Source organism: Macrotis lagotis, chromosome 3, assembly GCF_037893015.1.
Source record: "Macrotis lagotis isolate mMagLag1 chromosome 3, bilby.v1.9.chrom.fasta, whole genome shotgun sequence".
Taxonomy (NCBI): Eukaryota; Metazoa; Chordata; class Mammalia; order Peramelemorphia; family Peramelidae; genus Macrotis; species Macrotis lagotis.
The window spans coordinates 32,084,816-32,190,434 of NC_133660.1; the positions used below are offsets into that span (position 1 = coordinate 32,084,816).

The 105,619-nt window shown below is 37.6% G+C and overlaps 2 protein-coding genes and 1 pseudogene across 2 annotated transcripts; 1 reads left to right on the forward strand and 2 right to left on the reverse strand.

Moving 5' to 3' along the window:
• Nucleotides 1-14,406: 14,406 nt before the first annotated feature.
• LOC141517418 (sulfotransferase 1B1-like) lies at nucleotides 14,407-45,446 on the reverse strand. Its single transcript, XM_074228390.1, has 9 exons — nucleotides 45,342-45,446; nucleotides 45,048-45,213; nucleotides 32,524-32,672; nucleotides 26,752-26,880; nucleotides 21,257-21,354; nucleotides 17,652-17,778; nucleotides 17,086-17,180; nucleotides 15,710-15,890; nucleotides 14,407-14,879 (listed from the first exon to the last, which is right to left on the reverse strand). The coding sequence occupies exons 3-9, from the start codon at nucleotides 32,666-32,668 to the stop codon at nucleotides 14,767-14,769; spliced, it is 888 nt and encodes a 295-aa protein (XP_074084491.1). The 5' UTR covers nucleotides 32,669-32,672; nucleotides 45,048-45,213; nucleotides 45,342-45,446; the 3' UTR covers nucleotides 14,407-14,766.
• Nucleotides 39,187-40,256, forward strand: LOC141517419 (mitochondrial glutathione transporter SLC25A39 pseudogene; annotated as a pseudogene).
• A 4,967-nt stretch (nucleotides 45,447-50,413) lies between the features above and the next one.
• LOC141516030 (sulfotransferase 1 family member D1-like) lies at nucleotides 50,414-84,209 on the reverse strand. Its single transcript, XM_074227373.1, has 8 exons — nucleotides 83,932-84,209; nucleotides 68,309-68,463; nucleotides 64,461-64,586; nucleotides 61,923-62,020; nucleotides 58,291-58,417; nucleotides 55,922-56,016; nucleotides 54,441-54,621; nucleotides 50,414-51,197 (listed from the first exon to the last, which is right to left on the reverse strand). Exons 2-8 carry the CDS (start codon nucleotides 68,451-68,453, stop codon nucleotides 51,085-51,087), a joined length of 885 nt encoding a protein of 294 aa, XP_074083474.1. The 5' UTR covers nucleotides 68,454-68,463; nucleotides 83,932-84,209; the 3' UTR covers nucleotides 50,414-51,084.
• Nucleotides 84,210-105,619: the final 21,410 nt, after the last annotated feature.

Consider the following 105,619-nt stretch of genomic DNA (forward strand, 5'->3'; position numbering starts at 1 on the left):
GGGGGCTCAGATGGCCTTGGCAGAAAATTGCAGGGATTAATGGCTGAAACTGTTGTTGTATAAGCAAGGGGAAAGGATTTGTTTTTCCAAAACTGATTATTTTTAAAGGGGCAATCAGGGGTAAGTGACTTGCCCAGAGTCACACTCCTTTATTAAATATTTGACATAGATTTGAACTCAGATCCTCCTGTCTCTAGTACTGGCTCTATCCACTGTGCTGCTGAGCTACGCTTATATCTAAATCTCAAGTACTCTCTTTACAAGGGCTCTTCTAACCTTTTTTTTTTTCCTTTAAGAGGCAATGCAATATAGTGGGAAGAGGATCTGAGTTCAAATCTTTCCTCTGATAAACAAGCTACTTTGGGCAAGTGACTTAATCTCTATGACCTTAATTTTTCTTTTCTATACAATGACCAGCTGGGCCCCAAAGTTCCTGCTAACACTTAAGATATTTAAACTCCTTGCACCACCACTTCTTTGCCCCGTTTAGTTGAAGACCTCCTCCCATACTTTGTCATTTTTATTGGACTTTAAGATTTACAAAGCATATTACAATTATTTTATTTGGTCTTCACTCCCTAGCATAGTATAAATGATGAAAAGAATACTGGTTCTAGAATCAGAAAAGCTGTATTCTTAACTCTGAATTTTACAGATGAAAAAACTGCATTTAAGTGAGTTGCTCAGGGTGAACAACTAAAAATTTGAACTCCTTGTGCACTTTGTCACTTTCTAGTGGCCACTCAGGGTATTTTGCATAGCCCACACACCCTGAAAAGAACACTGGCTCTCGACTCAGAAAAGCTGTGTTCTCAACTCTGAAATGGAGGGAAGGGTTGAATTAGAGGCGTCTCCTCCCATCACTCAGTCTATGATTCTCTCCAGGGGCTGGGGTTATTTGAATTTTGTCCTTGTATCTCCCAAAAGTGGTTGGCATATCTTAGGTATTTGGGGAGTGCTATTTGTTTGAATAATTGAGTGACTGATGAGAGGATCAATAGTAATGACATTATCCTTTGGTGGTCACTATTGTAGTGTTTCTCATCTGATAGTCTCAAGGCTTTCACAGGAAAGATTTCACTCTTTTTTTTTTTTTTTTTTGCAAGGCAAATGGGGTTAAGTGGCTTGTCCAAGGCCACACAGCTAGGTCATTATTAAGTGTCTGAGACTGGATTTGAACCCAGGTACTCCTGACTCCAAGGCCGATGCTTTATCCACTACGCCACCTAGCCACCCCTAGATTTCACTCTTAGTATGGATAAATTGACTTTATAGATCAGAAGTGAAATGGGTATCAAGAGATGGTACATGACTAACTGTTAAAAAGATTGAAGACAAGGAATGGGAGGAGATGCAGCTGAAATCAGAGCAATTGATATATTTATTTATTCATTCAATCATTTATCTATTTATCTATCTATTTTTTGCTGGTTCCATTGTTTGTAATAGGTATTCTTTTTATTTAATTAATTAATTTATTTTGAATTTTACAATTTCCCCCCCCCAATCTCACTCCCCCCCCCCCCTCACGGAAGGCAGTCTGTTAGTCTTTACATTGTTGCCATGGTATACATTGATCTAATTTGAATGTGATGAGAGAGAAATCATATCCTTAAGGAAAAAAATAAAGTATAAGACATAGCAAAAGATACAGCAAAATTTAATAACTTTTTTAAATTTAAAGGTAATAGTCCTTGGTCTTTGTTCAAACTCCATAAATCTTTCTCTGGATACAGATGGTATTCTTCATCGCAGATAGCCCAAAATTGTGCCTGACAATGTATTTATAAGGCTTCCAGGTTTGGGGGTCACAGGGTTCCCAGGTCCCTTAGTGTCCCACCTACAAAAGAACTGATTATTTAGGAGGCTTATGCATGGGGTTCTGGTTCCTGGGGAAGTATATAAATTCAATCATGAGCCCACCAATCAAGTAGCAAAGAGCAGCGAAGAACAGACTTGAAGAATCAAGGCAAAGGGATGTGGTTTTGGAAAAAGATATTTGGGAAAGAGCCCATGTAGGAAAAGATATTACATATTGATTTACACTAAGTCTCACAGACCTTGCAAATGGTTGTCTCAGGGAACTCATTGGATAGTTTTAGCACACTTGAACCTAATAGGCCAATAGGGTCTAACCACCGTCCTAGATCTAACTTTATATAACCTGCTATTCAGGTGTTACTCCTGTTGGATATGATCAATTAGCAATTATTAATGAAACTAACTATAATTATAGAATTCAATTCGTGTGACTCTTACACATTATGAATAGCCAATCATGTTGCACAAAATGAAAAATCGTGGATATCTCTAAACTTAGACATCACCCTTATGTTATATGTAGATGAAGTCATGGAAATCTAAAGAGATGATTCAACTTGACTGAGATCACACTCTGAGTCATTGCAGAGTCTACTAAATCCTGGTGCACTGGTGCATCTTATCTCTTTGGGCTGAAATGGAGCTCAACTAAGGAACCTGAGTGACTCCACCTTGGCTCCAAGAAATGGCAGGTCTTTGTGGCATAAGTCCAATATCATAAACAGGTGTAACTAAAGAAACTGCTTGTTCCTTTTGTCCTGTTCTTGGTTACAATCAATTGTCTGTATGTGATATCCTTGGCATCCTGTTTGTGCTGATGTTTGGTTTGCTGCAATTAATTATCTAAACAACATGTCTTTTAAAACTTTTTAGAGTGAATGTTTCTTTTGTAATTTTATGTTTTGTTAGTGTAGCAAGACAGAATAGAGTGAGCACTCATTTTATTACCTTGTTTTTCTGTAGAAAAGAAACCCTATCATAAAATCTGAGGGACCCATGCTTGGATAGTATTTATCTTTCTGTATCATCTTTGCTGGGCAACTAGGTGGCAGAGTGACTAGGGCATTGAGTGGCTTAGAATCAGAAGACTCATTCACAGGTTCAAATTCAACCTCAGATACTTGCTAGCTGTGTGATCCTGGATAAGCCACTTAACCTTGTTTGTCTCAGTTTCCTCATCTGTAAGGCTGAAGGTAATGGCAAATCACTAGTATCTTTATCAAGAAAATCTCATTATGAGATCATGAAGAGTCAGATATGACTATAAGGATTGAACAACAACAAAATATCCTTAGTTTTTAAATTAAAAATCTGCTAACAATTGTATCTCTGAATATTTCTTTCAGGTACTACAATACTAACATTAGGACTGCAGGGTGACATAGTGTAAAGAGTGCCAGACCTGGAGTCAGGAACACCTGCCTTCCTGGCCTTAGACACTTGCTAGCTGTGTGAACCCATCCAGGGGTCACTTAATCCTGCTTTCCTCAGTTTCCTCACCTATAAAATTAATTGGAGAAGGAAATGAAAAAACTCCAGGTTCTTTTTTATCAAGAAAACCTCAAGTGGGGTCACAAAGAATGGAAAGCTGCTCCAGTATCCTTGCCGAGAAAACCCCAAGTGAGGTCACAAAGAGTCAGACCCTACTGAAACATCTGAAGAACCACCCTGCCATGGCTTGAAGACCATCATACCCAAGGCCCAGTGACATACTTTTCTTTCACACTCCTGTGCAAATGATCTGAGTTAGCAGTATGTCAAGCTTCAGGGAGCCATAGCTTTACAATCCCATATTTTTTAGGTTAGAAATCTACATCAATAGCTCTGAGACTTAAACTCCTCTCAATTAATATTTTTTCTTTTTTTTACATTTTTATTTATTTACACATTACTAAAATAGTCTTGTTGGAAAAGTAAACACCCCCCATCCCCCACAAAAATAAAAAACCATGAGAAATAAAGTGAAAGAGAAAAAAATGTGCTTCACTGTGTTCAGATACCACCAGCTCTGTCACTGGGGTGGATCACATTCTTCATCATAAGTCCATCAGAGAAGTTACTTCCATATTTTTCCACAGTTGCTGTTGCTGATTGTAATTCCCTCCATCCATTCATCTCCACTACCATTTATTATATTTTCTCTCTCCTTTCACTTTGTCCCTCTTCAAAAGTGGTCTGTGGGGCAGCCGAGTGGTTCAGTGGATAGAGCATTGGTCCTGGGGCCAGGACTCATCCTATCCCAGAGACCCAGCAACCACTGGGTCCCGTGGTCCTGGACAGGCCACCCAATTCCACCACCTTGCAAAAAAGCAAAAACGTGTTGTATCTGACTACCCTCTCCCAAGATCTACCCTCTTCTCTATCACTACATACCCCCTCTCCTCCCCGTCCCCTCTCTCCCATCCCCTTCCTCTCCTTTTTCCTCTAGATTTCTATACCTTTTAAAGTTGTTTCCTCTCTGAGCCATTTCCAATGAGAATGAAGGCTCCCTCATTCTCCCTCACCTTACCCCCTTCCACTCCATTGCAAAAGCTTTTCTTGATTCCTTTACATGAAATATCTTGGCCCATTCTACCTCTCCTTTCCTTTTCTCCCAGTACCTTCCCTTTTCATCCATTGACTCCAGTTTTACAATATATTATACCCTCAAATTCAGCTCCCTCCTGTGCCTTGTCTAACTGCTCTAATAAATGAAAAGGTTCATATGAGTATTATTTGTATCATCTTCATTAATTCTGTATCTCTCATAATTTGCCCTTCTCATCCACCTTGTCTATGCTTCACCTGATTCCTGTCCTTGAAGATCAAACTTTCTGTTCAGCTCTGGTTGTTTCAATAGGAACATTTGAAAGTCCCCTGTTTCATTGAAAGTCCATCTTTTCCCCTGAAAGAGGATGTTCAGTTTTGTTGGGTAGTTGATTCTCAGTTGCATTCCAAGCTCTTTTGCCTTCCAGAAAATTATATTCCAAGCCCTACAAACCCTTAAGGTGGATGCTGCTTAGTCCTGTATAATCCTGACTGTAGCTCCATGATATTTGAATTGTTTCCTTCTGGCTGCTTGTAATATTTTCTCTTTGATTTGGGAGTTCTGGGATTTTGCTATATAATTCCTGGGGGTTGTTCTTCTTATTTTTTGATCTCCTTCTGGAAGAGATTGATGGATTCTCTCAATTTCTATTTTATCCTCTGCTTCTAGGATATTAGGGCAATTTTCCTGTAGAAATTCTTTAAAAATGAAGTCAAGGCTCTTTTCCTAAACATTACTTTCAGGTAGCTCAAACATTTTAAAATTATCTCTTCTGGATCTGTTCTCTAGTCAGTTTTTTCCAATGAGATATATCATGTTTTCTTCTAGTTTTTCATTCTTTTGATATTGTTTTATTGTGTCTTGATTCCTTGCAAAGTCATCAGCTTCCTTTAGCTTCATTCTATATTTGAAGGAGTTGTTTCTTCAGAGAGCTTTCTTATTTCCTTTTCAATCTAGCCAGTTCTGCTTTTTAAGGTATTCTTCTCCTCATTAACTTTTTGGACAGCTTTTCCCAATTGACCTAAACTGGTTTTTAACATGTTGTTTTCTTTAGCATTTTTTGGATCTTCTTGACTAAGTTGATGATTTGATTTTCTTGTTTTTCCTGCATCTCTCTCATTTCTCTTCCCAATTTTTCCTTTTCCTCCCTTACTTGATTTTGAAAATCTTTTTTTGAGCTCTGCCATAGCCTGAGCCCAATTCCTATTTTTCTTGGAGGTTTTGGGTACAGAAGCTTTGACTTTGTCATCTTCTGAGTTTATGTTTTAATCTTCCATGGAACCAAAGTATTGTCTATGGTCAAGTTCCTTTTTTCTGTTTACTCATTTCCCCAGCCAGTGCACTGGTTTTGGGGTGCTTCCTGAGCTTTAGTACTGGAATTCAGATTTATTCTACAGTTTTGTTAAGAATTTCCCAAAGATATTCCTAATTATTCCTCCATCCTTCTTATCTCATGGCTTTGCAAGAAAATTGGCTCAAGGGAGGAAATGATTAATAATAAAATGTGAAAGTCATTATCAAATACAGAGCATTCTTTAGCTTGAGGCTTAGGTAGGCAGGATGTACATTTTTTTTCCTGCTGGAAAGTCATTCAATCCAAGCCTCCACATCCTTCCAAAGTGGCACAGCCCAGATTCTAGGGGGAACAAGGCAAAAAGGAGCCCTCAAGAGAGTAAAATCCTAGGGAAGCTTAGGCCAATAGACCCTGCTCCCTTCCTGTAAGTTTGGTATAATCAGGTAACCATGATTTCAGCAACATTAATTTCACTCAATGAATTTTAGAGTCCATGGAAGTAGTTATTATATCAAGCCAAGGGCCCCTCAGGTCCCTAATCAAAGACCTGAGGTCTATTTGTAATACTCAGAGTTCTTTTTCGGGGTTCAAAAAAGCAGCCAACCTAATCTATAATCTTTGTACCTGAAAGGTTAAAATAGTAAATTGGAGTAGCAGATTTAAAGAGTTCTTTATCATGTAAGAAGATACCCCTCGGGGCAATTAAAAAAAATTAACAACCTAAAGGCAGATAGCCTAGTGTAAGTACTTCACAATCATTTTTTTCCCCTTCCCAAGAAAAAGTTAGAGGGCATGAGAGAAGAGGCAAATGGCTATAGGAAGAAGGAAGAGGAGGAGAAGGGAAAGTGGGACCCAGATCCACCCATATCCAAAGGGAAATTAATGCTTTGGGGAGGGGAGGTAGAAAAGGAATCAGAGTTCCTATGCTTCCCTCAGTTCCTATGCTTCCCACATCCAATGCCAAAATTAGTCCAAAATTCATATTCTGCGATACTAAGCCCTCATCCTGCTTCTACCTTCATAAAAACTGCAACAGTAAGAATGAAGTAGAACAATATAATTTTAGATCATTTGATGATTTTTAAAAACATGCCACTGTGATAGGAATAATATTACTCTATGTAGGCTAGACTAAATTTTCCCTAAAAATCAATGAAATTACCCTCAAGAATTAATTGGTCAAGGGGGCAGCTGAGTGGGTGCAGTGGACAGAGCACTGGCCCTGGAGTCAGGAGGAGCTGAGCTCAAATCTGACCTCAGATACTTAATAATTGCCTAGCTGTGTGACCTTGGGTAAGTCATTCTCAAACCCCATTGCTTTAAATAAACAAAATTTTAAAAAAAAGAATTGATCAGATGGAGCCAAGATGGTGGCATGAGGACAGGCTTTCCCAGGAGCTCTCTTCCAAAATATTCCAAAAATCTTAAAACTATGACTCTAACTAAAGTTTCAAGAGGAAGACCCACAGAAAGACCAGTGAAGCAATTCTCCAGTCCAAGGTAACCTGTTAAGATCATGGAAAGGCTCTGTTCCATGAGGTTGGAGAGAGCAACAGCGCAGCCAGGATCACCATGCAAGAGCAAAAGAGCTCCAGCCTTCTGGGAACAGCCCATGGGGCACCTGGGTCCCTGGGAGCACCTGCTCCTGGCAGTTTCCTGACTGCCTAACCCAAGGAACACCAAGCACAACTTGGAAGATCAGTGGGAAAACCTCTGCCAGAGAAAGCATGGAGCCCAAGCAAGCATGGCCCTCAGCACAATCATGGAGCAGAGCCCAGATCCCAGGAAATGGAAGCAGGCTCATGGAGCCACCCAGCAGAGAGTTGCCCAGCAGCTGCTCCCAGAGCACTCAGTCCATGGAAGGTAAGAGGTTGGGAGGAGACTGTCAAGGTCTCTCCTCTGTCCCTGGGACAGGACTATGGTGCTTTGCCCACATTCAGACCCTGGTCACAATCTGAACCCCCCACACTACCATAGTGGAGCAGGGACCCTCCTCACAGCTCCAGGGCAGAGGGGTGTGTCTGTGGTCATCTGCAGACCAAAGTAGAGGCCAGGAGAGCAGTCAGAGCCTCTAATAAGACTTTAAAGGAACTGAGGTCCTTGCAGGGGTGTCCCAATAACACTAAGTGTTATTAGGGACCTGAGGGGCCCTTGGCTTGATATAATAACTACTTCCATGGACTCTAAAATTCATTGAGTGAAATTAATGTTGCTGAAATCATGGTTACCTGATTATACCAAACTTACAGGAAGGGAGCAGGGTCTATTGGCCTAAGCTTCCCTAGGATTTTACTCTCTTGAGGGCTCCTTTTTGCCTTGTTCCCCCTAGAATCTGGGCTGTGCCACTTTGGAAGGATGTGGAGGCTTGGATTGAATGACTTTCCAGCAGGAAAAAAAATGTACATCCTGCCTACCTAAGCCTCAAGCTAAAGAATGCTCTGTATTTGATAATGACTTTCACATTTTATTATTAATCATTTCCTCCCTTGAGCCAATTTTCTTGCAAAGCCATGAGATAAGAAGGATGGAGGAATAATTAGGAATATCTTTGGGAAATTCTTAACAAAACTGTAGAATAAATCTGAATTCCAGTACTAAAAAAATGTGTGCATATGGGTAAGAATCATGAATTTTTTATTATTCATTTATTTATTTATATATGTTGCTAAAATTTTATAAAACTGATTTGATCATCTAAAGCACTGTGGAACAGAGTTAAAGAAGAAAAAAGTTTCCATAGACACAAATCATAATAATTTTATAGAGAAGTTTAATCAACATAAGCAAACTAGTTCATAAAATATCAGTGGAGAAGGATGGTAGAAAGTTATGAACCAGGAATAATATATCATTAAATGAAAACAATGGAGTATGAATCCCATTTAAAGAGAACTTAACAAGAGACCCAACTAAGCAAAGTTCTCCCGACTATTTAAAGATTAAAATTGAAGGGTATGGGCAATTAGGTGGCACAGTGGATAGAGCACTGACCCTGGAGTCCGGAGGATCTGAGTTCAAATTCAACCTCAGATGCTTACTAGCTGTGTGTTCCTGGTCAAGTCACTTAACTCTGAATGTCTCACTGAAGAAAATAAAAGATTTTCAAGGACAACAAACGGAAGAAAAATGTAAATGATCTTCAAAGATTTTTCTCCTTTTTTGATTTGCAAGGTGATAGAGTTCAGTGACTTACCCAAGATTACATGGCTAGTAAATATCAAATGTCTCAGATTAATTACATTTTTTTAGTTTTTGCAAGGCAATGGGGTTAAGTGGCTTGCCCAAGGCCACACAGCTAGGTAATTATTAAGTGTCTGAGGTTGGATTTGAACTCAGGTCCTCCTGACTCCGGGGCTGGTGCTCTATCCACTGATTGCACCTCCTAGCTGCCCCTGAGACTGCACCACCCTGAGATCACATTTGAACTCAGATCCTCCTGACTCTGGGGACTGTGCTCTAGCTATACTATACTGTCTAGCTGCACCTGATTTGTAATGATTTTTAAACAAAGCAGATATCATGCTTCTATTTATAACATCAGAGTCCTTAGAAATAGTACTAAAGAGAATAGGATAGAGAAAAGCATCTGATTAAGTTGGAGGTCACACAATTGTGAGGATATGAGGGGAATAGAAAGTATGAATGGTTGAAAAACTTATGAAAGATTAGTGATACAAATTGAAAAAGTTGCTAACCCCATTCTTAACGAATTCTTCCTCTAATTAGGGGAGACAACATACACACATACACACATACACACACACTCAATACACTTATACATCTGTACACACAAATAAAAAGAAAAGTTTATTCCAATGAAGAAAGACCTCTGTATATCCTAAAAATGCAGTGATGGGGTATATAGAAAGAACCTGGCATTCTTAGATCATATTGGTAGATCAGACAAGAGTGCTGGAGGTTTTTCCATATATAAAAGCAGGCTACATGGTAAGGATCTTAGGAGGGGGTAGGATTAGGAGGTACTTCTATTTTATCAGAAGGAATAGAGTTGATTTTTACCAAGTCGTGTGAATTCCAAGGAGCCTGGGCAAAGGTGGGAGAAGGCTTACTTTAGTGGGGTGAGTCTTTCAGTTGCTTGGCCATCTCAAACAGGTTTGAGCAATCTCAGGGTCAGGCAAGGAGAGGATGAAGAAAGAAATTGGAAAAAGGGTCAACTCTAATGGTGGTGAGTCAAAAAAAAAATACCAAAAGTATTTAAATAAACCTCAAGCCTTTAATTATCCTCTTTGGGTTAAGTGATAGGGCATCACTTCCCTTTGCCCGCTATTTCAAAACAGGGGCAGATATAGGACTACTTCCTTCCAGTCATGATGACTCTTAATTGGCTGTTGGACTGCAACTCCATGGTTCTACTATAGGGGCAATCCTGGCCCCTCAGACCTGTTTTTCCTGCTGGAAGTATGACTCTCATAGTTCCAGAGGGTCAGGTTGGGGAACTCATATCAAGACTTCCCAGGCATGCTTGTGCCTGGGATGAAGCTACCCTACTGCTTGTGCCTTCTTTCCTTTGGCATGGGCTCCTATGAAATCCCTAAAAACATTTGAAGTTTTCCCCTTCTCCAGAACTTGGGTAGAAGTTACCAGAGTTGTTGTAGTGGTAAAAATGAACAGCAGCAGAGACAGATTTCCCAACAGGGAAAGAATCATCCAAAGGGAGTGAGAGAAGGTCAGAAAGAAGGAGCCCATTTGGGATCAATGGGGCTAGACTTGTGGAGTTGAGACATTTGCAAACTTCTAAACAATCACATTTCTGCATAGGAATAAAACTTCCATTTCTTAGCGAAATTCATAGGTGTACTTTGCCCACCTCTTTTTTGAATGATCCTTCCCCTGGTTGGAGAAGACTCCTTAGATTGGAGCCCAATGTCAAATTGTTTCTCAGAATTCTGAAGTGGGGATGGAATCAGAGCACTGGGAACCTGGTTCCCATCAAGAGGAGATAGGCAACTACAGTGCAGTAAGCCCAGGGCAAACCTAGAGTTGCAGGCCAGGGATTGACCTAGGTCACCAGTCAATATGATTCCATCCTGTGCCTTTGGCCTCAGCAATGCCTGGCTAGTCAATGTTCTAGAAATGGAAAAAAGGTCAGCAAGAAAAAAATACTATACCTTGTTTGTGAGAATGAGTATACTCATAGTCAAGCTTTCACAGATAGGGTGACCTATTTCCAAATAGGTCACATGTTATGCCCTGAGTCAGAGTTATTTGAATGAATTGTGGGGCAAGATTTTATCTTCCAATGGGGCCTTATTATATTTCCCATCTTGAACCCTGAGGGAGGCCATTGCCTGTTTTCCACACTAATGAGATCCTGATCCAGGAATTTTTGCATTACCAAGTTGTCTTTCTATTTTCTAGCCCCCAGGAACTTCTCCCCAGGTCCAGCAAGGTGCTTTGGTTTCTTGGGTCTTGGAGGATCCCAAATATTTGAATCCGAAGGGTTTAAACATGTATAAACTAGTGATTCTCTCAATAGCTTCTTTTTAAACAGTGTCTCTCTCCACTCATTATTTTATACTCCCTCTGTCTCAGTGATTCAGAACTCTCATCTCCAATGATTCCTCCCTTAGGCCTATCTACTTTGATCTACTTCTTCAACGTCTCACTCCAGATCTGTCTGCCCCTTCCACTGCGCTCTCTGGAATATCTATTTCATAATGATCTTCTACAAATGTCCTATCAATTTAAACCCTCTTTTTTCATTGCTTCTATCTTCTCAATCTCCCTGAGATGTGACTCTTTTCTGACAACACTGATTCCCTTACTACTGTTTCCAGTACTGATAACATTTTCTCTCATCTTCTCTAGGTCCCAGCTCATCCATTGTGTTAGAAGAGTCAGCATGTTCCTTGCTCTCCATTGACACTCCCAGACCATTTGTGGAACAGATTCACTAAATAACCTCTCCTCTTTTTGAGATTCAGACTATTTGAAGTTATCACCCAGTCCAAATCCCTAGTGGCTGTTATCTTTAGATCCTCAGAACAATGTTCTTGTTTTTGCCTTTTTTGTGTGTGTGAGGCAATGGGATTAAATGACTTGCCCAGGGTTACACAGTAAGTAGCAAGTATCTGAGGTCAAATTTGAGCTCAGGTCTTCCTGACTCCAGGACCAGTGCTCTATCCACTGCACCACCTAGCTGTCCTTCATTCTTCTTCTTTCTGAAGGAATGCAATGCCTGACTCATAATCTTTCTCTCTTTCAAATCTCCTGACCTCATAAAAGGGGAATTCAACATGCATATTGATACCCTTTTAAATCCCCTAACCTATGGGTTTCTCTACCCACTCAATTACTCCTTTGTTTTAGTTAAACAGAGATGTTGTTATCAGTCACTATATTCTACTTCCTCATTCATTTCTTTACCTGATTCCGATATTTTATCACTACCTCTTTTATCACTACCACTATGACTTACTTGAAATGGGGAAGAAACTGAGGTTCAGGATATAAGGGTTTTAGAGTGAAAGCAGATTCAGGATGCATGGAGTCCAGCATCCTTTCTTGACACATCAGGAAACTGAGGCTAAGGCAAGGAAAGATGTTGAGGCTCCCAGTGTCAGGACAAAAAGAATCAATATAACCAATGGAATCCCACCAACACACTCTTGACAATGGAGAAAACTGATACTAAGGAAGGGTATAACATTTAGGATATGAAGGTATCTTGATGGGAAGTAAACTCAAACTGTTGGAGTTCAACGTCCTTATTCAGAATGGTGGGAAACTAAAAAATAGAAAGTCAATGAAGATTCCAGAGTGTCAGAACTAGGAGTTCAGGGAATCCTTCATTCTTGCTTGATACTGAGGGAAACTGAGGTTGAGGGAGGGAAAACCACTGTGCTTCCCAAAGTGGATGAGTCAAAGATGCTCACCTGACAGTAGGAAATGGTCTCTTCTACAATATCCTTTAGATCTCCAGGTTGTTGGATTAATGAGTGGAATTCTACTTATTTAATCATTCTCATTTCCCAATTGTCCTTAGGGCTTTGAGGACCCCCATGGCTTACTATTTGATCTTCATTCCAGAAGAAGACCATGATATCAGGGACATGGTGCCATGACATGCATGCAAATTGAATTTGAGAGAGAGAGAGAGAGAGAGAGAGAGAGAGAGTGTACTGGGGCTAAGTCGCCAGCCCCAGTTTCTTCTCTGGAGCTATCTGGGTCCAGTGGCCAGATATGAATCAGGACTACTGAAGATGGCAATCATAGGTTCATTCAAAGATGTCGGGAAGATAGTTTGAATGATTTTTTATTGGCATGACCCTAGTCTTCTCTTGTTTGTCAGACCTATTGAGACAACAAGAGAGACAACTGTATTCCCTTTCACTTCTTTCATATTTTTTTTCACAGAAGAGTTGATGTTGGCAACTCTGTGTTGTATAGCGTGGCTATATTTGATGTTCCTCACATGGAAAATGTATAAATGATATTGTTCAAGGACCCATCATCATATGCTTTGTTATCTACCTCTAGTTACATGAACACCACCTTGTCTTGCATATTCCTATTAGAATGTGAGCTCATTGAGGGTAGAGACTGCTTCTTTTTCTATTTGTATTTCTGGTTCCTAATTCAGGGCTTGGTATAAAGTAAGTACTTAATAAATGGTTTTCCCCCCATTTTTTTCTTCCAGGTTAAAAATGTAATAATGAGATTGGTCATCTCCCTCCAAGCTCCTTCCCCATGAATTTCATAAGCCTGAAGAAATAAATGATTTTCCCTGACTTTGCTGCTGTTTTCATTATAACATGAATATACTTTGGGGGTGGCTAGGTGGCTCAGTGGACAGAGCACCTGCCCAGGCGTCAGGAGGACCTGAGTTCAAATGTGACCTGACACTTAATTACCTAGCTATGTGGCCTTGGACAAGCCACTTAACCCCATTTGCCTTTCAAAAAAAAATAAACCTAAAAAACCCCATGAATATACTTTCTTGGATGTTCTTCAATACACAAAGACAGTTAGTAGGCCAATAAACACTTATTAAGCGCTTACAATGTGCTAGATACTATGCCAAACCTTGGAGAGAAAAAGAAAGATAAAAGTCAGTCCTTGACTTCAAGGAGCGTACTATCTAATGACCAAGTTAAGCTTCCCTTAGGAGTTATTATGACTCTATTCTTTAATGGGAATATAAGAAGGACAAGGTGAGAGAGTAGTTGTTTGATCAATAACCTGGATGTCCCTGTATTTTCTTTCTCCTTGGCAGCCCTTTCCTGATTCAAAATCAGATCCATAGGGGCATCTGGGTGGCACAGTGGATAGAGCACCAGCCCTGGAGCCAGGAGGACCTGTGTTCAAATTTGGCCTCACACACTTAAAAATCACCTAGCTTTGTGACCTTGGGCAAACCACTTAACTCCTTTGCCTTGCAAAAAAAAAATAACCAAACCTAAATTGGATCCATATAGATCCCTGGCCCAACTGGACTACCTATGCAGCAAAAAAAAAAAAAAAAATTCAAAAATGGGAAAAAGTCATTCATATAGTCTCTTACTCAAGCAACTCTTCTGTCACCCTGTCCTTCTTATGTTCCCATTAAAGAATAGCACCTATAGAGAGTCATATCAAAAGTGGTGGTTTAGGCTTTGGACCTAACCCTGACCTGAGGAATTCATAAACACATGGGTCAGTTAAAAGTCTGATCAATGCAGTGACCAACTATAACTCTAGAGACCCAATGATGGAACATGTTACCCACCTAGTAAGAAAAAGGCAATGGACTCAAGGTGTGGAATGATATATATATATATATATTTTTTTTTATTGAATTTGTTTTTCTTGATTATGCATTTTTATTACAAGAGCTTTCGCCTTCATTTGGAGTGAAGAGGACAGTAAGAAGGGAATAGAGAGAAAATAGATGTGTTCATTGAAAAAATCAATTGAAATAAAAAAAATATTGATCAGGGATTAGACAGGAGTTGGTTTTCTTAGGAATTACCCCAATTTTTGGATCTGTTCTCTTAAGCAATTACCTTTGTTTGACCATTGAGGAAGTTGCTTTTGTTTTCTAGGTTAAACTATTTTCATTAAAGGTATCTTTTGAAATGAAATCACAACAGCTCTGTTTAATGCATAAAAACTCCAATTTTTTTCAGATTTCAGTTCGGAACTTCAGAGTTGTTCCACTCATCTTTTTCTCATAATCAGCATCAAACTTCTCATTTTGTGCCACAGTGAAGTAGTTCTTCCAGTCACCAGTAATTCCTGAAGACCAAAGAGGGAAAAAAGTGGATAAAAATACCAACCCATTTGTGAGGGTACTGAGGAGAAGGAGGGCCAATGATAGTTGGAGGAACCAAATAAATGTTAACAATTACTTCTGGATATCATTATGAGAAGAGGAAGAAAGGCACAGTATCTCTCCACAGTCTGATACGAGAGGAAACAAAGTTCAAAAAAAGTTGGGGTAGTTAGATGGTACAGTGGATAGAGCATTGGATCTGAAATTAGGATAAGAACTGAGTTCAAATCTATCCTCAGACACTGACTCTGTGATCCTGAGCAAATTACTTACCTCCTTGCACCTCAGTTTCTTTAACTATAAAAAGGGAATAATAATAGCACCTCCTTCCCAAGATTGTCAAATGCTTTGCCAATCTTCAAGCACTATATAGCAACAACAACAACAGTAATATTAATGATAATAATTCAAGTTCTCCTGCTAAAGGTTTGTGATCTTGGATTTAATGTCCATGGGTCTTAGTTTCTGCATGAATAAAATGAGAAGATTAGACTAGGTCATCTTTAATTTCTCTTCCCAATCTAACTGTTTAGATTTAGACTTTCAACCCTATGGTTCTATTTGGAAAGGTAGCTTCTATAGAGGACAGAAGGTCACCTAGGAGTAAGGAGGAGTTGCACAACCATGGTCAAGGCATTTAATGTCTCAAAGTCCTCACAACTCTTTTAGATTATAAATGACAAATCAGTGAAGCACTGAATTGTATTGGTGGAAGGTCTTTCTGTACTGGAAACTCCCCACCATTGATAAAATTGTAGATCTGAACTTAAAAATTAAAAATGGAGATATTCACCCTTGCGCATGAAAGGAGAAATTTTGTGATCCATCAAGTTGGTGGGCAGTGATTTGTAATTCACCATGTTGTTATCCCTCATTGTCTCAAAGGAGGTGCGTTGGACAATTCTGTCCAAGGCATTTTCATCCAGTTTCTTCCCAAGGAATTCCATCACCTTCCGAATTTCTCTCTTTGGGTCCTATTTGGATAGAGAAGAACACCTTGAGCCATTAGAAAGATGAAGGTACTTAGTAGTAGGGTGAATTAAATTAATTTAATCTTTTAAATCTCAGCTAGGTCACAAAATTACACAATGATAAAAAGGGAAAAATTAATTTTAAAATGTCGTAAGTATTTATTGGATTGAAATTAATCAGAAACAGTATATTCTCATTTGATCTATGATGAGTGATGCTTTTGGAGATGGAAAGTACATTGCATTCTCATTTCAATTATTTTGTGTTCAAAGGATAAGCTTCCTCATTTTCCTCTACTTTTAATATTTTAGTAAGGAAGCCAGATGGGGGAGAAAGCTGAATATAATCAGAGTGTTTCAGTGACTAGAGAGCTGGCCTGGAGTCAAGAGGACCTGGTTCAGATCTCAAACTGACACTTGCTTCTTGTTGTTATCATTTATCCTTCCTTCTCTAAGAAACATCAGAGGGGGATGTTTTCTTGTCTTGCAAGAGAATTGGATTTAAGGGAGGCAGAGATGTGCAAAGTCATGTCTCACTCCTCCATCTGAAACCGTGGCAAAGACATAGGTCAGGACCACTGGGATGACCCTGGATGCAATGGGAGTCCTTGGCCTTTTGTTAGTTATGTGATATTTGGTAAATCACTGAATCTCTTCATGCCTAAATATGCTCATCTACAAATGGAGGATTTTAGACTAAGATACTCTAAGGTAACTGCCAACTGTAAACCTAGGATTCCATGAACTGAATCCTGAGATGCATTATGGTTCTGTCACCTACTGGCTGTATTAAACTCAGGAAGACAGTGTAGAATTCATTTGGTTTACTAGAGGTTTGAGATAAACATTGGCATTCTCAAACTCATACAAATAATAAATGTCAGAGTTGAGTTAATCTGAAGAATCTGAAGCAAAAACTATTCTGAAGGGTTATCATATCATCTATGGCACCTAATCTATTATAGCTGAGTCTTCTAATGACCATGATTATTTATATTTCATTTTCAAAAACAAAAATAAGATGGAAATCTCTCATTCAACTCTTTTCATTCTGTATCAAAGGCAAGAGGTTAGCAAGGATCTTTTGTATGGAAGCTCTTGGTCCCTGATATTGCCTATTTCATTTTAAATGGAATCACACTCCCATCCCAATGATATGAATAGGATTCTCTGAAATATATCACTGTGCCAACTCCACCTCTTTTATGTCCTCATAGAATAGATAGAGGATAGGATGATCTTTCTTCTTCTCCCACCAGCTTGTGACATGTTCATGCCAGGAGCCGAAGGCTACTATGTTGAGAAAACATAATAAAATGGAGAGAGGAAATACATTAGAAACATTTCAGGCTAGACAGGTGCCCATAATAGGATGGGATTTCTAGTCATCTCATGAAGAACAACATTAATCTGCTTTAACCTTGGTTATGAAAGTATAGAGGGAAGAAGAAAATAAGCCGTCTTCTTTTCTTTTCCCTTTGAAATTTCTTATTGATGATTGTGTGAATACATGAGTTCTAGGGAAGGAAACTGCATAGAAGTATTGGTTTCAGTTTTAGTGAAAGAATATAAAAAAAGACAGAATATGAGAAGATATAGAAAGCCAGTCAAGGAGACAACAATGAAGGTGGACATTTAGGAGGGCCAAATGACTTAGATAGGATCATGGCGTTAATATATTTAATGATCATAGTACTCTTGTCAGAAGCATCTTTTGTGACTCTTATCCCCCCCTCCCCAATTTGTCTTAATTGCTTCACTTACCCTTCCCAGACATAAATTTTTCTAGGTACTCGGCAAATGTGCCTGGATCAGGGTGATACTTGTTCATTCTGTCAAAATTGTAGAAGGAGACTGCCACATCCTTAGCATTCCGAGCCACATAGATAATCTGTAGGCAGGCAGTGAAGGAAAGAGGCATTACTGGAAGTAAAACCCACAGTGCTGAGATGTTCCCTATTTAAATCTGTGGCTAAAACTACCTGAGATTTGGGATTAGGAAAAGTAAAGCTCAAAAGTCATAGTTTCAAGTTAACCAAAATAGGATAAGCACATAGTAGGTGTTTAATAAATGTGGCTTTCTTCTCTTCTTGGATTTTCTTTATAATGTCCCCATTCCAGCCTCTTTCATTGTTCACTCCATCTCTTTTCCAACTCTCAAGCTCCATGATAGCTTTTCTTTGCTTAGGTAATCTCTAAATTTTGCACTTTTTTTTGCAACTCTTTTCTCAGTTCTTTCCTAGCCTCTCTTAGCTTTCTTCAAAGGTCCATGCTACATGCAGTATTTTTTGATCTCTCTAGCTTTAGGGTTCCTTTTCCCTTTTAAAATGACTTTGTATAGCTGACCCTGTGGTATTTACTTAGCTGGTATATGGTATATTTAGGGAGTTGGGTTAGGTGAGTCTTGGATCAAATTGAGTTCTTTCAATCAACCTGATGAAATTATGGGATGGACCATTGTTTGAAAGTAATTGAAGAGATTCAGAGAATGCCTAATATTTGTCCGAATGATGATTGGCAGCTCCATCATGGTGACCTAAAACAAGTTAGTCTCTCTTGCTCTCTGATCTCCCTCTTTGAGTCTGCCTTTGTGACTCCTTCCAGAGTCCATTGGAGAAAGGCATTTTTCTTTCCTCTCCAAAACAGTAATGCAGACCAAAAGCATGTATTTTTTTTAATTGATAGAGGTTGACATGTGCTTCCATTAGGTCAGGAAATAAGTTCAAGGACATTATTCCTGCCCTCTAATATGTAAAGAACACCCCTTGGTAAAGAAGAGGGGATGGTGGGAATTTTAATTCTATAGGAGTGTGGTTCTAGAATCCAGCCTTCTGGTCAGAGAAGGGAGTTTTCCTCTGAAACTTCTATCTTGGTAGTTTTGGCAAGCCCATGATGAAGAGTTTCTGAATTTGAGAATTCAGGAACCAAACTCGCTAGTGAATTGGCAAAAAAGGAGCAGTCCATATGGTACCTGCCTAGTGTCTGACTTTTAGAGCAAAGCTGGGGCTCCCAGATAGATATGTCCAGTGAGAAAATCCTTCCATTTTCAGCAAGTTCCAAAATATGTCCATTACTTCTGGGGGGGGGGGAATCTAAACCAAGGGTTGGAGTTACTTGTTTTCAAAGTGGCCAAAGTATAAAGCTGAAGATGATTTTTACATTTTAAAACACAGTCAAATTTTATTTAAAATATAAAAACTCTTTTTAGATCACTGCCAGTACAAGAACAGGTAGCATGGTAGATTTGGCTCAGGAGCACTCAGTTTCCATTTCAGGTTCATGGTCCCCTGTAGGGACCATTCTCTTGATAGAGGGTTGCCCAGACAGCAGTTTCCTTCAAGGCAGAATGAATTGATTCTGGTTAAGAGCCATGTCTGCCATGGAGACCTTGCTACTTATTCCTTTAAATGACAGGGAAATTCATTGAGACTGCAATGGTCCCGGATGTGAAGGTTTTCCCATTGCCTCAGTTCATGCTCTTCATTAGCCTTGGCAGATATTTTTGTATCCCACCCAAAACCTCCTTTGGAACAGGTTATTTTCTGTTTGGAGATGTTGTTTCATTTTCGACTCTTTGGGACCCTTTCTGGGATTCTTTTAGGAAAGATACTGGAATGGTTTGCCATTTCATTCTCCAGCTCATTTGACAGATGAGGAAACTAAGGCAAAAAGAGTGAAGTGTTTGCCCAGAGTCACACAGTGAGTAAGGGAGGCTGGATTTGAGCGCAGGTCTTCTTGACTGACCTCCAACACTCTGTCCACTACACCCCATAGCGAACCTATTGTTTGGAGATAAGTGGGGCCATTTGTATATGCATCCTTTCTGAGTATTCTCTTGATGGCCATGCTTAAATAAACCAACTTTTGTTTATATTAGATGGTCTATAAGTATCACATTTTATTCAACTCCAGAACCTGAGCAGCCAGAGTCATACCTTGCCTACAATAGAAACTATTTCAATTCCATCCCCATCTATATCTGTTCATGGATCCTTTGTATGTTATTCATTTTCTCTGTATGAAAACAAAGGCCAGACTATACCCTGTTCCCAAACTATCCTGGAGTATTTGGGTGGCAGATGAAGACCCAGTTACCCACATTTAGGACAGCTTAGATATTCTTAAACTTAATTTGGAACATTTTCCTGGATTAAATTCAGATAGGAACAGTAAGCAAAGAAAGAAAACAAAAACACTGATCCTGAGGGAGTTAGCCCCCAGGATTGGACGCCTAATGTCAACTCAGAAATCTTGGGGAAAGGGTGGAGTATGGGTACAAGTGGAAGCTTCTTGAGCTCAGGGACTAATTTTGCTTTTTTCCTTACATCCCCAGGCAGAAAGAGACTAAAAGTCAAGAAGACTTGGGTTCAAGTCCTGTTTTTGACACATCCTGGTCAAATGTCTGTGGGTAAGACATATAACTCTGAAGCTCTCTTAACAACTCTCTAAGACCATAAGTTGCAGAGAGTGGTGAATTGCATTGGTAAAAGAAACCTATATCTATTTATTCATCTAGCTATCTCTCTCTTTTATAAAGCCTGTGCTTATGAAATCAAAAGTATGGTCCCTTTCCCTTTCCCTCTCCTCTCTCTCCACAGTGTTCTGTACACTGCTTTGAAAATACTAAGAATATAATAGACATTATTGAATTGATTTGCAAAATGATTTGCCCCAGCTAAAATTTACCTTCCATAGGAAACCTTTCCTGATCCTTTTTTAATTGATAATCTCTAATTTCTCTCTCTTTTTTTTTTACTTTTGGTTTTTGCAAGGCAGTCGGTTTAAGTAACTTGCCCAAGGTCATACAGCTAGGTAATTAATATGTGTCTGAGACCAGTTTTGAACTCAGGGCCTCCTGACTCCAGGACTGGTCCAATTTATCTTGACTCATTCTTATTGGCATATAGATGTTTATATATCTCTCCCATCCCATCCAACAGTGGGTTTCTCTAGACAGAGACCAACTTTTTCCTTTCTCTTTACTGTCAAGACACGGTGTCAAGCCCATAGAAGGAACTACCATTTAATGAGCTTTGTTCTTAGAGTACTGAGCTTTGTCACCTATTATTGAACACACTTTTTTTTTTCCATTCTGAGAAATGAAGAGTCACATAGGTGAGGGTTGAACTGGAAAACTTGGAAATAAAGCTGGAAGGAATGCTTAGGTTACTTATCTGTCTAGGTCCTTAGAATTGTGGGTAGGGAGGGAAGGGAGATGATAATACAAGTTTGAATTGTTTATCAATGTCTAGTTTAACAAGCCCTTTCTCACATAGCCCTCTGAGGTGGGCATGGCAGGCGCTATGATCTATAAGGGCTCTTCTACCCCTCTTATTTTTATCTACTCTGCCTCACAGGGGTATACTTACCTTGCTGTTGCACTCCCAGAAATTCTTAGGAAGGAGGGGAATAGGCAGGTGAGTCTTCACGAACCGAGGAGATGGCATCTTTTCTAAATACTCAGAACCTGGGAAAAGTCCATTCAATACATGCAAACATTAGATTATTTTCCCCCTTGAAATTTCTACCATCTAACCTGTAAACTTTAGGAAATGGACGATCTATTTGGGATGGCTAACCCAATCTTTAGTTGTCTTTGCCTTTCTTGTGTAAGAAAAGTCTGGAATGGATTCTCTTTCCTGCTATCTTTCCTCTTATTGTTTCAACTCACTAGAAGACCACTGAAAACAGAGACGGCAGTTGATTGTGTCTTAGAAGTCCTATGCACACCTGGTACCCTTTAGTTGTCAAAGAACAAATGTATCTCAAAATTAAGGAAAACATTTTTTCTTATATCATTGGTCCTGCTGATATGACCCCCTTCTGGGTAATATGGAGTAGTGGACAGAGCACTATACTTGGAGTCCGGCATACCTGGGTTCAAATTCCCTGTCTGCGTGATCCTGGGCAACTAAGAAAATGTCTCTTAGTTTCAGACACCTCAATGGCTGCACAACACTGTAGAAGACTGGTTTCAGAGACTGATTAGTTATTTTGGACATTGAAAACACTTGTTGTTCCATCATTTTTAGTTATGTCCAACTTTTCATGACTCCATTTGGGGTTTTCTTGGCAAAGCTACTAGAAGGATTTACCATTGCTTTTTCCAGCTCACATTTCAGATGAGGAAACTGAGGCAAACAGGATTAAGTGACTTGTCCAGGATCTCCTTGGCTAGTGTGAGTCAGTCTGAGGCCAGATTTGAACTCAGGAAAATGAGTCTTCCTGACTCCAGACCCAATATTCTATCCACTGCAATGCCACCCAGCTGCTCACTACAGGTCCATATGCTGATTACCCACCCTTCAAGTAATTTGTATAGAAGTAGATATTTAGAGGCAACATGGCCTGGTTGAAACCAGGAGTCCCCAGCTTCTAATTCCACTTTCTTTCCCTTGTTATATGACTTGGACAAGTCAATTAATTTCTTTGAGCCTGTTTCCTTGCCTGTAAATGAGGGTTTTTGACTCCATTTGCTTCTAAAGGCCTTTCCAGGGGTGGCTAGGTGGCGTAGTGGATAAAACACTGGCCCTGGAGTCAGGAGTACCTGGGTTCAAATACGGTCTCAGACACTTAATAATTACCTAGCTGTGTGGCCTTGGGCAAGCCACTTAACCCCATTTGCCTTGCAAAAACCTAAAAAAAAAAATAAAGGCCTTTCCAGTTCTTCTAAGTCTATGATTCTATGATATGCTGTGAAGACCAGAAGTACATTTTCCAGGTCCATGTGTTGTCTTTTCTTGGGAAGACAAAGAATGGCATTTCTGGGGTCAAGTGAATTTTATCAATTGAGATAGGATCTGAACCTGTGATTTTTTTTTTTTTTAAAAAGAATGCTTCTTTCTCTTTTGTTTAGGCTGGGTTGTGAGGATCATACATGGACTGATCAGCAAGGACACTTTCCCTTGCTCCATTTTTCCTACATGGGCAAGTTCAACCCTCTTTAGGTAGGCTGATTGATTATGAAGATGGGGGATCACCTAGTTGGGACCAGACATTGTAAACATTTTGCTGTAGATCAGAACTCCCTAATTTAAGGGCCTCTTCGAAGGCTTCCACCATTGGGGAAAGGTCTATAGTATTTGCTCTCACACTGAACATAGACCTGTGATTTCATGGGGTATTGTTGAACCTTGGGTCCCAGGGAGTTCCTGAAGACTACTTAAAGGGCAAAGCTATGGAGCAGCTAGGTAATGCAGTGGATAGAGCACCAGCCCTGAAGTCAGGAGTCCCTGAGATCAAATCCGGCCTCAGACACTTAATAATGACCTGGCTGTGTGGCCTAGGGCAAGCCACTTAATCCCATTGCCTTGCAAAAAAGAAAGCAGCAACCTAAAAAAAGAGAGCAAAGCTATTTTCATATTAAGAAGCCATTTGCCTATTAAAATCCTCTTGCCATTTCCAACTTCACATATGTTGAGGCTGGATTTTTTTCACTCAAAATAATATTGTGACAGATTGAATGCAGAAGCAGATAGGAGGATCCAGCTATCTTTTAGTAAACCAACTATTAAAGTTTTGAAAAAATGTAAAGCAATAATTCTTTTTGCATTTATATTTTTTCTTTTTTTCATAAAATGTTGTATATGTTACTATGTGATGGGTTTGCTATAGTTATTTTAAAATGAATATTTTAAAATTTTATCAATTTTAATTTAAATATAGTAAATATTGGTAGATATTATATAATCCACATAAACAAAAGTTTTTTGGGGACCTTAATTTTTTTTTAGGTTTTTTCAAGGCAAATGGGGTTAAGTGGCTTGCCCAAGGCCACACAGCTAGGTCATTATTAAGTGTCTGAGACCGGATTTTGAACCCAGGTACTCCTGACTCCAAGGCTGGTGCTTTATCCACTATGCCACCTAGCCACCCCTGACCTTAATGTTTTTTAAGAGTGTAAAGGGATCCTGAGACCAAAAATTTGGATAGCCACTGGTCTAAGTAAATTTCTAGTCAGTAAAATCTCTCTACACATGTAATATGCACCTTCTCTACAATTTATGTAGTCTTAGAAAGTTGCCTTGACCATAGAACATTGAGAAGTTAATGACTTTTACAGAGTCATATGACCAGAATTGATCAGAGGCAGGATTTGAACCTGGTTCTTCTTGACTTTGTGGTAGATTCTCTTGTCTACTGAGCCGCATTGTTTTGTTTCCTGAATGTACTTTGATGAAAATAATCACAGCCATATTCACCCACCTATGTGGTTGTTTAAGACAGCACCCAGTGGCATGGTCAATTAGCATTAGGGCAAGTATGTGTTTATTGGAGGATATTCACTTAATTGCTATTTGCCTCAGTTTCCTCCTCTGTAAAATAGGGATAATAATAGGACCTATCTCTTATGGTTATTGGGAAGACCAAATGAGGTAATAATTATAAATCTGGCACATAGTAAGTACTATTATTAATAAGAGAATATTTGTAAAGAGCTTCACAAGCCACTATTCCATCATCATCTTCAATTTGTTATTATTGTTATTCCAAAACAATCAAAAGAGGGAAATAATGATGTTGGAGAGGAAGGAGCCAATGAAAAGAATAATGAAATACAATAGAAAAATATAGTTCCATATATACCAAGCAGGGGGAAGAAAAAAGCCTGAAATCTGTAGGCTAAGGGAGAAATACACGATAAAAAAAATCATGATGAAGAAGAAGAAAAGTGACTTGTAAAATTCTTAGACATATCTCATTTGATCCTCACAACAACCCGGGAAGGTTGTTGCTATTCTTGTTCTCATTCAAAGAACTGAGGCAGATAGTGCTTATGTGAGTTTATCTAAGGTCACACAGCTAGGAAGTGTTTGAGGTCATATTTAATCTCAAGTCTAAGTGACTCTAGATCTAACTTTTTATCCACTGAGCAGGGGCAGAAGAGGCAGAAGAAGCAAAGATATTAATGGTAGCAGTGGGGAAGAAGTCAATAATGTTTCTTTAATCCCAGACTCTGTTGGACAAGAGGTTCCAAAATGCTCTTACTATTGGTTTTTTGGCCTTTAGCAACATATTTAAACCTCAGTTTCCTCATCTATTAAATGAGGATAATGATACTTTGACCATTGCCCTAAGAATAATGTATGTGAACATGTTTTCAAAAGTAGAAAGTATTTTGCAAAAGTAAATTGGGATATGCCAATGGAAATGTGGCATTTGGGGGCAAAGTGAGGAAGTACCGGACCTGAAGTCAGGAAGACTCCTCTTTCTGGGTTTAAACCTGGTCTCAGACACATTAACTATGACCCTGGGCAAGTCATTTAATCCTGTTTGCCTTAATTCACTGGAAAAGGAAACAGCAAATAACTCTAGTATCTTTGCTAAGAAAACCATTCAGGGTCTCAAAAAGTTGGAAATGAATGAATGATTGAACAAAAACAATGGAAATGTGGATAATGGACAAAGCATTGGATTTGGAGTCTGAAAATCTGTGGTAAAATCTGGACTCTGCCTCTCTTGTTGGACCTCAGCCATATTATTTCAAGTCAAGGCCTTAGCTTCTTTATCTATATAAGGAGTATAGAGGAGGCCTAGTGGATAGAGTGCTGAGCCTATAGTCCAAGAAGACTTGTCATCCATTACAACTATTATTACTACCCGCACAACGACAACTATTATTTCTACAACCACTACTATTACTATTATCATTACTACTATCACTACAACTGCAACTATTACAACTGCCACCACTAATTCTATAGCTACTACTACCATCATCACCATCACTACTACTTCCACTCTTCCTCTACTACACTACCACTACCTCTACCACTACCAATACCATTGCCACTACCACTACCACTACTACTACCATTACTATTACTACTACTACTACTACTGTTGCTGCTGCTGCTGCTGCTGCTGCTGCTGCTGCTACTACTACTACTACTAACTACTACAACTGCCAACAACCAAAGATCACTTAGAACTTAGATGTCAAACTCATGGCCAGTGGGCTGAGTAGTTACCCCCAACACTCTCAAATGTGACCTGAACAAGATTAAAATGTAACTAGGAAATATTTAACAAAATAAATAAAATTATAAGAGAATATAGATAATGGGTTTTTTTTGGGGGGAGGACAGGGAGGTTCAGTCATTTTCTATTTTGAATTTCAAATTCTCTCCTTCCCCCCAATTTCTCCTTCATTCACTGAGAAGGCAAGCAATATGATACTCATAATACCAAACATAGATAATATTAATATCTGGTTTTCTAAGTCAATGGGCAGCAGCAATGATTCTGATGTACAGGTTCACAGACCTGTTTATATTTTTTTAGGACAAAACACCGAATCTTTTAACAACTTTGTCCTTGGGAAAGATAATCATAATTAATAATTAATAATAGTGTCTAAGGCATTGTGCTCAGTGGTACCTTATTTGAGCCTCACAATAATCCTGGGAAGTAGGTACAATTATTATTCCCACTTTACATATAAGAAATTTGAGACGGATAGAGGTTAAGCGGCTTTCTCATGGTCACACACAAAAAAAGAATTTGAGGTTGGATTTGAATTTAGATCTTCCTGCCTCTAGGCCATTACATCACTTTAGTTGCCTAGAAAGATATAGATTAATGAGTGAATTTTCATGTAATAACTGAGTAATAATGGTTCTAATGAGATAGAGTGAGATTTGAAGCTAGGAAAAACCTTAGCTGTATCTAGTCCAAACATCCAATTTACAGAGAAAGAAAATTATTCAGAGAAAAATGAAATGGCTTGTTTGGATAAGAGCCAGCAAAGCCTCAACCCCAGATCTTCTAGCATTCAGCACAGTATTCTCTTAATTACATGATGCTACCCCCTTCCCATGCTCCCCCCATTCACTTCTTTAAAGAGGAAAAATTTGACATATACTTGGAGGTCCTAATCCAGGAGTTGCTGACTCCAACATTGGGACTCGTTCGGTGATTGGAATTTTTTCTTGTTTTTCAACAGAACCATCATTTTTAATTAAGTCCATGATTTCACTCAGCCATGTAGTACCTGAAATAAAGTAAAAGAATAGCACAATCATACATTTAACTTGTATTCAAGAGAACAAAGGGTAAGGAGATCCAGATTGAATTCTGCCTCAGCCATTTATTAGCCACGTAACCTTGGGAAATGCACTTAACTACTTTTCTGCCGCAGTTTCCTAATCTGTAAAATGGGCTGAATAATAATACTTGCTAACTTGCTTCCCAGCATTGTTGTGAGGATAAAATAGGTTAATAGATGTAAAGGACTTTGGAAACTTAAATTACTATCTAAAAGTTTACTGTTCTTATTACTGTTATTTTTATTGAGGTTGATGTTAATAGTATGTCAATAATCTTTAAAAATTTATTAAGTTTCTATTATGTACCTGACATTATGCTACAAAGAAAGGCAAAAGACTGTCCCTGCTCTCAAGGAGCTCAATCTAATGGTAGAGACAACAAGCAAACACAGAGGAAATAAATGAGCTCTATACAGGATAAATAGGAAATCATTCACATAGTAGCTGGCATTTATGCAAGCATTTTGAAGTCTGAAAAGCCCTTTACATACATATTTTCACTTGCAGTGGATAGAGCACCAGTCCAGAGACAAGAGGATCTGTGTTCAAATCCAACCCCACACACTTAGTAGCTATGAGATCTTGGGCAAATCATTTAACCCTGATTGCCCCCCCCCCCCCCATTAGGGCCATGAATCCTCCTGATTCATATGTGGCCACTTGATGCAGATGACTGAGGAGAAACTGAGGATGGTGCCTTAGCATCCCTTCATTCAAATTCAACTCACTTGCATATCATGACATTACTTTCCTGATATTATGGTCTCTGAGAATGAAGGACAAAACATTCTCCAAGCAAGCTGATAAAATATGTTTTTGTCGTCACTGAGTTGTTTTTCAGTTCTGTTTAACTCTTCCAGATCCCTCTTGGCAAAGAAACTGTAGCAGTTTGCCATTTCCTTCTCCAGATAATTTTTACAGATGAGGAAATGACTCAAGGTCACTCAGCTAGTAAGTGCCTGAGGCCAAATTTGAACTCATAAAGAGTAATCTACCTGACTCTTGGCCTGTATCTTTTATTGTTGACTTTTGTTTATCCTTTGTTCCTAAAGAAGACCACGACATCCGGGAGGTAATGCCATGACATGCATGTGAATTGGATTTGAGTGAGGGGGGCTGTGCTAAGTCACCAGCCTCCCTTCAGGCAGTTAGATAGATAGCTGCCTAGTGAAGTAGATATTGCAAATATTCCATGTTCATTGAATACATTACAAAATGGAGACTCGGATGTCAGCTAACAGTGCAGCACATGGAGACTATAGACTTAGTCTCCTAATTCCCACTTTTACCATTAGGCATGGTGGCCAGAGCTGGCTTACTTGTCACCTTAGAGATGAGGTATGGCCATCATGGGTTGGGGAGCCTTTATCTGATGCTATAACTCATAAGCCCCCCACGGGGTTCTTTCTCTTTCCTATTATTAGTTCATTTATCATAGAGATGAACTTCCATTTAGAGATGCTGATCTATTGTACAAAATATCTCCCTATAGAGGTGGCACATTCTCTCTAAGTATGTAGAGTCCAAGGGAAAGTGGACCCAATTTGAGAGTCCACAGTGTCCTAAAGGGTAATTTCCAACTTCTGGAATCCTTTTGTTGGAATTCTTAAGATGTTCTCCTTAGGGATGGGGTGGCTTTTCTGCCAGATTTCTTGTAGAGTTTTGAATTTGCCTTTCCTCATTATGTCCAGTCTATCCTCAATTCTTGTTGTAGGTCACTGATAACAGCTGCTACTATCCTGAATGTGCAAATAGGGTGATGATAAAAAGCCCAAATCCTCTGAAGTTTGCAAGTTCATAAAAGTCTTGCTCTGGGGAGGACTACAAGTCCTCCCCCCTTGGGAGCTTGGTGGAGGCTCCATAATTTAGCTTCTTGACCCTTGAATGCCCTGGGTTCTGAGTGGGTGTGCTATTTTATAGAAGTCTCAGAGGGCATGGCTGAGTCCCTTGATCTCTCTGAACAGTTTATCTATACACCTGGTTGATGTCTTGTGGTTGAAGTCCAGGTTTTGTTAAATTTTTCAGTGAGGTGTGTTTTTATCTGGCAAATGCCCCAGGGCTAAGTGGGAATGGAGGGAAGCTCTCTTCTCTTTCCCTCTAAGTTTATTGGTTCTCACCATTTAGATTAGGATTGTTGCATTTAAAGCTGGAAAAAAAATTTAAAGATATTCTAGTATGCTATCCTTTCCATATTGTGACTTTCTCCATTTTGATTTTGATAAATCATGGGTTGGCATAAGAAATAAACAGGGAAATTTTTGGTAGTTTTGTGGAAGTTAACAGACAACACAGAAAAAGAAATCAACATATTTTATCTTTTCATTCCATAAGAATTTCTTCTCTAGTACAAAAGGGATTGCCAAAATTTTTTTATACAGATTTTTCAGATGGTGGAGGCACCAGGCCCTGAACCCTGAATATGCAGAAAGGGTAACTATATAATTCCCCCCCCACCCCATTAAGAGTAATTTTTTGTTTTGAACTTAACAAACCCACAAAATGAAGGCTTTCATGTACAAAGAAAAACAGAAAAGAAGGTTGTCTATGAAACTGTGACTCTATTTTTTAGACTTATTTTAAAAATGCATATATCAAATTGAACATCATAATACTAACACTGACTTGCTTATCAGTGTCCTCTCATGAATTTCTTTCTATTCTCTCCTATACACTTCAAAAATATTTCAACATTGCTCTTTCCTATCTTTTCTTTTTCAGAGGATACCTTGTCATTTCTTCCCCACTCCTATGCAGAACTCTTCTTCTCTAAAGTAATCCCTCTTGTAAAAAATTGTAGGGTATTTGATTTCCATAGGGTGTAAGAGAAGACTGTTGGTTAAAGATATATATTACAAAGATTGGGGTCTGTTTATGGCTATTGATTAGACTGAAAGGCATAAAGCCTATGGGCAGGAATGAGGGAATAAGACAAAAGGGAAGATAAAGGAATTGACCCTGACCAATCATTGAACTGGGAGAGGTCTTCCAACCTGACCTAAAGATGCCAGACCTGAGATTAGACCTAAGCCTGCTCCAACGAATCTGGGTTGACCTAGGGTCCCTGACCTTACACAAATACACTTGTGTAATTAGATTCATGTATAGTAACTTGCACACCCCCTGTGACGATTGAGGCTTAGCAACATAACATGCATCATATTAACAGGGAGGGGGAATATATTAAGGAGTAGTATGGGGTGGGTATATCTATTAGATTGTACCCCTGATGATTCAGATCAATGGTTGGCTCAGAGAGGAGAAGAAAGCTATTAAATTGTATATAAGACTGGACACTGTCACAATTCAAGTCTTTTTTCCCATTAAGGGAAATCACCCATTCCTGCAGGGATGTTAATTAGCAAAAAGCAGTTCAATTGCTCCAGGCTATTTTACTATTATGAGCCATTTATAACACTCTAATGCAACTAAAAACAGTCAGTCAAAGCAAATCCATCTTTTTTAGCACGTCTGAAAACAGACATTTCATTCTGGTGGGAAGCATAGTGATTTATTGTTATTCTTTTGGACTTTTGTCCAATCGCAGCATTGATCAGAGTTCATAAATCTTTCAAAGTTGTTTTCTTTTATACCATTATATTCACTGTAAAAAGAAGTCCTCAAAAGTTCTGCTTACTTCTCAGTGAATCAGTCTTGCAAGTCTTCCTAGAATTTTCCAAGTCAGTTTCTTTCACTATTTCTTGTGGCATAATAATAGTCCTATATATTTATATATTAAAATTTGCCCATTCATTCCCTAATTGGTTGGTACCTCATTTGTTTCTAGTTGTGTGCCACAGCAAAAGGTATTACCTTAAATATTATAATACTTAAAGAGCCTTTCCCTCTTCCTTTGATTTCTTTGAACATATATCTAGTAGTGCCATAGTGGATCAAGCACTGGACTTGGAGAGAGGAAGACTCATCTTCCTGAGATCAAATCTGGTCTCAGACACTTAGTAGTTGTGTGATTCTGGACAATTCACTTGTTTGTCTCAGTTTTATCATCTACAAAATGAACTAGAGAAGGAAATGATAAACTATTCCAGTATCTCTGTGAAAAAAATCCTAGATGGGATCATGAAGAGCTAGAAAAGACTGGAAAATGACTGAATAACAACTTGTAGTGGTATTCCTGGGCCAGAAGGTACATAGATGAAATAGATTTTCATTTCATTTTTCATCAGTGAAAAATCACAAAAAATGTTGGGATTCAAACAAAGCAGTCATGAGGGAAAATTTATATCTCTAAGCACTTTCATCGACACAAGTTAGAGTGGATTAAAGAATTGAACATGCAATTAGGAAAAAACAACCAATAAAATATCCTGGTTGGATTGAAATGTAAAAATTCTGAAAAGAAGAGATAAATAAAACTGAGAACAAAAATTCCTAATAGCCATATTTACAGATGAAATTAAAAGCTTTTTTTTTGAAAAAAGAGAAAAAACTAATTTGAGCAAAAAAGAGACCATTGTCAAAATAAAAAAAATGATAAAGAAGTTGCAACATAAGGAGACATACATGAAATTTTTATTAACTATTTTTTCCAATTATCTGGAACAAAAATGATAACAAATGAAATGGTTGAATATAGACAAAACTGTAAAATATTCAGGGCAACAAAATGAGAAATACAAAATTTAAATAATTCAATCTCAGAAAAAAATTTAATTAACTATAAATGAATTTCCAAAGAAAAGAATCTGGATGCTAGAGGTAGAGGAGGAAAAACATAAGAAATAGTCATGGAGTAGTTTTGGAGGGAAGGGATGGAGGTGAGAAACAAATTCATACTTCAAGCAGAAGAAGCAAGAAGCCTGAGATCTCTAGGCTAAAAGGGGAGTGTAGGAACATGTACAAGAGAAGCAATGAGAGTGAGGAAAAAGTCAACAATTTACTTGTAAGCTTAGATCCACTGATAGGTTCATATCTCCCAACTCCCACAAGATATTGTACTTTACAAAGGTTTTCATATACAGCAACCCATTTGATTCTCATACTAACTTTGTGAGTTATACAGCTATGCAGGTATTTTTTACTGGAGTCCAAGATCTTGGTTTTCTGTTTTTTGAATTCATATACATTCATATATACACCTCTCTCTCTCTCTCTCTCTCTCTCTCTCTCTCTCTCTCTCTCTCTCTCTCTCTCATCTCTATCTCTATCTCTATTTCTATATCTATATCTTACAATGTTGGTGTGAGAATGAAATGATGTTGAAGACAACTTGGTGGAAAAACATATAGAATGCTGGACCTGGAGTCAGGAAGACTTATCTTCCTGATATGACCTTACTAGTCATGTGGCCCTAGGAAAGTCATTTAACCCTATTTGTTTCAGTTTCTCATCTGTAAAATGAGCTGGAGAAGGAAATAGCAAACCATTCCAGTATCTTTGCCAAGGAAATCTCAAATGGCATCATGAAGAGTTGGACATGATGAACAATAATAAAATAATTTTTATTATTTCATAATTGCATCAAAGTGTTACAAAATCAAGTGCTTTGTGAAGATTGAAGGGAAAAAGGATATGGGGATATGGAAATATGAATTTGGGATGGAGATCCCTTTTAAAGACATGATACTCACCAGATTTGGGATAAGTGATGACCCAAATATCTTCTGGTCTACATTTGAACTGCTCAATCCTTTCCCAATTTTGTGCAAAGGCATAAACCATGGGGTAGCCATGAACAGTCTGAAAATCACGCCGGATAAAATCTTCTGAAGACATTATTCTGGTAATAGATGATGGACATGTCAATTGTAAAACTCTAAAGAATCATACCAGATATATGGTCAGTAAAACATTGTGAACAAAAGTAGAAATTCATACTAGTTCAGGTACATTGAGAAGGAAAAATTACTATTAAGTTTGTGGGTCTTTTACATGAATAACAGAGGAAGGGATGCAAAGCTAAGTTGAATGTAAATTAGGAAGTGGCCATGAATACTACACCAAGCAGTATGAACTTTATTCTGAAGTCTAGTGGGCTTCGAAGTGAGAAGCCATGGCATGTCCCCAAAGAAATTGGGATCAGATGATAAGAAGATGGAAATCTAGGCAGCATCTTCTTCTCCTTTCCTATCCTGAGGCTCACCTCCAACATAACTATCTATTCCTCACCTAGGGTAGTCACCCAAGTTTAAGAGAAAACCTTTAAGACCTCTGTGATAATAAGAGAAGATATAGAGATCAGAGGAGAGCAAAACTTCATTACATGAACCTGCAGAAAAATTTAGTGTTGAATTCAAACTCCTACTTGACTCAGAAAACACCCTCCCTTGGTTTGAATAACCATACCAGATCAGTGGATAACACTGTGATGCTCAGATTTATATCACCTGCCAATCAGGTTTGGCCATTAAAACTTCAGATTCAGGAAAGGGTGGAAGAGGGGAAGTCTTTGGTTAGAGAGGACTGAGAGCTTTTCCTCAAGGAAAAGATGGTACCTGAGATCTACCAAAAAACTCTCTAGCAATTAAGATTGTAAAAATCCCTTCTTCCATGCACTTCTATTATAACTCACCCCTTCCCCTGCCACCTTCTCTTCATTATTTTGCTGTGCATTTCTTCTCCAAAGAAGGAATATTTTTGGTAATAGAAACAGATGGAATTGGGGAGTTTTCCTCATATTTGAATGGAGTTAGTATGGAAGGTTAAGTCTCTGGAGACTTCCAGGACAAGATTTTCATTGGGTGTAGTATGCAAATGAGTATTAATTATTCCATTTGGGGATGCTATTAATGGTGGCCAGGCAGAAGAGAGATGGGGAGGATCAGGTAGGACAGTCACCAAATAGCCTATTGATGTGCACATTTTGCATTGGATATCCCAGAGATATCACAAATTCAATAGATCCATAAAGGAACTCATTAACTTTTCCCCAAACCCTCCTTTCTTCCAAAATTTTTATTTCAAAAGCACCACTTTTGAAATCTCCAAGTCAGTCTCCAAGGTTTGTAAACTCAGCATTATTCTTTTTTACTCACTCTCTCATACTCCACAAATCCAATCAGCTGCCAAATCCTAGCATTTCTATCTTTATGACATCTCTTGTCTCTGACTCCTCCCAATTCAAAGTCACTATCTTACTTTGAACCAAGCCCTTATTACCTGTTACCTGAACTATTGCCAAGGTCTCCTTATTGGTCTCCCTGGTTCCCAACTGTGTCCACTCTCAGTTCTCATATAGGTCATGTCCAAAAAATTGATGTCTCATTCTGCACCCTGCATCCATCTCCTACCCATTAGAGGAGGGATTGTTTTCATCCTTTGGAGATTGTAGTTTGGGTTGGAATACAGAGTGAAGAGAAGCCAGACAAGCTCATGTATGTGCCTGTGTCTTATTACATTCTAGATCATTCATAATATTAGTGAAATCTGGGGTGAGTATTATGGGTATTTAGTTATGGATGATTAAGATTTAAAGGGGGTCTTTCTTTGGATATTGAAACTAGAAGGGAACTTAGACACACTCAGATGTGTCTAACATGTAACCTGTGGGTCACATGCAGCCCTCACAGCCCATTCATGTGGTATATTACATTTTATTATTATTCTTATTGGTTATATGGATTACTTATTAGGCATAAATAAATACTAAATTCTATATGTAGCTCTTGTTTGGTGATATGGCCCAGAAGAGCCAAATGGTTGGACACCCATGTTCTAGCTACTATATGCCTATGGCTAACATACATCCATATTTTATACCAGTACATATGTTTGAGGCAACTAGCTGGCACAGAGGATAGATAGAATTCTGGACTTGGAGTCAGGAAGGCTCATTTTCCTCATTTCAAATCTGGTCTTAGACAATTAGTTGCTTAGCCCTTAGTTTGTCTCAGTTTCCTCATCTGTAAAATGATTTGGAGAAGGAAATGGCAAACTATTCTAGTATATTTGCTAAGAAAACTTCAAATGGTATCATGAAGTGTCAAACATGACTTAAATGACTTAACAATAACATATCCATATAAAAGATGTGTATATAGAGACACATGATATATAAGCTATATTTATATCATAATATTTTCTAATATTTTATGTAATATATGGAAATCTTACAAAGAACTTTGTGGATATTATCTCATTTGATTTCCACAATATCCCTGGGATATAGGTTCCATTATCTCCATTTTATTGATGAAGAAAGGGAGCCTGAAAGAGGTTACATGACTTCTTTAGTTTGGTATGATTGGTAAGGACCTGAATCAGAATTTGAACTCAGATCTTCCTTGTCCTAGTCTTTGTTGGTCAGCTGCCCTACAGAAGAGGGAATGACTGCTAAAAGTCAAACCACTACCATTTCAAGGAGCAACTGGTATTAGAATTCAGATCTCATGACTTCCATTCCTAGGTACTTTCCCCATGGTTGTTAAGTCATTTATTTGTTAATGCAATAAATCATTGATTTCTGTACAATTAGTGACTTTGTCAGGAGGACTGTCTTAATGTTTATGGATGTTAATGGAGGTTCTGTAGTCATTTCTTACATTTGCTTTGAATTATATCTTAATTATAGGATGATTCCTGCTAATAGTATCTCACATCTCTATAGCACTTCCTCTCAACAGCCCCCCTGTGGTAAGTGGGATAGTCTTATTTGAGACTATCTTCCACCCACTACTCTTATAGTTAGCAAATGCCCACCATCTGTTATACTTTTTTTACCTGTAGTATTTAATCACTAGCTGCCAAGGAACAAACTCTTCTTCAATCTCTCCCTTCCTATGCTCTTATTTCCATTTTTATTAACTCTCCTTTCTACCCATTCCAACTTTGTCCATTTCTTTCAGGTTGCCCTCTGGAATTCTTGTGCCATGGTGAATGAATTTCTCTTCATTCTGGAACTCTTTGTCTCCTATTCCTTCTTTTGATTTGCTATCACTGAATCAACTTCTCCCAGTAGTTATTGCATCCTCTCTATTACTTTTATTCATATCACATTGGCACATTGGCCCTGTCATTAGAGCTGGAATACTTCTTGCTCTCCACCAACACTTGTAGATTCTCTTTTTCTTTCATTGCTCACTCCCTTGAAGTTCACTCTGTTAAAAATTTGCACTTTATTTAAATTCTATTCGCTACTGTGTATGTAGCCACATGCTATTTGGTATGAGGCAAATATATTCAGGGCCTGGTGTGCTAGATTCTTTTCCTCTTCATCTTCTGCCTCGATACTAAGAGATTTCAGCATACACACTGAGGCTTCTTCACTCTCTCTAAATTCCCATTTCCTCAAACTCTTTAAATCCTATATTTTGTTCTTATACTCATTCTCAATCAAACACAGATATGGTCACTCCCAGGATTTTACCATTACAGTGTTTTACTTTTCCCCTTTAAAAACCTTTAAAAGTCCTCTATTTGACCATAATCTCTTACAATCCTAACTATTCTTATGCCGTACTCCTACTAAATTTATTCTTTTCTGTAATCCTGACCTCAATTTCCTTTCTCTCTTTCCCTTTACATTCTTAGACCATTGTCTTGTTTTGACTTCACTTTTCTCTCTTCCTACTCTGAACATCAAAGATAGCTAATTCAATTCTATACAAAATTGTTTAAATACTGCCAATTTCTTGCCAAATCCTAGCCCTGCATTATTTCACCGTGATTTCTTCCATTTTACTCATTTGATGTTAAATGTAATGAGATTGACTGGATTACACAACAGTTTTTTGGTAACCTACTTCAAAAGCACCACTAAGATAAGCTAAGGTAGTCCTTTTATTCCTACCTAATGGATGCCTCATCTCAATCCCCACAGAAGCTATTTCAGACTTCTGTTGTCCTCAAACCTTCTGTACCCTTCCCTCACCTTGTTCTTTGTTGAGGACATAATTTAACTGTAAAAATTGTCATCTTTTATTGTGGACCCCTTTTCCCTTTCCATTCATCTCAGAACCTCTTCCCATCATCCTCCATTAAGTTCTCCTTTACCCCAGTCTCTGACTTTTCTTTACCAAGGACAAACCCTTTTCACATGCCCTCCCATTTTTCTTCATTTGATTGCCAACTCAACCATCTCCCTCTCTAATCTTTAACCTTTTCCTAATTACTGGTTCCTTTCCTCCATACTTTCAATCATTTCTAAGTCTCTCCCTTCTCTTTCAGATATGACCATTGTTTTTGCTTTACAACATTGGATTTATGCATTTCATTGAGGGTTCAAAGTTAAGGGTGGGGTTGTTGTTGGGAAGTAACCGTGATAATAAAAAAAGAAAAGAATATCAATAAAACATTTGAAAAAGAAAAAAGAAAGGAAAGCTATATTGTGTTGCCAGTATGATACTTGAAACCTTTCCAGTTTGGCAGGACTTATAAGAGCGTATAGACCTCTAACAGAGCTTTTTGGGAACCCACACCCCTATAACTTTTCACTACAAAGAAGCCACGGACCATGATTTTGTGGAGGAAAGACTGATAATTGTAAAGCCTTCAAAATTCAGAATCTCTGTAAACATTTCTTTTTACCCAAATAATGTTTTCTCTAGTTCAATTATTGCCTTTGAAATCTCAATGAAATCTCCTTCCCCAAATTAATACAACCAGAACACTCTGCATATTAGCAGTAACAGTGTGTGATGATCAGCTAAAAAAAAAAATATTGCAATCAAAAATACCATCTCCATCCAAAGGAAGAACTAAGGAGTTTGAATGCAGACTAAAGCATACTCTTTTCACTTTTTAAAATTTGTTTTATGATTTTTTTCTCCTTTTTTTCTCACTCTTCTTTCACAATGTGACTAATATGGTAATATGTTCAACCTAGTTGTGCATGTATAACCTTTATCAGTTTACTTGAAGTCCAGGGAAGAGGGGATGGAGGGATGGGAGGCAGGAAAGAAATATAGAACTTTAAATCTTACAAAAAATGAATGCTGAAAATTATCTTTATGTGTAATTGGAAAAAATAAAAAATAAAATAATAATAGGAAAAAATAAGTGCCAGATATTGTAACTTTGTTTTATAAGTCATTTTGTGCCTAAGATGAACTAAACCTACTAACTAAACCAATGTGTCTATATTCTGGAAGGCACAACTATAAAACAAATGTCCTATCCATAGAGACAACAAAACAGTAAAGGAATGAACACTGGATTTGGAGTCAGAGACCTTGGTTTGAATCCTAAGTCTGCCTGCCCCTTATGATCTGTTTTGACATTGAACTATTCCACAATTGATGAGCATTCCCTTCACTTCCAGTTCTTTGCCATCACCAAAAGGACTCTTATAAGATTTTTGTACAAATAAGTCCTTTTCCTTTGATCTTTTTGGAATACAGACCTAGTAGGGACACTGTTGGGTCAAAGAATATGCCCAATTCTATAACCCTTTTGACATATTTCTAAATTGTTTTCCACAATGGTTGGACCAGTTCATTATTCCACTAACAGTTCATTAGTGTATTTATTTTCTGTCACCTCCTCCAGCATTTGTAATTATTGATCTTTCCCAGGTCTTGACTTGTCTGAGGCAATACCCATTTGTTAGTAGATAAAGGGTCTAAGGATATGAATGGTCAGTTTAAATGAAGAAATCAAAGGATGAACAATAACAATTGTTGCTAGGTATGAGGTTGTTTTAATTTGCATTTTTAAATTATTAGTGACTTAGAATATTTTTCATATGACTACAGATAATTTTGATTTTTTTTCTTAAAATTAATTGTTCACATCATTTGACCATATATTAATTGAGGAATGACCCTTAATTTTATAAATTTGACTCTGCTCCCTATATATTTGAGAAATGAAGCCTTTATAAAGAAATTTGTTGTTAAATTTTTTAAATATGTATCATTGTCTATGGTAACTTTTAGCAAAATGTAATTTCTCTAATTCTTTCACTTAATTAGGTCTATTTTGGTTTTTGTCTGAGATCAGGTTTGTCTTTTTAAAAGATTCAGCTGAAGCATAATTCAGCCCTTTATTTTATTTCTCTGTGCGTCTTTCTAGTTTTAGTGTGTCTCTTGTAAATGATATATCCAAGAAGTTGCCAAATCCAGGTTTCTTTCTTTATAACATCTCTTATATCTGACTCCTTCTCTCCATTTAATAACGTTTTGGTCTCAATTCAAATTCTCAGTGCTCTTTACCTTCATCATGACGGATTCCTGATTGAGCTTCCTGACCACAGAATAGTTGGTGCCTTATTCTAACCCATCCTCAAAGGGGCAGCTCAGTCGTTCAATGGGTAGAGTACTGGGAAGATGTGGGTTCAAATGTGGCCTCAGACCCTGGATGCCCCCAGGACTCAGTACTTCACCACTGTCCATCCATGCGTGAAGCAAGAGGCAGTATAATGGCAGAGGAGGCACCTGGGGGCATTAGTCCCCTGTAGCAGATGGTGGCATCAGGCACAGGGGCACTTGTTATCTCCATTTTCATGACCCCACTGGATGTGGTAAAGGTTTGGCTACAGTCCCAGTGTCCTCCCTTCAGTGGCCTGGCACAGTCCCAGGGATCCTGGAGCATCCCCTCTCCTAAATGGAAGTGTATACTTTACTGCAATGGAATTCGAGAGCCCCTCTCTTTGGGTCAGAATGGTTCTCATTGTGCCTGCAATCTGGTCTTAATATCCCACCTACTTCACAGGAGCCATGGGCCCCTTTTGTGGAAATCACTTGGCCTGAGGGGGCCAGGACCTTTTGGAGTGGTCTTCCTGTAACTCTAGTGGTGACTGGGCCTACCACTGCCATCTATAACCCTTTTGACATATTCCTAGATGTAGGACCAGCTGAAGGGTTTTTTAATGCAGTTAAGCTGTGATTTCTGACACTTGTGCCCCCAAGGTGGCAGAAGCCATGGCCTGACTGGGCACTGTGACTAGGACCAGCCCCCTGGAGCTGGGCAGAATGCAACTTTAGGCCTAGTCTCTGTCCTATGGGGAACTTGGGGCCTGTGTCAGGGAAGCAGTGTCTCAGGGAGGCTGGTGCTCTCTGTGGCTTGGATGGGGTGCCACTGCATTGAGTCCTTAGATGGCAGCCAAAGATCAGACTTCAGTCAGTGTCAGCTTTGTGGCTGGAGCTTTCTCCTGAGCAGTGGATGCTGTGCTCACACTTCCTTTGGATGTGGTCAGATGGAACTGGGAAGTCTGGGAGCTTTGAGAGTGACACTTCTGTGTTCCCCCTCCACCCGGCTGCTGCTCTGACAAAGTCAAGCTGAGTCTGGGGCCAGAGGACTCTTTGCAGGCTTCCTCCCACAGATCATCAAAGCAGTGCCCCCCTTTGCCATCATGATCAGCACATATGGATTTAGCAAAAATATTTTCCAGAGGATGAACTTGGAAAAATGCCCTTGGGGACCCTGAGGGGAGAGTGGGAGAGAGAGATGGAAGCTATCAACCTTCAGGGGCCTCCTGAGGAGACCAGCTATGACCCTCTGCAGGAAAAGGGGACTCAAACAAACTTTCCTCATCATGAGAGCTATGGGGGCCACCTTTTGTTCTCTATGACCGGGGTGAGTAAGATACCCACTCCACTTTCCCTCCTAACTGGCAATACTAGGGCACCATACAGGGAATAAAACTCCCCTCTTCCTCCATGTTTTCTTCCCACTTTCCTACAGACCAAATGCCCCCACACCTCCCCAGTTCACATCCTCTCCTTCCTTAGTAACAGCTACCCTTTATCTTCTCTTCTGGACCTCTATTTCAGTCCCTGGTCCTGCTTTGTCTTAAATCTTCTACTTGTTGGGAAAAAAAGAATGAAAGACAAACAAAAAAATCAATCCATCCTCAACATAGCTATCAAAGTGATTCCAACTTAAATATAGATCTAACCATGTCATCCCATTACCTGAAAAAATTCAGTGTTTCCTTATTGCCTCCAGTATTTACGTTTCTGTTTAGCTTTTCACATCCTATAAAAACTCACCTCAACTTATCTTTCCAGTTTCATTTATATTACTCTCCCTCCTACACTTTGATCCTGTCAAACTAATCTTTTCTCTGTTCATTTCTCACAACAAAGCTGTGACCTATGTCCTGTTCTTATCTTATTTTATACTTAGTGAAAATGATTCTCAGATGAGTGAAATGATTCACTCAAGATGACACAGCTTGTTAGGATTGGAAATGGAATTCAACAACAGTTCATTTTACTTGATTAAGCTTCTCCCAGATATCAGGCACCGTGTTAGCCACTGGTAATAAAAAGACCCCAAATATCTGAAAATAGAGTCTGCCTACAGAGTGTGTCAGTAGATGTTTAACAACCAGATTTGGTTTGGGGGAGGAAATACATACAAAACATATTTTTAAGTGTAATTTGCATTATAAACATTTTTTCTTCATCTTTTTAAGTCTAGACAATCAAAAAACCAAATTGTCCTGATTTGTTGCCTTTGCAGATTTCTGAGATATAAATGCTCATTATTAGAATTTAATAATCAGTTCTTGTGATAGATATTGATAGCTCCAGCACACCACTGTGGCCTGCTTCCAAAAAGTTTGCATTCTTGGGGGTGGCTAGGTGGTGCAGTGGATAGAGCTCAGGAGTACCTGAGTTCAAATACTGCCTCAGACACTTAATAATTACCTAGCTATTTGGCCTTGGGCAAGCCACTTAACCCCATTGCCTTGCAAAAAAAATAAGTTTGCATTCTCTGGGGGTGGGGAATAAGATGAGCCAAAGTGCATAAAAAGTGGTTCATAGTATATTAATGTAATAGAATATTGTGTTGTAAAAATGAAGAAAAAGATTACTATAAAGAAGCATTAAAAAACTTACATGAACTGATGTGAACTGAAGTAAGCAGCATCAAGGAAACAGTATACACAATGACTATAACAATGTGAATGAAAAGAATAACAACCACAAAACAACTGAAAATAAATGTTACAAAATTTCAAAGTTCAAACCTGGCATCAAAAAATAGATAAAAGAAGATACTTCATTCTATTATTTCACTGAGAGGGGCCCACAGCTGCTTAATTTTGTACATATTAGGAAATTTTTTAAAGTACTTAATTGATTTTGCTGATTAAAATTTTTTTCTTCCATTTTTTCTTTTTAAAAAATTCTTTATTATATAAAAATTCTCTTGGAAGAAGAATTACAGAGAGTATTTAAATGATGTCAAAACAAAAGATATGAAAAATTATTTTAAAAGTAATATAAAATCTCTTTCAAGAGAAAGAGAAAACCAATAATTAATTAGTGGGATCACAAAAAGCCTCTTAAAGAATCTTAACTGTGAAGATGTTTTAGAAAGAAAAAATAAAACCCAGACACTATACACTACTATAGTAGTACTTTAAATAAATTTAAAACTAATAATTAGTTGGTACTTCAGCTTTTTCAACATCAGGAAAGTGTTTTTTTTTTTTTTTTTTTTGTGAGGAGGCAGTATCCAGTGAAGGGATTTCATCAATTGCAGGGAACTCTCAGCATGATTGCAACTTTTTTGTAATAAGCTTAGAGAGAAGATTGGAAGGGAAAAAGCTTACACCATGACAGCACTATGATAAACACTTTTATAAATATTACCTTTTTTGATCCTCACAGCTACTATGTGAGGTAGGTAATATTATTATCTCTATTATGGAAACTGAGGTAGACTGAGTTTAAATGACTTGTCCAGTCACCCAGTTAAGAATTATCTGAAGGGGCAGCTAGGTGGCGCAGTGGATAGAGCACTGGCCCTAGAGTCAGGAGGACCTGAATTCAAAATCCAGCCTCGGATTGTTAATACTTACTTAGACTTGTAACTTTGGATAAGTAGCAACCTTATTGCTTTGTAAAAATCCTCATATATATATATATATGTATGTATGTATTATCTATCTATCTATCTATCTATCTATCTATCTATCTATCTATCTATCCATCTATCTATCCATTTATCTATCCATCTATCTATCTATCCATTTATCTATCTATCTATCATCTAGATAGAATACTGATCCTGGAATTTGGAGGACCTGAGTTAAATTCGACCTCCAACACTTAATAATTATCTAGCTGTGTGACCTTGGGCAACTCATTTAACCCCATTGCCTTGCAAAAACAAACAAAAAAGAATTATCTGAGACTGGATATCAATTTAGGTCTTCCTGACCCTGTTTGCCTCATTTTCTACATCTGTACAATGAGTTGCAGAGGGAAATGGCAAACCTCTCCACTATTTTTTCCAAGAAAACCCTCAAATGGGATCATGAAGAGGCATAAATGAATGAAACAATTAAATAACAACCAAAAAACCAACTTCCTGACTCTAAGTCCAGAGCTCTATCCATGGTACCACCAGTTAGCCTGGCATCCTATGATGTTAAGTGACTTGTCCATAGTTAAGTAGTGAGGATGTCAGAGGTAGAATTCCAGTTCAGATTTTTCTAACTTTGCTCTACTCTATTTTCCAGGAAGGAAAAAGGAAAACTTCAGTGGGCACATCAATCCATGGGTCATTCCAAGGTTCTGAGATCTACCTAAACTGTACTTTTCAGGACCACCAAAGGACCAGAATGAATTCTAAAGACAGGCTACAGCTGGGAAACAGAGGAACAAAATCAAGGACTCTTGATCAAATTATTTCAATATGAGAACCCCAAAGAGCTTGGATGGTTAAAATCACTTATATTCTGATTATAGAAGAGAAATTCTTTTCCTGTTTTCAAGATTCAGAGGGCAGAGTTGTTCTGAAAAAATGTTTCATTATGAATTCCATTCTCAGTCCTTTTAAATCCTGTTCTTGGAATACTTCCATTTGACTGGAGGCTGAGGCTCTTGGGATAACACTTTTATGTCAAAGTTTTCCTAGGAGTTGAAAAAAGCTGAAAAAGAAAATAGTAGGAGCATCGAATATTTGGGAGTGAAGTGAGGGGAGTTTCTTTATTTAATTTTCAACATCAATGTTTTGATACTAGCAAAATCAGGGCTCAGGCTAGGAGTTCTGTTTAGGTTATATATATTAGAAGTTTTTAAAAAATAATGACAAATACTCTAGGGTGACATAAATCTATAAGATTAGCTTCAGGAGCTTCAGAGCCCAAGATGGTATTGTTTCCATTTTTAGTTAAGTTCAAAGGAGAGGGAATGATGAGTGAGGTAGTAAAAAGAGCCCTGGAGTAGACAGGGACAATATTTCAGTTATGGTAGAGCAATAAATTGGTCCAAACCATTTGGCAAACAAATCAGGATTATGCAAGGAAAGTTGCAAATTGTTAATAGCCTCTGATTCAATGATTCCATTACTTAAATTCTACCCCAAGGAGGTTAGTAGCAACTAGAAAGAACCCATGTTACCAAAGATGTCCTCAGCAGCATTATTTGCAATAAAAATAAAACTGAAAACAAAACCTCTTCTCAAGGATTAGTGAATGACTGATCACACTGCAAAGAAGGTTGAATGTAAAAAATTCAGAGATGTATGAGAGGAATGTGAAGAGATGAAGAGTTAAGAAAGCAGAATCCACAGAACAATATCCACAATAACCTCTAGCATATATTTTAAGATTCTTTTCATAAAATGGGATTTGGGTTAAAACTTGAATATCATATATTCCATATTTAACATATTGTCAAATATCATACAGTGTGATATAACAGAAAAGAGCCCAGAGGTCTGGTCCTGAATGCCACTAATCATTAATGCTCAAAGGGCTTCCCTCACACATATATAACAAATCATTTCCTTCCTGAGTTTTGTTTCCTTCATTTGTAAAACAAATTGGATAATCTCTAGGACCCTTCTAGTTATAAAAATTTAGGCACCTTGTGTCTTGATGAATTTGACCCAATTAATTAATTAATTCAGTTTATCAATAGAATGAACCTTAGAGAGCATACCGATCTTTTCAAGTGTGAGGGACCCTCTTTCACATTACACCCTTCCACATAATAATACACAGGGTGTGGACAGTCATTAAATGAGAAAATATGAGTACATATGTACTTTTTGCAAAAATTCTGGAACCCAAAGATTGGTATAACCATTGATCAAGCCTCTCATGTTGTCTATAGAAGTGGAACACAGCTTTCAACCCAGATTGTCCAATGCCAGTTCCTCTGAGTTCTCCAGGACCCCACATCTGACAGTATTGGAGTTTGAGAAATTTAACCATATGGTAAAGGAAGACCTGGGTGAGAATCAAAGGACTTACCCCTTGGATCAGGAATTCAATCTTTACAAGTCTTCTTTCACTTTTCTTCTGTTTGGAACCTTTCTCACTTCTGTTCCTGGCAATTTGATTCCTGACGTCAATTTATACTCATTGCAAAGAGATAAGAGAGGCTTCCTGCCCAGGGATTTATTCTCCTCTTGGAAACCTTTGGGGAAAAGCCCATGGAAATGAGTGCAGGGTAGACTTGGCCTATGGCCATGGTTTTACAAACAGAACAGGAAATATTAAAATAGAAAGAAAATAGATATCCCACACTCCCCCTCAAAGACTTACCAGGAAGAAAAAACAGAAATGTTCAACTTCTGCAGTAGCTACTCAGCTAGGAGTTAAAGTCTACAGTCGAACAAGTTTCCTGAAAACAAAATAGGGAGGGCCAGTTGGAGGAGAACTCGTTATACAATTGTGAGTTCAGGGACTTGGGCATGGAGCCAAGGAAGAAAGAAGGTTGCAATTACAAAGAGCAAGACTGGACAAGTGATTTCTTTACAAGGTTTTTAATTGCTTGTTGGAGCAAAAAATAGGAAAAAAAAGTAAAATCCAGTAAGGAATGTTGCAGGCAGGATGGGTGCACCCTACCTGAACTTTGTGGTACTTCTATAGTACTATCTGAGGGTACTGAAGGATACCTATCCCATCTCCATGTTCCTCACTGAATAGTTGCATTAAAGCCAGCTCTGTGATTTTAATACATAAAGATTTTTAATAGCATTACAGGACCCCTGTCCAAAGACTTGAAAAGTATCATTATATGCCCCACCCCTATTTACATGTGGATAACTATTAAGTTTGTAAGACTAGCTAATTATTGCAATTATGTCTCCAGGGAATGAAGCTGTGCTTAGCCTTTGACCAGTTATAGTGCCACTAGGCCTATATTTCAAAGTGATTAAAGAAGATTTATTTAATTTTTGAATTTTTTTATTTTTCATTTCCCCCCTCAGTTATATGGAAACAAAAAACTTTTAACATTTATGTAAACAATGCTGAGTTCTAAATTGTTTTCTCCCTCTCCTTTCCCCTCCTTGAAAAGGCAAACAATTTGATATAGATTATTCATGTGTAGTCATATAAAACATTTCCATATGAGCTATGCTACAAAAAGAAAACACACACCAAAAATAAGAAAAGTAAAGGAAATGGAAAAAAATGTGCTTCATTCTGCATTCATACACCTTGGGTTCTTTTTTCTGAAAGTACATGGCATTTTTCATCATGAATCCTTTGGAATTGTCATGGATCAATTGTATTGCTGAGAAGAGCCCATATAGTTAATAGTTGATCATCATACAATATTGCTGTTACCATGTATATGCTTCTCCTGGTTCTGCTTATTTCACTTTGTATCAGTTCCCTATCAGTTTTATCTGGTTTCTCTCTCTCTCTGTGTATGCTGTTATATGTATCTGTGTATATATATATATATACATATATATATATATGTATATATATATATTATATTTCTTTAGATATAATAAATGGGAGGTTTAATTTAAAGGGATCGCCACTTGCATTGAGGAAGACAGGTAAGTTTCTTTTCTTTTTTTTTTTAGGCTTTTGCAAGGCAAATGGTGTTAAGTGGCTTGCCCAAGGCCACACAGCTAGGTAATTACTACGTGTCTGAGGCCGGATTTGAACCCAGGTACTCCTGACTCCAGGGCCGGTGCTTTATCCACTATGCCACCTAGCCACCCCTGAAAGTTTCTTTTTCACAAGATGCAATTGGGATTGAAATTAGAAGGAAGAGTGGGAAGTCAGAAAGCAGAGAAGAGAAAGCTGATCATTCCACACATAGAGGACAGTCAGTCATAAGTGAGGATATGGAGTATTTTGCTCAAGGACAGAAAGTAAGCTATTGTAACTGGGTCATAGAGCATTTGGAAGGGATTATAGTGTAAGAAGACTGGATGAGTAGGAAAGCATAAAGATGAGAAGGATTTTAAAAGCCAAACACAAGAATTTATCCTGGAAATAGAAGGGAGGCATTGAAGTTTACTGAGTGTGGTGGAAGTGGGATTAGATATCAGTTGGGCTTCAGTCAAATCATGACTTTTGACTTGAAGATGGAAGAGACTTGAGGCAGGGAGAGCAGTTCTCATTTTCACTGTGACCTTCAATCCCTCCACTCTTCAGTGCTCTCCCCAGTTATCACCTAAGTTTTGGCTACAGTCTTCTCCCTTCCCTTTCTCAACCTTCGGTGAACTAATTCCAGTCTATACCTTTGCCCCCTTATCTTATCATCAAGCACACCTGGCCAAGTTTCAACCTTGAATCACTACCAGCATTTGTAACCTTTTACTCTTATTGATCTGCTATTGAACAGAGTTGGAGAAAAACCACAAACCTACTGGTTGGGTCCTTTATAAATTTAGGTGTTTTTTATATATATATGCTTTCTATAGTCAGGTGCCATTGTTCATTTATATATTTTTTACACTTCCTTAATTTATTCCTATCTGATTCATCACACCAGTTATCCAGACTTTTTCATCTCTCCTCAAATCTTCCATGGCAATGCCTCCTCCAATTCTCTCAGTTAAGGACTTTGTCTTATACTTTATCAAAAAAAAAATTGAGCCTATTTGCCTCACTCTTTTCCTCTCTTCATTTCATTCCATTTCCTTCATTTCAGTTGTCTTCTTCCTCTATCTCCTCTCCTTTCTCACATGAAGAGATGTCCCTTTTCTTTGCCAAGCCTTCCTGTCCACTCTGTTGCATCTTGTCTTCTCCAGTAGATTGCCTCCTCTGTCATCCCCACTCTCTCACTAATCTTCAATCTCTCCTTTTCTACTAGTGCCTGGGACCTTGCCCATGTCTCCTTCATACTTAAAAAAATCTCAACTGATTTATCTATCCCTCCTACTGGTCATTCTTTATCTCATGTCCCTTTCATAGTCAAGCTCCTTGAGAAAACCATGCCAATCAGTGCCTCAACTTTCTTCTTGCTCTCTTCTTAACTCTGGTATCTATTTTCCTACTGTATCATTGAATAGTAACAGCTTTCTCTAAATCTGTCAAAGATTTCTCAATGAACAGGTCTATGACTTTTTCTCATTTATATTGCAAAGATGTTTATGACCACTTAACCAGCCGTTGAAACTTCTTGCATGTGGAAATGGTGGCAAACGGTGTTGGTACTACATGTTTCCATACATGATTGCTATGGTGATCTTTTTCTATTTCCACCACATTGTGTTATAGGGCTCTTGACTATTCCTCTTGTTTCTTGACTTATTCCAGGAATTAGTACAGTGTCTGGCACATAGTAGGTACTTAATGATATTTATTATATAGTAGAGTTAAATTGACCCCTGAAACTATCCTTGATGGAAGAAACTCTTGTAGAGAATGGGCCCACCACATCTGCCAAACCCATTGCCAACTGCTGTCCAAATGCCATTCATGAATAGCTAAGCCCAAGCATTTCAGAGACAGCATTATCCTTCCACTGTCCTAGATCACTGATCTAATTTCGATCCAGTCCCTATGATTATTATTGAAAAAGAGAATTCTCTTCAATTTTCTCTTGTGGAGAGGGGTCTGCCATCCATGCCATAACCAACCCAAATTGTTGATTAATGTCTACCACCAGAGTAGGCAAGTCAGCTTGGCTAGAATAGCAGGGCATATGAAAGTATGGGTCTAATCACACTTGCTGCTTCAGACTTAGGTGAATAAAACCCAGGACCCACAACCCAAGATTTTTAGGAAATGATGCAATGTTTAGACCCTGATTCTTTGTTGATTTCTTCTGAAGGTGAGTTAACCCATTGGCCCTCAAACTCCACCTTCTGGGCTATCCCTACCACTACCAGCACTAAGGGAAAATATGCACAGGTAAACCAAACACACTACATATTGCTAGTCCTGATGCCAGGCTGGGATGTTTGTGGCAACAGTCTTGTGGAGTTTTGACCTGATAACTGTCTATTTAGTGATTTTAATTAATGTTCCATGGTTTGATCTGGTAAAAAGAAGCATCATATGGTGGCTTTTTAAGGTTTCAGAATTGATGATGACCCTTAGTCTTTCTTCAATCTGGATGTACTTTTCAAGGCTCTGTATTTGGGAGGCAGCTGGTGTAGATGCTTATTGAAAATAAGACAGCAAGGTGGTATTGTGAGGCTCTCCTAGTTACTATGAGCTGGTTTAATATTGACTGGAATATTTAAATTTAATGAAATATTTAAAAGAGACTTTATTAGACAAACAGGAGAATTTAAGGGCACAAACTAGTCATGAACTAGCCCTGGAAATGAAGAAAGGTGATGAGGATGGAGGATCATTGGTGATTCCTTATATCATGAAATCAAAGAATGACAACTGAGGGATCTTTTTCCATCTACAACCAAGAATATATCTGTTGACTTCATTAAGTAGCCTCAGTTGGACTGTAGGTAGTACAGGAGTACAACTGAAAAAGGGAGTATAATGAGAGGAGAGCAGTTGAGGAGGAATAGTTGGCAGAGAGACTAGGAATCAAATATGAATAGTCTGAATCCTTGGAAAAAAGAGAGTGAACTTTTTTCTGAATTTCCATTGCTCTAACAATTGATCCCTCATCATTTTTGCCTTTGTTCTTTTGTTGCTTCTTATGTGATTCACCTTTTAAAGAAGACTGTAAGCTTTCTGAGAGTAGAGGCCATGTGTTCTATTTTTATATCCTGTGTGTGCTTGTTCAGTAAATATTAGTTTATTTGATTAAAAGTGATGGCAAATGCCCCCAAATAATTTATAAAAAATACAATCTGAGAAGATAACAATTGAATTTTTTTTGTTTGTTTTTGCAAGGCATTGGGGCTAAGTGACTTGCCCAAGGTCACAAAGGTAAGTATTAAGTGTCTGAGGCTGAATTTGAACTCAGGTTCTAACTGAATTTAGGACTAGTGCTCTATCCATTGCATCACCTAGTTGCCCCAGTAACAATTGAATCTTGCCACTTTTGTTATTTTTTAACTCTTTTGCTTTCTTGATGTCATTTTATATCATCATAAAATGCAAAATATCCATTAAGTCTATAAAGCAGTCTTCTTGATTAGCTGAAATTTAGGTATTGGACCATCTAAGGGTGAATCTGTCCATTCTTTCCCTTGTATAGATTCAGTTAAAAACTTAACATTGATTTGGCACTTCCCAGTGCCTGTGGAAGGTGACAATGTGGGATTAAGGAGCTCATTTTCTTGAAAATTGTTTCAAGGTCTTACAGATCTCAAAGCTTCTCTCCTGCTGAGATATTCTTCTACTAGGAATCCATAATGTAAGTCTTTCTACTATCCATATATTTGTATTACAAAGAAACATGGTTCACAGAGCTATGATCGGCAATTTTGATACCTGGGGCAAACATCAAAATGGTATCCCAAATTAACTTTATAATGTATGATATAAAAACGATACAGGAAATAATTAAGACCAAGTCAGTTGAGTAGAAGAGAGGCAAGGACATTGAATTCTGTTGAGTGCATATCATAGGAAATAGCTAGGTGAATACCTTGATTGGGAACTTGGTGGGTCCTGACTAGGGGACAAATTTACTTGACACATTTTCTACCTTATGGTAGTTTTCACTTTGAACTAACTAATCTTTGCTAATGAGTCTACTCACGAGCTGTCAAAAAAGCACAAATCAAAATTTCAGAGCCTTATAATCTTTTAAAACCTCCATTAAAAAATTTCAAACTTCCAAATTTTAATGCTTTTGGACAAAGCCCCACCTGTCCAACTTGAGTTACAACTAGTATATAGTAGAAAGTTATGTCATTGCATACTTTAAAAATTCTTGTTTCATGATGTAATTCTTTAAGACAATGCAAACATCCAAGTAGACAATTTATTGGGAAATATTGGAGAATCATTCTTGACATCTTCTGAAGTATAGGTTTTGGACTTTTCTCAGCATTATATATATTCAAAGTACTAAGCTAGGCAATTGTAGAAGCTCATAGCCTATACATATTTTCATTAAGTAATTTTTGCCTTTACAAACATCTCAGAGATTTGGAGGAAAAGGCTAAATTCTTCAAATCTCTGCTCGAAACTTCAGTGTGGTCCCTTCCATTTGCTCGTTATAATGTTTTTCAAATGCCTCATACTGGGCCACAGTGAACTGATTCTTCCAGTCACCTGAAATTCCTGGCAGAAAAGAAAGGGTAGAATATTATAATACCCATTCACCCCCAAACCATTTTAAATCTATTTTCCAAATCATGGCCCAAATCTTGTATTTTGATTTCAGAGTTATGCTCTTCCTGTTTCTCAAATTTCTTTCGATTCTCCAGGTGTGCAATTCCTGTGGCTTTTCTAAGATTATGTAAGCAATCATGGTTTAAATAACTCTTGAATCACCCAGGAAAGGACTCTGGAATTCAAAATTGGAACAGTTAAATCTGCTCGCTAATTTTATTGAACCCAGATTCTGAATATGAAGAATTCAGAAATATTTCCATCAAATATTTTAGAATGAAAGGGGATGAAATATGCCTTTTTAAAGAAGGTAGGCCAGCTGCTCTAGGTAATATCAATATTGTTCTTAGTTGCTGATGTTCTCCAATTATTTCAGTCCTGTGACCTCATTTTAAGGTTTTCTTGGCAAAGTTACTACAGTGATTTGCCATTTCCTTTTCCAGTTCGTTTTACTGATGAGGAAACTGAGGCTACCATTCTTAAGAGACTGCCCCTATAGCTGGTAGATGTCTGAGGTCAAATGAACTCAGGAAAATGAATCTTCCTGATTTCAAGTCCAGGACTCTCTCCACTATACCAAGAATCTCTTTAGTTTTTTCTTATAGCTTAGGTATCTATAGCTGGTAAGAGAATGAATAGCATGATAGCATTTAATTCTATAATAACCTTCAGCCTTCATTCAGGATGTCCCCAAAGTCTTAGAATAGTTTTAAGTTTCAAATTAATAGGTTTATCATTGTTCTGTCTTGTTCAATTCTTTGTAACCCCACTTGGGATTTCCTTGGCAGAGATATTGAAGTGGTTCACCATTTCCTTTCCCATCTCATTTTACAGTTAAGAAAACTGAGTCAAGTAGGGTCAAATGACTTGCCCAGGGTCTTATAGCTAGTAGGTGTCTGAAGCCATATTTGAAGATATTTTCTTGATTCTAAGCCAGGTACTCTATCCACTGTAGCACCACCACTTAGCTGCTCCCAAGTTAAAAGATAAATGTATAACATTGTTGAATCTGTGAAACCTTTTTATATTTTAAGTTTAAAAACTAAAAATTTCACTAAGACTTTCAGACCACCTCAGATAGTACTTCAAAGTTCATAAAATATTTGATAATTTCCTTTTTAATAAAAAGTAACATTTATATAGTGCTTATTATATGGCAGGCGCTGTGCTAAGTGCCTTTTCGATCCTCATAAGTTCTCTAGGTACTATTATTATTATTATCCCCATTTTAAGAGGAAACTGAGGCAGACAGAGGTTAAGTGATTGACCCATGATCACATGGTTATTGTTTATTTTTGGATCTGAACTTGAGTCTTTCTGATTTCAGAGCTTGCACTCTGCCCTAGCCTCCTGGCCTACCTATTTGTCTAGGAAAATCCAATTTTAGCAAATCCCAATAATGTACTTTATTATTTTAATAAATGTGGGAATTAAATATCTCCATATCTCCAAATTTGTTAAATTAGATAGAGTCAGGGATTTTTTATCTTTCCCCCAATAATTATAGTGCCTTGAAGTTAGGGACTGTCTTTTGCCTCATGTTTAGCATGATGCCTTAGCATAGTAGACTCTCTTTTACTTTTTTACATTTTTGCAAGGCAAATGGGGTTAAGTGGCTTGCCCAAGGCCACACAGCTAGGTAATTATTAAGTGTCTGAGACTGGATTTGAACTCAGGTACTCCTGACTCCAGGGCTGGTGCTCTATCCACTGTGCTACCTAGCCGCCCCCTCTTTTATTTTTTAAATTTTTGCAAGGCAATGGGGCTAAGTGACATGCCCAAGGTCCCAAGCTAAGTTAGATTAAGTGTCTGAGGCCGCATTTGAACTCAGATCCTCCCTACTCTAGGGCCAATTCTCTATCCACTGAGCCACCATAATTGCCTCTTATAGAAAATTCTTAATAATTATTCATTAAGCTGGACTGAATTGAATTGCTGGGCAATACGAGCAGAATACAGCTGAGCTAGGATAAACCCCAATAGCTACTCTTAGCTCTACACCATTTCAACCATCTATCCATCCACAACTTTTTCTCAAAATTGATTCACTGGTTCTTGCCCTTTGTTATTGAAGAAGACCAAAACAACATCACTATGTTAGAGACAAATTGCAGAGTGTCTGACTGTGACTGATCAGACTAATATGATCTCAGAATGCTCTCCTATATGTTGGGCACAAATTGTCCATGTGAACACCTGGGGTGGGTACTCTAAACTAAGACATCTTATGTTTCTTTGAGCTGCTTCCATTCTGCTTTGCTCATAGAGCGTAGCACCCTCTCTGATGGGAGGTTCTGTGTCAGTGTCTTCTATGCTACACAATCAATTCCAAAGTTCTAAAGAGAGACCTTCAGAGAATTCCTTTATTACTTCTTCTGACCCTCCTGTGAATGCTTGCTCCATGTGAATCTTTTTGAGGAGTATACTTTTGCTATTTGAAAAACATGGCCAGCTAACTCTATAAGATAGAATTTTAGGACCAGAAGGAAGTGATCATCTAGTTCAATCTATTCATTTTATCATTGAGGAAGCTGCTTAGGGAAGTACATACAACTCAGATATCTTTGTTCCTATTTCTCCTATAATTATTGACACTTTCCTGAGTAAGACACACAGGTCATTCCAGTAGCCCATGGTGTCTTGGTTCAGTAAAGGATCCTAGGGAAGATACTGATGGGAATATTCACTTTGGATGCTAAGGGAAGTCTTCACCCAAATATTTCCCATCCAGATTAGGTTTGTGACTGTAAAGATGTTTGTCACAGAATATCACCTTGAAGCTCTATTTTTCTTTTTGCCCTCTAAACCAGTCAGGTGGCTTAGTGGATAGAGTACCAGGCTTGAAGTCAAGAAGACATGAGTTCAAATCCAGTCTCAGACACTTCCTGGCTGTATGATGTTGGGCAAATAACCTAATAATGTTTGCTTCAATTTCCTTATCTGTAAAATGAACTGGAGAAGGAAACAGCAAAACACTCTAATAGCTTTGCCAAGAAAACCCCAAATGGAGTCATGAAGACTTAGACTGAACAACAACAAGCCTCTTATAGCTTCTATTTCCCTTTTCCTTATACCACCATTAGGCCATTTAATCTCTTGGAATTTAAGGACTGGGCTACTTGAGCTTTCAGATCTCTTCTACCTTCTATATTCCACTTATCTTTGAATATAGTACTTCTGTAAGACTCTCACCTTTTCTCATAAAAGGAGATACTTTGTGGTCCATTTCCTTTTCTGTCATCATAGTATAATTGGCTGTTGGGTTCTCTTTCATGATTTTGAAGGAGGTGTGATACAGGATTTTATCTATAATCTCTTCTGGCAAATCCTTTCCCAAGAACTCCAGAATTTTCAGTAGTTCACGTTTTGGATCCTGGGGAATCATGAAATCACAGAATTTTAAAATTATGTAGCTCAACTCATAAATTCCTCATTATAACATGGCTAACAAATGTCTATGTAGCATCAGTTTGAAGACCTTCAAAGAGGGGAACCCACCACCATTCAAGGCTGTTCATTCTATTTTGGGAGAACTTTCACTTTTAGGAAGTATTTTCCTGACATAATACCTAAATTACTTTTTTATGATATCCACTTCTTGCTTCCAAATAACAGCTCTATTAAATACTTGAAGACAGCTATCCAGTTCTCCCAAGTCTTTTCTTCTCTGTGCAAATCTGTTTCTTTAATGGATCATTATGGGTTCAAGACCCTTTACCATCCTGGCTACTTACTTTGGATATTCTCCAGTTTATTAAAATCCTTATAAAAATGGAAAGCAATACTTCTCATGATGGTTGGTGAGGGCAGAATACATTTGAAGTAACACTTATTTCTAGAAGCTATACTTCCCTGAATGAAACCCAAGATGGGCATTCATTTGGATGCTACATATCCTCTGACTCACATTGACCCCATGGTCCACTAAATTTTATTTTTTAAAGAAAAATTACTTTCTCTGGCATTCTGAGAAAATGGTAGAGTAGGTCAGAAATTTCCAAGCTCTCCAAATTTCTTCCATAAACAGACTATCACCACAAAATAAATGTAGAGCAGCAAAAATATAGGGGTAAAATAGTTGCCCTCATGAGACAATTAGAGAAGACTTTAGAAAAGATGCAACTTTATCTAATCATGCCTCCTCATATTTTAAATGAAAAGTTGATCTTTTTGGTGCTCTAACATAAGGCTTGACATTTATCCTAATTGAATTCTCTTGTTAGAACCAGGTCAACACTCTACCCTATAAAGGTATTGTAGGGTCCTGACTGTTATCCAATATGTTATTTATCTCTCCCAACTTTGAGTCATCTGCAAATTGGATGAGTATATAATCCATGCCTTTATCTGAGTCATTAATAAAAGATGTTAAATAGCAGAGGGTGAAGAACAGGTCTGTTGAACAACCTACTGGAGACCTCCCCAGCTACTGACGTTGACTCATTCACAATAACTTTTTGAGTTTGGCCATCCAATAGTTTTGAATCTAATTGTATTCTTGTCTAATTCATCTCTCTTCATCTCCACAAGAAAAACCTGAGATGCTTTGTTAGAAGATAGAATGACCATAGGACAGTCAAATTTGAAAAATTCCATGAGTGAAAAGACTTTCAAGAGAAGAAAGGAGAGAGGTAGAGTTTCTCTCATGTGGAAGAGGGTCCTTTTTGTCTCACCTCCTTCATATCTTCATAGAAGAGGTAGAGGATACGGTAGTCCTTCTTTTTCTCCCACCAGCCCTTCACATGATCATACCAGGAACCAAAACTCACTAAATTATAAAAGAGAAAATGTTCGGGGGAAATAAAGAATTTTTTAGAAGGAAAGACTTTAAAAATCACCCACATTTCTTATTGTCACCATCATCTTCTTATGCATTTTAAGTCAAGAAACATGCATTAAGTGCCAACTTTGTTGGAAATGCTGCTAAATTTTAGGGAAAAATCTTCCCTTGAGGAATTTATATTCTACTATGGAAATATAATTTGCAGCAATTGTTTCATGAGAATCTATATAATTAAGACACTATATTCTAGAATAAAATGAGATACAATCTAAAAAAATAAACAGTCCCTGCTCGAGATGCTGAATCTAGATGTAAAGACAGGTTATCTACTCAAAAATGATGAGTAATATTACAAGGTTAAATGTTTTGTAGAAGTAATAGGAAAAATGGAAGTTCAGAGAAGGGAGAAATCATGCTGAATGGGGGATCAAACCTGGCTCATAAATTAGAGGACCTGGGTTCAAATCCTCTATCTTTCACTGACCCACTGTGAGACTTTGGATTGTTATTTATCTCTTTAGATCTCAGTTTCGACTAGATTTCTTCTTTGGTCCTTTCCAGATCTGAATCTATGAGTCTATGCAAGAAGTTGGAACTTAAGAAGTGCCTTGAAAGACAAATAGGACTTGAATCATAAGAGAAGATGGGAAGGATATGGTAGGTAGGTAGAATACGATGAACAAAAGTGAAAAGGTAGAATTGTTCAAGACATGCTTGGGAGGAAATGAGTAGATACACTTTAGATGGAGAAGATCTATAGGAGAAGTGCCAAAGAGAAGGTTGGGGAGACGGTCCAGGACAGGTTGTGCTGTGTCTTGAATACCAGTGTGAAGATGAGGCTCCACTGATTACCCCCCCCCCCATTAAAACTAATTGCCTTTGTTAGGTTAAATCATCTTTTTTTTTTAAAATTTAAAACCAGAATCAGTGTCTGTTCATCTCTATGAATCAGTCAAAGCTATTTTGTGAGAATGAGATCTCACTGTTATACTTCTTGAATCCATACCCTTAGAGTTCCAAATGCTGAGATAATTTCTTTCTTTCATATAAATTCCTTAGGGCATGACCAATCCTTCCTCAGTGGCTTTGAGGCATTCAAGCAAGTGAAATAGGCTTTGTTCACACTCCATCTTGATTTTGTGATTCAGTCGAATTCAATGTAGCTAGGTGGTGTAGTGAATAGACTGAAGGACTGGAGTCAGGAAGACTCAACTTTCTGTTCAAACTTGACCTCAGTTACATGAGAATTGTGTGACCTTGAACAAGTCACTTCACCCTGTCTGTCTCCTTTTCCTCATCTATAAGGTGAGCTGGAGAAGGAAATGGCATCTTTTCCAAAGACAATGCTAAATGGGGTTATGTAGAGTCAGACAAGACTGAAAAGGACTGAAAAACAACCTAATTTCTTAAGTTTAGGTAAATATATTTAAGTGGGAAAGATAATTAACATCGTTCCTCCCTCATACCTAAATGATCTCCACTTTATTCTTTAGCAAGTGAGGATTTTAAACAAGAGTAAGCTTTGCAAAATGTGGTAGGTATGAGAAGATGCAGATTGGAAGTAGGAAGACAAGTTAGGCTAAGATGAGGATTTGCACTAGGGTAATGTGAATGAATTTATCCTGAAAATTATGATCTATAAATTCTGATTAAAGCACCTGTTTTATTGGAAGGGATACCATAAAATTTTAGTTGATTTATCATATTCACCTCTGTTTCTTGTTTTTCCTTCATTTTTAACAATAATAATTAATAATAATAATAATATAGTATTTACATAGTGTTTTAAAGTTTGCAAAGCACTATCCAGATGTTTTATATATATATATAAATTCTCAAATTAACCCTGGGAATGAGATGCTATTATTGGCTCTATTTTACAAGTGAGGAAACCGAGGTTGAGAAAAGTTAAAATAACCTCTTCAAGTCATCTATGTCCAAGTTTGAATTTTAACTCAAGTCTTCCTAACTCTATTTACAAGATTCTATTCACTGGGCCACCATCCATCTAAGAGAGTAGGAAATAGAAAAAGGAATTCCAATCAATATGCGATTGTCTGCATGCCCTTTTATTCAGTCACTCAATTATGCACTCTCTGTGTGCCTTTTTTTTTTTGGCAAAGCCATCAGGTTTAAGTGACTTGCATAGGGTCACACAGTAAGTATCTGAGACTGAATTTGAACTCATGTCCTCCTGACTTCAGGGCCAATGCTCTAACCATTGTGCTACCTAACTGCCCCATGAACAGTTAGTCTTACCCTTTCCAGCCATAAATTTTTCCAGAAACTCCTCCCAGGTACCAGGCTCTGGATGCATCTTTGCCATCTGGTAGAAATAATAGTAAGAGACAGCTACATCCTTAGCATTCCGCGCCACATATATCATCTGTGGGAAGAGATGAAAGATATGCGGGGTTTCATTCATATTCTTTTGACAGACTTCAGTAACATATACTTGTATTTTTAGAAGAGTTATTCCCCCCCCGCTGCTACTTTCAGATCTGGGCTGACACATTTGTTCTCTGACATAAGACCTCCATTGCTGTGTGTTAGCACAACATGGAGGAGAGAGGGTGCTGCTTGTAGGTCTCCAGACAAAGTGAAACCTGCTTGGATTGATTTGAGAGCAATGATTTAAATGTGAGCATTTATACCTCAAATATGGGCAAAGGTATATAAATCAGGGCTTGATTTAATGTTTTGTTGAAAATTGATAGTGTAGCTTGTGTTTAGCCTACATTTTTTCCTTGGGTTGTTTAGTTGTTGAGTCATATCTGACTCTTTGTGACCTCACTTTTGATTTCCTTGGCAAAGATACTGGAGTGGTTTGCCATTTCCTTCTCCATCTAATTTTACATACAGAAACTGAGGCAAATAGGGTTAGGTAACTTGCCCAGTCACACAGCTATTAAGTATGCGAGGTAGGATTTGAACTCAGATAAGACTTCAGACCGAGCACTCTATCCACTGAGCCACTGAGCTGCCCATTAGAGTTCAGTTGTTAAACATTCAACAGTATACCTCTGTACATATGTCTTCTAACATGGAAGAAATTATATCATCAGAAAGACAATGAAAAAATTCCAGCTAACCAAAATCCAATTAAACTCTAATCTTCAATTAGAAGCTATTTTTGTACTCTATCTTTAGGGGAAACAAGCCAATCAGAAGAAAACAAACCCAACATCAGAGATTCCATTAAAGAAACTCAAAAGAAACTCAAAATACTTCTAATGTATGTCTACAGTTGGGGATATTATAGATAAGGCTCATGTGTTGGGAGAAGAGTGGATGAATTGACTGGTGCTGCCTTCTGCCTTTGATTTTGTGATTCTATGATATACATTTCTCTTACTACAAAAGAGCTGTTGCTCTGTGGAGGGGGGAGACTGACACTGTATTTTGAATAAGATTGTTTTTTTTTTCCTTACATGTCATCCCCCACCTCTATTCCCCCCCCCCCCCCCCCCCACCTGGAGAGTGAAAACAAGGACTGTTTGGTTTTTGCATTCTTGGTCCAGTGCTTCTCACGGAGTAAGCATTCTATGCCAGTTTGTTGAGTTTTGAAGTTCCATGGTTGGAATTTTAAAAAGATAACAGTCAATTTTCATGACTTAGCAGATAATAATAATAGCAAACATTTCCATTTTGCTAATACTCTTGAAAATTTGCAAAACTCTTTACACATAGTATCTCATATTCTTGAGTTTTTTTTTTTTTTGCAAGGCAAATGGAGTTAAGTGGCTTGCCCAAGGCAATACAGCTAGGTAATCATTAAGTGTCTGAGACCGGATTTGAACCCAGGTACTCCTGACTCCAAGGCCGGTGTTTTATCTGCTACACCACCTAGCCACCCCCTATCTCATATTCTTGAAACAACCTTGTGAAGTAGGTGTTAGTATTATTCTTTATTATTTATACTTAAAAAACCAAGTCAGACAAAGGTAGGTGACTTGCCCAGGGTGAAACAGCTAGTGTTGAGAGAGGATTGGAACTCCTGGATTCTAGATTCAGCACACTATCCTTTAGACCTCCTAGCTCTAAGGACAGTATAATTAACTTAATTTATTGATGACTACAATGCATAGTTGTTATCCTTTTGATAGAGGTTTTCAGGTTCTCTTTCTCTATCTCCTCTGGCAAGAGCACAAGAACACCATAATCAGGGTAGAACTGAAAAGAGAGACCCCTTCTGTTTTTACTCTCTACCTTTTTGTTTTCTTGAACAAATATATACCATGAAACTCTCTCTGGTACTTCCTGTGGGAAGTAGGGTGAACGTAGCAGTTATTTTTCCCTTTGAATAAAGACTGTTGAGCAGTTAGTCCTTCCTGCTCAGTGACCAGTGAGGGTGTTGCATCATCATCTCAGTCCTTCAGGTAGACTAAGAGTCTCTGGAGATGATCCAGGGATACTTAGCTCATTATCGTCTGTTTTAATGAGGGATGCTTTCATTACATTAAAAGAATGATGTTAAGGCATTGCAGTTATCAAAGAAAATGGTAGCTGTGTGGATTACATTTTACCTAACTCATGAAAGTTGGCTATATTATGAAGTTTTAAAACCATTTATTCTTCTATTCAAAAAGTATTTATCAATAATTTCTTTTATTTGCTAGGAACTCTGCTAGACATACAAAGGTAATGGCAAAATAATCCCTGCTCTTAAGACATTTACATTCCTTTGGGAGAGAATGACATACTAAGAAAACTAAATTAAAAATATACAATTAAGTACAAGATAATTTTTAAGGGGAGGACTATAATGGGGCAAATTTTGTAAGAGGTGGAATTTGAGCTAAAACTTGTTGGAACTAGAGTGAGGAGGGAGCTTATTCTAAACACAAGAACCATCCTGGTAACTCATAAGAGCCAAGAAAATAGAAAGTCATAGGAGCATAGATCTAACCTGAAAAAGACCTTCTAATCCCCTCAGTTTATAGATGAGAAAACCAAGAGAGAGGTGAATTATTCAGCTAGTATCACATAGGGAGTTCAGCACCTGGGACAGCAAAAAATGTATAGTTTTGTGAAATTTATTGTTTGAAGGAGCATTATTTGTACTGTGACTGGGAAAGTGGGCTGGAGATAGGTTATGAAAAGCTTCAAAGGTCAAGTAGAGGAATTTGTATTCATTTTAGAGTCCAACAGGAGTCCTACAACCTCCTTTAATGGAGGAGTGATCTTCCTAGACCTGTGCTTTAGGAATGATCAATTCTTCAGGTGTTTAATGATTGCCTAACAACCATGATGATCAAAGGTCTTTCCAATGGAGGATGCTTACTACTGAATAGGTGCCATTCCATTCATTCCTATATTTTTTAAGTCCTAGTGTGTATCAGACACTGTGTCAATCGGAATACAAAAATGGTAAGGAAATAAGGAAGAAGATCTTATTCTAAAGGAACTTACATTTTTTGGGGGGGGAGGGGAAATAACCTTCACAGGGCTTATTGACTTGATGTGACAGAGAGAGAGAGAGAAAATGTAGAAATATAGTGTTATTGTGAAAGTATCCCTATTAAGGGAAGCAGCTCAATGACTCAGGAATTATGGCACTGGACCTGGAGTCTCAGACATTTCCTAATGTCTAACCCTAGGGAAGTCATCTATCCTTTGCCCGCAATTTCCTCATTGACAAAATGCTGATAATAATAGAACTTACCTCCCAGGTTACTGTGAGGAAAAAAATGAGATAGTGTTTGGAAAGTACTTTGCAAACCATAAAATTATAGGCATTATTAAAACTCTGCAAGTCTTGAATTACTGGGATGGAATCCCTTGCCTAATTGTCTCCTTCCTGGGAAGCAAATATCTCTCTCAATAATAGGAGATGACTGAAGAAGGCTGGATTCTCCCTTTAGCTTCCTCCTTCCTTTAGAATGGATTACCTTACAGTCATTCTTCCAAAAAGATGAAGGAAGCAGTTCCACTGGCAGATGGGTTTTCACTAGACGTGGAGACTTCAATGCTTCCAACTGCTTTGTACCTGTAAATGTGGAAAGAAATAGCCACGATTGGCAATGTTGAGTTCTGTCTTGTCATGCTGGGGGAATTTCATCATTAGCTTGTTTTTTCCTGGTTAAATTCCATTATGTAATTGACAATTTACATAAATTTAATTTCATGTTTTGATCACTTCTTTTTTTTTTAATTCTGTAAAATCATAGCTTGTTGTACTGTCTTTCTCCCAGTCTTTTAATTGTAGGTCAAAGCTGGAATCAAGATGGAGAGGTCGTTTGGTTTATAGAAAATGGAGGTAAAATTGTCCCATTTTACAGATGAAAATGAGACCCCAAGGGGTTAAGTTACTAGGCCAGGCTCACTCAGGTAATAAGTAACAGAAGCAGAATTTGAAAGCCCTTGCTATAACTCTAAAAAACTCAGGTTTTTTTTGTCCCACAGAATTCAATGATTCAGTGGAGAAGTACTAGACAAAACAGTGCTCTTTGCTCCATAAAACTTTTATTGGCTGTGTGTGGAATTTGGCTAGCAGAGCCCAAACCTGACTGGGAAGCTCATGGCACCATTGAAATGTCTTTATTATTTGATATGGGCTGTTATGACTTTCTAAAGTTGACAAGTCTCTGTGTGGTAAGAACAAAGAAGTTATGGAGACATAATATTTCAGTTGGAGAGGGATCCAGACTTGGAGTTAGGAAGTGCTAGGGAGCTGGGTTCAAGTCTTACCTAATCAAGATGTACATGCATATGTAAAAAAGCTATGTGACCATGAACAAATCACCTAATTTTTCCATGCCTCCATGCCTTAAGGAAATGTCAAAGTCTCAGTTTAGATTTAGAGCTGGTCTTTTTTTTTTTTTTTTTTGGCAAGGCAACAGGGTTAAGTGGCTTGCCCAAGGCCACACAGCTAGGTAATTATTAAGTATCTGAGGCCAGATTTGAACTCAGGTACTCCTGACTCCAGGGCCAGTGGTCTATCCACTGTACCACCTAGCCCCAAGATCTTTTTTTTTGAGGTATTTTGAGGCACTGCCCAGGGTCACACAGCTAGTAAGTGTCTGAGACCAGATTTGAATCTTGAAAGAGTAGTCTTCCTGACTCTAGGTCCAGGATGCTTTCTACTGTACCACTTAACTGCCATATATCCAAATCCAAATATTAATAATTAGTATTACCCTTGGCTTCTCCAGTATTTATTCATCTATTTTTCTAAAAAGATTTCCTTAGGAATTTATGTTTCACCAGTAAATATTTCATTCATATCAAAATATGCAACCTTTTGATGGTTTAGAGGAAACCATTTGTAACTTCATTTTGCAGATGGTGAAATGATGGGGAAATTGGTTGCTCATGAAGTGAATATTTGCTGACATTTCTATAACACTTTAAGGTTAGCCAGGTCCTTATCTAACCACAATGAATCATACAAACATATGTCATCATGCTTGTCCTGTTAATGGCTGAGGAAATAGGCTTAGTGTGATTGAGCTCTTTTTGGTTCCACAGTTAATACAGATCAGAGTTTGAGTTATATGGACGCCAGCGTTAAAAGGGACTTCAAACTCAGGACTAGTAATGCAAAGTCCAGTGCTCATTCTACTATGGCAGCTCCATTTCAAATGAAAGAGCAAGAAGTATAATTTAGATATAATTTAGAGTATGATCGGCCAAAGTGTGACTTTAAGATTTACAAAGAATTTGACATAGTTATGTCATTTGTTGCTTACCCTCTGAGGTGAATGATCTTATTCTTCCCATTTTACTGATGGGAATACTGAGACTGAGAGTTGTTAGGAAACTAGCTCAGCATCATAGAGTTTGGAAATATTTGAGATAGACTTTAAATGCAGTCTTCTCATGTGAAGTCTAGTATTCTATCCTTTGTGCTATTTAATTTAATCATTGTATTACTTAAGGTCATGGGACAAATTTTGATAGCATCAGAAAAGGTCAGGCTGACTTGAGAGAGAGCCTTACGCAGTGATGGTTCAACATGGCCCACACAGGCAAAGGTGAGGATGTGAATATATAAGAAGTCTCTGTTGAGAAACAAAGATTTAGCTTTGGTTCTTGTTTTGCCTGGGGACAGTGCTTCCTTCCATAACAAATTTAGGGAATGTTTCATAAATACTTTCAAAATTTTCCTTTATATCTGATCAAAGCTCTAAAAATCTTTCAATCTGATTTTAGGGAATAAAGTCTTTCTTGGTCAGTGAAATATTTCCTGCTTCTCTTCTTACTGCTCACTTAACCACCAATAGATTGCAAAATGAATGAAGAGAGTTTGTTGCTGTTATCTGAGGATGAGATTATTATACTTCAATTTGATTAGCTTTCTATACTTTTTTTAGCTTTGCAAATATTTTTTTCACCATAACTTTCCATAATGTTTACTCTAGAGATGATGAGAAGAGTATGAAAGTGTTGATTTTTTTCTAAGATAAAGGCACATTCACTGGAAATACCATTCACATATCCAGGCATTATCAGTTCCATGAAAGGGACCCGATTGAATATAGCATCTCGTTTGCATTTTTCTACATCTCCATTGTTATAGATCAGATCCAAGATTTCGCTGACCCAAGTGGTACCTGAAAAAGTGAATTACAGAAATGAAATTCAATAAATTAAGAAAAAAGATTTCTATTTTAGTTTTATGGAAGAATGATGATTTAATTTATTTTACAAAAGGGAATTGAAGGAAGCTAAGTAGTTTATTTAGGCAGAGCATTGGTCCTTGAATCAGGAGGACCTGAATTCAAACTCCATCTAAGATATTTACTTGCTGTGTGACCCTGGGCAAGTCAATTAGCCTCTGTTTGTCTCAGTTTCCTCATTTATAAAATAAGGCTAATAATATTTGCTCATAGGGCTGTTGTGACGATCAACTGAGATAAAACTGTAAAATTCTTAGCACAGTGACTGGAATCATTTGGCCTCAAATGCTTCTACCTGAGACCAGGCTTCTGTGATGGTCCAGAAGAAGGGGACTCCATGAACATCTACTAATTCCTGTCTGAACATTTTCTTCTCATCCATTTTTAAGAGACTGGTTTTAAAACAAACAAATGGAAGACCCCCATAAACATTAGCCGAGTTTATGAAATCTTCAGTTTGACACTATCATTTGACATTGATTTGATATATATATATATATGTATAATAACATAATAAATGCTATTTAAACATTAGTTATTTAAGGTTTTTTCTTTGCAAGGCAGTGGGGTTAAGTGGCTTGCCCAAGGCCACACAGCTAGATAATTATTAAGTTTCTGAGGCCAGATTTGAACCCAGGTACTACTGACTCCAGGGTCGGTGCTCTATCCACTGTGCCACCTAGCCGCCCCAGGTATTTTTATTATGAGGAAAATTTCTTGATAAGGTGAAAATAAAATAGTGAGAAGGAAGGAGACCTAGCAGTATTAGATCTTAAAACATACTACAGGGCAGAAATCATCAAAATATTTTATTCCTACTTAAAAAAAGGTCAATTGGTGGAGTAGATTAGATTCACAAATTACAGAAACAAATGAACATAGTAATATGTAACATAGTATTTGATAAAGCCAAAGACCACAGTTAATGAAGTAGGAACTTAGTATATGATAAAAATCTTAGGGATACTGGACAGCAGTCTGGCAGAAATCAGGTTTAGACCCATACCTTATACCACATACCAAGATAAGCTCCAAATTGAAGCATGACTTAGATCTAAAAGACCTATCATAAATAGATCAGAAGACTAAAGGAATGGAGAACATAAAAATCCATCATGAAGAACCTTGATGACTATTTAGAACCCGGCATTTGTAAATCCTTATTCCTTACATTTTATCAGTGTGAGTAAGGAAAAGCAGGTAATTCCTTAGAGAGTAGTGTGGGACGATAGCAGCAGCAGCAGCATTTATATATTTGCAAAATATTTTGCAACCATTATCTCACTAATGTCCTCACAACAACCCAGAGTATGTATACTCTATTACCTAGCCAAAGATCCACTGTGTGCCCAACCCTATAAAATTTGTAACCAGGTGAAATTTGGTTAAAGTGAATATTAAGGGGGAAAGAAATAGTAGCTGATGAAATGTTGCAAAAGGATCAAATGAGTATTTTTGATTATAGACTCACTACCTTCTTCATTATACCTCATTTATAGGTAATAAACATCTCATGCAGGATTCAAACTCAGCTCATCTTGATTCTAGGTCCTATCACCTAGAAGAAGAAATGTTTGCTGATTGTCTTGCAAAGGAAACTGAGAAAGACTGGAGGAGGAGCTGTGAGAGACATGTATAAAGGGATGATAGATTTAGGTGCAAGGGGTATTAGTGATCCTATCCCATCATTTTACAGAAGGGGAAAGTGAGACTCAGGCTGGTAAAGTGATATGCTTAAAGGGAGGAAAGCTAGGGTTTGAATTAAGACGGGCTGACTGCATATACAGTACCCTTTCGACTATCACTGAGATCTCAGATCTGATCCATCTGGAATTTGTCAAATAAAATATCCACTACTGGAGAAGACAAGATATCGGTATTGCATATTCAAAACCATTCTGATTGCTAACTAAATACGAACCAATTCATAATCTGTTTGGACTTATTAGAATGAAGCCCTTGCTTGTGAAAAATTTGTGTATGATGTTTTGATGATGGAAAAGCAGAAAAAGAATGGAGAATTTATTAGTCCTCAGTCAAGAAGGGCTTGGCCTATTTTAGTGAACTCAATTAAGAGCTAGTAGACTTAAGGAAGTGATGCTTTACTGAAGTGCTTAGACTGTTTTGTGGACAGATTTCAGGGGGCTCATGGCTTTGGAAGGGGAAAAAATGACACCTTTCATTAACCTTGAACTGAAAGTTGGCATTTCTCTTAGTTATTTAAAAATATTCTGTGAGGGGATCTACGAATTTCATTAGACTTTCAAAGAACTCTGCCACCGAAAAATGTTCAGAAGCCCTCAGTTTTTTAAATGGAACGATTCACCCAATTTGGGTAGGAGCTATTTGGTCCTTTGTAGAAAAGTGTGTTTAGATACTAGCATATAAGGGATGGGAATAGGGACTGAAATCCCAAGAGAGGGATGTCCCTCAGCCATTTCATCTTCTCTGTATCTCACCTTCTTAAATCAATCAATCATTATTTTTTTTGCCAACCTGCTATGTGCCATGCTATACTAAGTGCCAGAGACAGTCTCTACCCTCAAGGAATTCTCAATCAAATGGGGAAGACAACAAGCAAACAGCTATGTAAAAACTATGGACAGGATAAATAAGGAAGCAAATTGAGAGAGGGATGGCATAGAATTAAGAAGAGTTGAAAACGACTACCTGTAAAAAATGAAATTTCAGTTGGTATTTAAAAGAAGTCAGGGAAGAGGCAGTTAGGTGGTGCAATGAATAGAGCACTGACCCTGAAGTCAGGAGTATTGGAGTTCAAATTTAGCTTCAGATACTTAACTCTGATTGCCTCAGCAACAATAAAACAGAAATCAGGAAAGTTGATAGGGAGAGGAGAGGAGAGAGAGCATTCCAGGCATGGGAGAAGAGTCAAAAGAAATCCCAGCACCTGAGAGATGGAGCATCTTTCTGATGGGATTACCAGGAGGTTGGTGTCATTGAATCAAAAAATAAGTGTCCAGGAGTAAGGTGTAAGAAGACTGGAAAGGTAGGAGGGTGGTAGATTATAAAAGCCTTTGAATGATAAACAGAACACTTAATATTTGATCCTGGAGGCAAGAGGGAGTTTATTGAGCAAGGAGATGATATGATGAGATTTGAGCTCTAGAAAACTCATTTAGAGCGGGTTGAGCACAAATAGAAACAGAGCCCCTAAGCCATAAATAAGGATGCATATTGACTTAGAACAATACATGCATATATAACAATAACAATCTATCTCTCTATCTCTCTATCTATCTATCTAACCTACCTACCTATTTACATATCTATCTCTTCCTATCTACCTACCTATTTATCTATTTACATATCTATCTATCTGTCTGTCTGTCTATCTATATCGATATATAAATTTAGATTTAAATCAACACATCACTTTAAAAAATCAGATAGGGACTCCATTTTAATCTGGTTCCAACTGTATTCTGGTGAGCTCCATGTCATATTATGTCTAACAGCTGAATGTTTGACACCTCTGATGAAAAGCATTGAGAGATGAAGTGATTGACTTAAAGTCATAAGACATTATGTGACAGAACCATTTTTCTGACTTGGAAGCCAACTTTCCATCTACAGTACCACATTGTGTCTACTTTCCAAATGGCTTGTAATTGTCTTAATAAAGTGCCTGAACTCACCAGATTTGGGATAGGTGGAGATGAGAAGGTCGTCTGGTTTGGCCTCAAATGCTTCTACCTGAGACCAGGCTTCTGCGATGGTCCAGAAGATGGGGACTCCATGAACATCTACTAATTCCTGTCTGAACATTTTCTTCTCATCCATTTTTAAGAGACTGGTTTAAAAACAAACAAATGGAAGCCCCCCATACATATTAGCCGAGTTTATGAAATCTTCAGTTTGACACTATCATTTGACATTGATTTGATATATATGTATATATTACAATAAATTACACATGGTTGTACCTTATTATCATACAGTTATTCATTCATAGTTATTAAGACACATATAGTAAAATCCTGTTCTAATAATGATTACTGATCAGACATAGTTTTTTTTTCTTTCAACATCTCTGCAGAGATAATATAAGAAATTGGACATTTGGAAGAACTCTAAGAGTTCAAAATGGACAAATTCCTTGAAATATCTTTAGTAATACCATTTGCCTTTCTTTTTTTGTATAGTTATTACCGCAGAGGCTGAGGTACAAATGTTTATTGACTGACTGACTAACGTAGCAAGATGCAGAGCAGTTATAAAGCTTAGGCAGCTTCTGTACTGTATTTTCCTTTATGTATTTACAAGTTGAGATATACTTACAAGGTTGAAGAGTGCTTTAAACAGTCAATTTTGCATATGTGAAAATTGCATAATACTGGGTTGAGTAGTTCAATTGTTCTTTGAGACATTCAGCTAGATTTTATCAGCATGAGTTTCTGGATAATAATCTTTTTATTATTAACTTAGATACAAGAGTGGAATCTAAGATAAAAGTTCTTGTCAGCAAAAACCAGAATATGAAAAACAGCCCATCAATTATTTAAAAACTGTCCATTTAATTAAGAACTTTCAAAAATAATTTAAAAATTGTGAATTATTAAAGTACCTTCAGTGGTCCAAGTTTTAACTTTGGATGAAATAATATTAATAATAAAATAATAAACAAATTAGTTGGCACACATTTATTTAGTTAGCTGGGTCCTGATGAGTGTAAATATTGAATCTGGTATAGTAGTCACATTATTTCAATTCCCTCTGCATATTTCCATTGGACTAGAGCCCATAAGCATATTTTAAATAATGATAACTTCAAATAGTGTGAATTTGAATACTTGTGCTCACTTTTGGGATACTTTATTCATATTACTTCAGGTCCAGATGGCACTCAGTAGATGCTCAATAGATATTTATTGTCTGAATAACTAACTAGTCAGCCATTTTTTTAGTTTTTTTTTTTTTTTTTTTTGCAAAGTCAAATGGGGTTAAGTGGCTTGCCCAAGGCCACACAGCTAGGTAATTATTAAGTGTCTGAGCTGGATTTGAACTCAGGTCCTCCTGACTCCAGGGCTGGTGCTGTATCCACTGCGTCACCTAGTTGCCCCCATTTTTTTTTTTTATTATTTACTTTAGGGAGAATTCTTTCAGATATCCTCCTGCTGTCATGCTGATTTTGCTGCATTTTAGGACTCCACTTTGTTGCTTGACATTTGGTGAGAAAACTCTCCTTGAGTTCCATCTCACCATACCCAACATTAAAGCCTACTTAATAATAGACATCATGGTATAGTGGGAAAAGTATTGACTTTGGAGTCAAAAGATCTGGCATCAAAAATTGCTTTTGATCCATATTGGATGTGTGACAATGAACAAGTCACTTAAATCTCTGTCTGCCTCAGTTTTCTCATCTGTTAAATGAATAAGAGAAGAAAATGGCAAAACCTTTCAGTATCTTTGCCAAAAAAATTCCAAATGGGTTCATGAAGAGCTGGACATGACCAAATAACAATAAGAAATGGAATCACTCCAAAAAGAACGTTTTGGTGAAATTATACATGTCCTATATCCTAAATCACCCTATATCCCACTAAGAAGGCAATCCCTTCCTAAAAGAGAACTGAAGAGTCAGAAACTCATGAATTAGAAGAGGATTTTATAGTCTTCTATGATTCTTTTCTCTTTTGCATACAGTAGAAACTCAATTCACAGCATTAGGTTTCACTCTCTCCCCACAACAATCTTCCTCAGATTAAAAAGAAGCACAGCTAGTCATCATCATTACCTTCCCCAGTTCTGCAGTGGCACCCACCAGGTTACCCACTCTCTTTCAATCACTTTCCAGTCACATTACTGTTCTACTCTCTAAGCACATTCCCAGATCTAGGTAGCTTTCCACCCATGCTCCCAGGCTGTTCTTTAAAATGCCTTATTCAAGCAATCCTAGCTCTGACTCTACTTTCTGATTCTCTATAAAGACCCAGAGGGTAGGGGTCCTTGTGTTCCCTTGTAGCTACCTTCAGAGAACGACTACGTCCATGTTCCCAGTACTCTGCACAATTCTTCATATTTTTTCTCTAATCCTTGCTCTTTTGGGCTTGAATTTGTGGAAGATGCTTACTAGCTTTTGCTAGGATAAACAGGAAAGATATCAAATGCTTTCTTAAAAGCTTCCAGATCCAACATTTTAGTTTATGTTCTAACTTTTGCTTCTCTATAATAGACTAATTTTCTCTAAGTACTGAATACAACTTGTGGAAACCACTTGCTTCGGGTTAGTAACCTGGTGGTTTCAATTCAATGCTGGAACAAAAGGAGATATTTATGAGGAATTTAATTAGCCATAACAGGAGAATATTCAACAAAGACTTTTATTGAGGACAAAATTAGCTAATTGAGTTGAGTGAAACTCCCCTTTGTCTGAGTTGCTTGTACTGGTGTACCAGCTAAACCTTGGAGCTATGATGAAGCTTTCACAGACGTTTTTACAAAATTGATCTGGAAGTGATGTTGCCCACCTGAGTCCTTTATTGGTCCCGCCAAAGAAATCCTGAGGCTGGTCTTAATACCTTATAAGGAAAGCTACCTCAAACTGCTTGGGGATGGGAAGTAGAATAGCGCTCCTATCACAGCATTTATCATCCAGGTCCTTAGTCCTTGTTAAAGTCTCTTGAGGTAGAAGCCTTAATTTCAGCGTCCTGATAACTTACTCCCTTCCATCTCATGTGGCATAAGGTTGAACTTGAACCTCCATTTGGGACTAGAAGACTGTTGATCTCCTCTTTCCCCAAATTGCCCCCTTTTCTGGGCCTTTGTAACCTCTTTTAACTCTGGACTCAAGATCCTTGTTTTGGAATCAGCAAAAGCAGGGATGATGGGACTTTAATCCATCTAAGCCAGTCCTATTTGGGTCATTGCTCAGATCTTCCATTACATACATAAAGGAGTCAAGTATCCCAGGACCATTCAGATCTAAAATCTGGACCCTTTCTAGGTCAGAATGTTAGTGGACTGAGGACTGGAGACTTTTGCTTCATTGCTGGAGGCTATTCTCTACTTTCTGCTACCATTTTGTACATTCCCTTTTCCTACCCAGACACAGGACTAGTGAAATCTGAATGTCAGTGACCCAGGACTCATGGCATGCCCCATATTGCCTCATGGTGCCAACATCAGGGCACCCAATTATGTCATTTGGTCCTTAGCTGCATGAATTATAGATTTGCCTATCTTTCAGTTGAAGATCCTTGGATTCCATCTTCCTTAGCTTCTAGGATATTTTGGTCTATTGTCTGGTGGTATGAGCATATCCATTGGTCCTGTCAGGATGTCAGAGACCCTCCTAGGTGATCTTGAAGTTAATTGTCAAGTTACCATTTAAAGTCTTCATCAGGATCACTTTTGGCTTTCAAATACTTGAGTTTCTTCACATCTCATCTAGGGGTTTTGTTCTCTATCTGTTGCTTAGCATTGATGTCAAAGCATCTGCTTCCCATGAGAGTACCACACATTTCCTATAATTTGACTTTCAGGCATCAGGCCCCTAGGCGCCAAAGGGAACACAGCACAGCCCCTCCCAATTAGCACATCAATAATGTTTCTAGTAGTATAGTAGAAGATAAGAAGAAAGTTTAGACATATGTTTTAACATCATTCACTGGATAGGTTGCCCTAACCAAGGTATTTTAGAATTCATCCAACCATATCATCTATCATCCATAACCACATCCATATCCACATCCATAGCCCTATATCCACATATCCATGTATCTATTCATATATCCATATCCATATCCACATCATCCATATCCTTATCCATCCGCATCACCATCATCCACATCATCATCCACACCATCATCATTCACATCATCCCCATCCATTCATCCATCCATCCATCCATCCATCCATCCATCCATCCATCCATCCATCCATTATTTACCTATTTAGAACAGGGATTGGTAATGTCAAGTTCAAAGTTATATAAGAAATCATTTGGTTTGGCACTGCCAAGGCAACCTCAGGTGGGGCTTGAAATTCAATAAATCTAGTAGCTTCTTAGGGATGAATTAATTAAATATTTGACTAATTTTTAAATTTTTGCCCTTGGCAGAAAAATTCCCTACCCCGATCTAAAATAAATGGGAGATAATTTATTTTTAGATTTTTTTTGCAAGGTTAAGTGGCTTGCCCAAGGCCACACAGCTAGGTCATTATTAAGTGTCTGAGGCCGGATTTGAACCCAGGTACTCCTGACTCCAGGGCCAGTGCTCTATCCACTAAGCCACCTAGCCACCCTGAAATAATTTCTTAGGGAAAAGACTAGCAGAGAGTGAATGAGTGACGGTGTGTGTATGTGTGTGTGTGTGTGTGTGTGTGTGTGTGTGTGTGTGTGTGTGTGTGAGAGAGAGAGAGAGAGAGAGAGAGAGACAGATATCTCTTTAAGAATGTGGGATTTGATCTCCTATTTGCCTGCCTTAGACCACTAGGAAAGGCATAGGGGAATAGTCAATATGAACATACCTTAACCAGCTTGTTAAGCAAGTGCTTGGGGGTACTTGAGCAGCTTCCATAATCTCTGTCCCATGCTCACATAATTTCATATGATGAGGGAGGGGAGCTGTTTCCATGGTATCTCTAAAGTTATCATGAACATCTCTGTCCTAGATCACCCTGTGCTTCTGCTGTTAGGGTAACCTCTGCTAAATCAGCTCCAGGAGGACCCCCTGAAGCCCTCAATTCTCCCATGCTGTAAGAGACCGAGGCCAATCTCACTGGTTTGCATCACAGTTCTCTCCATTGGTTTATCCCATAGTGTCCAAGGTCACAGAGAGAGGAAGTTCCTAAGCTGGAATTTGAACCCTTGACTTTTGTTGTCAAGTCCCATATTCCTTTCTAACATCATTTAGAACTTGGATAATGCTCATCTTAGGGAATATCATGCAACTTTCTGGTCTATTTAGGTATTTCTAAATCTGAATTTAGCCCCCTAGTCACTGAACATGAAGCCTATAAGGATGAATTTGGCACTCCACACAGGAACTGCATTCCTTTAGACAGGTTTCCCCTTTATTTAGTCTTGGTAAGGAAGATTGATTTAGCATCTCTGAATGTATTTGGATTTATTTATACACTGAAAGTGAATTATCTAAGATGGAAATTTAGCTATGGTTGACAAACAGAGTCCTTGAAAAATTTTTATAAAGCATGAAAGCAAGTCAACCTCATGTCTATGGGTTGACCTTAGAGTTCATATTCAGTTGTGCCTGGGGGCCTTTGAACTTCTCAAAGCTCCAGATAACTGTAAGTTAATAATGATGTTCTTTCTTTCATTTGCATGATGCAACATGCCAAAGAGAACTTGGAAAGATGAATAGCTGGGACTGAGTGTTCCAGTCTTCTAGGCAAGCCTCTTCCTGCTTGCAGGGTTCAGTGCTTTCCCTCCCCATCTCTACTTTCTGGTTTCCTTGGCTTCCTTCAAGTTATCCTTCAGGAAGCCTTCCCCAAGCCCTCTTAATTCTATAGCCTCCCCTCTGATAAATATTTCCTATTTATCCTGTATGGATTGCTTTGTTGATGTTTATTTGTTCATTCTTTCCCCCATTAGATTTAAAGTCTTTGAGGACAAAAGGACTATCTTTTTACTCTCTTTGTATCCTCAGTTCTTAGCACAGTGCCTATCTCAGAGTTTATGTTTAATAAATATTTGTTGCCTGACACTGACTGACTATAACATTTTTATATATGGAAGATCTGATTAGCACAGCGACTGGCACATTAATAACTGTTTATTGACTGTTTACTCTACCTATCCTCTGGCCTGGTCTATCCTGCCTGCCTGGATGGAGAGAAATGTTCTTTCATTTTGCTGTTTCCCCTGGTCTTTTGGACTGTCTTGGCCTTCCTACTTCTATTTTATTTTTTCAACATTCTAAAGAAAAACTACATGCCCTGCATTTTTTTTGTTTTCTTGACAACATGAATCTCTTGCAAAATCTTGCCTTTAATAAAGGATTCCAGAGCATAGGTCTCATGTATTGGTCTTCTTTCAGAGATCAGGAGAGCCTTTGTGTGGCAATGTTCTAAAACTAATTGCAAGTATTCTGTCTAAACCCCATTTCATGGTCACTGCAGTGAAGACCATTTTGTAGATTATAGAAAACAGGGAGGCCATAGGTCAAATATTTCCAAATATAGATGTCTGGGGTATTTGTGTATAGGTGACACCATTATCCAAAAAATTTTATTCTCTATCAGAACAATTGGATGGATAGATAAAGAGATTATTGCTCTTTAGACTTTTGGGTGTTTTCCCTTCATCCCAAAGAGAAAAATGCACAGTACAAGTATATGAAAGTATTATTAAGATAATACTTATTATCTTAATTATAATTAAGAAAAACATTAATTTCTTCTTTGGAACAAAAACACCTTCTTTGGTGATAGAGATATCAAAGTGCTTACTATTAAGTTGACAAGAGATAGGATATCAACTTCAAGTGATGAGTGTCAGTGCAAATAATGTTTATTCAGGGTTTAACTTTAATCATAACTATTGATATTATTAATAGTTTATTAAAATGATAATACTATGCATTGGGGAGTAGATCCTTTTACTGTTTAGATGACTATCACAAATGTGAAATTTGATTCTCATAATGAACTTTTCGTTTAAGAATGGAAAAATGCTATCCTTTTCATTTGATAGGATCAATGAGTGACATGGGTGATTAGGTATTATAGATGCTCCTAGAAGTGAGAAATTGCTATGAATTTAGTACAGGAAAAGATTTTGTGGGCAAGTTGAGATGAGGAAAAGATAAATCTTAACTAGGTTTTTGAAGAAGAGTGGATAAGGAGATACAAGGGAGAAGGATAGCATTCCAGAAAAGGAGAGTATTAGCTCAGAATATCTTTTGTTCCTTGTCTAGGACACTGAAGTCTTTAAAAATATAAATTACCATAATGAAATAGAGATATTGTAGAAACATTCATGTTGTATTGTAGGACATAATGCATATTCCAGGAAAACACAAAGACTTCATGTGATCTGGTGTTTTATTTTTAACAACTATTATTTCTATTCATATAACATGATTGCTTTGATAGTTTGTAAAAAGATGAGAATATGTCCTTTGACCTATTTCAGAGGATATATCATGTCTCATGTTTGTCCCATTTAATATGGGGAGACATCATTGTAATGGATAATCTTATTTAAAAGAAGCGTTACTTACCTTTAACCCCTTTAGGATGTCAAAGAATCAAAGGAACTATTACAATTTACATGCAAAAACTAAGCATTATACATTGCCTTTCTCTAACCCTACCTTTTTTTTAATGGATATTTGTCAGTTTTGCATTGAGTCGATTCATGTCATAGAGCAAAATCAAAACTCTCTAGAACCAAAACAATCTTCTATGCAAAAATTCCCATAATTATTTTATTAAATGCAAATTTAACTTACCTTTAAACTCCAGAGATTTAAAAAATCAAGTATCAGAGCCAAGATCATTCAATTTATTCTGCCCTGAATACCTTCCAAATCCCTTACATCAGGGATCCTTGAGGTAGAATAAACTCAAGTCACAGATAACCTGCTAATAGTTTCCATTGGGCCCCTACTGTTTACATCTGTAGCCAAGCATTCTGGAATAGAATTTTCTCCAGGGGATATTTTTAATCTTTTGGAAAACAATCAGTCCCCTGAAAGATGTGATTAACCCATTCTCAGGGTTAACTAAAGCATAGTGCAGAAATCCATTGCCCCTTAATATGATAAAATAATGAATACTTTTATCCACAGCATTATTTCATACTTAACTTTAAATTATAACTATCATCATTATTTTATTATTTTTAAAGGTTTCTTTTCTTTCTTCCTTTTTTTTTTTGCAAGGCAATGGGGTTAAGTGGCTTGCCCAAGGCCACACGGCTAGGTAATTATTAAGTGACTGAGGCTGGATTTGAACTCAGGTACTCCTGACGCCAGAGCCAGTGCTCTATTCACTGTGCCACCTAGCTGCCCCAATTATTGTCATTATTAATAATTAATTAAAATAATAATGCAATACATTGAAAAGTAATCCTTAGTACCCTTTAGACTACTTTTAGAAATATGATCTCATTTGATTCTCATAATAAACTCTTGGATGTAGGAAGAGAAAATATTGTTATCAACTCCCTTTAATAGATAAAGAAAGTTTATCCCATATCACAGATCATAAAATTTTAGGGTCAGAAAGGATCTCAGAAGTTGTTAAGTAAGTCTGTGCCTGAATTATGTAACTTGTGTTATTAATTAACTGAATTAATTCAAGTAAATCCCAGATTAACTTCATGACTATCCATTGCCTCCAACCAAAGTCAGATTCTTTTCATTCTTCCTTGTATCAGTTCATTTGAATTTTGACTGACTAAACTTTTTAGTAATGTTTTCCTTCAATCAATCAAAACCCAGTTTGACTGCAACATTCTGTTCAGTTTTTCAGCCATATCCAACTCCTTGGTGATCCATTTGGGGTTTTCTGGGAAATATTCTAGAGTGGTTTGCCATTTCCTTCTAAAATGAGACCAAATTTGATGTTAGGTCTTCTGAGTCATATATTATCTGGTAGTTAGGTGGTGATGTGGATAGTGTGCTGTACCTAGAGTCAGAAAGACTCATTTTACAGATGAGGAAATTAAGTCAAACAGGGTTAAATATCTCACCCTCACAACTAGTAACTGTCTGAGGCTGGATTTGTTTTTGTTTTTCTTTTTTAAGAAGTTATATTTGATTTCAACTTGATTCTGCTCCTTTGGAGCCAAATAGAACAAGGTCAACATCAATAATAGCTGACTCCAAAAAAAAGAAAAGAAGAAAAGCTCATACCCCTTTCCTGATTTCTCTAATTTTTGGTACTTCCTCCCCTTCGCCTACCCTCTTGAACTATTACATTGGAATCATTTCGGTTACATTTATATTTATGGGAGTATATATTTCCAACGAATATAAACTTGTTGATATTAGGCACTGTTTGAGTCTTGTATCTGCATTCTCTAGGCCGGGGTGAGGAATTTCTTTTCCTTTTTTTGGTCAAAAGCTACTGGATTGAATGAATTTTGAGTTCTGCCTTCTGCTGCTTTGGCAAAGTCAGATTAATATGGCCCATGGACCAGAGGTTACCTGCCCCTGCTCAAGGTCTAGCAACAATGCTTGTAATAGTTGCTTGTTTAGGGTGGCTAGGTGGTGCAGTGGATAGAGCACTGGCCCTGGAGTCAGGAGGACCTGAGTTCGAATTCAAATTACATAGCTGTGTGGCCTTCTGCAAGCCACTTAACCTCATTGCCTTGTAAAAAAACTTAAAAAAATTGCTTCTTTATTAATTTAGGATTTTAGAGTAATGACAATAATCATATTTATAAAATCTTTAGTAGTATAATTTTGCACAATGATTTACAAATGTCTGATTTGATCTTCACAACAACCCTAGAGATAGGCACTATTTTTATCCCCAATTGATAGATGAGGACACTGAGGAAAACAGAAGTCAAGTGACTTGTCTAGGATCACACAGTTAGTAGGTGGCTGAAGCTGGATTTGAACTTAGGTCTTCCTGACTCTAGGTACAGTGCTCTATTCATATCACCACCCAACTACTGAATAATATATAGGACTCAGAAGACCTAATGTAAATTTGGTCTTAAACAAGTTGCTTAGTTGAGGGACACTGGGAAAGTCGCTTCACTTCTTTCCGTCTCAATTTTCTTATCTGTAAGGGGGATAATAATAGTACTGACTTCCCAGGGTAGGTATGAAGCTCAGATGAGATATTATAAGTAAAGTGCTTAGAAAATCTTAAAGCATTTCATAATTATTAGCATTTAGCAAGCCATTCTGTGTAGGAGTTGGTGAAAGCATTCTTAGTCTCATCTTATTGATACATAGACTTGCCCAGAATCTTTCTCTCTATTTAAATATATTGACTTGCCCAGAGTCACCTAGATACAAGCATCTGGTGGGGGGAGTCCATTGCCCTTTCATTGATTCTCATTTTGTAGATGAAAAAATTGAGAAGGCATCTAAAGGGGAAAGATGTTGGATCCAGTAGAATCAGGAAGATTTGAGTTCAGATCTTGCTTCAGGCATATCCCAGCTGTGCAACCTTGGGCAAAATCATTTACCTCTCTCAGTCTCAATTTCCTCATCTATAAAATGGTTATAATAATAGCACCTACCTTCTACGGTTGTTGAGAAGATAGATTGAAATAATTAAGGCAAATTGCTTTGCAAACTTTAAAGTGCTACAAAATACTATTATTAATAAAGCCACACAGTGAGCTAGAATTCAGGTCTTCCAATTTAAATTTATTATTGTTTCTATGATATCATCTGTGCCTTGAAATTCTCTGACAGTTCATAAGATGTATGTATACAATAAGATTTTAGTGGCCACAATGGCATCTCTTTCAGGAACTCTCAGTGCAGGTGATTGCCAATGGAAGAGTTAACTAGTCTTTTGTCCACCTCTCTTCCCCAGGGTGTCTTATTTCCATAGATACTACCTACCAGGATTAACCTCAGGAGGAATTGAAGACATCTATGAAATCATGGATTCCACCTTCTGCTGACAGTATGGACAAATAATTTGTCATTTTCTCATTAGATTTTCTTTTGGGGAGAAGCTTAGTTAGCAATGAGTTAGATGATCAAGAATTTGAGTCTTTATTTATTTATATAAAAATCCCTCCTTTATTTCTTCTTTCTTTTGCTATCCATATATAAGAACATATTCATTTTATTTCTCTGTAGCCATCACATACTTTTATCAGGCTTTTTTAAAAGTTTCAAACACTCAGCACTTAGTACAAGGTGTAGTACATAGGAGGTACTTAATAAATGGTGACTGATTGGTGTTAGAAAATTGCAGTGTCTACTGTGTCAATTCTGACTTGATTAGTACCTGAAATTTTTGAGATTAATTTTAACAAACTTTTCCACATTTTATGATAAATAGAGCAAAAAATAAATATAATCTCTATATGCACATAATTATGCATATATGTGTCTATATGTATACACAATATCAATCCATCTATCTATCCATCTTTTCATTCATCCATCCATCTTTCTACCTATCTATCTGTTTGTGGATGAAATAATAATTTATATAATTTTGTCTGCTTCTCTCTCTCCCTCTCTAGTAACAGTTATAAATCCTGCCCCCCATTCCCCACGTTGTATCAACAGTCAAGAGATGGCACTGATATCTTGGAGGGAAAGGTTTTATGTTTTATGGAAGTCTGTTATATAACTGATAAGGCATAATTACCCTGAGTCAGGAGGAGGCACTCCTCCTCCCCCAGTGGAATCTCTGACAATTGTGACATGAAGCAGACATCAGGAATCAGAGAAGTAAACTATAATGTATGTTGTGACATCTTTATGAAAGCATTAACTTACACCACTAATGTTATGATCCTTTGTCTAGATCCTAAAAATATGTGATCCAAAATTTCATTTTGGAACCCAGATCCTAACCGGATGCCCATGCAAATGTATGCATCATATAAACTTAGAGGGCAAAAGAACAAACTCTGGAGGCTAACACAAGTTGATTTATTTTTGTTTGTTCCCAATTAGGGAAAATTCTGGAGGCTAACACATTAGTTTAATTTTTACTAAGGCTAAACTCATGAAAGTTGTTCTATCTACCTACCTACCAATCTATCTACCTACAACTGATCTGTCTGTCTGTCTGTCTGTTTATCTATCCACCCACCCATCTACCATCCATCCACCCAACCACCTTCCTTCCTTCCTCTCTCTCTCTCTCTCTCTCTCTCTCTCTCTCTCTCTCTTTCTTTCTTTCTTTCTTTCTTTCTTTCTTTCTTTCTTTCTTTCTTTCTTTCTTTCTTTCTTTCTTTCTTTTTCTTCCTATCCATCTATCTAGTGTTACTTTCCCCTTTAACCAAATTGGTAACTTTACATAAATTGGTATAAGGAGCCCAGGAACAAAGAAAGTTCATTTATACTAGGATCTACTTCATATCTCCAACATAATCCTTTCATCTACTTCCCATTTTCCCATTATCCTGATCTGGGTTGTTGTTTGTCCTTCCTTCTCTTTTTCCTTTTGGTTTTTGCAAGGTAATGGGGTTAAGTGACCTGTTCAAGGTCACACAGCTAGGTATTTATTAAAGGTCTGAGGTCAAATTTGAACTCAGGTTCTCCCGACTCCAGGGCTGATGCTCTATCCACTGCATCACCTAGCTGCCCCATTGTTCTTCCTTCTCAAAGAAGACCATGACATCAGGAAGGTGATGCCTTGACTTGCAAGTGAATTGTATTTAAGTGTGGGAGGACTGTGTAAGGTCACCAGTCTCTTTCTCTCTGAAGTCATCTGGATTCAATAGCAAGATATAGACCAGAATAACTGGAAATGGTCCTGGATGGAGAGGGAGGCCTTGGTCTTTTTTTAAACTAAGGTCTTTGCCAGGCCTTAATTTGTCTGAGACAACTTCTATTTGGTAATTCAGGTTAGGTAAAAATGAGGCAAAGAATGACTTCTGTTACCTAGTTAAAAATAAAATTAATCTGGAGGGGAAAGACTGTCAGGGTTTCTGGCCAAAAAAGAATCAACTGTTATTTATATCCCTCTGAGCTATGAGAATCCAAGCAATAACCTAGTGATGCTTGGCTTTCAACCCATTGTTGGTCAAAGAAAGCTAGAGTGTTTTGGGTTTAAGGCATGGTCCTTAAAAAGTAATCTAAACCATATACTCCAAGATATCTTTCCAGGTTTCAGGGATCAAACTTTACATTCCTTTGAGAAGAGCATCTTCAGGTAAGGGTGTGATTCCCTATGTGGACATAGAGGGAGAAAATAATTGAATATATTGAAGCTAATGAGATCATCAGGCAAAACAATAATGAAGGAGAAAAAAGAGGCTAAGACAGAGCTTTGGGGAATCCCCATGGGTAGTGGACACGACCTGAGGAGTGGTCAGACAGAAGGAGGAGCAGGTGAAGGCAGTGTCACAATGACCTAGAGGGAAGAAAATGTTAAGGACAAGAGAACGTTCAACAAGGTCAAAGGCTGCAAAGAAGTTAAAAAGAATGAGGAATAAAGGCTATTGGATTTGGCAATTAATTGTTAACTTTGGGGAGAACAGTTTTGGCTGAGTGATAAGGTCAGAAACTGGATTATAAGGGATTAAGAGGAGAGTGAGTGAGTGAAAACAAAGGGGAGACAACTATTGTAGACAGCTTTCTCAAGGAGTCTAGACATGAACAGGAGAGATATAGGTTGTAGCTAGTAAGATTGGATGGATCAAGTGAGGGTTTTTGAGGGTCGGAAAGACACAGGTACCTTTGTAGGCAGCAGAGAAGCAGCCAGTTAAAAAGGGAGAGATTGAAGTTTAATGAGAAAGTAAGGATAATAGAGAGATGTTGGAAGATGAGATAAAATGGGATAGTTTTTTATGTATAGGGGTTTATCTTGGTAAGAAGTGTCCCTTCTTCACATGAGACAGGGATGAGGAAGGAGAGAGTAGTGAACTGTAGGTAGATCTGAGATGAGTAAGATGGGAGAAGAGGGAGTTTTTGGCAAATGTTTCCATTTTTTTCAGTTAAATATAAATCAAAGTTATCAGCTGGGAAGGTAAGAGGTAGGGGTGTCATGGGAGGTTTGGGGAAGGATGCAAAAGTAGTGTGGGGAGTTAGTGCAGGTGGTGCAATTAGGGAGGTGTTGCAGGGTTGTCTTGCCTCAACGGGGGTAAACTTGTAGTGGACTTAGCCCAATTTGGGATTTTTCTCTAGGTTTTTAGCAACATATGAGTAGGAACAAAAACAGTACTTGGTTGGAGTGATCCAGAATAGTACTTGGCAGGGAAAGAGCTATAGAATAAGTAGGCAAGGGAACAAGGAGAAAGTGTAGAGTTAAACTGCTTGACCTAGGAGTCAACTTGGGGAAGGGAGGGAAGAATAACCAGTACTTGGGGAAAACTGAGGGATTTCACATCACAGTGAAGATGTGAAATGACAACAGATCATGGTCACACAAAAGATTGTGATCCAAGATGGTAGTGTTGTTAGGTCTGGCTCAAGTTCCTGCCCAAAGTAAAGCCTAGTGGGGGGCAGAACAGACTCTGACTTGATTTCCTTTCCTTTCCCCATGGAGGGAGAAGCTCAGTTTTAACTAGTCACTTCTGCTCTGCAGTTATCCCTGAATTGTCCCATCTCCCTACTCCAATTGCCCTTCTTTGCCTTCCCAAAGAGGCAGGTAGGTGGAGCACCAGACCTAGAGTTAGAAAGACTCATCTTGAGTTCAAATCTGTCCTCAGACACTTACTAGTTGTGTGGCCCTGGGGATGTCACTTAACCCTATTTGTCTTAGTTTCCCTCATATGTAAAATGAACTGGAGAAAGAAATGGAAATCCATTTGCCAAAACAATTCCAAATAAAATCAAAGAGACAGACAGGATTGAAACAATTGAACTGCTTAGTTAGTACCTGTCTCTTCTTGGGGGTTGAGAAAGGGTGGTTCATGTGACCTCATGATTTCCTAATAAAATTTTTAAAAAAGAGAACTATGCACTCAAATATCAACCATAACAGCCAAATAATGAGTATGTTTAATGGAAAGTAAAATTACACAAGTGCATTTGTGAAAGCTGATGCTGTAGCCACCAGAAAAGAAGCTTATATAAGACAGTCTTGTTAATGAATCATATGACAGACTTCTTACATCCCTTTTCCCAAGGAGCTCATTCCCATAGAGGGCTTTTAAATTATCTGAACTTGATACTGTAATACAGAGAAGATTAGGGCTTAGACAAAGGAAGAATTCACATCTAACAACTTGAAATTTCTTATTTTTTATCTTGCTCAGCTTCAAAAATGGTTTATGAAGATGCCTCCATCTTCAGTTTAATCCAACTATGACCACACTTCAAGTTCATGTATTAGCATCTTGGACCTGGGATTTAGGGAGGGGGACTCCCATCCTTGTCACATTATAATATCAGGGTCTACATCACTTTCTTTTTCATGTCTATGACAGCTCAGCAGAGCAGAGCATTTCAGCCCTGGAAAGAACCCCAGAGATCATCTCAATCAGGTACTTCCCTCACTTTATAAATGAACTAGCTCACCCAAAGTGACTCTCCTGAGGGCAGACAGATGGTTAGTAGCCAAGCTAGGGCTTAAAGGCAGATCCCCCAAATACTCACTACACCTTCCTCTACACTCTGCTCACTTTTCAGTGCTTTGAATTTTTGATTAAACAAGGTCATTATGAATAGCAGGTAGTGTTGTTTCTTACCTGTTTCTTGCCTCTCCAGAGAAATCAGAAATCCAGATTGTCTCTCCCTGGTTTGGGAAATGGTTCAGCTCCAGTGACTCAGTCAGCTTAGAAGTATTCTTCCAATATTCTTACAAAAGGCAGTAAGACAAGGGGAACAAGTCCTCAGAAAAAGGACTTGACCAGGTGTCTTTTGTGGGTGTTATTCTAAGCTGGGAAAGCTTGGTTGCAGGTGTCTATTTTGCCTTGGTGGGGATTAGGGTGACAGAGAGGCAAAGAAAATCTCCCAGGCTCAGCAGCTGAACTAGGAGCCTTTAATAAATGTTTGTTTGATAAAGGATGGACTAAGCCCTCCCTGCTCCTCCCAAGAGGGAGGGAGGCTGGGCCAAATACAGATTTCACTCATGACTATTGGGCTGTAAAACAGAGGGGAAAATAGGCATATTTTCATTATCAATGGCACACACAGTCCTTGGTCAAGTCAATAAATGTATCTGATAATGGACATGGAGCTAGATACCAAGATTAAGTGAATATTAAGAAAAGCAAGACTGCATTAAGAAAATACAATAATTTTTCATTGTAACAAAGCATAGCTTTTAGCTAAATCAGTCTGGAGAGTCAGACATCTTTGCTTCCTAAGTGTTCACTGGATTAAACCCATCTTGTTCAAGGATTGCCAACCTCTGTTTTTAGTAAACTCATTGTGTATGAAAGGAGAAGAATTATGCAGTTTACTATAAATATGCATATCCATAGTATTTATAGAGTACCTTAAGGACTGCTGATAGCTTTACAAATGTTAATCTATTTCATCTGAACAACAGCAATAATAAGAATAAGTATATGGGGCCACTGGGTGTCATAGTGGAAGAATGCCGGGCCTTTCATCAGGAGGTTACTGTTAGTATTGCTGTTTAGTTGTATTTCAGTCATGTCTTCATGATCTCTTTGCAGTTTTCTTGTCAAAGAGATTGAAATAGTTTGTCCTTGTCTTCTCCAACTTGTTTTCTAAATGAGGAACCGATGCACACAAGGTTAAGTGATTTGCCCAAGGTCACACACCTAATAAGTTCTGAGACCTCATTTCAAGCATTCTATCTACTAACTTTCTTCAAACATCAGTCTAAGAAGCATCCCCAATGGAGATGCAGTTTGGCTACTGCTCCTGTAGGTGACATCGTCAAAGTTCCTGAAGACCCAGAGAAGAAAGTTCTTGTCACCAAGAACTGTCAAGGTAGGGCCAATGATTTAACACTCGAAAATGATCTAAGTTTATCAATGGAAATGACTCTAAAGACTAAACATTCACATCTGCTTTGCAGCTGTACCCTTAAGGACCATGGGCTTTTCCACGTGATTTGTGGCTGAAATCTTGAAGAAATGTGTTTTCTCCTCCATAGAATGAGAATTCCTTGAAAGCAGAGATAGTCTCACTTTTCTCTATTTCTCCAGCATTCAGCACATAATAAGAACGTAATAGACCTGAGTTCAAACCCAGCCTCAGATAGTTACTAATTGTGTGACCCTAGGCAAGTCACTTTACCCTGTTTGCCTTAGTTTCCTCATCTTTAAATGAACTGGGAAAGAAAATGGCAAAAACTACTGCAGCATCTTTGCCAAGAAAATCTTAAAAGGAGTCACAAAGAGTAGGATGTGACTAAAAATTACAAAACAACAACAAAACATTTATATAGTGTTTACTATGGTCCAAAAAGTATTTTATAATTATTATCTCATTTGATTTTTAGAGTTTTGGGAAGAAGATGCTATAATATCCCCATTTTGTTGATGAGCAAACTGAGGCAAACAGCAGTTTAATGACTAGCTGAGGGTGACACAGCTAATACATGTCTGCAGGGGAATTTGCAATTAAGTCTTTTTCACTCCAAGTCCAATGCCCTAATCCACAAGAAGAGGAATTAAGTATTCTATATGAAAAATGATGAGTAGGCAAATTTTAGAAAAGCCTGAAAAGACTTACATGAACTGATGCTGAGTGAACATTGTATACAATCACAGCAACACTGCATGATGATGAACTATGATAGACTTAGCTCTTCTCAGCAATACAATGATCCAAGACAATTGCAAAAAACTTGTGATAGGAAATGCTATCCCTCTCTAGAGAAAGGACTACAGAGTCTGAATGCAGATCAAAGAATTCTGTTTTCACCTTTTTTGTGGTTTTTCCCTTTTGTTTTGTTTATTTTTCACAGCATGAATAATGACTACAATAAATGATAAGCATCTAATGACAAATGGATAAGTTAAAGATATTTAACTTGCTTACAAATGTATAACCTATCAATTAGCTTGTTGTTCTGAAGAGGGGGGAGAAGAAGAAGGAAGGGAGAAAAAAATTGGAATTCAAAATATTATAAAAATGAATGTTGGAAACTCTTTTTATATGTATTTGGAGAAATAAAATATTTCCATAAAATGAGAACTGTTAATTTTTTTATAAAGAAAATCCTTTTAGTAGGGTAGAGTTGTTAAATGTTTTTCAGAGCACAGTCAAATACTTTAAGAAAGCCTTTGATTTTATTTTAATCAACTGGCAATTTTATCTTGGCTTGATTTTTATTTATTTATTTTATAAGATAATCAAGGTATGGGGTGACTAGGTGGTGTAGTAGATAAAGCACCGGCCCTGGAGGCAGGAGTACCTGGGTTCAAATCCGGTCTCAGACACTTAATAATTACCTAGCTGTGTGGCCTTGGGCAAGCCACTTAACCCCATTTGCCTTGCAAAAAACCCCCTAAAAAAGATAATCAAGGTTAAGTGACTTGCCCAGGGTCACACAGCTAGTGTCAAACATCTGAGGTTGGATTTGAACTTAGATCCTCCTGACTCTGGGATTGGTACTCTAATCACTGCACTTCCTAGCTGATGTCTTGGTATAACTTTTGAAAAATACCCACAGATTGCATTTACTCTCCTCTGGTTGTTTCTTGCTTTGGATTTGATAGAAGACAGAATGACAGACTGATAAACCCAATAGGGTCATAAAGAAGGCTCAGTTTTGCCCCTCTTGGGTGGTTTTTATTTTTTCTTGGTGGGTTTTTAACCATTTCTGCATGGTGTTCTTTGTTGGCCCCCAGTCAATGACTTGAGAACTTGATTTGACATTTGACATGCTTAATCCTGGGTTGTCTCCCTCCTCACCCACCCTCAAACCCCATTGCTACTGTTGTCACATTTCTACTGTACTCTTGGGAAACTCTATCTCATTCTCACTTGCCAAATCCATTCTCGTAAAAGTGCAATTCCTTGTATAACAACTTAGTTTAAGAGCGTAATGGAATACACTTGATTTTGCCCTTCTGGGTAGGTTGTGAGCATTTTTGAAAAGGTCATAAATGAAACAGAGCATATGGGTGCTTTGAGGTTACTTTTGGCCATGTGGGATCCATTGATATGGCATTTTCACATCACAAAATAGACACTGATTCATTGGTTGGCCAATGTAGCATTGGGTGAAGCAGGGGCCGGTATCTGTCAATGAAGTGACAGCTCCTCATGGGAGTTCTTTTGACTGAGATAGCCCTTTCTCCCTTATTGTTGAAGCTGGCAAAGATGGCATCTCTTCTTTTACAGGCTATGCTCCTTTCACACCCTTATACCTCATCCCCACCATGTTTTCATTAGTTGGGAGGACACTAGAGGGATCACTTCGAATCTATATCATCCTATTAGAATGCCAAACCAATGGATCTCCACATGACCTGAAAAAGTCCTATGCTGCCATAAACTGAGCAGAGGAAGAGGAAGAGGGTATTTACACACAATCTGGTCAATCACCAGGAAGGATCAATCTGAACATGCCCTATGATTGTGTGAAACGGGCAAAATTTTTCTAAAATAAATTAAAGCTTAATGGACATGTTTGTTAAGAATGAGCTAAACTTCTCCAAGGGCACCAAAAATGTGACAGCTTCATTGGCTGGAAACCAAGTGTGGAGCTCAATTATCTTGCTATTTATGTCATTGATTTTTTTATCTCAGTTTCTCATTCATTTGAAAATGTTAAAAATTTACTTCATTTTAATTTATGAAATAAAATTTCCATAAAAGTGGGATAATAAAAAGATAATTGCATATGGAACTGTAAATCTTTATGCATTGCTTTCTATTCCTTTTAAATATATTATAACTTTATCACGTAAATTTATTTTTTCCTTTTTTCTTCTCTCCCCTCACACCCTAGAGATGGCCACCATTAGACATAAATTAGTATATAATGTAAATATGTATATTTACATACATACATAAATAAAATTATTCTATTCATACTTCTATTATCAGTTTGTCTTCTGGATACAGGTAGCATTTTCCTTCATATGACTTTTGTAGCTAATCTATTTATCTATAATAGTCAAATTTAGCCACTCAGATTTGTTCTTAAAACAATATTACTATTCCTCAATATTCTCTTGGTTCTGCTCATTTTGTTCTGAATTATTTTGTGAAATCTATCCTTGTTTTTCTAAAACCAACAAGCTTCTTTTGATTTTGGCCAGTAGTAATTATCCTTTCAACTGTCTTTAAATTTCTCAGGTGCTCTGCAATGTACCATCCACTCTCTACCTCCTCATCTTTCTTTCTTCAATTCACAATTTCTCCCCACTAAAATAACTACTCTTGTAGTTTTTCACTTGGATTATCTACAGGGTGACCCAAAAGTCCTAATGCAGTTTTAAGCTTTATTATTTCAGAAATATAAATGTTATAAGCATAAAAATTGAAAGGTTAAATTTTTTAAAGGTTTAAATATTTAAATTTTTAAGTGTCAATGTGTTTCTTAATAAATTTCAATAGAACTATCATTTTTGTATCATTGCTCTTGATGATTTCAAGCTTTGTAAAAATTGTCATCAGCTGTTGCTCAGTGATTGAATAATTTGCATTTGTAATCTTAGCCTTAGGATCATCTAAAGAATAAGGTTTTGGCTCTGGAATTATGTGTTACTGGAATCCAACTACCAAGAAATTATCAGAAGGTTCTTAAAATCACTATCTAATTGTTGATTCAAGGATTCTCTTTTCTTTTTTGTTAACCAGATTTCTTAACATTTTGATGAGAATTTTAAGGAATCAAGGTCCTAAAAAAGTTTCACAGAATCATAGATTTAGAATTCCAAAGAAAATCAAGGACCATCTAGTCTAGAGGTTCTTCTCTTGGGAGTTTATAAACTTTAAAAAAAATTAAAATGATGACTGAATTCCAACTAAGTGGTTTCCTTTGTAAACCCATGTATTTTATTTCCTGCATTTAAAAACATTCTTCTGAGAAGAGGTCCATAGGTACCAAGAGGTCCATGACATGACAACTCTCTCATTTTACAGTCGGAGAGTGAAGTGATTTGAGAGTAGTGAAGTGATTACCTGAGGTCACACATATAGGAAGTGACAGGACCCAGACACGAACTCAGGTCTTCTAATCCTACATTTGCCACTTCACTACAGAGGGAAAGTAACCAGGCTATCTTGAGCCTATTCTATTTAGTACACTTTCTATTCTAACTTCAAGAGTTGGCTTTCTGGGACCTTCTTCTGACTTCCTATCACTTTTACATCTTATTTGTGTGCTTTGAAATATGTGTGTCTTTCCTCAGCTACACCTCCAAAGCAAATACAAGAGGGACCTGGTATCCTTAAATTTTCATAGAAAACCAGGATAGTAAGTGTAGGGGCCACACCCCAAGAACCTCTCTCTCTTTCTAACCTTGGAGCTTCCTTTATTTCATTGCACATCTATAGGCAGGGTGGTTCAAATAAACCACTCCCCATGAGATAGAGTCATTCTTCCCAGAGAGCATGGAAAATCGTGGATCCTGACAAGGCAAACTCAGACAGACAAGGAAACCAGATAGGGTTGGCTTTTGGATGTCACAGGTGATATTTCCTAAGGATCTGTACTAACTTAGAGGATTAAAAAGAAAAATTGTGTCATCCTTGCCCTTAAGGGGTTTACATTAATGGAAGGGATATGACTTCAAGAGAAACCAAAGAGAAGTATGATTTGGAAATGGCAAAGAAGAGTTCCAGACAAAATGGTCAAGCTAAACTTGAGGAAGGGAATGTGCATACAAATACACATTTATTAATTTAATTAATTAATTAAATTAATATGAATTACTTACTATGTACTAAGCACTTTAAAAATATCTCTGAGAAAGCCAAGATCCCTTTCAGCTGTGGGAGGCTGGGATGAGGAAAGGCTTTTCATCAAGAAGTGGCATCTGATGGGGGGTGCACCCCAGGAATCATGGAGGAAGAAGAGAATGTTCATGCAAATGCATGGGGGCAGAAAAGAATGTGGGATGACCTTGGAATACCCAACAGTCCAGGCTTGGCTGAAGTAGAAAATGTGGAGGTGAGTAAGAAAGTGTACCTCTTAAATATCTCCCAATGCTTTTAAAGAATTAAAGGTTCATACTTGTGGCTTCAAAAAACAGATATTTTAAACAGATATATACATATATGCAGGTCACACAGATCAATTAAAGTGCTATCAGACCCACTAAGTTCCAATGTGCCACTCTCTAAGTTTGCTGCAGGAATGGATCAGTTTATATTCCATAGTGTTGAACTCATTAAATAGACTTTTTTTTAAACCGGGTCTTTTAATATTTAAATACCAACTCTTCTGCTGTAGTGTATTTTCTATGACATTTTATACAGCAAAATTTAGGTTGCAATGGTTTAAAGACATTTCCAGGTTGGCATGGGAGTATTCTATCCTGTACATTTCTAAAACTTTTCTATGATGTGCATAATAAGGGTAATAAAATTCATTAGATCTTTTGTCATTTGGTGTAAAATTAAAAAAAATCTGTCAGTGACTTGCTAAATAAGGAACCTTCTTTATAAATCTGTAGGTAGACATGGAGGGGGCAATATGAATTGTGACTAGCATATTCCCCTGTATTTGATTGACAGCTCTTGCAGGGGGTTAGTAATAATAGCTGAATATAATTGGTGCCTTCAACCCCAAATTCTTACTTGCTCCAGTGCCCAGTAGATTGGAGAGCAGAAAGACTTTACTCATTACTCTTGCCTTATTTCCCTCTGTTGTCACTGGGAATATGCCTACTTGGATGAACTGCCCCCCTCCCCAGCTCCTCTCAGGTGCTTGCAGAACTCATAAAACCATTTAGGCATGGGAGTAATGAGGACCTGGAACTACTGAAGCCGCAAGAGGTTGCAAGAGAAGCTAGGAAGCATAGAATATTGCCTCTGTCTGGCATCTTTCTTCCTGAAATAGAGACTGAATATGAAAACTTTGCCATAGAATGTTCCTTTAAACAATGTGGCTTAGATGCTCATTCTTCAAGCAAATAATCAACAAACATTAAGTAATTATCCACTATTTGTCTCATGTTGTACCAATAAAAATGTGAGAAGGGGTACTTGTCTTCAGACAACTTACGTTCTTCTGCATTAAGGCAGTGGTTTGATTGGCACTTCCGAGAAAGCTATCTTGACTCCAGGCTCCAACTTTGACAGTGAAGATCTTAGAGATATGGAGTTGGCATCTATGTGGACCAGAATACAGGGGAGGTATATAATGATGAGTAGAGATTAAAGCAATGGTTGGGTTTCCTAAGTCATTGCAGCTCAAACTTTCTTGATGGTGAGACCATGTGAACCTCAGATCCTTAGATTACCAGATTTGAGGGACTGCCTATCAACTGTGTCAGTCAGTCCAACATTTACTGGAGTGCCTACTATTCTGCTTAGGACTGAGTATACAAAGAAATCTAAAAGATGGCATCTACCCTCAAGGAGCTCACTATCTAATAGTTTCGTCCTAAACCAATTGTTCTTATACCATTATCACTGATCCTGGGACTGGCTTTTCTCTGAGTAGCACTCCATTCTAAGCATTGGACAGTATTTTTTCTGAGGCTTCACAATCAGTTATGGTTCATTCCTTGCTCAGTATTCCTTGACTTTTGGCCTAGGAAAACACACCCTCAGTTGTAATTAGGGGAAAAGTCTTGATAATGCCCCTGAAACTTATGGTTTCTCTTCACCTGATACCTGATACCTCTTCCTTAGTTACTTTCACTCCTGGATCAGTTGACTATATCCTCCACCTTGGAAACAGGAAATACTGGCCTAGCAAGTTCAGTTTTGCTAATCCTGGAAAGACTGAGATCTCTTCCTAACCAGTTTTACAACTCTACTCTCTTCCTAAGGACATCTTCCAAGAGTCTCTAGCTTTGATTTGCTGACATAACCCAGTATGCACTATTGGGGCATTACAATGGAAGAATAGATAGGGCCATGCCTATTACTACCACTCCAATCTCTGACCCTTAGATAACTGGGCTTGTGAGTCTCCTCTTTTTTTTTTAATTTAAAGTTTTAAAAAATTTATTTAAGGTAATGGAGTTTTAAGTGACTTGCCCAAGGTCTCACACAACTAGGCAATTATTAAGTGTCTGAGGCTGGATTTGAACTCAGGTTCTCCTGACTCCAGGGCTGGTGCTCTATCCACTGTGCTACCTACCTGCTCTGAGTCTCTTCTTTCAATGGGTCATATAGGAATAAGAAGCAAAGTGAGGAGCCAAACTGAGATTCTCCAACACCAGATCCATTATTGTTTTCAATTTCTTACCACATCTCTAGGCATGGGATGACCTGTTAAATGTTCCTTCAAGTACTCATTCAGGCCCCAAAGAGATCTATTTTTGCTGCTTCCCAACCCAGGAGGATTCTCAGTTAGCAGAATATGTTCATATAAATTAACAATGAGTATCTCCTGCATTGTAAGTTGTTTTAGCATCAACACACACATTTATACACATAAAAGTATGTGAAGAAGAGAGAAATCCAATGTGATCTAAATAAACTCAAATGTGATTCTGGTGGTGAGGGCTCAGGTTCAACTCAGTCCTTTCCATAGTAGTCACTTCTTGACATGGCTCAAATACATGATTTACTCTGTGAACAATTCAGAAGCAAAAGGCAAGAATGAAAACAATTCTTGAGGCAGTTTCATTAATACAATGTTTTGAAAAATCCTAGAATATATACTTAGAGAGAGAGAACCCACTATTTGGCAAGAATGACTATGAAAACTGGAAAATAGTTTGGTGAAAATAAGTTTAGAATAGTATCTTATGTTTTATTCCAAAATATACTCCAAATGGGGAAACTAATAAAAAAAGAGGAGTGATGATGTTGTATGTGAGATTACTGAGTTGGAATTTCTCCCTTGGGATGAGAATTTTCCTTGCCAAGGGAAGCATGCTTGGCTATTGTTGAGTGGAATCATTCCCAGTTGACTTTGGGAAATGGGATTGGGGGAACCAAAATGACCGTGTTGATCCTAGACTAAGAGTGACTCCCCAGAAAGCCTTAGGACACAGGGACAGGAAATGTCATCCCTGTCTGGACCTCCCAGTCTGCTGACCAGCTACTGAAACCTGTTTGCCTACCTTCCATCTACATTGGGAGGAGGAAGGCTGGAATGGTTCTAGAGACAATAGCGGGACAGGAGCCATCCAGGTGAGGGTTGACTCTGAAGGGGTCTTCTCTCTGCCATCACATCATTTTATCAGCACAGAGAATTTGAGATGTTGAGATGGAGTTAGAGAATGTTCCAGTCAGCGGGGATGGAGGTTCAAGAGTTATATTATTCTATATATAAGGTACAGAATGACAATTCCTATCCCTCCACCCCCAGCAAACCTGGTCTTTGTTGTTGTTTTTAAATTTTTATTTATTTATTTTTTTAGGCTTTTATAAGGCAAATGACCAAAGACCACACAGCTAGGTCATTATTGAGTGTCTGAGGCTGGATTTGAACCCAGGTCCTCCTGACTCCAAGGCCGGTGCTTTATCCACTACACCACCTAGCTGCCCCTTGTTGTTGTTGTTGTTGTTGTTTTGTGAGGCAATAGAGTTAAGTGACTTGACCAACATGATACAGTTAGAAAATGTCAAGCATCTGAGACTGGATTTGAACTCAGGTCTTCCTGACTCCAGGGCCAGTGAGCTATCCACTGCACCACCTACTTGTCCTTGTTGAGTCCTTTTGAACTTGAAGGTTTGGCAGGTTTGTGCTTCTGGCCTGTTCCCATGGAAGGATTGTTTTATCTGCCTGTCAAAGGATTTTTAATGGACTACTGGTCACTTGGTTGGAGTAGATTGCCACCTGGTGATAACATGATGAACTACTTCCCACTGTCAAAAAACTCCAGGTTTTTCAGTAAGCTTGTAGAAGGCAAGATATTAGCCAATGTGGGTTGTTTCCATTAGCTCAGCACTCCAAGTGTCATTTGGGCCACTCACCACGCCATAATACATCATATCATTTTATTCTCAATGACAACCCTATGAGATTGCTTGTGTTGTCATTGTTATTCTCAATTTACAGATGAGGAAACCAAGGCACTATTATATGATCATATTATTAATTAATGCTTTTAATGAATTCATATCAAGTGAATATTATATGATAAATTATGATATTAAATTTTCTATTACTAATAGGAGCATATAGCAAATTAAGGGAGGACTATCTCACCTCTTGTTTGAAGACTGGCTGAACCCTTTCCAAGGCCACTTCAAAGCAATGGTGGCTCCAAAAGGCTGTAGCATGCATAATGGCTACACTGGCAAAATTGTGTTGACAAATGAGCTAAACCAGCTTGAAGGTAAAGGATCAAATATATCCGTGACTTCAGGGATGTCTATCCCAAACTTGGTGGAATGGGTGAACAAGAACAGCTCATTCCAAGGGTCATGGAGATGGCTAATACAAGCAATGGGGAGCACTTAGAACTTGATCAAACAGTGAAGATGCCAAGTCATGTGCTGCATCCTGGGTCATCACTAGTCACCCCTAGGTCATAGTTGACACTTGAGGCAGAATTTGAATCCAGGTCTCTTACTTTGAGATCCATCAGACTTTCCACTCTACAATTCTGTCTCCCTGCCATTCAGGTGACAGAATGGTTAGATATATCAAGAAATAGGCAGACAACCAAGAAAGAAGCCACTTTTCCCAAATCATCTCATGCTAATATTTACACACTTGGATGTCCACCAAGGAAGTTAGAATCACAAATAAAGTATGGGAGCCAACAAGGAGTTTCCTATATACATATTCCTATTGATGAGAGAGATGCAGAGCACTTAAAAGAAGAAAGAAACAGAGGAGTGAAATCTATTCATAAGTGTGAATGAATTTCATTAATTGGAACTGAATAAATATTTGAAGAACATGAAAGAGAAATTTCTCTGTTCTTCCACATGGACACTTGAGTCCAATAGGGTTGACATAGCTTCCAAAACATGTTGGTAATGCACTTTCCATAACATGTGTTCTCTCACCACTAAGAATGTTTGAATTCTTCTGCTTCCTGATAGGCCCTCTCCCTCTGGGCCCAGAGTGACATGAACAGCATGGTAGGTAATTTAGAGAGAGGGAGATGATAAAATCATATAGGAAGAGCTGAATGGGGTCAATTTTGGTGACTTGCTCCAGGTCACAACAGGAGTAAGTTACAGAGGCAGAACTTTACCTGAGTCTTCTCAGGTTAAATACTACTGTATTATGATCCTCTCCAGCTCTTCTCAGTGTAACTTCCTGAGCACAGCTTTAGAGAGATTTCTCAGATTTCTCACAAAATCTCCAACAGAGATATTTAAATCTGGATTCCATTTATATAAAATATATGGAATTTTTCATCTTATCTGAATCAGTTCTTTTTAATAATTGTTATAACTGATAATAGTCAGAGGATCATAGTTTTAGAACATAGCTTTAGAATATAGTTTAGAACTATTTAGAACTAGTTTTAGAGCTAATTCAGCTCTATACATTCATTTTTTTACAAAGGAAGAAAATGAGACCTAGAGAGAAACTTACTTGAGGTTCTGCAGCTAGTGGATTCTTCCTTAAGAAGCAAATCCAATCTTAAGGCATGAAACATTTAGCTTTGATAAATAAGAATTCTTTATACTAAGTGAACTTAGTCCTCTCCAATATTAAAATGATTATCAACCAATATCAATAATTATAACCATTGTCCATGTTATGATTGGAAGGCCAGCCAGGTTGATGCACAGAGGGGATTTCATGTGTTCTGAGACTGTTGCAGCTTCAGGAGCTCTGAAAAATCAGCCAGTTAGGCTATAGATACATGATTGATTAGGTTTAACAACCTGCTGGTGTGTTGTCACTGGTCCTATGAACCTAAGAAATAGAAGATTGCAGGTTGACTCTACTTCAAACTATCATGTTGTTTTTGTCAGTGAAGGACATGACATGAAAGACAGCAAAACAAACAAGGTTTCTTCATTCTCAGGTGCTATGAGAAAGCAAGATAAAGTGGAACAAATAAAAATACCCACATATCTACTTGCTAGAAATGCAGATGTAAAGGTGGAATTGACCACCAAATTGGATAAACCATGAATAAATATGAAGTAAACTAAAGATATGAATGTTTTGTTATATTAATTATATTATATCACATATGAATATTATATAATGTATAAATACTAGATTTTAAAACAGAATTGGAATTATTTTGCTAGGTAAAGGCAAGGGTTAATGGTATTCTTATTCCTAATTTACAAAACAGAATTACAGATTGGTGCAAGGGAATCATAACGAGTGACTGTATTTTAAAAACCTACATAAACAAACAAACAAAAACATTGTCAATAATCACTGTTAATAGTCATACAATTTGTTAAAAACAATCAAAAAACAGAGATTTAGGCAACAAAAACTTTCAGTAAGTTCCAGTGTCACTGGACAGATTCCATTTTCTTCCCTTTACTCTTTATCAACATGGTCTCTAGACCCGCTTTTGATGTCCGCAAATACCCTAGAATCAAGACCATTCTGCAGCCCTGGCTTCTCATCATCATCCTGTGCTGGTATCATAACTTCAGGATAAGGATGGTTTATGTTTTTTGCATTTCTCCATGTGATCCCAGACAGTGACAGCTTACTCCCATTTTTCTGATGGCAGGCAAGATGTCCACATCTCTGAGCAGAGAAAGAAGTTAAGCTAACCCCAGATTCCACAGATTCTGTCCCTCTCTTTCCTATTATATAGCATCTGTCCCAGAATGGACAAGAAATTCATCTATCTATCTTGTCCCAAAATTCCCCTTTAATAGGATATTGAAGCCCCCCTCCCCCTGCAAAAAAAAAAAAAAAAAAACAAACAAGGGATCCAATATGATAACCAAAGAAAGAGGCCAGGGAGTTTCAGAATGATTATATAAGTATTGATTCCCCCTCAAAATACCTCCCCAAATCCATAGCATAATTTTAGAAAATAGATAAAGGGAGGAGTTATAGAATATGCTAGTGTAATTTAGATGATATTTTGAGGACTACTCTGCTCAGCACTGGGATCAGGTCCCAGATACCCAAGTGTCCTATCAGTGCAGTTTGGACTGGAGTCTCAGGCATAAAAGGTTATGGACTAGTCATTGTGGTCATGCCCCAGTCACTGATTTTTCTTTTGGTTTAATGAATCTTGGTTTACATTATTCTTGGCTTTCATTGATAAGGACTCCATATTGTTTCTATTATTATTATTATAACTTCTACAATTGAAACTTTTTCTTTAGGAAATTCACTTTATTCTTGGCTTTTACTGCTTGTAAATTCACATTATTCATGGCTTAAAAGGCCCACATTAGAACTTTTACCAATAGGTTCACACCACCCCAGAGAAAATTAGACAAATCTTACCTCCAGGGGCAGCGAGGTGACCCAGTCAATAGATTGCCAGACTTGGAGTCAAGAAGACTCATCTTCTTAAGTTCAAATTTGGCCTCAGAAACTTACCAGCTGGATGACCTTGGACAGGTCACTTAACCCTGTTTGTCTCAGTTGCCTCATCTGTAAAATAAATTGGAGAAAGAAATGGCAAACCACCTGAGTACTTTTGCTAAGAATAATCCAAGTGAAGTCACAAAGAGTCAGATGCAACAGTAACCACTACATAACACTTCTGGTGATGCATCTTATAAATTCTATTCCATCTATCTACCCCTTTAGAAACATTTTGGATCCTAGTATCTCCACAAAAGTGAAATAGTTGATGAAGCACCAATTATATACAAAATGATTTAACACCACAAAAAAAAATGAGAACTAGAATAATGAAACAGAATAGGGAATCTAGAAATCGAATCCAATGAACATAAAAGATAAAGATTTAATTAAAAAAATTCACTCTGTAAAAAAAAAATTGGGCAATGAAATTATTATTTAATTATTGACCAGGAAAATTTGATAGTTACAGGCAAAAAAATTTATTTGGGGGCAGCTAGGTGGTGCAGTGCTAGAACACCAGCCCTGGAGTCAGGAGGACCTGAGTTCAAATCTGGCCTCTGTCACTTAATAATTACTTAGCTGTGTGGCCTTGGGCAAGCCTCTTAATCCCATTGCCTTGCAAAAAAAAAAAAACTTAAAAAAAATTTATTTGGATCTATCCCTCTAAGAATTTAGATCCTGCCTTATCCTCATAATGGGACAAATATCTACCAGAATACCCCCTCCCATACCCCAAATGGTGTTTAGAGTTATTTTTCCCTAAAGATAATAAAACCAAGACTTCATTGGTCCCAGGGTGAGACAAGGCTCAAGCTATTCCTCCCTTGACTTTTCATAACCTCTAACTATACACATGTGACTTCTAGGTCCCTTAATGGGATAAGAAGGTACACCTACATGAGGTCAGGGTCCTCTAGACTTGGCAACTCACCACACTTCGTTCTGCTGAACAAAGGAATTTTCATTTGTAGATAAGAGAAGGGTGGGACATGGGGTTTAAATCTATCCAGATTAAGTACTGTGGTATATTTATTGGAAATTATTTATCAAGGCTAAGTAAAACTTTGGTTAATTTTTAACTCTTGTTAATATAGGTCTTTTTTTCAAAGTTCCATAAGTTACTTATTTTAACCTAACATTGAATCTAAACTAAAAGGCACTAGACTGAGTCAGGGCAACCTATAACTCTACCACTCTGCAATCCAACCACTAACCCTCTAGAGTTCTAAGAATTATCCTTATATATAAAGCTATCTTTTTCCTATAACATTATCCATATCTGTATCCATATATATGTTTATGTGCATATATATTATATTATATATACATATATATATATATATATATATATATATATATATTGGAGTTGGGAGGTTTTCAAGTGTGTGAGGGCTGCTAAACCCTTTTCAGGACTGCTTTCCACTTTTTTTTAGGTTTTTGCAAAGCAAATAGGGTTAAGTGACTTGCCCAAGGCCACACAGCTAGGTAATTGTGAAGTGTCTGAGGCCGGATTTGAACCCAGGTACTCCTAACTCCAGGGCCGGTGCTCTATCCACTGCGCCACCTAGCCACCCCTGCTTTCCAACTTTAATGTACACTTGAGTTACCCAGTTCTCACCTGTGGCTCCAAGAAGCTGTAACATGTACGGTAGCCACACCCTGACTAACCCTTTTGGCAAATAGTAACTGAGAGGGTCTTAAATCCATCAGTGAGTTAGGGGGTGCCTATCCCAAGCATGTAATGACTACCCCTGATGGAACAGGTGGATGAGAACAATTCATTTCAATGGCCTTGAAGGCAGTTAAAGCAGGTTCTGTAGAATGCTTAGAGCTTGGTTAGACAATTCATCCAAAGTCATAACCAGTTGTCCTGACTCTGTCTTGCCACAGGACGGTGATGACTTTGGAAGAGAGAGTCAGATAGATGACTCTTTGCAACTCTGTCTCACATAAATCCAGTTTACACACAAACAAAAGAATGATGGGCAAGTTTAGTGAATCTACCCCAGGTGTTCACATGGACTGTTTGTGCCCAACCAGCAGTAGAACTTCCCGAGTTCATAATGATCTCATCAGTGGCAGTCAGACACATGGGAACATGTCTCTAACATCGTGATGTCATTTGGTCTTCTTTGATAATGAAGGGTAAGAGCCAGGAGAGACCAAAGGGGTAAGGATTTCTCCTTTAGTATGTTCCCAGAGTTTTGCCTCAGCCATCAAAATGTTATATACCTCCCAATGGAGAGAAGTTTTTAATTTTTAATAAATCAAGCAAATAGAAGAAATAAGGGTATAAAATTAAGAATGAGACTATATCAAGATAGAAGAATTTTTTCAGTCAATGAATATTTTAAATATTTACTACCTGCTAGGCAGTGTACTAAACATAGGAGATAAGAGACAGGCAAAAAAATTCTCTCTGCCCAGAAGGAGCTCACATTCTGATAGGAGAAATGAAATGTAAGTATGTATATAGACTAGATAAATACAAAGTAGAAGAGGGTAAAGAAGATAAAGGTAAAGGTAAAAAGAAGGAAGGAAGGAAGGAAGGAAGGAAGGAAGGAAGGAAGGAAGGAAGGAAGGAAAGAAGGGAGGGAGGAAAGAAGGAAGAAAGGAAGGGACGGAGGAACCATATACAAGAAGCAGAGAATGACTCCTGCTAAAGGAAGCATTTAGTCAAAGTCTTGATGGAAATCACTGAAACTAAGAGATGAAATACTAAGAGAGAGAAGATTGGAGACTTGGGCAATAGTCATTATGACAAGAAATGGTGTGTCATGGGCAAAGAATGAGTGTTTCTATGTGACTGGATCATAGAAGACTTCCTGGAAAATAGGGAGGGACCAGACTATGAAAGGCTTTAAAGTTATCCGAGGTCTTTGGATTTAATTCTGGAAGTAATAGGGAGGTTGTTAGAGTCAATTAAGTAAGGTGAGGGGTGGCAAGTTAGACCTGCATTTTAAGAAAATAACTCTGACAGCTGAATGAAAGATGATTTGAATGAAGAGAGACTTGTGGTAGGGAAATGAATTAGGGACTTTTTGCACTCTCTAAGTGAGAAGTGATATGGGTCTGTACTAGGGTGCTAACTGTATGAATGAAGAGAAGGAGGCATATACAAATGACATGAGGAGAGATGTGATATGATTTGGCAATAGATCAAAAATGTGGGGGTGGAGCTGAAGAAGGAGTTGAGAAGACACCAAGTTTACAACTCTAGATGACTGAGGAGTATGATACTCTAAGACAGTAATTGAAAATTTGGAGAAAGGGATTTGTTTGGCATGAATCATAATTAGTTCTGTTTTGGACAAAATAAATTTGAGATTTCTCCTGGACATCCAATTCAGAATATTTAAAGATAATGAGGAACTGTAACTTAGGAGAGAGACAAATGCTGAATATTTTAGATATGGAAATCAACTGCATAGAGATAATTACTGAGTGAGATAGTATAGAGGTGAGAGAAAAGAGGACTCAGGGAGAGCCTTAGAGGTCTTCTATGGTTAATGGGAATGACTTGGATAAAAATCCAACAAAGGAGGACACAGCAGGAGTGATATGGAATGTTAGAAGAGAACCAAGATAGAAAAGAGTTATAAAATCCTAGAGAGGAATTTGGCAGTACCAAAATAATGATGATGATGATGATGATAATAATAATAAACTGTTGGACAAACAAAAGCAGTAGCTAAGAATTAGATGGAAAACAAGAAAATTGCATGGTGGGGGAGATCTTTGTAGCAAGTTTTGAAATAAAATTCAAATAACCAAGGGCAATCTATACAGGGTATCCCAAAAGACAGTGCAATAACAAGTAATCATAATTGGCTTATTATGGTTAAATAAGTTTGTTTCTTATTAGAATATACTAAGTAATCTTATTATTTATTTATTAAGTCTAGTAAAGCTTAAAACTTTAATAAAACAAGAATCATTTCCCCCCAAAAAAATTTTAGCAATTATCAAGAGAAGTTTCAGGCTACAAACAGCCATATGAAAAATGTTCCAAATCATTAAAACAAAAGAAATGAAAATTAATACAGCTCTGAGTTTATACTTCACAACCATGAGATTGGCAAGTATAGGAGGGGCTAGAGTAAGGAAAGCATACTCATGCAGTAATGATGAATCTGTGAGTTGAACTGGTCCCACCATTCTGGAATGCATTTGAATACATTTGAAAATATACCCAAGAAGTCATTAACTTATATTAACCTTTGAACCAGCAAATATACTCCTAAGAAAATATCCTTAAAGAGATCAGAGACAGAAGAAAAAGACTTTCTATGTAGGAAAACTATTGGTAGCAGGATTTTTTGTTTGTTTTTAGCAAAGAAATAGAGGAACCTATCAATTGGGGAATGGTTGAACAAATTATGGCATATGAATATGAAAAACATTAATGTGCATAAGAATTGGTTAAAATGATAGATACTGAGAATCCTTGGAAAAGTGACCTAGAATGATTCAGAGTGAAGTGAGAAGAAATAAAATAATTTAAACAGTAACCAACAACATTGTAATTGAAAGCAATTTGGTAAGACAATGAACAGTGACAACTCAGAAGACATCAGAAGATGGTCCTCTTCTTCCCACTCCGCACTTCATAGTGGAAGGATAATGATGGACTATAGCTTCAGAATGATCTATACATTCTCAGACAATCAATGCTATAAACATTGATTTTGTTTAAATATATATATATATACATATATATATTTATACTTATTACAATGGAGGATTTTATTCAGGAGAGAGAGGTTAAGTTATAAAGTAGTGATCTAAATATTTTTTTAAAAAATAAAAGGGAAGAAAGTATGCCAATAAAACATTTTTAAAAGTGTCAGCAAAGAGTAAAAGGAATTTCAGGCAGGGAAATAGAAGAAGCTAAGCAATGTTGATATTATCATGTTAAATTTTATTTAAATTTTTAAAATAAATTGTATGTAATAAATTCAAGACTTTATATGCAATCCTTTACTTCCTGATCTTTGTAAATGCAAATACTCAGGTTAGCTGATTATTTCTAATATATAGTACAAGAAATTTAAAGAATGCTGTGCAATATGGTAAAGCAAAAGTCTATTTGAGAAGTAGTAATGTAAATTACTGAATGTCTATTGAATCCCTTTTGTATGAGAAATACAATAATAAACAATCAGTTCTGCATTGTAAGGAAAGTAGCATTGGGATCATGGAAATTGTTTAGGGAGTAAGAAGAAATTGCCATTCTTAGGGAATCTCTATCACAGTAAAAGATTGTGGAGGTGACAGAAATAAAAAATGATAACTCTATTCCTGAGTGATGGAATAATCAAGTGGGCCAAAAGACCTTAAAACCTAAGGAACAAAAATAAAAATTTTAGTCTTCATAATCTTGGACCCTACAAATCTTTTATCTTTAGCAAAGAATTGACTCTTATAATTCTTGTGTTCTTTTCCTAAGATTATATAGAAAATTAACTAAGATCAAAAGTGGAAGGAAGTAGATATTTATTCATTTAAAAATCAAATATTAAAAAAATCAAATGTAAAAATTCAAATCTGATATGTAATGATTAAACTCTTATCTCATGATATAATAATATGTAAGAAGCTCAAAGGTCTCAAGAATGCAGGATCGACTGAATTCCAACTTTGCAGTGGCCTTTAAGACTAATAAAAACAATTCCAGGTAGCATATAAGGGATAATGTGTCATAAACTAGATTGAAAATGTTTAGAGTTCAATTGAGGATAATAACAAGGACACAGTACTCTCATCTCTAAGGTCATTGTTTATAGAGGGACCCTGCACTCTTGAGTGCTAATGAATTGTATAATTTAACCTCAAAGTGGCTTAACTTGTAGAAATTTTCTCAATTTAAATTTAACCCTCTCCTTCAGGGTACCCTTCAACTCTCACTTGCATTCGGATTCCCTGGAAAATGACTACTACAAGACCAAGGTTCTCTATGGAGTTGTAAATCTACACTGCTCATGAACCCCCACCAATGTTAACCTTTCAAACAGTCAGGTACAACTGGAATAGCTTAAAAGGAGAATTTACATTTGGCAATCTGACCAAAATCTAGGGTAATACTCTCCCTTAAACAAACATTGTCAAAGAAAAGATGATAATATTGCACCATCTTCATTTAGATGCAAGTCAGCACAGGGTTTAATAAAAGTTTATTGATTATTTAAAGTCTGCCATAATAATATATCAAATTTAGCAATAATCTAATATCCAAGCATTTCCAGCTTGGAGAGAGAGATACACAAACTGGTAGAGTCTTCCTGTATCCTTGGACATGACTTTTCCCTCAAGATGATTTAAGCTAACATTTATAGGAATCTTGAACGGGGGGAAAAAATCACCGTAAAATTAATCATAAAAAGAAGCAATGTCCCCATTTCCTCTTCTCTCATTCTCTTTTTAACATCTATAGTCTAGCTTCAGACCTTGTCATTCAACCAAAACTAAACTACTTTCCCCAGTATTACCAAAACTTCCTTAAATGCCCCCATCCAATGACATTTTCTCATTCCTCATCGTTCTTAAATTGTAGCATTTTTGATTATCATCAACCTCTTCTTTATATTTTCTTCTCTTGATATTTGGGGATGCCACTCTCTTCTGGTTCTCCTCATCTCTTTCTCCTGCCTTCCCTTAAGATTTTGGGGTTAGCACTAACTCCTGATTCTTCTCATCTCTATCTCCTGCCTTCTCTTGAGATTTTGGGGATACCATTCTCCCAATTCTCCTCAACTCTTCTTCCTACCTTCTCTTGAGGTTTGAGGATACCATTCTCTCCTGGTTCTCCTCATCTCTACCTCCTACCTTCCTTCAAGTCTCAACTAAAATTCCACTTTCATCAACCAGTCCATAAACATTATTAAGCTCCTACTAGGTGCTGGATATTGTGCTAAGCTCTGGCAGCTGCCAGATGATACCCCATGGTGTGTGATATCAGTGGAGTCAAGAGCAGATGACTGAAAGTGAAGAAGATGAAAAAGTGTGAGTCCTATTTGCAGGAAGGTTTTGACAGAATCTTACTGCCCTGCCCTGGAGCCCTCCAAACAGAGGGGAGAGGCAGTTGAGCAGGGTTGAGGATCAAGGCTTGGATGAGTTTCCAGAATGATGATATTTCAGGTATTCATGAGCTCATCTTGGGGGAGGCAGAATATTCCTTTGCTATCCTACTCCTATGTTCTTCTTTTCATTTTTGTTTATTTAGCTTTATGCTTCCAAACTGTGTTATTTCTCCTAAGTCAGCCTTCTTAAAAGCATTGTTTAATGCAAATCATTCTTATCTGTCAGACTAAATAACTAAAGTGGGGCAGTGGTTAGAATGCTGATAGTCAGGAGGGCCTAAATTCATAGCTGACCCAAAAATGTACTAAATGTGTGGCCATGGACAAGTCATTTAATCTTATTTGCCTCAGTTGTATGACCTCGGGCAAGTTACCTAACTCTGTTTGCCTCAGTTTCTTCCAAAATAAACTGGAGAAGGAAATAGCAAACCAATTCCAGTACCTCTGCCAAGAATACCCCAAATGGAATCATGAACAGTCAGACATGACTGAAACTTGACTAGACAAGGAAAAAACTTCTCTTTGAATGAAACAGAGGCTCTTCCCTTAGTTGGGTCTTGGGTCAATCCCTTTAGAGGGTGGAGAGAGAAGAAAGGTAAGATGTTCAAGAAGATGAGGTAATCTTTGTTCAAATTTCAGTTTCTTCCTTTAATCCACTTCCTTATACAAGAGGCTTTTTTTAGCCCTTGACCTAATCCATCTTGAAACAAAAAAATCTGGAAAGTGATTTTTAAAATCATCAAAATAATATTGTCAAAATAAACTTGTCAAAATAACAGTTTGGTTATTCTCATCTCTTCAGCA

Coding starts and splice junctions, on each gene's coding strand:
- LOC141516030 (XM_074227373.1), bottom strand. CDS start 68,453: ATGGATGAGAAGAAAATGTTCAGACAGGAATTAGTAGATGTTCATGGA. Junction 64,587..68,308: donor CTCCACCTATCCCAAATCTG/GTGAGTTCAGGC, acceptor TCACTTTTTCAG/GTACCACTTGGGTCAGCGAA. Junction 62,021..64,460: donor AATGCCTGGATATGTGAATG/GTATTTCCAGTG, acceptor CCACATTTACAG/GTACAAAGCAGTTGGAAGCA.
- LOC141517418 (XM_074228390.1), bottom strand. CDS start 32,668: ATGTCTTCAGAAGATTTTATCCGGCGTGATTTTCAGACTGTTCATGGC. Junction 21,355..26,751: donor TCCTGGATTAGGACCTCCAA/GTATATGTCAAA, acceptor GACTTTTCCCAG/GTTCTGAGTATTTAGAAAAG. Junction 14,880..15,709: donor TTCTCCTTTCATGCGCAAGG/GTGAATATCTCC, acceptor TTTGGTCTTCAG/GAATTACTGGTGACTGGAAG.